Here is a 144,179-nt window from a genome sequence, read left to right as displayed (position 1 = left end):
CCCGAGGACGATTCCAACACCGGTGACGAATATCTGAACTCGTGTTGAGCCTCCCCTAGGTCGACTCAGCCTCAAATGCGTACCTGGTGCGGTGTGTCAACATCGGCAAGCCGCAGCATTATCGGACCTTAATAGGTGCTCGCTAACAGCACTTGCCCAAAGAGTCTGCTAAGGCTATACGTGCCATCTCTGTCTTTGTATGCGTGTGTGTTTAACGTATGTGTGTGTGTGTGATGTGTTTTGTGCTTGTGTTGCCAATACAGTAGTGAGTGATTCGGTAAGGGTGTGTAAAATTGTGTGCGTGCGTGTGTGTGCGTGGCAGTGTTTGTACGTGCGCATCCGTGTGCATCGCTGTGCGTTCATAGGTGCTCGCTAACAGCACTTTGCCCCACAACATCCTGTTAAGTCTTTGTTGTGCCGGGGGCTTCATTTCTCACTCAATATTATCGGGCTCGCTGGTAGACTGGGAGCTGTCTGTGGGGGGGGTGGCGTTATTCTTGTTTGCAGCCATAGCGAGTGGTTATACTGGATGTGATGTGCCGGGTGCGTAATTAATTTTTCAAGTCTTCAATCCGGTGGGGAAAAATACACACGCGCAGAAAATAAAATGAAAATCCAGGGTCACTGTATGTGTGCGTGTGCTTTTTAGTGTCTCCACGGGTCCTGTAACCTCCCCCCCACACCCCATGGGTCGACACCGCGTTAAATTATTACCTGGGGTGGAGGCTTTTGTACATCAGCACTGGGGAGACAAAGGCGGCTGGGCGGTGGCGGCTAACAGCACCTTGCCCCAACAGTCGTATGCTTGTGGCGACACGGGTCAACCCCTAGTCGTCTGTCACGAGTGTAGTATCCACAAGCGCGTGTCTTGGTAGGTGTGTGTGTGTTGTAGAGTGTGTATGTCGGTGAGTGTGTATGTCGGTGAGTGTGTGTCGGTGAGTGTGTGTGTGTGTCGGTGAGTGTGTATGTCGGTGAGTGTGTGTGTTGTAGAGTGTGTATGTCGGTGAGTGTGTGTATGTCGGTGAGTGTCTGTATGTCGGTGAGTGAGTGTGTCGGTGAGTGTGTGTGTGTCGGTGAGTGTGTGTGTCGGTGAGTGTGTGTGTGTTGGTGTGTGTGGGTCGGTGAGTGTGTGTGTCGGTGAGTGTGTGTGTGTGTTGTAGAGTGTGTGTCGGTGAGTGTGTGTCGGTGAGTGTGTGTGTGTTGGTGAGTGTGTGTGTGTTGGTGAGTGTGTGTGTGTGTCGGTGAGTGTGTGTGTGTCGGTGAGTGTGTATGTCGGTGAGTGTGTGTATGTCGGTGAGTGTGTGTGTGTCGGTGTGTGTCGGTGAGTGTGTGCATGTCGGTGAGTGTGTGTGTCGGTGAGTGTGTGTGTGTTGGTGAGTGTGTATGTCGGTGAGTGTGTGTGTGTCGGTGAGTGTGTGGGTGAGTGTGTATGTCGGTGAGTGTGTGTGTTGGTGAGTGTGTGTGTTGTAGAGTGTGTATGTCGGTGAGTGTGTATGTCGGTGAGTGTGTGTGTGTTGGTGAGTGTGTGTGTGTTGGTGAGTGTGTGTGTGTGTCGGTGAGTGTGTGTGTGTCGGTGAGTGTGTATGTCGGTGAGTGTGTGTATGTCGGTGAGTGTGTGTGTGTCGGTGTGTGTCGGTGAGTGTGTGTATGTCGGTGAGTGTGTGTGTCGGTGAGTGTGTGTGTGTTGGTGAGTGTGTATGTCGGTGAGTGTGTGTGTGTCGGTGAGTGTGTGTGTGTGGGTGAGTGTGTATGTCGGTGAGTGTGTGTGTTGGTGAGTGTGTGTGTTGTAGAGTGTGTATGTCGGTGAGTGTGTATGTCGGTGAGTGTGTGTCGGTGAGTGTGTTTGTCGGTGAGTGAGTGTGTCGGTGAGTATGTGTGTGTGTCGGTGAGTGTGTGTGTGTCGGTGAGTGTGTGTGTCGGTGAGTGTGTGTGTCGGTATGTGTGTCGGTGAGTGTGTGTGTCGGTGAGTGTGTGTGTCGGTGAGTGTGTGTGTCGGTGAGTGTGTGTGTCGGTGAGTGTGTGTGTGTTGGTGTGTGTGTGTCGGTGAGTGTGTGTGTCGGTGAGTGTGTGTCGGTGAGTGTGTTTGTGTCGGTGAGTGCGTGTGTCGGTGAGTGTGTGTGTGTTGGTGAGTGTGTGTCGGTGAGTGTGTGTGTGTCGGTGAGTGCGTGTGTGTCGGTGTGTGTCGGTGAGTGTGTGTGTCGGTGAGTGTGTGTGTCGGTGAGTGTGTGTATGTCGGTGAGTGTGTGTGTGTCGGTGAGTGTGTGTGTCGGTGTGTGTCGGTGTGTGTGTGTGTCGGTGAGAGTGTGTATGTCGGTGAGTGTGTGTATGTCGGTGAGTGTGTGTCGGTGAGTGTGTGTCGTTGAGTGTGTGTGTCGGTGAGTGTGTGTCGGTGAGTGTGTGTCGGTGAGTGTGTGTGTCGGTGAGTGTGTGTGTCGGTGAGTGTGTGTGTCGGTGAGTGTGTGTATGTCGTTGAGTGTGTGTGTCGGTGTGTATGTCGGTGTGTATGTGCGTTGCGAGCGGTGGTGTAGCGGTTAGCGCTACGCTGCGCTACGAACCCGGCGACCCGGGTTCGATTTAAGCTCACGGCCAACACCAGTGACGATTATCTGAACCGGTCCTGGGCCTCCCCTAGGTCGACTCAGCCTCAAATGAGTTCCTGGTGCGGTGTGTAAACATCACCACTGGGGAGACAAAGGCGGCCGGGCGTCGTTCTGCCCACGCCTACCCCGTGTGTTGTGTCGGCCTTTGTAGGTGCTCGCTAACAGCACTTGCCCCAGCAGTCTGTTGAGGCTACACGGGGGGTAGGGTCTTTGTCTTGTTGTGTGTTCTACCCAGACAGCGTGTGTTTGTATAGGTGTGTGTGTGTAGTGTGTGTAGTATGTGTGTGTGTAGTATGTGTGTGTGTAGTATGTGTGTGTGTAGTGTGTGTAGTGTGTGTGAGTAGTGTGTGTGCAGCGTGTGTGTGTAGTGTGTGTAGTGTGTGGTGTGTGTGTAGTGTGTGTGTAGTGTGTGTGTAGTGTGTGTGTAGTGTGTATGTGCACGTGTGTGTAGTGTGTGTGTGTAGTGTGTGTGTGGTGTGTGTAGTGTGTGTGTGTAGTGTGTGTGGTGTGTGTAGTGTGTGTGTAGTGTGTGTGGTGTGTAGTGTGTGTGTAGTGTGTGTGTAGTGTGTGTGTAGTGTGTGTGTGCAGTGTGTGTGTGGTGTGTGTAGTGTGTGTGTGGTGTGTGTGTAGTGTGCAGTGTGTGTGTGTAGTGTGCAGTGTGTGTGTAGTGTGCAGTGTGTGTGTGTAGTGTGTGTGTAGTGTGTGTAGTGTGCAGTGTGTGTGTGTAGTGTGTGTAGTGTGTGTAGTGTGTGTGTGTGGTGTGTGTAGTGTGTGTGTGTAGTGTGTGTAGTGTGTGTGTAGTGTGTGTGTAGTGTGTGTGTGTAGTGTGTGTGTGTAGTGTGTGTAGTGTGTGTGTAGTGTGTGTGTGGTGTGTGTGTGTAGTGTGTGTAGTGTGCAGTGTGTGTGTGTGTAGTGTGTGTAGTGTGTGTGTAGTGTGTGTGTAGTGTGTGTGTGTAGTGTGTGTGTGTAGTGTGTGTAGTGTGTGTGTAGTGTGTGTGTAGTGTGTGTGTGTAGTGTGTGTGTGTAGTGTGTGTAGTGTGTGTGTAGTGTGTGTGTGTAGTGTGTGTGTAGTGTGTGTAGTGTGTGTGTGTAGTGTGTGTAGTGTGTGTGTGGTGTGTGTGTGTAGTGTGTGTAGTGTGTGTGTAGTGTGTGTAGTGTGTGTGTGTAGTGTGTGTAGTGTGTGTGTAGTGTGTGTGTAGTGTGTGTGTGTAGTGTGTGTGGTGTGTGTGTGTAGTGTGTGTAGTGTGTGTGTGTAGTGTGTGTAGTGTGTGTGTAGTGTGTGTGTAGTGTGTGTGTGTGTAGTGTGTGTGGTGTGTGTGTGTAGTGTGTGTAGTGTGTGTGTGTAGTGTGTGTAGTGTGTGTGTAGTGTGTGTGTAGTGTGTGTGTGTAGTGTGTGTGTAGTGTATGTGTAGTGTGTGTAGTGTGTGTGTAGTGTGTGTAGTGTGTGTGTGTAGTGTGTGTGTAGTGTGTGTAGTGTGTGTGTGTAGTGTGTGTGTGTAGTGTGTGTGTAGTGTGTGTGTAGTGTGTGTGTAGTGTGCAGTGTGTGTAGTGTGTGTGTGTAGTGTGTGGTGTGTGTGTGTAGTGTGTGTGTAGTGTGTGTAGTGTGTGTAGTGTGTGTGTGTAGTGTGTGTGTGTAGTGTGTGTAGTGTGTGTAGTGTGTGTGTGTAGTGTGTGTGTAGTGTGTGTAGTGTGTGTGTAGTGTGTGTGTGTGTAGTGTGTGTGGTGTGTGTGTGTAGTGTGTGTAGTGTGTGTGTGTAGTGTGTGTAGTGTGTGTGTAGTGTGTGTGTAGTGTGTGTGTGTAGTGTGTGTGTAGTGTGTGTGTAGTGTGTGTAGTGTGTGTGTAGTGTGTGTAGTGTGTGTGTGTAGTGTGTGTGTAGTGTGTGTAGTGTGTGTGTGTAGTGTGTGTGTGTAGTGTGTGTGTAGTGTGTGTGTGTAGTGTGCAGTGTGTGTAGTGTGTGTGTGTAGTGTGTGGTGTGTGTGTGTAGTGTGTGTGTAGTGTGTGTAGTGTGTGTAGTGTGTGTGTGTAGTGTGTGTGTGTAGTGTGTGTAGTGTGTGTAGTGTGTGTGTGTAGTGTGTGTGTAGTGTGTGTAGTGTGTGTAGTGTGTGTGTGTAGTGTGTGTAGTGTGTGTGTGTAGTGTGTGTGTGTAGTGTGTGTGTGTAGTGTGTGTAGTGTGTGTAGTGTGTGTGTAGTGTGTGTGTAGTGTGTGTGTAGTGTGTGTAGTGTGTGTGTGTAGTGTGTGTAGTGTGTGTGTAGTGTGTGTGTAGTGTGTGTAGTGTGTGTGTGGTGTGTGTGTGTGTAGTGTGTGTGTAGTGTGTGTAGTGTGTGCGCACAGTGTGTTTGGGCCAGCAGTGCGTGTGCGTGCGTGTCTGCGCGTGGGCGTTCGCACGCACGCACGCGCGCGTGTGAGTGCGTGCGTGCGTGTCCGCGTGTGTGTGTATCAGCACGCGTGTGTGTTTGTGTGTGTCCGCGTGCGTGTGCGTGTGTCCGCGTGCGTGTGCGTGTGTCCGCGTGTGCGTGTTTCCGCGTGTCAGCGCGCGTAAGTGCGTGCGTGTGTGTGTGTCAGCGCGCGTGTGTGTTTGTGTGTGCCCGCGCGTGTGTGTGTGTGTGTCCGCGTGTGCGTGTTTCCGCGCGTCCGCGCGTGCGTGATGTCTACGTGCGTGCGAGCGCGTCCGTGACTTTACATTGCACTTGTGCAGCACGTATTTAGTTCGTGTTACAAAGACAAAGAAAGCACCCCCAGCGCCTCCCGCCCCATAGACCGGGCACAGCGATGTTTCAGCAGCCACTGCACGCGAGGTCAGGGTTGGTAGCCGACAACCACGCCCGGCCGCCTTTGTCTTTCTCTTACCCATTTGGTGATTTTTTTTTTACCGAACCGCGCCCATGTGCTCATTTAAGGCTGTGTCGACCTAGGGGAGGCCCAGGACCGGCTTAGATTGTCGCCGGTTATTGTTCGGACACGTGCTGTGCACCTATGAGGGTGGTCAGCAGCACGCCGCGACCGCCTTTGTCTCACCAGTGGCCGTGTTCGTGACGCCGCCCCTAGTACTCGTTTGAGGCTGAGTCGACCTAGGAGAGGCGTAGGATCGGTTCATCGGATAATGAATCGGTACACACCCACACAATTGTACGTTGCAGTGCATTAACACCAGTTAGCGGTTGTGTACGTGCGTTCACGATTACGGCAGTAGTAGTTGTTTACAACTTGTGGCGCGTGTGAGCTCCGAGTAATAAAACAACAACAACAACAGCAAAACCCATCTCGATGGGATATCTCGTGGTTAAATAAAGGATACTGGCCAACACGTGTTTACAGTGTGTGTCTGTGTTGACGCTTTCCCGCGAGGTGGACTCGAAATTAGTCGAGCATCCTGTGCAGTGTGCAAAGTTAACCACTGGGGAGAGAGACAAAGGCGGTCTGACGTGGGGGGTACCCCCCCCCCACGCACACTCATGCGCTGCTACGGCCTTCATAGGTGGCTTGGTGTCATAGCACTTGTCCCGGGACTGTGCTGTAGACTACACGGGGGGGTCTTTGTCTTTGTTTACGCTTTACGAATGCGTAAATTCACACGTGTGCGCGTGCACATCTGTCCACATGGGTGGACGTGCAATGCACAGCGATCACCATTGGGGCAAGTGCTGTGAGCGAGCTCCTACGAAGGCACACGCCGGGGTGTGTGGCCAGCAACCACGCCCGACCGCCTTTGTCTCCCCGGTGGCGATGTTTACACACCGCACCGGGTACTCATTTGAGGCTGAGTCGACCTAGGGTAGGCTCGGGAACGCTCTAACCGCTACACTACCGCTCCCCCACACGTGTGCACACACACACACGCGCGTCTTCGTGTGTGTCAGTTTAAATGCATTGTTTGCGCACGTGTGTGTGTGTGTTGACGGCTGGGTTGCTCATGCGTGCGTGTCAGCCGCATGCATGTGCCTGCGCGTGTGCGCACTATTGACCACCCTGGGGTGTGCGTGCATGCGTGCCTCAATAACTCAGCCACACAGTGGAAGGCCGATCGCCCCCTTCACCCGCCCACCACCACACCACCACCACCACCCCCTCCCATTTCCCTTCCCCGGTATAACCCACACACACTTCTCCCTCTCTCAGCCACCACCACCACCTCCTCCTCCTCCTCCCGCCCTCACCCCCTGCCACCCCCCACCGCTCTCTCTCTCTCCATCCCTCTCGCTAAGCCACGCCGCTCCAACCCCTTCCCCCCCCCCTATCACGCGCTGACGCACACACACACGCCTAGACACACACACACCCGCCTCGACACACACACACCCACACACACACACACCTAGACACACACACCTAGACACACACCTAGACGCACACCTAGACACACACACCTAGACACACACACACACCTACACACATACACCTAGACACACACACGCCTAGACACACACACACCCACACACACACGCCTCGACACACACACACCTAGACACACACACACCTAGACACACACCTAGACACACACCTAGACACACACACCTAGACACACACACGCCTAGACACACACACACCTAGACACACACACACCTAGACACACACCTAGACGCACACCTAGACACACACACCTAGACACACACACACACCTACACACATACACCTAGACACACACACGCCTAGACACACACACACCCACACACACACGCCTCGACACACACACACCTAGACACACACACACCTAGACACACACCTAGACACACACACCTAGACACACACACGCCTAGACACACACACGCCTAGACACACACACACCTAGACACACACACACCTAGACACACACCTAGACACACACACCTAGACACACACACGCCTCGACACACACACACCTAGACACACACACACCTAGACACACACCTAGACACACACACAGCTAGACACACACATGCCTCGACACACACACACCTAGACACAAACCTAGACACACACCTACACACACACACACCTAGACACAGACACACACCTAGACACACATACACCTAGACACACATACACCTAGACACACATACTACACACACATTACACAACAACAACCGCCATTCGCCACTAAGTGGCGGTCACGTCACCACGACGCTTGTGCCAGGACATGTGCACCTTGAGGCCACGTGGAGTGTCGAACGCCCGCTGGCAGGAGGTTACGGGGCAGACCCAGGTGCCATGGGTCGACTGACTGAGATGACTGGCTGATGCACCACCTGTGGCCCCTACTGTGCCAACCTGCTGTGCTTTAGCCACCCGGCGCTCTGCTCGTTGTTGTGAGCGTCGCTCCTCCGCCCTCCGTTGTTGTTGGAGGGCGACCACCTCCAACTGCCCAGTAGCGTCCTTCACGAGCCTCCTCCACAGAGGCCGATCTTGACACCGCTGGTACCGGTCATCGGCAAGTCCACTCAGCTCCACGTCCTCCTGTACCACATCACTCCATCTCTTCTCTAGCCCGTGCCGTGCTCGCTTAGCCCCCTCGATCCGGCCGAACAAAAGCTGTTTCGGTATGCGGTGGCTGGGCATGCGGGCTACATGACCCAGCCATCGCAGCCTTGCCCGCCGGAGGAGCTCACCGATGGGACCTTGCCCAGATCTTTGAAGGATTTGTGAGCTCCTCACACAATCCAGTCTGGTTAAACCCAGGATGGATCGTAGGCAGGCCAGCCTAAATGTTTCTAACCGGCGAAGATGTTCCATTAGGGGGGTCCACGTTTCGCAAGCATAGAGAAGGGAGAAAATGACCGTGGCCGTGAAGACCTGAAGCTTAGTGCGGAGCGACAGACCAGGTAGCTTCCACACAGGTATTGCCGCTCGACTGATTCGGAGTGAGACCTCTGCTGTTAAACTGGAGCCGGTCATAAGCACACTTCCAAGGTATGGGAAACTCTCCACTCTCTCCACAACTGCCCCATCACCGATTGGGAGTTGTGGGGGTGGAGTGTCCGATGGTACAAAATACCCAGGCAGGTGCTTAGTTTTGGTGGGGCTGATGGTAAGGCCCCATCTCTTAGTGGCACGGTCCAGTCTCAGCAGCAGCGTCTCCAACTCCTCCGCTGAATGAGCAGCTATTACCAAATCATCAGCATACATAACGTGGTTGAGCAATAGGGAGCCATCCCTTGACCGCACCCGGGCATCGATCAGCCTCCCATTATATCTGTACCATATGGAGATTCCCCCAGGTACAGCTATTGAAGGCTTCACGAACTACGTGGTCGAAATAGATGTTAAATAATGTGGGAGCCAGAGGACATCCCTGTCGCACCCCAAGGTGTACAGGGAAAGGCTCGGACTCCCGGCCACGTAGTTTTACCCAGGCCCGCTCACCATCATGAAGGTCCTTAACGATCGTGAGCAGAGGGTCAGGTACTCCAAAAGCACGAAGAACAACCCAGAGCCCAGGCCTATTGATGGTATCATAGGCCTTGACCAGGTCAATAAAGCAGAGATGTAGATCTTGCTGGAATTCCCTACACCTCTGCTGTAGCAGACGGACAGAAAATATGGCATCTGTGCAGGACCGCCCTTTCCTGAAACCGCACTGGGGCTCCGCAAGCCTCTCCTCAGCGTGTCTGGCAAGGCGATGTTGAATAATCTTTGCCAGGACCTTTCCCGGCACACTGATGAGTGAAATGCCCCTGTAGTTGTTACAATCTGTGCGGTCCCCCTTCTTAAAGAGGGGGACCCCCAGGGCATCCTTCCAATCCTGCGGAACCCGTCCAGTGGTCCAAACTTTTGTTATGATGTCATATAGGGCGGTCTGTGCACAAACTCCACCCTCCCTCAGCATTTCGCTTGGGAGATATCTCTGCCCGCTGCCTTTCCTGGTCTCAGACTCCGGATCGCCCTCAGTACTTCCTCAACAGATGACACCTCAGCCAGCCACTCACAGAGGGTGACTTCTACCAATACTTGAGGCACTGCAGCCTCAGCAGGGTCATCCTCACTTTGTGCCACGATGTTTTCCTGGCTGAGGGATTTTCCCTTCCCCAGGACCTCACAGAAATGCTCAGTAAATCTGCAGGTTACTTTTTTGATGGAGTTAAATAGAGATTTGTGATCGCGGGCCACTGAGGCAGACTCCATCTCTTCAGCAACCCGCGACCATCACCCATCCTTGCAGCGCCTCACGGCTCTCCGAACCTCCGAGCGAAGGCTGCGATAAGCCTCCTCATTCTCTGACGTGGGATTCTGTAGCCGATGACAGTGGACCTGTCGCTTTTTCTCAACCATCCTGAACACCTCCTCTGTCAGCCAGGGTCTCTGGGTAGATCCTGACCGCGTACCCAAAGCAGACATTGCAGCCGCATGAGTCACAGTTCTAAACCTCACCCATTTACCCTCGACATCAGGAGGAGTGGGGGACACACACACACCTAGACACACACACGCCTAGACATACACACACACCTAGACACACACACGCCTAGACACACACACGCCTAGACACACACACGCCTAGACACACACACGCCTAGACACACACACGCCTAGACACACACACGCCTCGACACACACACGCCTAGACAAAGATAAAGATCCCCCGTATAGCCTTAACAGACTGTAGGGGCAAGTGCTGTTAGCGAGCACCTATGAAGGCCGGAACGGTACACGAGGGGGTGGGTGGCCAGCACCACGCCCGACCGCCTTTGTCTCCCTAGTGACGATGTTTACACACCGCACCAGGTACTCATTTGAGGCTGAGTCGACCTAGGGGAGGCCCGGGACCGGTTCAGATAATCGTCACTGGTGTTGGCCGTGAGCGGGAATCGAACCCGGGTCGCCAGGTTCATAGCGCAGCGCGCTAACCGCTACACTATCGCTCCCCACACACGCCTAGACACACACACCTAGACACACACACACTAAAGACACACACACACCTAGACACACACACGCCTAGACACACACACACCTCGACATACACACACCTAGACACACACACACACCTAGACACACGCCTAGACACACAACAACAACAACAGCCGCCATTCGCCACTAAGTGGCGGTGACGTCACCACGACACTTGTGCCAGGCTATGTGCACCCTGAGGCCACGTGAAGTGTCGAACGCCCGCTGGCAGGAGGTCACGGGACAGACCCAGGTACCACGGGTCGACTGACTGAGATGACTGGCTGATGCACCACCTGTGCCCCTTACTGTGCCAACCCGCTGTGCTTTAGCCACCCGGCGCTCCGCTCGTTGTTGTGAGAGTCGCTCCTCCCCCCTCCGTTGTTGTTGGAGGGCGACTACCTCCAATTGCCCAGTAGCGTCCTTCACGAGTCTCCTCCACAGAGGCCGATCTTGACAAAGCTGGTACCAGTCATCGGCAAGTCCACTCAGCTCCACGTCCTCCTGTACCACATCACTCCATCTCTTCTCTAGCCCGTGCCGCGCCCGTTTAGCCCCCTCTATCCGGCCGAACAAAAGCTGTTTCGGCATGTGGTGGCTGGGCATGCGGGCTACATAACCCAGCCAACGCAGCCTTGCCTGCCGAAGGAGCTCACCGATGGGACCTTGCCCAGATCTTTCAAAGATTTGTGAGCTCCTCACACAATCCAGCCTGGTTAAACCCAGGATGGATCATAGGCAGGCTAGCCTAAATGTTTCTAACCCGGTTCCGCAGGATTGGAGGGATGCCCTGGTGGTCCCCCTATTTAAGAAGGGGGACCGCACAGACTGTAACAACTACAGGGGCATCTCCCTCCTCAATGTGCCAGGAAATGTCCTGGCAAGGATTATTCAACATCGCCTTGCCAGGCACGCTGAGGAAAGGCTTGCAGAGCCGCAATGCGGTTTCAGGAAAGGGCGGTCCTGCTCAGATGCCTTATTTTCTGTCCGTCTGCTAGAGCAAAGGTGCAGGGAATTCCAGCAAGACCTACATCTCTGCTTTATTGACCTGGTCAAGGCCTATAATACCATCAGTAGGCCTGGGCTCTGGGTTGTTCTTCGTGCTTTTGGAGTACCTGACCCTCTGCTCACGATCATTAAGGACCTTCATGATGGTGAGCGGGCCCGGGTAAAACTACCTGGATGGGAGTCAGAGCCATTCCCTGTACACGTTGGGGTGCGACAGGGATGTCCTCTGGCTCCCACATTATTTAACATCTATTTTGACCACGTAGTTCGTGAAGCCTTCAATAGCTGTACAGGTGGAATCTCCATATGGTACAGATATAATAGGAGGCTGATCGATGCCTGGGTGCGGTCAAGGGATGGCTTCCTATTGCTCAGCCACGTTATGTATGCCGATGATTTGGTAATAGCTGCTCATTCAGAGGAGGAGTTGGAGACGCTGCTGCTGAGACTGGAGCGTGCCACTAAGAGATGGGGCCTTACCATCAGCCCCACCACAACTAAGCACCTGCCTGGGTATTTTGTACCATCGGACACTCCACCCCCACAACTCCCAATTGGTGATGGGGCAGTTGTGGAGAGAGTGGAGAGTTTCCCATACCTGGGCAGTGTGCTTATGACCGGCTCCAGTTTAACAGCAGAGGTCTCATTCCGAATCAGTCGAGCGGCAATATCTTTTCATCGGATGCGTAACGCTGTGTAGAAGCTACCTGGTCTGTCGCTCAGCACTAAGCTTCAGGTCTTCTCGGCCACGGTCATTCCCTCCCTTCTCTACGCTTGCAAAACGTGGACCCCCCTAATGGAACACTTAGACAAACAAAGATCCCCCATATAGCCTTAACAGACTGTAGGGGAAAGTGCTGTTAGCGAGCACTTATGAAGGCCGGAACGGTACATAGTGGCAATGTTTACACTCCGCACCAGGTACTCATTTGAGGCTGAGTCGACCTAGGGGAGGCCCGGGTCCGGTTCAGATAATCGTCACTGGCGTTGGCACACACACCTACACACACACACGCCTTTACACACACACGCCTGGACACACACGGACCTAGACACACAAAGACAAAGACAAAGATCCCCCATATAGCCTTAACAGACTGTAGGGGCAAGTGCTGTTAGCGAGCACCTATGAAGGCCGGAACGGTACACGAGGGGGTGGGTGGCCAGCACCACGCCCGACCGCCTTTGTCTCCCTAGTGGCAATGTTTACACACTGCACCAGGTACTCATTTGAGGCTGAGTCGACCTAGGGGAGGCCCGGGACCGGTTCAGATAATCGTCACTGGTGTTGGCCGTGAGCAGGAATCGAACCCGGGTCGCCAGGTTCATAGCGCAGCGCGCTAACCGCTACACTATCGCTCCCCACCTAGACACACACACACCTACACACACACACGCCTTGACACACACACGCCTAGACACACACGCACCTAGACACACACACACCTAGAAACACACACACCTAGACACACATACACACCTACACACACGTCTAGGCACGCACACGCCTTGACACACACACCTAGACACACCCACGCCTAGACACACACACGCCTAGACACACACCTAGACACACACTCACCTAGCCACACACATAGACACGTAGACACACACACCTAGACACACACACACCTAGACACACACACACACACCTACACACACACACGTAGACACACAACAACAACCGCCGTTCACCACTAAGTGGCGGTGACGTCACCACGGCGCTTGTGCCATGCTAGGTGCACTTTGAGGCTACGTGAATTGTCGAAGGCCCGCTGGCAGGAGGCTACGGAACAGACCCAGGTTGCCATGGGTTGACTGACTGAGATGACTGGCAAATGCACCAACAGTGTTCCCCACTGCCAATTATCGACGTTGAATCCACCCGGCGCTCTGCTCGTTGTTGTGAGCGTCGCTCCTCTGCCCACCGTAGTTGCTGGAGGGCGACTGCCTTCCAATTGCCCAGCAGCGTCCTTCACGAACCTCCACCACAGAGACCAATCTTGACACTGCTGGTACCACTCATCGACAAGTCCAATCAGCTCCACACCCTTCTGTACCACATCAGTTCATCTCTTCTATAGCCAGGGCCGCGCCCATTTAGCCCCATCTATCCGACCAAACAGAAGCTGCTTGGGCGTGCGGTGGCTTGGCATGGAGGCTACATAACCCAGCCAACGCAACCTCGCTTGCCGCAAGGAAATCTCTGATGGAACTGGGTCAAGATCTTTTAAGGATTTGTGAACTCCTCACACAATCCAGTCTTGTTAAACCCAGGATGGATCGTTGGCAGGCTTGCCTGAATGTTTCAAACCGGCGTAGTTGTTCCTTCAGAGGGTATCCACGTTTCGCAAGCATAGCAAGGGGAGGGACTAACTGTGGCCTAGAAGACTCGGAGCTTTGTATGGGAGGTACAGGCCAGGTAGCTTCCACAGAGGGTCACGCAGCTGATGAAAAGATAATGCCGCTCGGCTGAATCAGAGCGAGACTTCGGCTGCCAAACTGAAGCTGGTCATAAACAGACTGCCCAGATACAGAAACGTCTCCACTCTCTCCACTTCTGCGCCGTCACTCATGGGGGAGGGAGCATTCGATGACGTAACATTTGCAGGCAGGTGCTTTGTTTTTTTGGGGGGGCTGATGGTAAGGACCCATCTCTTGGTAGCATGCTCTAGGTTCAGCAGTAGCGTCTCCCACTCGTTCTCAGAGTGGGCAGCAATCACCAGATCATCCGCATAATAATGTTGACCAATAGGGAGCCATCCCTTAACTGCACCCGGGCATCGATCCGCCTCCCATTGTATCTATACCAGATGGAAATTCCACTGGTACATGCATGGAACACTTATCGGACTACATTGTCAAAGACAATGTTAAATAGTGTCAGGGCCAGAGGACATCCCTGTTGTACCCCAAGGTGAACAGAACATGGGTCCAACACCCAGCCACGCAACTTTCAGAATCAGAATGTTTATATATCCTGCACAAATTTTATGAGCTATGATGTCCAGTCGGGCCATCCCAGAAAGTTACAACAAACAATAAAAAAACGATAGTGCAAAGTATAGGAAAGTCAAGCAAATCACAATATGTATATATAACTTTACTAAAACTAAACAATTTTGTATTTACCAGGTAAAGCCCACTGACCTGCAAGTTTCTTTTCAGAAGTGACCCAGGCCATGCCCAGCATAATTAAGGTCCTTAGTGATTGTGGGCAGACGGTCTGGAACTCCAAAAGCACGAAGAATAAATCAGAGCTCTAGCCTATTGATTGTATCATAGGCCTTGATCATACCAATAAAGCAGAGATGTGGGTCCTGTTGAAATTCTCTACCCCTCTGCTATAGCATACGGACAGAGAAAATGGCGTCCATGCAGGACTGCCCTGGTCTATAACCACATTGGGGTTCTGCAAGCTTCTCAGCATGTCTGGTAAGGCAATGTTGAATAATTATTGTCAGGACCTTCCTGGCACACTGAGGAGGGACACACTCTGGTAGTTGTTGCAATCAGTGGGGTCCCTCTTTAAAAAAAAAAACGGGGACCTCCAGCGTATCCTTCCAATCCTGTGGAACCCATCCTGTGGACAAGACGGTTTTAATGATGTCAAATAGGGCAGTATGCACATACACGTCACCCTCCCTCCGCAGTTTGTTTGGGAGGTCATCTCTCCCCAGCACCTAGTTTCTTCCCGGGGCCTCGTTTGCCTGGTTTCCAGCTCTGGATCACCCTTCACAGATGGCAACATCAGCCAACTCCTCACAAGCAGCAGCTACTTCCTCCAATAATTTAGGCACAGCAGCACCAGCAGGGTCAACCCCACCTTGCCCTATGATGTTGTTTGAGCCGAGGGGTTTCCCCTCCCCAAGACCTCGCTGAAATGCCCAGCAAAAACCTGCGAACCCTGTTCTTGGGGGTCGGATATTAGTACTTACACTTCGTTCCCTTAAGGATGATGATAGGTGTGGTGCTGTAAGTTACTGTCTTGCTGAAAAGTGATTTGTATATTGTGTGATACTGATGCAGTTTCCATTTCCTCAGCAACTCGCGACCACCACTCATCCTTGCAGCACCATAAAGTAATCCGAACCTCCGAGCAAAGGCTGCGATAGCCTTATTTTTCTTAGATGTGGGATGTTGTAGGTGATGGGAGTGGGCGTGGAGCTTACTTTCAACTAGCTGGGACAACTCTTCCGTTAGCCAAGGTTTCTGGGTAGATCTAAACTCCGTACCCAATGCAGCCATAGCAGCTGCACGAGTCACTGTCTTGAAAAACTCACCCATTTCCCTTCGGCATCAGGAGGAGGGGGGGGGGGGAAGATGCCAACCCCAGCTGCAAGCAATGATGACATTTCTGCTTGCAACCTTCATCAGCTAGACGAGACCAGGCAATTGTGGGTTTGAGTGGGGTCCTTGATGGATGATTGCCACCGAAGTGCAAGTATGATAGGTGGATCTTACATATGACAAGTCGATGGTCAGTAGGAAAATCAGCTCCACGGTAGGTCCTGGTGTCAAGGACGTGGGCCCTATTTTCTGTTTCGTAAATATGTAGTCCATGAGATATTCTTAATTGGACCCGGCGTGCATCCACGATGTTGTATCAATGTGCCGATGTTAGAACAGCCTGCTGGTGATTACACGCCCATGGGCTGCTCAGAAGTCTCGTAGCCTTCTACCTTTGTGATTGAGCTGATCGGGCCCATGCCTTCCAATCTATGACCCACTCGGGCATTGAGGTCATCCAAGAGTATGCAATCTCGAGGGGCCACTTCGGCCAGCACCTGGAACATGAAAGCATCTGACTAATCAACCTTGCCTGCATCCCTCCACTGATGTTCATCTCCTGTAGGAGCGTAAGCCACCACCATCATGGGGATGCGAGCCCACAATAGTCTGGGACACACAGCTTTACACCAGGGGCGGAGCCAGGATTTTCAGCCCGGGGTGACATTCAACAAATTTTAATTTCCAGAATGATTGAATGAGAAATCGACTATACCCCACGCCATCGGTTGGCGACACACTCTGACAATGCAGTTGCACGGAGTCCGCCAGACCGAGTGTCGTACACTTATACGCAGAATATTTCAGATTTTCGATTTTTTATTTTTTCGGGGGTGACAATTGTCTACCCTGTCACCCCCCTGGCACCGCCCCTGCTTCCCACACCTCACCTCCATGCTCCCACACCCCCCTTCGTTCTGTTGTCCAAACGAAGTGCCACTCCCTGTTGTTTGCCAGTTTCCTGCCCCGAGTGGAGAACTGCCATGGTAACTGGAGAGAGAACCCGTCCACCGGACCTCCTGTATACCACATAGATCCACGTGGTACGGGTCCAGCTCCCGACAGAGGAGCGGAAGCCTCTCCTCCACAGTGAGTGTTCGGACATTCCACGTGGCCAACCTCAGTGGGGGGTAGAGTCTGGCTCCGACCAAATGCGGCTTTGCCAGGAGGCGTCCTAGACGCCTCTCCTCGGTAGCGTAGTGGCCAATCACCGGTGACAATTATTTGAATCGATCCTGCGCCTCCCCCTAGGGCGACTCAGCCTCAGGTGAGTGCCTGCTGCGGTGTGTTAAGATCGCGACTAGGGAGACAGAGGCGACCGGGCGTGGTGCTTGCCACTTCCCTCGTGTGCCGTGCCGGCCTTCATCGGTGCTCGCTTACAGCACTTGCTCCTATAGTCCGTTAATGCTATACGAGGATCTGTGTCTTTGTACTGAGCGTGTGTGCTATGTGTGACACTTTTAGCAAGCATATGATTATGGTGATAAACCCGATCAGCGGTCTTGTTGCTGTGTGTCATCAATCGTACTATTGGAGAGACAAAGGCGGCCGTATGTGGTGCTGGTCACACCACATATGTCTTAATAGTTGCTTGCTAACAGCACTTGCCCAAAAAGGTCTGTTGAGCCTACACTGGGAATCGTATCTTTGTTCACCATCTGTGTGTGTGTGTAGATGTGGACGTTGAGCCTACACCATCTGTGTGTGTGTAAATGTGGACGTGCATATGTATGCGTCAGTGCCTCGGAGGGTGTACGCGTGAGTGCAGTGTGAGTACAGAATTTGAGGAGGTATGTCCGAGTGTGTGTCTGTGTAATTGTGAGTTCACAATTGTAACTACACCCAGTTACGAGGACGCCACAGTGGCGAGATGTTAACTACCTCCTCGCCTGGCACGCAGGAGGTCGTGGTGGGTTCGATCCCGACCCTGACGCCTGCTGCTGTATATTTGGAGTTTGCGTGTCTCTCTCTCTCATCATCATCATCACGGTGGCTAGGAGATGTTAACTACCTCGCCTGGTATACAGGAAGTCGTGGTGGGTTCGATCCCGACCCTGACGCCTGCTGCTGTATATTTGGAGTTTGCGTGTCTCTCTCTCTCTCATCATCATCATCATCACAGTGGGTAGGGGATGTTAACTACCTCGCCTGGTATACAGGAGGTCGTGGTGGGTTCGATCCCGACCCTGACGCCTGCTGCTGTATATTTGGAGTTTGCGTGTCTCTCTCTCTCATCATCATCATCATCACGGTGGCTAGGAGATGTTAACTACCTCGCCTGGTATACAGGAGGTCGTGGTGGGTTCGATCCCGACCCTGACGCCTGCTGCTGTATATTTGGAGTTTGCGTGTCTCTCTCTCTCATCATCATCATCACGGTGGCTAGGAGATGTTAACTACCTCGCCTGGTACACAGGAGGTCGTGGTAGGTTCGATCCCGACCCTGACGCCTGCTGCTGTATATTTGGAGTTTGCGTGTCTCTCTCTCTCATCATCATCATCACAGTGGCTAGGGGATGTTAACTACCTCGCCTGGTTTACAGGAGGTCGTGGTGGGTTCGATCCCGACCCTGACGCCTGCTGCTGTATATTTGGAGTTTGCGTGTCTCTCTCTCTCATCATCATCATCACAGTGGCTAGGGGATGTTAACTACCTCGCCTGGTTTACAGGAGGTCGTGGTGGGTTCGATCCCGACCCTGACGCCTGCTGCTGTATATTTGGAGTTTGCGTGTCTCTCTCTCTCATCATCATCATCACAGTGGCTAGTGGATGTTAACTACCTCGCCTGGTTTACAGGAGGTCGTGGTGGGTTCGATCCCGACCCTGACGCCTGCTGCTGTATATTTGGAGTTTGCGTGTCTCTCTCTCTCATCATCATCATCATCACGGTGGCTATGAGATGTTAACTACCTCGCCTGGTATACAGGAAGTCGTGGTGGGTTCGATCCCGACCCTGACGCCTGCTGCTGTATATTTGGAGTTTGCGTGTCTCTCTCTCTCTCATCATCATCATCACGGTGGCTAGGAGATGTTAACTACCTCGCCTGGTACACAGGAGGTCGTGGTGGGTTCGATCCCGACCCTGACGCCTGCTGCTGTATATTTGGAGTTTGCGTGTCTCTTCCGGTGGTCGCGTGGATTTTTTTCTCCGGGTCCTCCGGGTTTTCCCTACATATTTAGAAACGTGCGTTTAGAGTATTTGGCTGCTACTATTAATTTTCACACGTGATAAGCCACTTCGTTGAGCTAATATTTGTGGCCACGTCGCTTCTGAAAAAGAGCTTCATAGCTCAGTGGGTATTACCTGGTAAAATAAAAAAGGGTTTATAGGGTTTTTTTTTCCTGCATAATATGTTAATACCCTGCTCGTGTGCTGTGTCTCAGTTACGAACAATCAGATCTCGATATGACATCACATGGTTAAATAAAGGATAGTCTAATCGGTGTGTTGTGGCGGGCTGTATTAACGCTTTCCCCTAGGGTCGACTCAGCCTTAGGGGCCGTCAATAAATGACGTCACGCACCTAGGGGAGGGGGGGGGGGTCAGACATTTGTGACGATGTGTGACGTGGGGGGGGGAGGTTTGAGAAATGTGACGTCACATCAAAATGCGCAACTTTCAATAAATATAGACAACGCGTTCTACTGAATTAAATAGACGTTTTAATAAATGTTTTATCCTACATCATCAGAGTGCAGCGCCACATTAAATACGCACTACAATGACAATAGTTTAAAGCGATTTGAAGCATGTTTTATATTTTTTTTTGGGGGGGGCAGAGCTTTGTGACGTCATATTTGAGGGGAGTCTGACTTTTTGTGACGATGTGTGACGAGGGGGGGGGGTCAAATATCGTCAAAAATCGCGTGACGTCATTTATGGACGGCCCCTTAAACGCGTACCTCGTGCGGTGTGTATAAGGTGAATGGATAATGGAGCCGTCCGCCCGTACCACCATCACCACCACCCCGTACTGTTGTGTCGCTCTTAATAGGTGCTCGCTAAAAGCACTTACCCCCCACAACAGCCTGTTAAAGATTATACAGAAGATCTTTGTCTTTGTGCACGTGTCTCATTATAGTGTGTGTGCATGCGTCACGGGGTGAGTGTGAGCGATGGAGGGTGGTCGTTAGCGGAGCGGTGGCGCAGTGGTTAGCGCATGGCCTACGAACCTGGTTAACTCGAGTTCGATTCCCGCTCACGAACATTGACAGTGGCGAATATGTGAACCGATCCTGGGCTTCCCCTAGGTTGACTCAGCCTTGAATGGGCACCTGGTGCGATGTGTACATATCAACATTGGGGAGACAAAGGCGACCGAGGGTGACGTTGGCCGTGACGCACCTTAATAGGTTCTCGACAACAACAGCGCTTGTCTCCAACAGTCAGTTATGGAGTCGTCCATAAATGACGTCACGCACCTGGGGGGAGGGGTCAGACATTTGTGACGATGTGTGACGAGGGGGGGGGAGTTTGAGAAATGTGACGTCACATCAAAATGCGCAACTTTAAATAAATATAGACAACGCGTTCTACTTAATTAAATAGACTTTTTAATAAGTGTTTTCTCCGACAACATCAGAGTACAGCGCCACATTAAATACGCACTACAATGACAATAGTTTAAAGCGATTTGAAGCATGTTTTTATTTTTTTGGGAGGGGGGGCAGAGCTTTGTGACGTCATATTTGAGGGGGGGTCTGACTTTTTATGACGCCGTGTGACGAGGAGGGGGGGGTCAAAAATTGTCCAAAATCGCGTGACGTCATTTATGGACGGCCGCTATGATCTGTACAGGGTGTGCGGGAATCTTTGTCTTTGTTAGGGTTTGTTTGTGTGACAGGAGCGGTGGTGCAGCGGTTAGCGCCGTGCTGCTGCGCTACGAACCTGGAGACCCGAGTTCGAATCCCGCTCACGGCCAACACCACGGTGACGATTATCTGAACCGGTCCTGGGCCTCCCCTAGGTCGCCTCAGCCTCCAATGAGTACCTGGTGCGGGGTGTAAACATCGCCACCGGGGGAGACAAAGGCGGCCGGGCGTGGCGCTGGCCACCCACCCCCTCGTGTAACGTGCCGGTCTTCACAGGTGCTCGCTAACAGCACTTGCCCCATAGAGTATGGTAAGGCTATGAGGGGCATCTTTGTCTTGGTGTACGTATGCGTGCGAGATGGAGTGCGTGTCTGTGGGTGTACGCGTGATAGACGATTTATCTGAGAACGGTCCTGGGCCTCCCCTAGGTCGACTCAGATAAATGAGTACCTGGTGCGGTGTGTAGTAAACATCGCCACTTAGGGAGACAAAGGCGGCCGGGTTTGGCGTTGGCCACCCCACCCCCTCGTGTACCGTGCCGGCATTCATAGGTGCTCGCTAACAGCACTTGCCCCAGCAGTCTGTTAGGGCTATCAGGAGGGATATTTGTCTTTGTGTGCGAACGAATGTATCTGCGTATATGTTCGAGAGGGTTGTGCATGTGCGCGTTAAACTGTATACTAGTATTAAAGCGTACCTTAAGAGAGGGCGTCTATATTGTAAGTGTCCGTATGGATGAGTGATAGCGCGTGTTCCCAACTGAGTATGCATGCATGGGGTGTACGATCGTGTGCATTTGCAAACCTGAGTTTGATTCCAGACCACGGCTAACATAGGTGGCGAGTAGTATCAGAACGTGTCCTAGGGCCCTCCTCTAGGCTGACTCGGCCCTATGTTGTGCGTAAAAAAAAAAAGTTGGCACCGGGGAGACGAAGCTCGCCGGGCGTGGTGCTGGCCATAGCATTTCGTGGCGCCGTGCCAGATTTAATATGTGCACGCTAACAGCACTTGCCCCTTCTGTTAAGGCTATACGGGGGGTCTTTGTCTGTGTGTGTGTGTGCGCGTGAGAGTTTGCGGATGATGAAGTATGCGTGTGCGTAAGAGTGTGTGCGTCTGTGTGCTGCGTGCGTGCTGGAATGTATGTGCATGCGTGTATGTATGTATGTGAAAGAGTGTGTATGTATGTATATGAAAGAGTGTGTATGTATGTATGTGGGGAGTGGTGGTGTAGCGGTTAGCGCGCTGCGCTATGGACCCCGCAATCCGGGTTCGATTCCCGCTCACGGCCAACACCACAGTGACGATTATCTGAACCGGTCCCCGACCTCCCCTAGGTCGACTCAGCCTCAAATGAGTACCTGGTGCGGTGTGTAAACATCGCCACTGGGGGAGACAAAGGCGGTTGGGCGTGGTGCTGGCCACCCACCCCTTCGTGTGCCGTTCCGGCCTTCATAGGTGCTCGCTAACAGCACTTGCCCCTACAGTCTGTTAGGGCTACACGGGGGATCTTTGTCTTTGTCTGTGCGTGGGCTTGCATCTGTGCGGGGAGCAGTGACGACTCCGGACGACCCGAGTTCGATTCCCTCTCACGACCCGAGTTCGATTCCCGCTCACGGCTCAACAGCAGTGACGGGCCCCACCTAGATCTACTCAGCCTCAAACGAGTACCTGGGTGCGCTGTTTAAACATTGCCTCTGGGTAGAAAAAGGCGGCCGGGCGTGGTTCTGGCCACCCACCCGTGTGCCGTTCCAGCCTTCATATGTTCTCGCGAACAGCACTTGCCCCAACCGTATGTGAAGGCTATCCGGGGGTCCTCTGTCTTTGGGCTTGCATCCGTGATGGTGTGTGGGTGTTGGCCACCCACCCCTTCGTATACGCTGGCCGCCCACATAGTTGCCCGCTAACAGCACTTGCTACAATAGTCTGTTGAAGGCTATACGGAAGATCTTTGTCTTTGTTTTGCCTCTGTGGACGTGCTAGATGTGTGTGAGTGCGTTGTGTGTGTGCATGGAATCGCGGGCATGTTAGTGTGTTCACGTGTGTATACAATGCAATGTGTATCTGTGGATGTATATAATATAGTAGTTTGTCTGAGTGTGTCTACATCTGTGTGTATCAGTGACGTGCGGTGAGGTTAATGGCTGGGGAGGCACTGGCTAGTGTCAGAGGCAGATTCAAATACTGAGGGGGGTGTGGCCTTACTCAGGGGGCGTGGCTTCACTGAGGGGGGCGTGTTAGACAGTGAGGCAGATGTTATAGCTGCCTCCCCTGGTGCTTTTACATTTGAGTTTCATGACGAGACCAGCGAGCCTACATATCTTTATACACATGTATGAAATAAGTTACCTGGAGTATGGAAGGCGAGGACATGAAATGAAAGGGTCTACAAACATCACATTGGTGACATACTGAGATAGTAACAGGCACGCGCTTATTGCCCGCGCTCCATACAGTTACTGAGGGGTTGCGCAATCAGAGGGGAGGCTGAGCTCGTCGCTGCCTCACCTCTCGTCTCTTCCAGTATCTTCAGCGGAGCTCCGCAAATTTGGCGATTTTGACGATAAAAATGATTGGAATCGTACAGAAATTACATTCATAACACAGATCAGTGGTAACATCTTAATATTTTATTTGATTGTTCTTTCTTTTTTACTTTTCGTAACAGCTATTTTCATTGGAGTATGACAGCTGAGGCTCTGCCTCCCCTGTCCACGTCCCTGCTATGTATGCGAATTTATGCCCATCTGTATGCATGCACACAAGACAACCTGTGTGGAGTGTGTATAAGTGTGTGTCTACGTTGGCCTTCAAATGAGTTAGATAGTCCGGCGGTGGACTATCTGTTTGCTTAAACACGTTAATATGATTAATCCTTGATCGTTTCTGCGTGGATTAAATATCGGCCGCTCTATATGATTCTGGGGAGGGGGTGGGGGGTGTGAAAAGTCCGCGTGCGTACAGGGATGGGGGAAGGGGTCAAGTTTTGACAGATTTTTGCGTACCTACTCAATGGATGCCCCCCCTTATGGGTTCGATCCTGACCCTGACTATGTCGCGTCGATTTTTCTCCAGTTACTCTGGGGTTTCCCTCCACATTTAGAAACGTGCGTTTAGAGTATTTGGTTGCTATGCATGTCCGCATGATGAGCCACTTTGTTGAGCTATCATGTGTGGCCAAGTGGCTTCTGAAAAAAATGCTCAGTGGGCCTTACTTAGTAAAATAAAATAAACTAGTTTATGTGTGGATCGGTAGTGTGTCTATGTGTGTGTCTCTCTCTGCCTGTGTGTCTGTCTGTGTCTCTCTGTGTGAGTCTCTCTCTGCGTGTGTGTCTCTCTCTGTGTGTGTCTATGTGTGTGTCTCTCTCTGCCTGTGTGTCTGTCTGTGTCTCTCTGTGTGAGTCTCTCTCTGCTTGTGTGTCTCTCTCTGTGTGTGTCTATGTGTGTGTCTCTCTCTGCCTGTGTGTGTCTGTCTGTGTCTCTCTGTGTGAGTCTCTCTCTGCTTGTGTGTCTCTCTGTGTGTGTGTCTATGTGTGTGTCTCTCTCTGCCTGTGTGTCTGTCTGTGTCTCTCTATGTGAGTCTCTCCTTGCTTGTGTGTCTCTCTCTGTGTGTCTATGTGTGTGTCTCTCTCTGCCTGTGTGTGTTTGTCTGTGTGTCTCCGTGTCTGTGTTTTGTCTCTCTCTCTCAAATTTAGCAATCTTTGGAAGAACGTAACCAACCAAGTAGGGTGTTGACTGTTGTGTTGCATTGCATTGTGTTTCTAAGTTTACTAGGTGTGTTTTCTACCTGATGACGATTGCTTTGTGTTGCAATCCATTCGTCGTATTCTATTATTTAATTTATTTTCTTTCTACGTGACTTTACCGAAATAACCAAAGAGCGTTAGTGTAATGGTTAGCACGCTGTGCTATAAACTGGGCTACCCGAGCTCGATTCTGGCTCGCAACCAATAACAAGTGACACATTTTTAAATGGTTCTGGGTCTTCCCTAGGTTCGGCTCGATCTCGACGTAGTAGCTGCCGCTGCAGTGTGTGAACCTCGGCATTGACGAGACAAAGGCGACTGGGCGTGGTATTGGTCACCCACCCCCTTGTGCCCCTTTCACACCTTAATAGGTGCTCACTAACCGCACCTGCCCTAAGGTTTGTTAAACAGCTTTAAGGGGGTACCTCTGTATGCACGTGTGTTGATAGTGTATGTATTTGTATGCATGTGTATGCATACACGTGTGCGTGTGTACAAGGTTGGACGAAGTAGCCACCGCTCCCCCAGTGAGTGGGCTGTCTGAAGTGGCATCTGCCGCAGAGGCGCGACAATTGAATCAGAGTTTGAAAAACAGATAAAGCACAAGGCAAGGACGACCTCCCAAACAATTTTAAGAGCTCGCAAGAGTATGCCGACTTGCAGCGCGTGGCCCACCGGATGGGCCCTTGCGTGATTGGAAAGATGCCCCAATGGTCCCCATTTTAAGAAGGGGGTCCCGCAGTGATTGCGACAGCTACCAAGGCGTCTCCCTCCTCAACACGCCCAGAAAGGTCTTGCCAGCCACGCGGGGAAGCTTGCAAAGCTGAAATTAGATGTAGACCAAGGGGCGTCTTGCACAGCTTTTTGTCTGCTGTAACAGAGGTGTGTAGGTAATTTCAACCCCCACGTTTAATGCCCGATGTGAAAACTTACGATGCATAGGTTTGCATTGCTCTTTATGCTTTCAAGGTCCCTTACCCTCTGCTCATCGATCACAAAAGGACCTTTATGATGGTGTCAGGCCTGGGCAAAGCTTCATTACCAGTAGCCGGGGTCATTTACTGCTCACCTTCGCGTGCGACGGGGATGTCCTGTGGCCCCGACACTCTCAAACATATTTTTGAACGCGTACTTTAAGGGGGTTTTCTCCGAATATACCAGTGTAATTTCCATTTGGTACAAATACTGTACGATGAGAGGCTGATTGAGGACCATGTGTGGTCCAGGGATTGCTCCCTACTGGTTAAGCATTGTACGTATCCTGATCACTTGGTGGTTTCTGCTCACTCTGAGAAGTAGTTGGAGATATCTCTATGGAACCTGGAGTGTTTTCTGCTAGGATGTGAGGCCTATCAGCTTCACCAGAACAAAATAACCTACCTGGGTACAGTATTGTCTTCCACCACCTCAAGTCTCAAATCAGTATACGGGAGACAGAGCCTTTCCATACACAATGTCAATGCGCCCATGACATCTTCTTTGGTTCTTTCGGTAAAGTCACGTAGAATGAGAATAAAATAATAAAATAATAAAATAAAATAACACAATGAAGGCCACTTGTGTTGTGGCCGCAACGTCGTGAGAATATTATTGTGTTATTTAATTTTATTAATTTATTATTTTATTCTCATTCTACGTGACTTTACCGAAAGAACCAAAGAAGATGAATCCTTGCAGTCACGAAAGCTTTAAATCGCTCATGACCTGTTGTTGTTTGACAGAGGAGGTCTCATACCTAATCTGCTGAGCAGCATTATCCATGCATCAGTTGTGTAACGATGTTGGGAAACTGCTTGGCCTGCCACTCCACATGACGCTCTGTGTCTTCTCAGCATAATCATGTCCTCTCTTATCTGTGCTTGTGAAATGCGGACTCTTGGACAGGAATATCTGCACCAGCTTGAAATATTCACGCTTTTTCTGCCAACAATCCTATGTGGAAGGCTAAACAACACTTGAGTGAGAGGCTAATAAATTAATTGAAAGATCTGATCATAGTGCCATCAGTGAACTCCTCCACCAGCCAAGGCTGCAGCATGCCCAAACAGCTTCTTCTTAGGCCAGATAGATGGAGCTACGTAGGCATGGCATGGGCTCGAGCACAGATGATCCGTTGTGGCACAGGAGGACATGAAGCTGATTACACTTGGCAATGAAGACGGAGGAGAAATGCTCAAAATAACGAACAGAGCACTGGGTGGCCATAAAACACACAGCGAATTCGCACAGTGGGAAGCGTAAGTAGTGCATCTGCCAGTCATCTCGAGCAGTCAACGCATAACATCTGGATCTGTTCCATGACCCGCTGCCAGTGAGCCATCAACATTTCACGTGGCATCTTCGTCCGCCTTGCCTGGCACAAGCATCGTGTCGACATCACCACCACTTAGTGGCGCATGGTTTTGTATGAATAAGAGTGCGTCTGTGTATATACAGTGAGGGAAAAAAGTATTTGATCCCCTGCTGATTTTGTACGTTTGCCCACTGACAAACAAATGTTCATTCTATAATTTTAATGGTAGGTTTATTTGAACAGTGAGAAACAGAATAACAACAAAATCCAGAAAAACGCATGTCAAAAATTTTATAAATTGATTTGCATTTTAATGAGGGAAATAAGTATTTGACCCCCTCTCAATCAGAAAGATTTCTGGCTCCCAGGTGTCTTTTATACAGGTAACGAGCTGAGATTAGGAGCACACTCTTAAAGGGAGTGCTCCTAATCTCAGCTTGTTACCTGTATAAAAGACACCTGTCCACAGAAGCAATCAATCAATCAGATTCCAAACTCTCCACCATGGCCAAGACCAAAGAGCTATCCAAGGATGTCAGGGACAAGATTGTAGACCTACACAAGGCTGGAATGGGCTACAAGACCATTGCCAAGCAGCTTGGTGAGAAGGTGACAACAGTTGGTGCGATTATTCGCTAATGGAAGAAACACAAAAGAACTGTCAATCTCCCTCGGCCTGGGGCTCCATGCAAGATCTCACCTCGTGGAGTTGCAATGATCATGAGAACGGTGAGGAATCAGCCCAGAACTACACGGGAGGATCTTGTCAATGATCTCAAGGCAGCTGGGACCATAGTCACCAAGAAAACAATTGGTAACACACTACGCCGTGAAGGACTGAAATCCTGCAGCGCCCGCAAGGTCCCCCTGCTCAAAAAAGCACATATACATGCCCGTCTGAAGTTTGCCAATGAACATCTGAATAATTCAGAGGACAACTGGGTGAAAGTGTTGTGGGCAGATGAGACCAAAATGGAGCTCTTTGGCATCAACTCAACTCGCCGTGTTTGGAGGAGGAGGAATGCTGCCTATGACCCCAAGAACACCATCCCCACCGTCAAACATGGAGGTGGAAACATTATGCTTTAGGGATGTTTTTCTGCTAAGGGGACAGGACAACTTCACCGCATCAAAGGGACTATGGACGGGGCCATGTACCGTCAAATATTGGGTGAGAACCTCCTTCCCTCAGCCAGGGCATTGAAAATGGGTCGTGGATGGGTATTCCAGCATGAAAATGACCCAAAACACACGGCCAAGGTAACAAAGGAGTGGCTCAAGAAGAAGCACATTAAGGTCCTGGAGTGGCCTAACCAGTCTCCAGACCTTAATCCCATAGACAATCTGTGGAGAGAGCTGAAGGTTCGAGTTGCCAAACGTCAGCCTCGAAACCTTAATGACTTGGAGAAGATCTGCAAAGAGGAGTGGGACAAAATCCCCCCTGAGATGTGTGCAAACCTGGTAGCCAACTACAAGAAACGTCTGACCTCTGTGATTGCCAACAAGGGTTCTGCCACCAAGTACTAAGTCATGTTTTGCAGAGGGGTCAAATACTTATTTCCCTCATTAAAAAGCAAATCAATTTATAACATTTTTGACATGCGTTTTTCTGGATTTTGTTGTTGTTATTCTGTATCTCACTGTTCAAATAAACCTACCATTAAAATTATAGACTGATCATTTCTTTGTCAGTGGGCAAACGTACAAAATCAGCAGGGGATCAAATACTTTTTTCCCTCACTGTATATGAGTGTAGGTGTGGATGAGCTTATGTATGAATATGCATGGCTACGTGGAAGTGTGTGTATGGGCGAGATTGTGTTTGTGTGCATGCATGAATGTGTCTATATGTATGAGCGTTCAAAACTATGCATATGCATGAGTGTGTGTGTGTTCTAGCACGAACGTGTGTGTACGCGTGTGCCTGTCCGTAGGTGTATGGATCAGTCTGTGTCTGTTCAGCGGTGGCACAAGTGGTTACGAACCCGGCAACGCGAGTTCAACTGCGGCTCACAATCAACAGCAGTGGCGAACAATTGATCCACATTTCCACGCCTTCCCCTATGTCGACTCAATACTCAAGAGTTTACTGTGCCTGGCGCGGTGTGTAAACATCGGCACTGGTGGAGACAAAGGCGGCCGGGCGTGGTGTTGGCCATCCACCCCCTCTTGAGCCGTGTCGGCCTTCACAGGTGACAGCACTTGCCTCGCAAGTATGTTTAGGCTATAGGGGGGATCTTTGTTTTTTGTGTGCACGTGGGAGTGTTTTGTATGCCTGCATTCATGAGTCTACGTATGCATGCGTGATGGAATATGTATGATAGTGTGTATGTCTTCATGTATGTGTGTACGTATGTATGAAAATAGTGTGTTCGTATGCGTGAATGTGTATATGTACGGGTGCGTAAAGGAGTGTGTATGAATGACGTTGTGTCTGTATGCGTGCTTGTATGTGTGCGTGTCTGTGCGTGTCTGTGCATGCATAAGCGTGTGCGTTTGAGCGATGTGCATTCATGAGTGTGTGTGTATGTGCATGCACGTGTGTACTATGCGTGATAGAGTGTGCATGCGTAGTGCCGTCTCTCTTCTTCTCCATCGAGGCACATGTGTGTGCCGTACGGCGCACACAGCCACAGAGGAGGCGGTCGCAGGAGGCACCGTCTCTCTTTTATTCGGTTCACACCACCAACTCCGGCCTCTCCCCTCGCCTGCCCTCTCTCTCTCTCACGACCGCGCTGCCGCACGACGCGTCCCAGGCACGACCCTGGCCGCGTTGCACCGGCGACGTCGACCGAGACGAGTCCACTCCCGGAACCGGCAGCCCGGAACTCCCCGGGCTTTCCTCCGCTTCTATTCCCCTCGGCGTCCCTTCTCGAAACTCAACAGCGGGGCTCCCCCACGAGGTCTACCCGTGAGCCTTGCCCCAGTTCCTCCGCCCTGCCGGCACGTGCGCTCAGTGTCTGGTGCAGTGGCTGCTGCTGCTGCTGCTGTACAGCAGTCGGCGGCTGTGTCACTACACATGCATCAGTTTGCGAGTTTGCGCGTGCGGTGGTGCAGCGGTTAGCGCTACGCTGCGCTGTGAACCTGGCGACCCGGGTTCGATTCCCGCTCACGGCCAACACCCAGCGACGATTATTTGAACCGGTCCTGGGCATCCCCTAGGTCGACTTAGCCGCGAATGAGTACCTGGTGCGGTGTGTAAACATCGCCACTGGGGAGACAAAGGAGGTCGCTAACAGCATTTGCGCCTACAGTCTGTTAAGGCTATACGGGGGATCTTTATCTTTGTGTGTACTATATTTGTGCACGAGATAGTGCACGTGCTTATTCATGAGTTTGGTGTGTGGGTGTGTGTGGGTGTGTGTGGGTGTGTGGGTGTGTGTGAGCGTGTGTGTGATCGTGCGTGTGTGTGATCGTGCGTGCGTGTGAGCATGTGTGTGTGCGTGTGGGTGTGTGAGCGTGTGTGTGTGTGAGCGTGTGTGTGAGCGTGTGAGCGTGTGTGTATGTGCGTGTGAGAGCGTGTGTGTGTGAGCGTGTGGGTGTGTGAGCGTGTGTGTGTGTGAGCGTGTGTGTGTGTGAGCGTGTGAGCGTGTGTGTATGTGCGTGTGAGCGTGTGTGTGTGTGTGTGAGCGTGTATGTGCGTGTATGTGCGTGTGTGTGTCAGCGTGTGTGTATGTGCGTGTTTGTGAGCGTGTGTGTATGTGCGTGTGTGTGTGAGCGTGTGAGAGCGTGTGTGTCAGCGTGTGTGTGTGGGCGTGTGTGTGCATGCGTGTGTGTGGGCGTGTGTGTGTGTCAGCGTGTGTGTGTGAGCGTGTGTGTGTACGGTGTATAGTGGGGAGCGGTAGTGTAGCAGTTAGCTGCGCTGCGAACCCGGCTACCCGAATTCGATTCCCGGCCAACACCACTGGCGATTATCTGAACGGGTTCTGGGCCTTCTCCCCTAGGTAGACTCGCTCTCAAATGAGTATCTGGTGCGGTGTGTAAACATCGCCACCGGGGAGACAAAGGCGGTCGGACGTGGTGTTGGCCACCCACCCCCTCGTGTGCCGTGCCGGCCTTCATAGGTGCTCGCTAACAGCACTTGCCCCAACAGTCTGTTAAAGGCTATACGCGGAATCTTTGTCTTTGTACCGTGTACATGCATGAGAGGGTGTACGTGCGTGATGGATTGTGTGTGTGTTCGTGAGTTTGTATGTGTATGTGTGCGAGTGTGCGCGTGCACATGCGTGACAGGGTGTAGTGCGTGATGGAGTGTGTGTGTGTTGATGAGTGTGTTTGTGTATGTGTGCATGTGTGTGTGTGCACATGCGTGAGAGGGTGTACGTGCCTGATGGAGTGTGTGTGTGTGCGTGTGTGTTCATGCGTGCGCGTGCGTGCTGGCACGCCACTCCAAGCCACGCTTGGCCGCATGCCCAGACCCGCAGTCCGCTCACACCACCACCCCCCCTCCTCCTCTCTCTCCCCTCCCTCTCTCCTCCCTCTCCCCTTGCCTCTCTCCCCTTGCCTCTCTCTCCTCTCTCTCTCCCGTCCCAGTTGTCTCGAGGCTCCGCGTGCAATTGCGGGGAGGGAAGGCGCGCGCGGCTGTCTCGAGAGAGATCACTCATCTCAGCCTCCACCATCTCCCCCTAGCCTCTTCACGCGTGTGTCCCCGTGCGTGCTGCCCGTGCGTGTGTGTGGGGGGGTGCCGTGGGTCTCTGTGCCTCCTCCCCCCGTCTAGTGTGCGTGTTTGTAGGAGGGCCGTGAGTGAGTGCGTACTAAGCTCATAGCAGCGGCGGTGGCGACGGTGGGAGCTACTCCTTTCGTAGCTTGCAGTCTTACCCCCACCCCAAACGTTCACAGTGGTGTTATTGTTGTTGTTGTTCCAAAGCTCACTTGGATAGATAGACTTGCTGGCCTTTATGGAGCGGTGCGAGAGATCTGTTAAGGCTGTGATGAAACTGGGTTCTTTGTGAGTGCGGTCTGTCCGTCCGTCCGTCTTTCTATACGTGCGTGTGTGCGTATACATTTGCACACACACACGCGCACACGCGCACACGTACGCACGTGTGTGTGTGCGCTGTTTTGTTTTTTTCTGCACCCGCTGTGCCATCCATCGATGGAGTGCCACGTGAAAAAGACCAAAGACACCAATGGTGAGTCTCAAAGCACACACACGCACATAAGCACATTACCATTCTACTCTCACAATCTGTATATTCACAACGGGGTGTCTGTGTGTGTTAAAGATCGACTCGGCCTCGAAATGAGTACCTGGTGCGGTGTGTTACCAAAAAAAAACCCCCATCGCCAATGGGGAGACAAAGGCGGTCGAGCGTGATGCTGGCCACCAAATCAACCCCATGTAACCCGCCGGATCATCATATGTGCAATGCTCGCTTACAGCACTTGCCCCGAAAAGTATGTCACGAAGACTACATATGACCCGGGGAGTGAATTATTCATCTTTTGTTCAAGCCAAGTTGTTGCTGCTGCTGCTACACTAAGACAAGCAGTAGCGGCTGGACCTTTGCTGCGAGACGTTCGCTGATCAGTCGGTGGGAGGAGGTTTTTTTTTCGCCCTTCTCTGTCCCGGATCTCGTGTGGGTCGCGATGTTGATATTTCACATCGCGACCGTGTGGCCGTAGCTGTGTGTAGGAGGAAGGGGGTGGGCGTCGCGTGCCAGGGATGTGAATGTGGTGATGCGCGTGTGTGTGTGCTGCTTTTTGTGTTTGTTTATTATGATGGGCGCATCATCAAAGGCAGAGAGATCATCCCCCTCCGTGGTAGTCTTCAGACTGTTGGGGCAAGTGCTGTTAGCGGACAGCAGCTATGAAGGCCGGCAAGGCACACGGAGGGGGGGGGAGGGGAGTTGTGGGTTGGACAGCAAACCACGACCCGGCCGCCTTTGTCTTCCCCGGTGGCGGAAGTTTACACGCCGCGCCAGGTACTCAGTTCAGGCTGAGTCGACCTAGGGGAGGCCCAGGACCGGTTCAGATAGTAAAATCGCCACTGATGTTGGCCGTGAGCGGAAATCGAACTCGGGGAAGCGCAGTGCGCAGATCCGCAACGCTACCGCTCCCCCCGCTTTTGATGGGCACGGCATCAAAGGCAAAGGTCCCCCGTATAGCCTCAACAGACTGCCGGGGCAAGTGCTGCTAGCGAGCCCCTAGGAAGGGCGCACGCATCTCACACACACACACACACAACGCGCACGTAGCGTTCCACTTACACAGGGCCCTCTGTGTACATGCCACACTACCTTTGTGAATCCGACCCCTGGATTAAAACCTCTTCACCTCCGTCTGGGGGTTATTGGTCATGGGGGGGGGGGGCTGTTTGACCATACTTCACCACGCTGGTCAGTGCGGTGTGATGAAGTGGGGTAGAAAGTATGGAGGGAGGGCCAAGGCCGATTCAAATACTCTCCACTCACTCGCGTCAGTTGGAGGCAGTGTAGAACTCATGTCGTAAGGTTCATAGTGCAGTGCGCTAACCACTGCGCCACCGCTCCCCACAACATTGCCTTGTTGCATTACTGTGCTTTAAATTTCGATTTACTGTGCTTTATGAAGATTATGAATGACGACGAACCTGGTGTAACCTATATACGGTCTTAAAGTGAGTTGTAAACTCCACGTCACGTCAGTATATTAGGCATCACGTAGACGCAATGCAAATCATGAAGCGCTTCTAAGCACCGGGTGGGAATTCCACGTTGCTATGGCAGGGGGCAAGTATTTCCACAAGACAACTGCCGTTATCTGACAGCCCTGCTTGTATTGACTGTTCGACCGAGTTGTATACCGTAACGTACACAGTATTACTGTACGTATACAGTACCAGTAGCCGGAAGCAGACTTTGCCCGTTTTCTATCGGCTTTAGCGTCACACTTCATAGGAGGCGAATTGCTCGGTCCACTGATGGTGGGGTTCTTCATTGCAAGGCCCGGGGGCCGCTGACGGCCCCCTGGTGGCCTTTAGTGGGTCCCTCGACAATAAACAAAACGTGAAAACAACCTCCATCATCATCATCGTGCTGCTGTCAAACCCCCAATGGTTTAAAATGTGTGGCGGCCCTCACTGATGATGCCTTATCGGCAAAAGCGCCCCCCCCCCCCGTGAAAACGAGTGAAGAACACTGGTCTACAAACTCACCTGGGGCCCATAGACTCACCTGGTCTACAGTGAATGAGTGAAGAACACTCGTCTACAGACTCATCTGGGGCCCATAGACTCACATGGTCTACAGTGAAGATGAGTGGAGAACACTGGTCTACAGACTCACCTGGTGCCCATAGACTCACCTGGTCTACAGTGAAGATGAGTGGAGAACACTGGTCTACAGACTCACCTGGGGCCCATAGACTCATCTGGTCTACAGTGAATGAGTGAAGAACACTCGTCTACAGACTCACCTGGGGCCCATAGACTCACCTGGTCTACAGTGAAGATGAGTGGAGAACACTGGTCTACAGACTCACCTGGGGCCCATAGACTCACCTGGTCTACAGTGAAGATGAGTGGAGAACACTGGTCTACAGACTCACCTGGGGCCCATAGACTCACCTGGTCTACAGTGAAGATGAGTGGAGAACACTGGCCTACAGACTCACCTGGTCTACAGTGAAGATGAGTAGAGAACACTGGTCTACATACTCACCTGGGGCCCATAGACTCACCTGGTCTACAGTGAAGATGAGTGGAGAACACTGGTCTACAGACTCACCTGGGGCCCATAGACTCACCTGGTCTACAGTGAAGATGAGTGGAGAACACTGGTCTACAGACTCACCTGGGGCCCATAGACTCATCTGGTCTACAGTGAATGAGTGAAGAACACTCGTCTACAGACTCACCTGGGGCCCATAGACTCACCTGGTCTACAGTGAAGATGAGTGGAGAACACTGGTCTACAGACTCACCTGGGGCCCCTAGACTCACCTAGTCTACAGTGAAGATGAGTGGAGAACACTGGTCTACAGACTCACCTGGGGCCCATAGACTCACCTGGTCTACAGTGAAGATGAGTGGAGAACACTGGCCTACAGACTCACCTGGTCTACAGTGAAGATGAGTAGAGAACACTGGTCTACATACTCACCTGGGGCCCATAGACTCACCTGGTCTACAGTGAAGATGAGTGGAGAACACTGGTCTACAGACTCACCTGGGGCCCATAGACTCACCTGGTCTACAGTGAAGATGAGTGGAGAACACTAGTCTACAGACTCAGCTGGGGCCCATAGACTCATCTGGTCTACAGTGAATGAGTGAAGAGCACTCGTCTACAGACTCACCTGGGGCCCATAGACTCACCTGGTCTACAGTGAAGATGAGTGGAGAACACTGGTCTACAGACTCACCTGGGGCCCATAGACTCACCTGATCTACAGTGAAGATGAGTGGAGAACAATGGTCTACAGACTCACCTGGGGCCCATAGACTCACCTGGTCTACAGTGAAGATTAGTGGAGAACACTGGTCTACAGACTCACCTGGTCTACAGTGAAGATGAGTGGAGAACACTGGTCTACATACTCACCTGGGGCCCATAGACTCACCTGGTCTACAGTGAAGATGAGTCGAGAACACTGGTCTACAGACTCACCTGGGGACCATAGACTCACCTGGTCTACAGTGGAGATGAGTGGAGAACACTGGTCTACAGACTCACCTGGGGCCCATAGACTCACCTGGTCTACAGTGAAGATGAGTGGAGAACACTGGTCTACAGAGTCACCTGGGGCCCATAGACTCACCTGGTCTACAGTGAAGATGAGTGGAGAACACTGGTCTACAGACTCACCTGGGGCCCATAGACTCACCTGGTCTACAGTGAAGATGAGTGGAGAGCACTGGTCTATAGACTCACCTGGGGCTCATAGACTCACCTGGTCTACAGTGAAGATGATTGGTGAACACTGGTCTACAGACTCACCTGGGGCCCATAGACTCACCTGGTCTACAGTGGAGATGAGTGGAGAACACTGGTCTACAGACTCACCTGGGGCCCATAGACTCACCTGGTCTACAGTGAAGATGAGTGGAGAACACTGGTCTACAGACTCACCTGGGGCCCATAGACTCACCTGGTCTACAGTGAAGATGAGTAGAGAACACTGGTCTACAGACTCACCTGGGGCCCATAGACTCACCTGGTCTACAGTGAAGATGAGTGGAGAACACTGGTCTACAGACTCACCTGGGGCCCATAGACTCACCTGGTCTACAGTGAAGATGAGTGGAGAACACTGGTCTACAGACTCACCTGGGGCCCATAGGCTCACCTGGTCTACAGTGAAGATGAGTGGAGAACACTCGTCTGTCTATACTATGTTGTAAGTCTTTTTCGCAAGACTAAAAGCAATGGAGAACCTGTAGGCTTGACCCTGTTGCTCTCCGAGTGAAACCGAGCAACAGCACCAAGCCCAAAATGAACCATTGTTGATTTTTAGGTTTCCCCCAGTTATGTCCACACCGCGCTCGGAATCTGGCCAACTGAGTTGGATTCCTGGCCGCGGCTAAAATCAGCAGTGAGTGATATCTGAACCGGTCATGCCACCCACCGCTCATAAAAAGTGGGCTTATACATCAGGACCGTCACCGTCATGCCTTTGGCGATATTTGTGCCAAGTTTTAGCTTTCTAGCCCTTCAAGAACCATAATTGGAATTGACATGAGTCGGTCGCGGTCGTCTGTGATAGACGTGCCATGCTAAGTCAATCGAGTTTCTTGTTGTTGTTGAGATCGAGATAATGAAGCCCATTGCATTGCCCATAATAGAGGTTTTTTTTGTAGTTAGATCGCGTAAATATATAAATGTGTCGTTAAAACCCGCCACCACCCGACACAGCCAACTAGTAAGGGTTGTCACGTAAACAGAACGTGGCCAATTCGTCACTAGTACAGCACACCGGTTGTGTATTGGAGAGCCATTGCATTGCGTTAACACATCACGATGGTGGGTGACCGTCGAACACCACGGGATATTGACACACGTTAATTGGCTAAGAGAGCTCATTCGTTCGCGTGACCTGAATGAATGTCGCGGGTTCATGTCTCTGCGCGTTCGTGGGGGCTTCTCTGCCCCCCCCCCCATCTCCCTCGTCTCTCCTTCAACACAGAAACGGCTCAAAGGGGGGAAATTGGCCACACATCCGAAGCAGCAGACCTCCTGAGATCACGTCTTGAGATTCAACGATAGAAGCTTTCCTGCATGGGTTAACACAAAAAGAATCGCTTTCTGTATCACAAGGGCACATTTGCGGTGTCGATGGCACGTGTTTAAAGCAATATATATGAGCCGTGTCCATGATAAGCCACTTCGTTGAGCCATGCAACCCAAACTATTGACCATATAGTCTTATGCCAACCCAGAGACCTGAGTTCGACCCCTCCCCCCCCCCCCCAACAACGAGCCCTCCCCCCTAGGTCTACTCGGCCTAAAATACGTGGACGTAGTGCCACCCACCCCCTCGTATGCCGTGGTGGCCGACTAGTTGCTCGCTATCAGGGCTTGCCCTCAACAGTCTGCTAAGGCTACACGGGCGGGTCTTTGTGTTTGTGTGTGAATGATTGAATGATGTGCGTGCATTTGAGCACATCTGTGTGGCAGAATGGGGAGCACCAGGTGGTGCATCTGCCAGTCAACTCTGCCACTTAAGCCATAGCACACCTAGGACTATCCCGTGAACGCCTGCTCGCAGCCAGCTTCTCACACTTGGCTGAAAGTGCACCTAGCCTGGCACGAGGCCTGCCGTGACGTCACCGCCACTTCGCGGCGAATAGCGGCTGTTGTTTTACACCTTTTGTTCGTGCACGTGTCTGTTGTTGTTGTGTGTGTATGTAACTGTGTATGCATAACAGGATGGTGTCAGTGTGTGAGTGAGAGCGTGCGTGTGTGTGCGCGTGCTATGAACCCGGCGACCCGGGTTCGATTCCCGATCACAGCCAACACCACAGTGACGATTATCTGAACCGGTCCCGGGCCTCCCCTAGGTCGACTCAGCCTCAAATGAGTACCTGGTGCTGTGTGTAAACATCGCCACTGGGGGAGACAAAGGCGGCCGGGCGTGGTGCTGGCCACCCACCCCCTCGTGTACCGTTCCGGCCTTCATAGGTGCTCGCTAACAGCACTTGCCCCTACAGTCTGTTCAAGGCTATATGGGGGATCTTTGTGTGTATGTGCGTACGTGTGTATGTCTTTGTGAGTGGATTATGTGAGTGTGTGCGAGTGTATATATAGTATGTGTGTGTGATGCTGACTGTGTGTGTGAGGCTGTGTGTGTGTGATGCTGTGTGTGTGTGTGAGGCTGAGTGTGTGTGTGAGGCTGTGTGTGTGTGAGGCTGATTGTGTGTGTGAGGCTGTGTGTGTGTGAGGCTGTGTGTGTGTGTGTGTGAGGCTGAGTGTGTGATGCTGTGTGTGTGTGAGGCTGAGTGTGTGTTTGCGTGTGAGGATGAGTGTTTGTGTGAGGCTGAGTACGTGTGTGATGCTGTGTGTGTGTGTGAGGCTGTGTGTGTGAGGCTGTGTGTGTGTGATGCTGTGTGTGTGTGTGAGGCTGAGTGTGTGTGTGAGGCTGTGTGTGTGTGATGTTGTGTGTGTGTGTGAGGCTGAGTGTGTGTGTGAGGCTGTGTGTGTGTGATGCTGTGTGTGTGTGTGTGAGGCTGTGTGTGTGTGATGTTGTGTGTGTGTGTGAGGCTGAGTGTGTGTGTGTGAGGCTGAGTGTGTGTGATGCTGTGTGTGTGTGAGGCTGAGTGTGTGTGTGATGTTGTGTGTGTGTGTGAGGCTGAGTGTGTGTTTGCGTGTGTGAGGATGAGTGTTTGTGTGAGGCTGAGTACGTGTGTGAGGCTGAGTGTGTGCGTGTGTGAGGATGAGTGTGTGTGTGTGAGGCTGAGTGCGTGTGTGTGAGGCTGTGTGTGTGTGAGGCTGTGTATGTGTGTGTGAGGCTGTGTGTGGCTGTGTGTGTGTGAGGCTGTGTGTGTGTGTGGGGAGTGGTGGTGTAGTGGTTAGCGCTACGCTGCGCTATGAACCCGGCGACCAGGGTTCGATTCCCGCTCACGGCCAACACCAGTGACGATTATCTGAACCAGTCCCGGGCCTCCCCTAGGTCGACTCAGCCTCAAATGAATACCTGGTGCGGTGTGTAAACATCGCCACTCGGGAGACAAAGGCGATCGGGCGTGGTGCTGGCCACCCACCCCCTCGTGTACCGTTCCGGTCTTCTTAGGTGCTCGCTAACAGCACTTGCCCCTACAGTCTGTTAAGGCTATACGGGGAATCTTTGTCTTTGTTGTGTGGCTGTGTGTGAGGCTGTGTGTGTGAGGCTGAGTGTGTGTGAGGCTGAGTGTGTGAGGCTGAGTGTGTGTAAGGCCGTGTGTGGCTGTGTGTGTATGTGTGATGCTGAGTGTGTGTGTGTGAAGCTGTGTGTGAGGCTGTGTGTGTGTGTGGCTGTGTGTGTGTGAGGCTGTGTGTGTGTGAGGCTGTGTGTGTGTGTGTGAGGCTGAGTGTGTGTGTGTGTGTGCTATATATATATCCACTGCTGGATGAGGACCTCCCCATGCTGTACGTGTTATGGGAGTGTTTGACCATACTTCACCAAGCTGGTCATTACAGGTTGGTGAAGGCAGGCAGCATAGCAATGGGAGGGTAGAGAATTCAGTGCTTTGCAGCAATTCATTTTGGCCATGCTGCCCTCTGCTGCCCAGCAAGTAGCCTCCAGTGACTATAACAGATCATCTCCATATATATAAAAAGCAAAGTTGTGATTATGGTGTGTCTGTTCAAAATGTTTAGCGTACTTCCGGACATGCAACAAACTTGAAATTTGCCATGTGGGTACTTTCCAGACTGTACACCATGCAAAAATTATGAAAATACATTTTAGTATTTTATTTGGGGGGGGGGGGGGGAAGCTGAATAATGTATTTATTTTTTGCACGGCAAGTGAGCTGTGACGTCAAATCTGTCACGTGACCCGAGCATGTGGAAGCGTAACGCATTGTAGTGTAGTGGTTAGCGCGCTGTGTATGTGTCTGTGTGTGTCTGTGTATGTCTGTGTGTGTGGAAGAGTAACGCATTGTAGTGTAGTGGTTAGCACGCTGTGTATGTGTGTGTGTCTGTGTATGTGTTTGTGTCTGTCTGTGTGTGTGGAAGAGTAACGCATCGTAGTGTAGTGGTTAGCGCTACGCTGCGCTACGAACCCGGCGACACGAGTTCGATTCCTGCTCACGGCCACCACCGGTGACGATTATTTCAACCGGTCCTGGGCCTCCCCTAGGTCGACTCAGCCTCAAACGAGTAACTGCTGTGGTGTGTGAACATCTCCACTGGGGAGACAAAGGCGGCCGGGCGTGGTGGATCCAAGTCCCTTATATACAAGATGTATGTACGGTGGTCGCCCATCCAAGGACTTTCCTAGTTCAAGCCCTGCTTAGCCTCCGAGATCCGACCACAGAACTCGCAAGGGCGAGTTCTTATCTCCCTCGGCTGGTATGCAGGAGGTCGCGGGTTTGATCCCAAACATGACTCTTGTATATGTGGAGTTTTCGTGCTCTCCCCGTGGTCGCGTGGATTTTTCTCCGGGTCCTTTTGTTTTTCCCCTTCACATTTACAATCAACATCACGCGTTTAGAGAATTTGGCTGCCTATGAATCCTCACGTGATAAGCCACTTCGTTGAGCTATCATTTGTGGCCAGGTCGCTTCTGAAAACGAGCAATACAGCTCAGTGAGCCGGTGAAATAATTATTATTTTATTATTTGTCTATTTACGTGACTTTACCGAAAGACCCAAAGAGTATAAAAAATAAAAAATAGTTTTCGTTTTTTTTTAGTTGAGACGCATTCTGGATGATTTTCTCACGCACAACTCCACTGCACACTAAATGTAACCAGGCTAACGTCTCAAAAGTTGGACCCTGCTGAAAAGAGAGTTTTGAGACTCAGGTTTCATGTATGGATAATAACAAATAATAATAATGTAATGCCCTTTGTCAATCCACCATTCGATGAAGGGCTCCCGACATCGGGTTCATTATATGGGGGTTGTTTGACCATTGGACCGGTTCACTTGCCACAGATGTTACGCGTGGGAGGGAATTGAACCCAGGGTGCTTGGCATCGTCGTGCCACTGCGTTAACCGCTGCGCCAACACTCTTTAAATGTCATACGGTGCTGTGGTGATAAATGACACGCGTGTTATAATGCAATGTGAACAGGTTTTTAATCCACGTGTAAAAAAAAAATGGTCTTGTCCGATAGCATGCCAACGATTTTCTGTTGTCGCGTGAATCAAATGGTAAAATTTAAAGCAGTTAACTTTTATTTCACGTAGCTTTCCAAATCGCGGGGGGGGGGGGGGATTATTTAATCCTTTAAACAGTTTGCTGTGAGCCTTGTCATGCAGAAAGCAAATCCCCACCATCGCTTAAGTGACTTTATTTATTGGGAGATAACGACGATGTTGCTGTTTGACGTCTTCAGTCGTTATCTCTGTACATCTCCGTATCTGTGATCACGTTTGCCTGCCTCCAAACATCGCGCGATTGTACTGCTACCGTTGCAACGTGCTCACGATGACCACCGCGACGTTTTAAGCCATCATGATTGTGAGCAGCGTGCGAGAGAGGAACATTTTCTGGAGATTATGTAGTTGTGGATTATGTAGTTGTAGATTATGTAGTTGTAGATTTGTGCAGTTGTGAGATAATTTAGTTGTAGATTATGTAGTTAAATTATATAGTTGTGAGATTATGTAGTTGCATATTTAGTAATAGGTTTTACCCTTTTAACTGGCACAAAAAACTGACTGTAGATTATGTAGTTGTCGATTTGTGCAGTTGTGAGATAATTTAGTTGTAGATAATGTAGTTGTAGATTGTGTAGTTGTGAGATTATGTAGTTGTGAGATTATGTAATTGTGGATTGTGTAGTTGTGAGATTATGCAGTTGTAGAGGGCAAGCTGATATTTGAACCCATTTAAACGTAACCAACACATCACGTTTTTGTCACAAACACGATGGCGCTATCTCTGAATGATCCACTAACCCCACCCATTCAAGTGTCTGGATTACAAGAATATGATGACACAATACCTGGCCGTGATGTTTGTTATTCGTATTATTGGTGGCGCTGTTGCAAATGAACCCTCCTCGGGTGACAGTTGCCGTCAATGGCGATTGCCATTGTGCCCATGCTTACACGGACCAGAAAGCGTGAAATTAAATGATGTATGGCCTCCAGTTTTTTTTTACAAACCGGTTCCTCGTTGAATTTCGGTGGCCGTGCGTGGCACCGTCCGCTCGTGGTGTGCCTGTCTGAACTTCGCTTGGACGTCGGCCCAAGTCGACTTGGCCCAAAAGCGAGCAGCACTTGGGTGCGTGGTCGGGCTGAACGATTAGTTAGATTTCAAATCGAAATCGCAATTGGAAACAATGCGATGAGCAAATCGCAGAGGCTGCGATTTTTTTTTGCGATTTGAAAAGTCCTATTACTTTCTTATTGGAATTGTTTTATTATTATTATTATTTATTATTGCACGTTTATTTATTTAACTTAACAATTGTTCTATGTTTGATTGTTATATTTCAATTAAAATGTTTTAATGAATGCATGTTTGAAGTAATTCATATCTTTTAAGTTCTCATCCTTGCATTAGAATATGCAGAGCAGTTCATATTTTGATGGTATCACGTGGTAATGCTCCATCACGTGTTTTAAATCTATTGCGCAGTGAATATTGAACTGAAGCGTGACTTAAAAAAATGTAATCGCAAATCAAATCGCAATCGCAATATCTCTCAGAAAAATCACAATTAGATATTTTCCCCCAAATCATTCATCCCTAGTGCGCGGGGCGACGCACGTGGCGACAGAGGCGAAATAGTGAGCGACGTGACCTGAGCCGCATTGTCCACTCGGCCTTAATAGGCGCTGGCCAAGGGCACTGACCGGTCTAAGTGGTGTTCTTTGCTCTAACGCATGGCCTATTGTACTGTATATGGGCACGTGTGTGTGGTGTGTGTGCGTGCCACTTACGCCATCACGTTCTATCGTGTGGGAAGTGGTGGTGTAGCAGTTACCGCGCTGCGCTACGAACCCAGCCACCCTGGTTCGATTCCTGCTCATGGCCACCACCAGTGACGATTATCTGAACCGGTCCTGGGCCTCCCCTCGATCAACTAATCCTCAAATGCGGTGTGTAAACATCGCCACTAGGGAGACAAAGGTGGCCGGACGTGGTGCTGGCAACCCACCCCCTGGTATGCCGGGCCAGCCGTCATAGGTGCTCGCTAACAGTGCTTGCCCCAACAGTCAGTTAAGGCTATATGGGAGATCTTTGTCACTTTTATTGTGTGGGGAGCGGTGGTGCAGTGGTTGGCGCACGGTGCTCTGGATCTCGTGGTGAGCTTGGGTTTGATTCCCGGCCATGGCAAATATCAGGAATGTAAGAATTTGTCTGGGCCCTCCCCTAAGCAGACTCGGCATTAAATAAGTACCTGTTATGGTGTGTAATCCTCAGCACTGGAAGACAAAGGCTGTGGTGCTGGTCACACACAACCTTTGTGCACTGCACCCGCCCTAACAGGAATCTAAAGCCAGTACAGTTCTTAGCAGGGGGAGGCATGGACGGTGCGAAGAAAGCGGCAGGCGAGTGGATATTCATCGTCTGTGCGCGCAGCATTGTGCAAGATTGTGTTTATTGCACGTGCTTACTCATCGCGCGTGCGTGTGTGTTCCTCCCACGTGGATCTGCGTGCGTGCAAGCAGGGCCCCCCACGGTGACCGCCAGCCCTGGGGAAGGAGCCACTTACGCCATCACGTGCGGGGAATGGAACGCGCGGCTCATCTGGTGCAAGTTCGTGTGTCCCGGCATCAACGTGAAATGCGTTCAGGCGAGTACGCGTGCGTGTGTGCGTGCGTGTGCGTGCGTGCGTGCGCACGGCGGTGCAGCGGTGACGCAATCGCCCATGCGCTGCCTCTGCAATCCCAGCCACCTGGGTCTGATTCCTGGCCATGGATTTAGGAGCGTGTGTGTTTCTGTGCGCGAGTGAATATGTGCGTATGTATTCAACCGATGCGGATATGTGTGCGTAGCGGGGAGTGGCCGTGTAGCGGTTAGCGTGCTGCGCTACTAACCCGGTGGACCGGAGTTCGGTCGTGGGCCTCCCCTAGGTCGACTCTGCCTCAAATGAGTACCCAGTGCGGGGGTGTAAACATCGTCACTGGGGAGACAAAGGTGGCCAGACGTGGTACTGCCCACTCGACCCCACCAAGCGCTATGCTTGCGTTACTAGGTTATCTCTAACAGCACTTACCCCGACTGCATACAAGAGTTGAAGGGGGATATCTATCCTTGTGTGTGCCTGTGTGAGCATATATGGTTGGGAAATTAGTGACATGGTAGAACTACCAATCAGCTGGGTTTGAATTCCTAGCTCCTCACCTGTTTCACTGGCGACACTTGTTATCTAAACCTGGCTTTTGGGTCTCCCCCAAAGTTGATGCGGCCTTGGAATAAGCACACGGCACAGCGTTGTCAACAGCGGACGTGCGGAGACAAAATGTGGCGGTTTCGGTGAGCAGCGTGATGGGGGTGTGCATCACAGCGGTGCCTTTGGTGTACCGGCCTCAAGAGACGTTCGCTCCACGGCCCTTTGCTCCAACAATGCAATTTCATTCATGTGTTTTGCCAGGTACAGCCCACTGAGCTACGTCGCTATTTTCCAGAAGCAACAAGGCCACAAATGATATCTCCAACGAAGCCGCCCATCCCGTCGAAGTGTATCCCGGCCAAATACTCTAAACGGATGTTTATAAGTGCGGAGGGAAAAACCAGAGAAGAAGCCACGCAACCAAGGGGGGGAGCATGCAAACTCCAAATATACAGGCATCGCCAGGGTTTGGGGCTCGAACTCACGACCTCCTGCATACCAGGCGAGGGTGTTAACATCTCGCTACTGCCCCAATTCATACGTCTGGAAGGCGAACCCTCTGTGTGTTTGTCTCTGTGCGCGAGCGTCCATGTGCGCTTGTGGGAGAGGAAGGAATGACATCCTTTACGGATGGGATCAGATCACGGATTTTGTGTACTGTGTTGAACCGGACCTGGATCTTGTGTTTGTTTAGAATTTTGGAAATCTTTTTGGTAACGCCTGCTACAATATGTATGGCAACGTGATGATTTTGATCGGAGTATCAGGTGGTTGTTTCTGTATGGTGGGAGAAACAGCTTGGCGGATAGCACGGTCAGAGTATCCGTTCATCTTGAGGGCCAGATGTACATGTTTTAATTCACTGGCCAGGTGGTGTTAGAAATGCAATGAGCCCTATGGTATAATGTTTTGATGAGATAATTCTTTTGAGCCGGGTGGTGGTGGGAATCAGGCTTCAAGTATGAATCTGTGTGGGTGGACTTCCTGTAAACAGAATGTCCTAATGTATGGGGAATCTTTGTCTCTGTGGTGGGCGAGGTGACTAATCATATATCGATTCATGAATTTACCAATTAAAACAGGTATTCGAATAATTAGCAATGCATGCAAATGATGTGTAAATCGGTATGCAAATTCCAAGCTCACGTTACATTTTGCAGCAAATGAAACTGTGCACGTAAGACAATGAGGCAAGAAACGATGTAAATGAAACAATGCAAATGAAACAATGCAAATTAAACAATGCAAATGAAACAATGCAAATGAAACAATGCAAATGAAACAATGCAAATGAAACAATGCAAATGAAACAATGGAAATGAAACAATGCAAATGAAACAATGCAAATGAAACAATGCAAATGAAACAATGCAATTGAAACAATGCAAATGAAACAATGCAAATGAAACAATGCAAATGCAACAATGCAAATGAAACAATGCAAATGAAACAATGCAAATAAAACAATGCAAATGAAACAATGCAAATAAAACAATGCAAATGAAACAATGCAAATGAAACAATGCAAATGAAACAATACAAATGAGATTTGAAAGAATGAGACGGCAAATTATTAAATTATTTAACCTTGACCCAGCTCAGTGGGTGGCGGCAATCGGTCAGGTGGGGTTCTGGTGTCTGATTGGTCTCGCACGGTCGCATCTACGCTATCTATATATGATAAAAGGGAAATTTGTGAATGTGTCTGTTCGAAATGTTTAGCATACTTTTTCGATTTAAAGCTTTCGTGACTGCAATGATTCATCTTCTTTGGTTCTTTCGGTAAAGTCACGTAGAATGAGAATAAAATAATAGCATACTTCCCAACATGCAACAAACTTGAAATTTGGCATGTGGGTAGCTTCCAGACTGTACACAATGCAAAAAGTATAAAAATAAACTTTTGTATTTGGGGGGGGGGGGGGCGCAATAATGGATATATTCTGCACGGCAAGTGAGCAGTGACGTCACATCTGTGATGTCACCCGCATGCGGCAGCGTCACGCAGTGTGCCTGCTGACGTCACGCATCTCCCCCCCCCCCAACCCTACCCTCCGCGTAGGCCGTGTATTAATCCAAGACAGGAATCTAAGTCTCGGGCGAAGCCGGGTAGTCAAGCTAATATTACATATATCGAGGCTCCACTTACCTAATCACATCATTGCGTATCTTTTTATTCTTTTACACTGCTGTTGAAGACTCATGGTGGTTGTTATCAAGGGGGCCACAACTCGTAGCTTTGGCCACGAGGGGGTGGTGGGTAGCGGGGGGGGGGGGCAAGGTACCCCCCCCCGTCCCCACGTTCGTTACACTCCTGCCTGAAACAGAATCGTGGTGGTGGTGTTGGGGGGGAATTTGGTCAAGCACGTGATCCCAGTCACCTGCGTTTGCTTCCCAGCCACGAGCACCAATTATAGCCTGCCCCTGGCCTCACCTAGGTTGACTCGGCCTAAAAATTAGTACCTGGTGCTGCGTGACCAACGTCAGCAATGGGGAGCTGAAGACGTCCTGAGCGTGCGTGGTGTCGGCCTCTAAACCACTGTGCCGTCCTTAATAGGCGCTCGCTAACATGCACGTGCACGCACGCTCTCCCTTGAAGCTCGTGTTTCTAGAGTACAGCATGTCGAGGCCAATACTGGTGCGAAATGCATCGAGCACTGGCTGACCTGGGGCTCCTCCTAGTGGAATTCCCACTCACCCATTCCCCTGCATTCTGAACACCGCAGGGTGCACGTGTGGCTTTGAAAAAAAGGTCGGCCCCCTTTATGCACGGCTGGAGCGTTTATGAAAAGAGGCTCCGTCAAGCGGCACAGTTCTCGAGTTCGAGGTCGTACGTCCTGAGCGCTATGCGCAGCACGCACGTGCTCAGATCACGGTTGACGAGCGTCATGGCCCAAAGGCTCAAAACGCTAAGTGGCCAGCAACAAACAGCACTATCGAAGGTGCCATCGATAAAAGGGCTACTGCAGTACGTCGCTTGAATACAGCAAAGGGAGGGCATTCTAAAGTGAGAGCTGTGAGAGGGGAAAAAAGCAGAATGAACAAATATTTTGACCTGTAGCGTGGTGAGTGGATGAGTCAGTGAGTGAATGGGTGGGTCACTGAGTGGGTGAGTCAGTGTGTGTGAGTGGGGAGCGGTAGTGTCGTGGTTAGCGCGCTGCGCTATAAACCCGGCGACCCGGGTTTGATTTTTATGCTCACAGCCAACACCAGTCACGATTATCTGAACTGGTCATGGGCCTCACCTAGGTCAACTCAGCCTCAAACGAGCACATGGTGTGCCGTGCCGGCCTTCATAGGTTCTCGCTAACAGCACTTGCTCCAACAGTCTGTTGAAGCAATAGGGGGGATCTTTGTATTGGGTGAGTGAGTGTGTGAGTGAGTGTGTGAGTGAGTGCGTGTGTGAGTGTGTGTGAGTGAGTGAATGGGTGTGTGAGTGTGAGTGAGTGTGTGTGTGAGTGAGTGTGTGAGTGAGTGTGTGAGTGAGTGTGTGTGAGTGAGTGGGTGTGTGAGTGAGTGTGTGAGTGAGTGTGTGAGTGAGTGAGTGTGTGAGTGTCTGAGTGAGTGTGTGAGTGAGTGCGTGTGTGAGTGAGTGTGTGAGTCAGTGAGTGTGTGAGTGAGTGTGTGAGTGAGTGAGTGTGTGAGTGAGTGTGTGAGTGAGTGTGTGTGAGTGCATGTGTGAGTGAGCATGTGAGTGAGTGAGTGGGTGAGTGAGTGGGTGTGTGAGTGTGAGTGAGTGTGTGAGTGAGTGTGTAAGTGTGTGAGTGAGTGAGTGGGTGAGTGAGTGAGTGTGTGAGTGTCTGAGTGAGTGTGTGAGTGAGTGCGTGTGTGAGTGAGTGTGTGAGTCAGTGAGTGTGTGAGTGAGTGTGTGAGTGAGTGTGTGAGTGAGTGAGTGTGTGAGTGAGTGTGTGTGAGTGCATGTGTGAGTGAGTGAGCATGTGAGTGAGTGGGTGAGTGAGTGAGTGTGTGAGTGGGTGTGTGAGTGAGTGTGTGAGTGAGTGGGTGAGTGTGTGAGTGAGTGAGTGTGAGTGTGTGAGTGAGTGTGTGTGAGTGAGTGAATGGGTGTGTGAGTGTGTGAGTGAGTGTGTGAGTGAGTGTGTGAGTGAGTGTGTGTGAGTGAGTGGGTCTGTGAGTGTGAGTGAGTGTGTGAGTTAGTGTGTAAGTGTGTGAGTGAGTGTGTGAGTGTGTGAGTGAGTGTGAGTGAGTATATGAGTGAGTGTGTGAGTGAGTGAGTGTGTGAGTGTCTGAGTGAGTGTGTGAGTGAGTGTGTGAGTGAGTGTGTGAGTGTGTGAGTGAGTGTGTGAGTGAGTGAGTGTGAGTGTGTGAGTGAGTGAGTGTGAGTGAGTGAGTGTGAGTGAGTGTGTGAGTAAGTGTGTGTGTGTGAGTGAGTGTGTGAGTGAGTGTCTGAGTGTGTGAGTGAGTGTGAGTGAGTGTGTGAGTGAGTGCGTGTGTGAGTGTGTGTGAGTGAGTGAATGGGTGTGTGAGTGTGAGTGAGTGTGTGAGTGTGTGAGTGAGTGTGTGTGTGAGTGAGTGTGTGAGTGAGTGTGTGTGAGTGAGTGGGTGTGTGAGTGAGTGTGTGAGTGAGTGTGTGAGTGAGTGAGTGTGTGAGTGTCTGAGTGAGTGTGTGAGTGAGTGCGTGTGTGAGTGAGTGTGTGAGTCAGTGAGTGTGTGAGTGAGTGTGTGAGTGTGTGAGTGAGTGAGTGTGTGAGTGAGTGTGTGAGTGAGTGTGTGTGAGTGCATGTGTGAGTGAGTGAGCATGTGAGTGAGTGAGTGGGTGAGTGAGTGGGTGTGTGAGTGTGAGTGAGTGTGTGAGTGAGTGTGTAAGTGTGTGAGTGAGTGGGTGAGTGAGTGAGTGTGTGAGTGTCTGAGTGAGTGTGTGAGTGAGTGCGTGTGTGAGTGAGTGTGTGAGTCAGTGAGTGTGTGAGTGAGTGTGTGAGTGAGTGTGTGAGTGAGTGAGTGTGTGAGTGAGTGTGTGTGAGTGCATGTGTGAGTGAGTGAGCATGTGAGTGAGTGGGTGAGTGAGTGAGTGTGTGAGTGGGTGTGTGAGTGAGTGTGTGAGTGAGTGGGTGAGTGTGTGAGTGAGTGAGTGTGAGTGTGTGAGTGAGTGTGTGTGAGTGAGTGAATGGGTGTGTGAGTGTGTGAGTGAGTGTGTGAGTGAGTGTGTGAGTGAGTGTGTGTGAGTGAGTGGGTCTGTGAGTGTGAGTGAGTGTGTGAGTTAGTGTGTAAGTGTGTGAGTGAGTGTGTGAGTGTGTGAGTGAGTGTGAGTGAGTATATGAGTGAGTGTGTGAGTGAGTGAGTGTGTGAGTGTCTGAGTGAGTGTGTGAGTGAGTGTGTGAGTGAGTGTGTGAGTGAGTGTGTGAGTGTGTGAGTGTGTGAGTGAGTGTGTGAGTGAGTGAGTGTGAGTGTGTGAGTGAGTGAGTGTGAATGAGTGAGTGTGAGTGAGTGTGTGAGTAAGTGTGTGTGTGTGAGTGAGTGTGTGAGTGAGTGTCTGAGTGTGTGAGTGAGTGTGAGTGAGTGTGTGAGTGAGTGAGTGTGTGAGTTCGTGAGTGAGTGTGTGTGTGAGTGAGTGTGTGAGTGAGTGAGTGTGTGAGTGAGTGTGTGAGTGGGTGTGTGAGTGAGTGTGTGAGTGAGTGAGTGGGTGTGTGAGTGAGTGAGTGAGTGTGAGTGAGTGTGTGAGTGAGTGTGTGTGAGTGTGTGTGAGTGAGTGAATGGGTGTGTGAGTGTGAGTGAGTGAGCGTGTGAGTGAGTGTGTGAGTGAGTGTGTGAGTGAGTGAGTGTGAGTGTGTGAGTGAGTGTGTGTGAGTATATGAGTGAGTGTGTGAGTGAGTGTGAGTGAGTGTGAGTGAGTGTGTGAGTGGATGGATAGTTGAGTGTGTGTGTGAGTGAGTGTGTGAGTGAGTGTGTGTGTGAGTGGATGGATAGTTGAGTGTGTGAGTGGATGGATAGTTGAGTGTGTGTGTGAGTGAGTGAGTGTGTGAGTGAGTGTGTGAGTGAGTGAGTGTGTGAGTGAGTGTGAGTGAGTGTGAGTGAGTGTGTGAGTGAGTGTGTGAGTGAGAGTGTGAGTGAGTGTGTGAGTGGATGGATAGTTGAGTGTGTGAGTGTGTGTGTGAGTAAGTGTGTGAGTGAGTGTGTGAGTGGATGGATAGATGAGTGTGTGAGTGAGTGAGTGTGTGAGTGTGTGAGTGAGTGTGTGAGTGAGTGTGTGAGTGAGTGAGTGTGTGAGTGAGTGTGTAAGTGAGTGAGTGTGAGTGGATGGATAGTTGAGTGTGTGAGTGTGTTGCTGTAACCCCCAGTGTGGTGGTCGAATCCAGTGTGGATGACACGAGACAGTCAGTCTGCTAGATCGAGTCCTCAACAAGGGACGAGGAACTAACGAGTGAAGTTCGTGGGAGCTGCAACCATCACAGCAGGGATAGTCGTGATACATTATTTATAAGCATGATGATAATTGTCTCAATAACTCAGCAGATAATTTCAAAAGCATCTTGAACCGAGTGTTTATTTTTCTTGTTTTGCACAATTATATAATAACGCTCATACCATTAATCAATTTACATGCCATTCCAGCAGTAATCCCGTGTAATTGTGTGCGCGAGGAATTTAATATGAACATTCCCTGGCGACAGATTCACCTTCCCTGATAGCTCCCCCCAGTGCTCTGGGTTTTTTGTTTTTAACGATCCGTAGAGTATATTGTGCAGGCAGATAAACCCAGGCACAGAAATCTCAAACAAGCCCGCAACCGCTCAACTGTTTAAACGGCACGCGTGAAAGTTATATTTTTAAACGTTTTTTTTATTTTTCGTCATTCGTTTATCTTTCCTATACTTTGCACTACTATCGGTTTTTATTTTATTTTAACGTTTCGTCTGTAGTTGTGACCTTGTGACCCGCCCCCCCCTACTGGACACCTGCGAAAACAAAGAGCTTCGCAGCTCATCGGGTTTCTCCAGGACAGCTCAAGATTCTGATTCCGAATTCTACTTCATTCAACATGAAACGCCGTGGACGTTGAGTCGGCGATGGCGGTGGCCAATATTTGAATCGATTGGCGGTGACCCGGGTCACCATCGTGACCCGGTGGTACCAAAACCTCCATAACTCCGAAACCAGAAGGCCTACGAAGACATGGAGATGTCACTGAGCCCGATACGCACGGCAAACATGGAAATAAAAAAACAAACGCAAAACACCCACAAACAAGGGGGGGCTGCTGGGGTATTTGTGCGTGGCAACGGCTGTTTATCGCTTGTTGTGAAAGTACATCGGGATGCCGGTCTGGTCATTCCCCCGGCACGTTCTGCTTCTTACGGTGGGCGGCCACCCTCCTTGTCTTTGTGAGCGAGACCACTCGGAGGCAATGGGGCACCGGGCGCTCATCTTGGTACGGCTGGCGGTCACGGTCGTGCTGGCGGGATCGACATCGTGGTCGTCATCATCGCTCCCAGCATCGCCCTCCGGCAGGACAGGACGGGGCGGTAGTACCAGCGATGCTCCCAGAAAAAAGAAAAAAAACCTTAAACTCTGCCCGGCCCACCAATATTTTGCGGTGACCCGGGCTACCCGCCAATCGATTCATTTGTCCGATGGCTCTTGTGTCGTGCACTCTGTATTCTTCGGGCGGGTTTTGTTTTTGTTGTTGCTGAACGGGTGAAGGAGAAGGCACGCACAAAGTTCGACAAAGGTCCCCCGTGTAGCCTCAACAGACTGCCGGGGCAAGTGCTGTTAGCAAGCCCCTACGAAGGGCGCAAGCATCTCACACACACACACACACAACACGCACGTAGCGTTCCACTTACACAGGGCCCTCTGTGTACATGCCACACTACCTTTGTGAATCCGACCCCTGGATTAAAACCTCTTCACCTCCGTCTGGGGGTTATCGCGCTAACACACACACGCACGCACACACGCACGCGTGGGGACGATGTAACGCTTCCCAACTTGCGATCGTCCTTGCAGGATGAATTTGTCGAGTGGGAGTTGATGCTCAGCTGTCAGTGCAAAGCTTTTTTGCACGTTTTGCGAGCGCAACTCCGTGCTATCAGTGTGTTATTTTTTTTCCGGCTCCCGTGCTCCCGCGCAACCGTCTCGATATATTTTCTAAACGGATTATTTGGTGGCGATGCTGTGACTGCTGCTGCTGCGTTGGCAGCGGTCCACAAACACAATGAACGTAAAACGAACTGGGCACACGTCCGTCAATTACTCTGCGGCCTTGAAAGGGGAAAAAAAAAACTGGACATCTGTGAAAGCTACTGGGAAATGGCCCTTCTTATTAGTTCATAAACAGCGACGTGGAGTTGAAGAATGCACATTAAACCACGGGGTCTGATTGGAATGCAATAAAATAAAGTTTCCTCATGAACAGTTATTACATTTACAGTAGCTATTGAGTAAGAGACAAAACCTTAAATAATCACAATTGTATCACTAAATAAACTTAATTTGTATTAAAAGTTAAATTGTAAAGTATTGCTAGCACACGGCATTGTGGGCCAGGTTTCAAAACGGGCATGTCTCTATTAGCAACGCAAATGTGTCCTGAAAGTTGCATTCAAATTGGAATGCCTGTACGGTCCGTTCAAGAAACGCACTGAAAATTGATGAATATATGCCTTCACTCTTAGTTGGAGAAGCATTTAAAAAAAATAGCTCACACCTAACACAATTTGCCGGCCGGTGTGCATTGCATTTAAAACAGATGGCGTTTTCCAATCGTTTATCATCCAATGAGCTGTTCATGTAGGGCAGCAATGCAGAAGGTTGACTGTGAATTGACGTTTACATCAATCGGGTAGGCAGCGTGGTGCAGCGGTAAGGTTCATTCCTCACAGCAGGAAGAGCTTGGGTTCGAACTCCTGATTTGGGCACCTTTCTGTGTGGAGTTTGTATGTTCTTCCCCTCTTAAACTATAAAACTATAAACTCTTTTTTTTTATTTAACCAGGTAAAGCCCACGGAGCTATACAGCTGTTTTTCAGAAGTGACCTGGCCACAAATGATAGCCCAACGAAGTGGCTTATCGCGTGGAAATTTATAGCAGCCAAATACTCCGAACGCACGTTGACTTGTATTTTATAGCTTTATTTTGGTGATTTCTAAAACATATGGTTAAGCCATGTTTCTTGGGGAAGTGCGGAGTTGGCCTGATAACTTGAATCTAAATTGTCTTGTGGTTGTTATTGTTTGACTTGCATCACACTGGGATTTTTGCACACAGCGTTGTAATACGGTGGGGTTTTTTCTGGAAGATTTGCTGGTTTATCCAGGATGTTTCTGTTGTGCGTCGTCGCTTTAAGATGTTCTCTGTTCATATTTTGTTTGTTGCGGTTGCACCCGACTCAAGAGCCGCATGGCTCACAGGGCTATATCTAATAAATGAAACTTGAAAAAACTTGAAACTTTAAATATGGATGGAACAACCGGAGGACCCGGAGAAAGATGACCACAATTCATCAAGGTCGGAATCGAACCCACGACCTCCTGTATACCAGGCGAGGGAGTTGACATCTCATCAGGGTCGGGATCGAACCCACGACCTCCTGTATACCAGGCGAGGTAGTTGACATCTTGCCACTTTGCACGGGTCTGCAAATTACTCGATTTGGATTCCACACGGCAGCATCGCTGCCCTCGACTGTGAAAACTTGGCCGGACTCGACTGATAAAGAAGTTTGTTGTCTCAGCGAGTCATCTTTGAGGCAAATAAGTGGAATAAAACGAAAGTAATAATTGCAGAAAATGCAATTGTATATGAATGCACTGTGGTGTTGGAACAATTCTGGTATTCAGTTTAACACGTAGGCTTTCGCGACCAATATTATTCATAATAAAGGTTTTTGGGTTAGATCGCGTTATTTATAAATGTGTCGTAACCCTCCACCACCCGACACGGCCAATCAGCAAAAAAGTGTCACGTTGACAAAAGACAAATAGTTCACTACTTTAGCCCACCGGTGTGTTGAAGAGTGAATCCACAACATTTACAGTTTGAGTACGACGTTTCGCTGGTAATTACCAGAATTGCCCGTTGATGGGCAGAATTGCCCGTTGATGCTGGATGTAATTACCAGCGAAACGTCGTACTCAAACTGTAAATGTTGTGGATTCACTCTTCAACACACTGGTGGGCTAAAGTAGTGAACTATTTGTCTTTTGTCAACGTGACACTTTTTTTGGCTGATTGGCCGTGTCGGGTGGTGGAGGGTTACGACACATTTATAAATAACGCGATCTAACCCAAAAACCTTTATTATGAATTCTGATATTCGCTTCATCGTCATTGTAATAAGCCGTGGTCGATCGACTGCTGGATGAAGGCCTGCCCCGAGCAACTGCTGCTTGGGAAGGCCTCACATAGTGACGTATGACGAGGAACACTCCAATCACGTTGGTTGGGCAGACTCTGCAACATCGATTGTGAAATCAATATTCCCTTTGACCCGTATTCTTTCATCTACAGCTTCGGTTGTGTGAGAGCAAGCTTGTGTGTCTGTGTGTATGCATGTTAGGCTGTGTGTGTACGTGTAATCTTGTGGAGCCGTAGTGTCGCGGTTAGCTGCGCTGCGCTACGAACCCGGCGACTTGAGTTCGATTCCCGTTCACGGCTAACAACGGTGGAGGTTATTTGAACCGGTCCCGGACCTCGCCTATGTCGACTCAGCCTCAAACAAGTACCTGGTGCAGTGCGTGAACAACCCCTACCGGGAAGACAAAAGCAGCCGGGCATGGTGCTGGCCACCCACCCCTTCGTGTGCCGTGCCGGCCTTCACAGGTGCGCGCTAACAGCACTTGCCCCAACAGTCTGCTAAGGCTATAAGGGAATCTTTGCCTTGTGAGAATGTGTGTATACGCGTATGTGTGTTTAGCCCACATATGATCAATTTACACATATTACCTCTCGCTGAAATCACGCAAAACACAGATTACATCGTGACGAGATTATAACGCAACTTCAATCGCGCCACCCGAGTGTTTTAAAATCTTCACAGTAAATCCGCTGTTCAGAGTTGCAATTCATGGACGTCACTCACGTCTCGGCTGCGAGCACACGGCGCTGTGAACCCCGGCGACCGAACATCAGCGGCTAACGTCAGTGGTGAGCGGCGATGTTAGGTCGCACTGGCCAGAATGGTGAAGCGTGTTCACGACCCACTGTGGAGAGGCCTAGTCCAGGCAGTGGGTTGACAAAGGGCCGCCTTTATATCACACGCAGTAAAACCTTGGATTGCGAGCATTATTCGTTCCGGAGGCGTGTTTGTAATCCAAAGCACTCGTATATCAAAGCACTCGTATATCAAAGCACTCGTATATCAAAGCACTCGTATATCAAAGCACTCGTAGTATGTCAGTTGTGATCACGTGACGCTCAGCAGTACAAAGCGTGTACACGTTACACTGCTCGTGTTGCAAGACCCTCGCTCGTTTATCAAATTAATATTTATTTTAAAAATTTGCTCATCTTGCAAAACACTCGCAGACCAAGTTACTCGCAATCCAAGGTTTTACTGTATGTGGCAGTGTATTATACAGCTTGACTACCCGGCTTCGCCCGGGACTTAGATTCACCACGCCCGGCCGCCTTTGTCTCCCCAGTGGCGATGTTCACACACCACACCAGTTACTCGTTTGAGGCTGAGTCGACCTAGGGGAGGCCCAGGACCGGTTCAAATAATCGTCACCGGTGGTGGCCGTGAGCGGGAATCGAACTCGGGTCGCCGGGTTCGTAGCGCAGCATAGCGATAACCATATAAGTACACACAAACGCGCTTGCTGCAGACACACACACACACAACTTTCAGGGTGCGTTCGGCAGTAAACGACTGAAATAATGAAGCAATGCTGCGTGAAGAACGCCTTCGACCTGCAACACATTTGTATTTCACTGTACCCGCGATCAGCAGGCACACTGCGTGACGCTTCCGCACGCGGGTCACATGACAGATGTGACGTCACAGCTCACTTGCCGTGCAAAATATATATGCATTACTGAGCCCCCCCCCCCCCAAAAAAAACCCCACAAAAGTGTATTTTTATAATTTGTGCATGGTGTACAGTCTGGAAAGTACCCACATGGCAAATTTTAAGTTTGTTGCATGTCGGGAAGTACGTTACACAAAATCACAAATTTCCCTTTCATATATATAGAGAATAACGATAACAAGGATATTACTTTGGGCGAATCACCATGAATCTGCCACAATGCAATGTTGCAATGGTGTGGGAAGGGTTGCCGCAGTGGTGTAGCACACAGCACAATGAACCCGGTGACCTCAGCATCCCCTTCTTCTTTTCGGGGAAGCAGCTTGTAGTTTGATGCCGAGGTTAGCGACGCATTCAACGGCTTCTGGTTGAGAGCAGAGTGAGTGGGGTCGCGATGGCGCCGGGAACGGATTCCCTCTCAGTCGCGGGAGTTCGGTGGTCACGTGGGGGGGCGATCGTCCTACCTGGGGGCGGGGGGCGGCCACAGTCACAATGAGGGGCCGCTCCCTCCCACGCTCCGCTTGTGGAGGAGCGAGTGGCTGCGTCTTCTTCCCGGGCCCTGTCCTCGAGCGGTCGAGGGGTTGTCCCAAGTTTTCCGTGGAAGGTTGGAACCCCGGGGGACTTCAATGCCCCAGGGGAGGCTGGGGGTGGGGGGGGGTCAGTTACCGCCGGATTGCCATCGGTAACGTTTGCAGCCGACCATGAGTTGAGGCAGGGCTGACATCGGTGTGTGCCGTGTTTGGTGTATTCCAACAGGGGCTGCGGGAGTTTCAGTTGATTTGCAGCTGTTGCTAACGTCAGCCGGGGCGTGCTATCTGGCGCCGTTCCTGCCTCCTAACCGCCAGCCCCCATGCCCTCTTCACCAAGCCACAGTGACCAGAGTGGCGACGTACGACCAGACAACTCCTCTCACCGACATGGCCTCAATTAACCCAAAATCGGGTGGTGGGTTTAATTGAGGCCCCTGCACGCTCTTTGGAAGGTGGTCACCGCGATCTTGATCATTAGAGGTGTACCACTGTAGCAGGTCGTGGAGTACGGGAGTCTGCTGTATGCCTTGGGCTCGTTCGATTACCGCCCATGGCTGCTACATTATCGAAAATATTCGATTCTTGAATCACAGCGCATCCCTAAAAAAGAATGGCAATTTGTTGAATCACTTTGGGGGCGGGGTAGGGACGGGTTGGGGGGGGGTGTAAGGGGGCCAAGTGTCTCCAGGCAGGACTGTCCTCCTGGAAAAGAGTCTTGAGGCTCAGCCTTTTAGCTCTCCTTGGGCGAGCACCGGGCTGCCACTGTGTAAATGAGTCACTGTACGGTGCGGCATGAGATTTTTACTGCCATCGCGATCATGACGATCATCATCAGCGCGATGTTAGTTTTCGGTAACTGTTTCGTTGCATTCCGCAATTTTATTGTCGTGCTTCGATGTAAATTGCTGACAAGTCTTTTGACTGCAGTTCACTCGGCATAACCCCCGACATAACGAGTCCTCGCCACTTTACAATCTGTACCGCTTGTAGCGCCGTGCGCTGTCAGAAAATTACGATGCCATAAAACCGCGGTGGCCCTCAATGTATCCGGGAAAACACTTTAGCAAGCAAGCACGCAATTTTAAGGGTGATACGGTCGCTGTGTTTTCTTGTTACTCGAAATGTCATTGTAGAATATAATTATCGTTCTCTCAGGAATGTTTTTTTAAGGTAATAAAGTTTTGCATAAATATGAATCGAACAACGATAATCACGGTGATCCATTTTTATTATTTAGGCCACGTGGTAATTTTTATGCCACATTTCTTGCCATTGAACCATCCACCACCTGTCAGGATTGTCACATTTACAAATACATTACCATTATTATTATTATTATCCGTGCCAATATATCTGACCAATAATCTTCAGGATTCCATGAGAATTTCCACGACTAAATCCAACATCAACGAATGATGACATTTCACTCCGACTGCCCTGAGCTTCAGAGCAGTAGCAGCCTTCCACCCCCACCCTCCCCCTCCCACCGTGAGGATTGGCACAGAATTGACACTTATGATCAATGCATTGGCACTTTGTACGTACGTACGTACGTTGAACTTCTTCCGCACCGTACGTAGCCAACCGGGGGACAGTTCACGACGACAACTTTGGGATAGGGCTCTCTGCTTGCTCACCCACCGCCGCCCATAGTCTGTGCAGAGGGCTGCCTCTGAGCTCACAACAAAGGCGCAGGGGAAGGAAGCCGAGGCTGCGTTTCCGGCCATGATGCTGCGGTTGTGGCTGGGAAGAACGGGGAGCTAAACCCCGGAGGGGGAGGGAGGGGGGGCGATGGCGGGGACGGGGGGGGGGCACGGGCGGTGTGGTGTCTGGTGAGTGAGCCACGCACAATGCTAGACGGCTTTTGCAGCCTGTGTTGTTGTGGAAGCGTCTGTTATTATGTTATGATTGTGAATTCTGATAGAATCGCACCCACGGACCAGCCGTGCCGCGTGACTTTGTACGTAGACTCAGCAGAGGGCACGTCGATTCTAAACAGACCGCATCATCCCTGCTTTGAGTGTACAGGAAGTCCCCGTTGAGCGCGGTAGCAGTACATGCGTTCCTGAAAAGTGCCGCGTTCAGCGAAAAAAATGCGTTGGGTGAAAAAGAAGTCCCCCATAAATAATAGTGTACCGACGAAGTTTGGCGAGAAACGGCGAACGACGCACACACGCCAAGGTCAGCGCGACAGATAACCGAGGATATGCTGCCGAGTTACTGTATCATCAACAGGCGAGTCACGCGTTGTAACGGCGGTGCGCATTCCGCATTGTCCCAAAAGCACTTCCCGAACGGAGGAACCGCGTTATAGTGTGAACGCCGCGCAATAAGCGGGGACTCACCGTACGGTCATAGCTTCGAAGCGGGGGCTGAGCCTTCGGCAGGGCTGGGGTGGTGGGGGCTCAGATTCCTTCAGCTTGGGGCCCCCCCCCCACTCCTCGATGCTGCAGAAAGGACACGCGGAGTCGGTGGCACAGCGGATCGCACACCGCCACTGCGATCCGGGCGGGGTGCGTTCCGAGTCTCCGCCGTGGACGTGAGTTGACGGGTGCTTTCTGGACCCCTCCCCTGGGCCAACTGGAGCGGCTGACTGCAGCCTCCCGATTGAGCGCGAAGCCTGGCGCGGTTTGTAAAACGTCATTGCTGGTGAGACAGAGTCGGCCAGGCTTGCTCATGGTACACACTCTGGCAATGCCGGCTTCAATAGGCACTCTCTAACAGCAATAACAAGAGTGTTTAAGGCTAAATAGGGGACCTTTGGCTATGATTGGGTTCCATGGTTGCGAGATGTTAACTATCTCGCCTGGTATGCTGGAGGGCGTGGGTTCGATCCCAACCCTGATGCCTGCATATTAGGAGTTTGCATGTTCTCTTTCTCCCTGTGGTTGCGTGGAATTTTCTCTGGGTCCACCTCGAAATTTAGAAACATTCGTATTTGGCTGCTAGAAATTTCCACAAGATAAGCCACTTCGTTGAGCTATAATTTGTGGCCAGGGCGCTTCTGAAAACGAGCTAAATAGCTCAGTGGGCCTTACCTGGTAAAATAAAAATAGTTTATAGTTTTATTGATTGGCGGTATCAAAGCCACTGCTCCTACATAAATGAACTAATATTTACAATTGCAGTTCCATTGGTACCAGGTTGATCGTCATAAAGTTATAGGACAATGAAACGTAATTTAACCTTTGAACTTCAAGGCTCAACATTTAATGTACAGCCCTTTTTTATTTAAAGCTTTCGTGACTGCAGGGATTCATATTCTTGGTTCTTTCGGTAAAGTCACGCAGAAGGGAAACAATAAAATAATTAAAAACAAATTATCACGACGTTTCGACTGCAACACAAGCAATCATCATCAGGTGTGAAAACCACAGCAACATTTTTCAAATTTTCTTGCTGTGGTTTTCACACCTGATGATGATGTCTTGTGTTGCAGTCGAAACGTCGTGAGAATTTTATCGTGTTTTTTTATTTGTATTATTTAATTGTTTCCCTTCTACGTGTATTTACCGAAAGAACCAAGAATATACAGCCCTTTTGTCAATCCACTGGTGCATGAAGGCCTGTCCACGCCATGCCGGTCATGACGGTAGTTTGACTGACTGTGCTTCACCCCCCGCTGATCAGTGCAGGTTGGTGAAGGATTAGCCGTGGCCACGAATTGAACTCAGGTCGCCGAATTCGCAGAGCAGTGCGCCAATTACCATACCACCGCTGTGCAACAAGGAGCCAAATATTACCGTATGAAACTGTAGAGTTTAACCAACTTCATACGCACGTTCAAAGTCACTGTTATAAGTTATTTAACAGGAAAACATTTCTCGGTTATTAACTAATTGGGTTCCATTAAAGCTGAGTTGTTCTTTGGTCTATTATCGCTCCCCACGATTTCAAGAATATTTTACGGTTTTGAGGTATGCAATTTGACTCCATAATTCATTATTCTTTTCTCTATTGTGGTGAAAATAGTGGTGGTGTCACATGAACCCATTGCAGACCATGCAACGTATCTCCGAGCTGAAAATAATTGTTTCCTACACGCACGGTTCGATGCATGTCCTGTGTTCAACCACCGCACTGCAGATCACAACAACACGCTCACTCACTCATCCACTCACTCACTCAACCACTCATTGACTCGGCTACCACACTGCAGATCATACCAACACACCCACTCACTCACCCACTCACCCACCCACTCACTCAACCACTCACTCAACCACTCACTCACCCACTTACTCAGCCACTCACCCACTTACTCACTCACCCACTCACTCACTCAGCCACTCACTCACCCACTCACTCACCCACTCACCCACTCACCCACTCACCACACTGCAGGTCACAACAACACACTCACTCACCCACTCATCCACTCACTAATCCACTCCCCCACTCACCCACCCACTCACCACACTGCAGGTCACAACACCACACTCACTCACCCACTCATCCACTCACTAATACACTCCCCCACTCACTCACCCACCCACTCACCACACTGCAGGTCACAACGCCTCTCTTTCTGCTTCTTCCCTCGTACTGCTCCACTTTTAAATTCCCTCTCCCATCCTCTCTTTTCCCGAACCTCTTCTAACAACACTAACCTTGCTCTATTCAAGAAGCACATACCACGTTCTTTATCTTTTACAACTTTGAAAGTTGCTGTTTGCTGCTGGCCACTTGGTGTTGTGGGCCTTGTGCTCAGCGACTGTGTTTATAACAGCAAACCCACGCACACATCGCTGACGGCCAACTTAGAACTGCCGCACTCTCGCCATCATTACACGAACGTTCGTTTTGCCGAATGTTCAGCGTCTGGCGCAAACAATCGTGAATGTTGTGCAGTGCCGTCGTTTTTATTTCTTCCAGCGGATTTACAACACCGTCTGATCAAATGCCAGGGCAGATATTTCAGAGGCACGACGCAGAGTGGATGTGCCATCTGCCGTGAGCCGCGGAGGGTTTGATATTTCAGTGTTTGTGGTGCGCAGGATGATGACACCTGAAACACAAACATCTCCAATCTTCCGATGTGTGCAAAGACAGCAAGCTAAAAGGATAATGAAACGAATCATTTGCGTTTTATAGAGAGTCATTCATGCTCATTGCATCTCACAATGCTGTGCGACAATCATATGCATAATTACATTAAGGGCTACAGTGAGGGAAACAAGTATTTGATCCCCTGCTGATTTTGTACGTCTACCCACTGACAAAGAAATGATCAGTCTATAATTTTAATGGTAGGTTTATTTGAACAGTGAGAGACAGAATAACAACAACAAAATCCAGAAAAACGCATGTCAAAAATGTTATAAATTGATTTGCATTTTAATGAGGGAAATAAGTATTTGACCCCTCTGCAAAACATGACTTAGTACTTGGTGGCAAAACCCTTGTTGGCAATCACAGAGGTCAGACGTTTCTTGTAGTTGGCCACCAGGTTTGCACACATCTCAGGAGGGATTTTGTCCCACTCCTCTTTGCAGATCTTCTCCAAGTCATTAAGGTTTCAAGGCTGACGTTTGGCAACTCGAACCTTCAGCTCCCTCCACAGATTTTCTATGGGATTAAGGTCTGGAGACTGGCTAGGCCACTCCAGGACCTTAATGTGCTTCTTCTTGAGCCACTCCTTTGTTGCCTTGGCTGTGTGTTTTGGGTCATTGTCATGCTGGAATACCCATCCACGACCCATTTTCAATGCCCTGGCTGAGGGAAGGAGGTTCTCACCCAAAATTTGACGGTACATGGCCCCGTCCATCGTCCCTTTGATGCGGTGAAGTTGTCCTGTCCCCTTAGCAGAAAAACACCCCCAAAGCATAATGTTTCCACCTCCATGTTTGACGGTGGGAATGGTGTTCTTGGGGTCATAGGCAACATTCCTCCTCCTCCAAACACGGCGAGTTGAGTTGATGCCAAAGAGCTCCATTTTGGTCTCATCTGACTACAACACTTTCACCCAGTTGTCCTCTGAATCATTCAGATGTTCATTGACATACTTCAGACGGGCATGTATATGTGCTTTCTTGAGCAGGGGGACCTTGCGGGATTTCTGTCCTTCACGGCGTAGTGTGTTACCAATTGTTTTATTGGTGACTATGGTCCCAGCTGTCTTGAGATCATTGACAAGATCCTCCCGTGTAGTTCTGGGCTGATTCCTCACCGTTCTCATGATCATTGCAACTCCACGAGGTGAGATCTTGCATGGAGCCCCAGGCTGAGGGAGATTGACAGTTCTTTTGTGTTTCTTCCATTTGCGAATAATCGCACCAACTGTTGTCACCTTCTCACCAAGCTGCTTGGCAATGGTCTTGTAGCCCATTCCAGCCTTGTGTAGGTCTACAATCTTGTCCCTGACATCCTTGGAGAGCTCTTTGGTCTTGGCCATGGTGGAGAGTTTGGAATCTGATTGATTGATTGCTTCTGTGGACAGGTGTCTTTTATACAGGTAATAAGCTGAGATTAGGAGCACTCCCTTTAAGAGTGTGCTCCTAATCTCAGCTCGTTACCTGTGTAAAAGACACCTGGGAGCCAGAAATCTTTCTGATTGAGAGGGAGTCAAATACTTATTTCCCTCATTAAAATGCAAATCAATTTATAACATTTTGACATGCGTTTTTCTGGATTTTGTTGTTGTTATTCTGTCTCTCACTGTTCAAATAAGCCTACCATTAAAATTATAGACTGATCATTTCTTTGTCAGTGGGCAAACGTACAAAATCAGCAGGGGATCAAATACTTTTTTCCCTCACTGTACATTCTATTTATGGCAATTGTTCATTCAATTAAACGCTCGGAAAATAAACGTGAATAAACGAGCCAAGAAATGGTAGAATAACAAAAGGTATAAACAACAACAAAAAGTGACCACATCAGAGATGAACAGAGTACAACATCGCATATCTGACCATCGCAAATCTGGCCATCACCAATCAACCGGCTTCGCCCAGAGCCGTACAGAGCAGTCGGTGTGCAGCTGTCACTTTCCACGGGACGTTCACACGCATCAGACCTTTTCATCACAACAGATGGCGCACCGACTATGACGACCACCATCTCTCATCGACGTTAGCAGCTCCGATCCTCTGGATGTGTGCCTAAGCTGTTGTATCATGGGGTGTCCAGCATGAGTTTAGAAAATCAGTGACAATCACTGTAACGATACGGCCCTTACTTACCGTGCGGAAATAATGATGATTTTTTTAATAATAATGATGATTTTTTTTAAATCAAAATCATAGTCTTTATTTAGGATGGAAGAATCCTTTGAGCTATGAAGCTCTTTTTCACAGATGTCCAGCAGGTGTGGTTCAGAAAGTTACAACAACAAACAAACAACGCAATACAAATATAGAACGCCTCAACAGGAGTGTAAAGTAGAGGAAAGCGAAGCAAGTGACGAAAATATAAGTAAGAAAAATAACATTTAAAGGCGCGCTCCCCCCGGCATCATTGTCAGTTTGGGGGACTTTTTGTAGCAAATCGTCTTTTGTAACGCACCGCCACCGCTGGCACCGCACGGCGTTCGCTCGCTCGCTGTTGGAGAGAGAGAGAATTACTCGGAGGTGTGAGCAGGAACGACGGACAAGCGGTAAATGTAGTCGCTAGGCAGTGAGCTGCCACCAAATTCCTTCCCCTCCCTGCCAAAGGTCTGCAGTCCTCAACATAATAAGATGTGTTTCGTACTCTTTGGTTTTATTCGGTAAAGTCACGTAGGTAAAAAATAAAATAACAAAAAATCACGACGTTTCGGCCACAACACAAGTGGCCTTCATCAGGTGAAGGGACTGGACAGCGCTGGAGTGAACACAGCCAAGCCCAGACCGCGTCCTTCAAGCTGTGTGGGAGGAAACAGAGCGCCTTGACAAAGGAGTTAGCATAAACATGAGCATGTAATTGGGGGATTAGCTTGGGGAGTTTACATATAAATTAGCATGTAACTGGGGGACAAGCGTAATGTTGGTGTGAAGGGAAAATAAGCAGCTGCGAAAGTTTGGGATACCACTACTTGAAAAAATATACTGTGCCATTGAAAATTAATTTAATGTTTGGTTTGATTTAGAACGTCTTTCCAGTGATTGCTTAATTTGAAACCATCCTCTCGGTTGAAATTGTGTCTGTGTTTGTAAATCTGAATTGCCTCGTGGACAAATCTCTGATAAAAACCGGTAGGTTTGCAGAGAACCTTGGTATCGGAGAAAACTATATCGTGGTCACCCACAGCGTTGTAACAGTGATCAGCCACGGCAGAAGAATTCGTTCTTCCGTGTTTCAAATCTGATTTGTGCTCGCGAATTCGGTCAGAGACATGTCGTTTCGTCTGCCCGATATAGCAGTCACCACAGGTGCAGCTCAATTGCTAGGGGGCGTTTCAGAAAGTTGCAACCACAAACAATGCAAAACATACGAAAGTAGAGGAAAGGTGATATATATGCAGATTGATATGCAAATTACACGCTCAGGTTACACGCTCGCCCAAAACGGAGAGAAGCCTGACCTGTGCGGACGAGTTGGAACAAGCCAGGAACCATGTGAATGGGGACGATGATGGCTACGAGGCGTCACGCCGTCTTGCGTCTTCGGTCGCGTCCCTCTTTTGGGAGAGCGACGCGGGTTTACGGCGCGGGTTCACGGCATGGGTTCACGGTGCGGGTTCACCGTGCGGGTTCACCGTGCGGGTTCACGGTGCGGGTTCACGGTGCGGGTTCACCGTGCGGGTTCACGGTGCGGGTTCACCGTGCGGGTTCACCGTGCGGGTTCACCGTGTGGGTTCACGGTGCGGGTTCACGGTGCGGGTTCACGGTGCGGGTTCACGGTGCGGGTTCACGGTGCGGGTTCACTGTGCGGGTTCACCGTGCGGGTTCACCGTGCGGGTTCACCGTGCGGGTTCACTGCGCGGGTTCACGGTGCGGGTTCACTGTGCGGGTTCACTGTGCGGGTTCACGGTGCGGGTTCACGGTGCGGGTTCACCGTGCGGGTTCACCGTGCGGGTTCACGGTGCGGGTTCATGGTGCGGGTTCACGGCGCGGGTTCACCGTGCGGGTTCACGGTGCGGGTTCACGGTGCGGGTTCACGGCGCGGGTTCACGGTGCGGGTTCATGGTGCGGGTTCACAGTGCGGGTTCACGGTGCGGGTTCACGGCGCGGGTTCATGGCGCGGGTTCAGGGTGCGGGTTCACCGTGCGGGTTCACGGTGCGGGTTCACGGTGCGGGTTCACGGTGCGGGTTCATGGTGTGGGTTCACGGTGCGGGTTCACGGTGCGGGTTCATGGTGCGGGTTCACGGTGCGGGTTCACGGTGCGGGTTCACGGTGCGGGTTCACGGTGCGGGTTCACCGTGTGGGTTCATGGTGCGGGTTCACGGTGCGGGTTCACGGTGCGGGTTCACGGTGCGGGTTCATGGTGCGGGTTCACGGCGCGGGTTCACGGCGCGGGTTCACGGTGCGGGTTCACGGTGCGGATTCACGGTGCGGGTTCACGGCGCGGGTTCACCGTGCGGGTTCACCGTGCAGGTTCACCGTGCGGGTTCACCGTGCAGGTTCACCGTGCGGGTTCAGGGCGCAGGCCCCCCCCACCCCCACCCCCCCCCCCACTCCAACCGTGTTTTGTCTGTGCAGGTTAAGGAGGAGCTCATCACCCCCAAGGAGTTCGTGTGTCTGGCCGGGCGCGCGAGCCTCAAGGACTGGAAGAGGGCCATCCGCCTCGGAGGGGTCATGCTAAGGTCGGCGAGCCGCGGTGTTTGCTTTTGTTGTTGTTTTGCTACGGTTTTTTTGGTCGATCAACTTTTTTCTGCTCGTGTCCCACTGCTCTCTAATTGTTTCATTTTTTTCACTCGTGCGTTCGTAACTATAGGACGCACTAAAGGTGTTTGTGTGCCCTTTTAGTGATGAGTTCAGAAATAAGTCCGTGACCTCCTGGGTGAAAATTGGTGAAACGTCTTTGCCCAATCCTGGCCAGCCTGGTTCAACACTGAATAAATAAATTGAATGAAGACACTCAGCTCAGAATCACTCACGCCATCACCCAGCAACGATCCTACGAATCGTCATAATTCAGGGTTGCGATTCGATTCTCTTTTTAGTTACCGTCCCATTTCCATTCATTCTTGGCTTTTGTGTATGTTTTGTACAGACTTCACCGCCCCTCATGGTGATGCGATGCCAGGATCGATCTCAACTCGCTCTCGCTCACTTCATTTTACTCTTATTTGTCAATCATTATTTTTGCATTCACTTAAATGTAACATTTAGACTCATTCATACACCTTTTTGCAAAGCGCGGCAAACTATCGTTTCTCACACGCAGGGGTTTGACAGGTGTACCGCGGGCAATTTAACACGTAGGCTCTCGCGACCAATATTATCCATGAGAGCGAAACAGGACGAGGCGATGTCTCCACAACTCTGGCTGCCGCCTGGTGAGGCCGGCTGTAGCTACCGGCGAAACGTCGCGGTGCTCGAATTGTAAATGTCGCGGGCACGTGACAAACCTTACTAATTGGCCGTGTCGGGCGGTGGCGGGTTTAGCGACACATTTATTTTTACGCGATCTAATCCCCAAAAAAAACCTCTTATGACGTATCGTGGGCATAGAAGTCAACCGGATTGTGTGACATGACGACTCGACTCGACACCACGGCCCAGCCGATTATGGAGGTTGGCAAGACTCGGTGATCCTCCAACCCTTGGTCTCCACAGGCACGCGCCACCATGCCAGGCAAACCTGCTGGACATCTGTGAAAAATAAATTGAAAGCTCCTCGGATCCGTCCAGTATAAATATATATATTCCGATTCTGCTTCTGAAACCAATAGCGCACCCCTGCCACCAGAAACAAACTCCAAGAACCTCGCAAGGTGGCACTGGTTACAGCACCTGACATGTATATATCGTGGGTTTCAATTCCTCTTCAAGAAGGGATATAGACAAGAGATATAGACGTAGCGAGATGAGGTGAGGTGAGATAGTTGGGACAAGATAGCGATTAGCCAGGAGGTGGTGGCTATGCACGTGTCCTGTAATCCAGCAGTGTAGACGCAGCAAGGGTTTGTGGATCACACAGACGTTGCGAAACTACCTCCCTGTCGGAGTCGAGGAGATTCCGTGCCCTTACTCACCAGGAGAATGCGACGTGGACCAATATCACCTGTCTGTATGGGATAGAGTGTTGCCCCCTCGCATGTGTAGGCTTTATGCAGGTGCTCCGGTTTGCTCTCACATGTATAATAGACGCTCCCTCAAATATATTTTTAGTTCGATCTTCTTAATAGTTTTGCGCTTTTGCTCGCTCACGCCTGGCTGCCGGCCGCTGTCCCCCCTCGTGCACCGCGCCCGTCTCTCAGGAAGGTGATGGACGCCGGGCGGCTGGACTTCTACCAGCACGACACCGCCTGCTCCTCCAGCTGCCGCAGCACCAAGCATGAGCCCCGCGGTCTGGGCGGCCCCGGGGGGGGCGCCGCCGCCGCCGCCGCCGCCGCCGCGTCCCTGTGGCCCGGCGGCGGGCGGCCCTCCGGCTGGCCGGGCAGCTTCTTGAAGGGCGACCGCCGCTACGTCGTGAGCGGCTGCGGGCAGCACCAGCGCAGGGGCGTCATCAAGCAGCGCGCGAGCAAAGCGGGCGAGGACGCGACGGCCCTCAACGTCGGTGGCCACAAGCAGCAGCTGCAGCAGCTGCAGCAGCTGCAGCAGCTGCAGCAGCAGCAGCATCAGGAGCAGCAGCAGGCAGGGGCGGCACAGCGGCTGGCGTACAGCAACGGGCACGGCAGCCTGAGCGATGCCGTGAAGCGCGAGTGGTCGGAGGAGAGCAGGCGAGCGAACGCGATGGGCGAGGGAGCGGGCCGGGCGGCCGGGCGGCCGGGGCACGACGGCTCGCTGAGGGCGAGGGAGGCCGTCAAGCGGAGCGGGGAGGCCTCGGTGGGCGGCGGCGGCGGCGGCGGCGGCAACAAAAGGGGACGCTTCGGCGCGGGTTCGGCCACGGCCGCGGCCGCGATGATGAACGGGCAAGCGGCGGTGACGCACGCCGGGGAGGACCGGGCACAGAAGCTCACGATGGTCGCCAGAGCGGACCGGGCCGACCAGAGCTGCTCCCCCGATTCCGAGCAGGACAGCGACTTGCCAGGTAGCGGCACCGCACGGTTTGTCGAGCGGTCATCGTCGCCGTCGCCTGCTACCGCGTCGACTTTTGCTCGCGGTGCCCGGTCGAGGCTTTTGCTGGGTGAAGAGACGGCACGGCCAATCGCTGCCGCGCTGCGTCCCGTGGTGTCGCAAACGGCCCCTGCACTGTGCCGGCACGATGCAATTCGGACATCTTAATGTGGCTACGTCTTGAGAGTCTTTGTGTGATCATCATGGGAGACGTTGCATGTCTCGTGTTTGTGTCCAGAGGGGGTGGGTGGGTGGGGGGGGGGGCGCTCTTACGAGAGCGGAGAAAGAGGGATAGAGACTGTTGGTGGTGTTGACGACGGTGTGCTTTTGACCTCTTTAAATATTTGTATTGTTTTAAAATGTTACAATAATGTATAGCTCACGTGTGTCCTGGCTGGCTGCTGACTGTGCTCCTCTGCACCCCAACAGTAACTCTGTTGTTGTTGTTGTTCTTGGTTCTTTCGGTAAAGTCACGTAGAATGACTTTACCGAAAGAACCAAGAAGATGAATCCTTGCAGTCACGAAAGCTTTAAATCGAAACTCCGTTGTGCTTGTTGTTAGCAGCTGTGGGCCGTTGCCACCGAAACTAACTAGGTAACTGGCTAAAACGGGATTTTCCATGTAACATTTAAACATTGAATTGAATGTTCGAAGAGGTGAGAGTAATGAATACAGAAGACTCACACGGTTGATTTAAAATTGTTGTTGTTGTTGTTCGTGGCCGCAGGCCTCTGCCACCAAACTAGCTGGGTTGCTGGCTAAATGCTATTTTCCGTGTAACAAATTCACACCGAATTGAATTGAAACGGCAGAAGAGAAAGTCCCGAAGACGCTTAATAATAATAATAATAACAACCATAATCGCGAGCGACAGAGGGAGCTACGAAGAGCCATGGTGGGGCATATTTGACCTACTCTTCCACACCGACCACGTGTCTTCCGCCCAGCCGTGGCATGAGCAAGCAGTCTCCGCGCTGCGCCTGAACATCTTGAAAGGCCTGACGATGGCGTGGGCTGCCTAACGAAAGCGTTCCCCCGCGTGCTGCCCCTAGACCACGTGCTGCGGTTCTGGCGTGGCGTGGCGAGGGCCGGGCTGCTCGGCGAGGTGGTGGGCGCCGTGCAGAGGGAGCTGCAGGCCCGGCTCACCGGGCTGTGCCGACTCGCGCAGACCCCCGCCCTGCAGATGGCCGGTGAGCAGGGCCACACAGAGAGACTGCGAGGGGACACCGGACAACACCACAGAGACAACACCACAGAGACAACAACAACACAGAGACAACAACAACACAGAGACAACAACACAGAGACAACAACACCACACAGAGACAACAACACCACACAGAGACAACAACACAGAGACAACAACACAGAGACAACAACACAGAGACAACAACACAGAGACAACAACACCACACAGAGACAACAACACAGAGACAACAACACAGAGACAACAACACAGAGACAACACCACAGAGACAACAACACAGAGACAACAACACAGAGACAACACCACAGAGACAACAACACAGAAACAACAACAACACAGAGACAACACCACAGAGACATCACCACAGAGACAACAACACCACACAGAGACAACAACAACACAGAGACAACAACACAGAGACAACAACAACACAGAGACAACAACAACACAGAGATAACTACACAGAGACAACAACACAGAGACATCACCACAGAGACAACAACACAAAGACAACAACACAGAGACAACAACACAGAGACAACACCACAGAGACATCACCACAGAGACATCACCACAGAGACATCAACACAGAGACATCACCACAGAGACAACGAGGAGACACCAGACAACACCACAGAGACAGCGAGGGGATACAAACCATCTGACGTGAGACACCATCTGCGAGGCAAACAGAGCGCATGAGAAGACCACTCCAACTGGGCAATCAAGAGGCCGTCTTAGCGGTTGCCGCTGTGTTTTTGAGCCATTCTGCGCATGTCCGTCGTTTCACCCCACGTGCTGGGAGCTCCTCCAGGAACCAAACTGAGCAGCTCACGTCCTGCCCCCAGGATACAGCAGCGGCGGCCGCCACTGGCCTCGTCGCTTCTTGACGCCGACCGGCTCAGCCGTGTGACGTAGGCCGGTCGATGTTTCATTCGCTTCATCCCGGAAGCCGCCGCCAGGCACGATGAAGTGGGAAGCGAGCAGAACTGGGCATGACGAACCGGACGTCAGCGGCAAGCGACGTCCGAACTCGCTTCACTCGCCCACGCGGACCGGTGTGCTGACTTGTGGTCAATCAAATCCCCGATGGCAGACCGAGCTTCGTCCAGCAGTGGATTCACTTCAGAGGTGTCCACCGTTGGTTCGCAGGCACGTGTAGCGGACGATGCTCGGGAATTTCATGGAGGGATATGGTGAGCTCGGTTGTCACCACTTTTTAAATGTCCACACCTTTGGCCAAGAACACTTTAACATCTATAGAGGATCGCAGAGCTTGGACAGTTATGGGTGCCGGCTTATCCAGCAGCTGCTGCCTTCCCGCGTGTCTGTGGTTCGTCGTGCCTCTGGGTCATGCTCTCTCTACGAGATGTGAGCGGACATTGTGTCGCGTTGCATTAAAACTTTAAAATATTCATTTTGCATTATTGCTGCTATTGTTTCTGCTGTTCCTACTGTGCTGCTGCTGCTGCTGCTAACATCGCTGCTATTGCTGCTGTTGACACTGCTGCGTCTGCTGCTGGCACTGCTGCTACTGCTGCTCACAATGTTGTACTGCTGCCGACACTGCCGCTGTTTCTGCCGCAGACGCCGCCCTCCTTCACGGCACGGTCCAGAGCCTCGGCCTCTCGGGCCAGGTGGACCGGATGCTGGCGATCAACACGCACGGGGCGACCGCGGCTCGACGCACGGACGTCACGACGCACGGACACGGCGCGGGTGAGCCGCCGTGGCGACGCCGGTTAGCGCGCAGTGAGCCCGGGGCCCGCCTGAGTTCGATCCCGCTGCCGCCACCTCACCCCGCACGCACACACACACACTAACCCGCATTCACCTCTTCGGTGAAGTACGGTCAATCGACCAGTCGCGGGGAGGCCGAGCAGCGGTTTTAACGACGGTCGTCAAACCGAGCGAGCGGACGACGGTCGAGATGCATCGCCCCTCGGCGACGGCCCTCGCTGCTTTTAAGCCGCGACGGGCCGGGCGCGTCGCGGCCTCCGCCCGGCGTGGCTGGGAAACCGAGGGCTCCGTACCCCCCCCCCACCACCCCCCCCCCACCACCCCCCCCACCACCCCCCCACCCCCCCCCGCACGACCGACGCCCCCAGAGTCTCCCTGAAGTGGAGCCAAGGCTCACGCACTCCTGCTGAGGGAAGAGCGCCGCTCCCCAGCAGCAGGTGCACGGCACCCGAGGAACCTCGGAATGTGCCACGGTTGGGTTGGGGGGTGCGGCGGTGGTGGTGGCGGTGTGGGGGGGTGGGGGGTGGGGGGTGTGGGACTCTCCGGTGACGTTTTGAGAGCCGAGCTGTCGTCGTACGCAGGCACCAGCGGCGGAGTCACGGCATTGTCAGCTCGGTCAAATCAAACACTGGGGCACCATCAAACACTGGGGCACCAGTGTTTGATTTGACTCCCAAGGTGGTGAACAGTGGGCGGGGGGGGGGCCAACTCGTACCTTTGGTCACCAGGCGGGGGGGCTAGGTACCCCCGGTCCCCATGCTAGTTACGCTACTGGCAAGAGACAAAGATCCCCCGTATAGCTTTCACAGACTGTAGGGGCAAGTGCTGTTGGCGAGCACCTATTAAGGCCGGCACGGCAGACGAGGGGGTGGGTGGCCAACGCTACGCCCGGCCGCCTTTGTCTCCCCAGCGGCGATGTTTACACATCGCACCAGGTACTCATTTGAGGCTGAGTCGACCTAGGGGAGGCCCATGACCGGTTCAGATAACCGTCACTGGAGTTGACCGTGAGCGGGAATCGAACTCGGGTCACCGGGTTCGTAGCGCAGCACAGCACTAACCCCTACACCACCACTCCCCATGCGAGTTACGCTACTGGCAGGCACGCACACACACACAAAGATCCCCTCCCCGTGTAGCCTTAATAGACTGTTGGGGGGGGGGCAAGTTTTTAGTTAGTGAGCACCTATTAAGGCCGGCAATGTGAATGAGAGGGTGGGTGGCCAGCGCCACTCTGTCTCTCCGGAAGGCCGAGTGTCATGTTGAGTCGACTTTATTTTGTTTACACGAACCTAGTTGCTGAGTCATAGACCCAGAGGCACAAGACGCCAAACGGCCAGCAACGTTCAGCACTATCGAAGGTGTCATGGACAAGGGTTAATACATTTGAGCAAGGTGGTAAGGACTTAGGTGATGGGACGGAATTTTTAAGTGGAGCAGTGCAAGGGAAGAAGCCGTAGAGAAGTGTATTGACCTGCAGTAGAGTGAGTGGGTGGGTGAGTGGGTGGGTGTGTGAGTGTGTGAGTGGGAGAGTGACTGTATATATGTACGAGTGAGTGTGAGTGAGTGTGTGAGTGAGTGAGTGGGTGAGTGAGTGAGTGTGTGAGTGGGAGAGTGACTGTGTGTATGTATGAGTGAGTGGGTGAGTGAGTGTGTGAGTGGGAGAGTGGGAGAGTGACTGTGTGTATGTAGGAGTGAGTGTGTGAGTGAGTGTGTGGGTGAGTGAGTGTGTGAGTGGGAGAGTGACTGTATGTATATATGTACGAGTGAGTGTGTGAGTGTGTGAGTGAGTGGGTGAGTGAGCGTGTGAGTGGGAGAGTGACTGTGTGTATGTATGAGTGAGTGGGTGAGTGAGTGTGTGAGTGAGTGGGAGAGTGGGAGAGTGACTGTGTGTATGTAGGAGTGAGTGTGTGGGTGACTGTGTGTATGTAGGAGTGAGTGTGTGAGTGAGTGTGTGGGTGAGTGAGTGTGTGAGTGGGAGAGTGACTGTATGTATATATGTACGAGTGAGTGTGTGAGTGTGTGAGTGAGTGGGTGAGTGAGCGTGTGAGTGGGAGAGTGACTGTGTGTATGTATGAGTGAGTGGGTGAGTGAGTGTGTGAGTGGGAGAGTGGGAGAGTGACTGTGTGTATGTAGGAGTGAGTGTGTGGGTGACTGTGTGTATGTAGGAGTGAGTGTGTGAGTGAGTGTGTGGGTAAGTGTGTAAGTGGGAGAGTGGGAGAGTGACTGTATGTATATATGTACGAGTAAGTGTGTGAGTGAGTGTGTGAGTGAATGAGTGGGTGAGTGAGTGTGTGAGTGGGAGAGTGACTGTGTGTATGTATGAGTGGGTGAGTGAGTGTGTGTATGTAGGAGTGAGTGTGTGTGACTAGTTGAGTAGTAGTGCAGCGGTTAGTGCACTGTGCTATGAACCCGATTATCTGATCCGGTCTTGGGCCTCCCCTAGGTCGACTCAGCTTCAAATGAGTACTCGGCCAGGTGTCAAAACATCTCCATAAGTAAGGGAAGACAAAGGCGGCCGGGCGTGTTGCTGGCCACCCACCCCCTCGTGTGCCGTGTCGGCCTTCACGAGTGTTCCCTAGCAGCACTTGCCTAAAACAAGTCAGTTCAAGGCTATGGAGGGTGATCTTTGCGTGTGCGGGTGGTTGAGTGTGCAGGACGGGACAGCTCAGCGTCCGGTCGAGCGTCAACGCGGGTTGAGGAATCAAGGAGTGAAGTTCATGGGGCGACCAACCCGTGGCGGGTCGCGTTAGAAAAATAATCGGGGAAGGGTCCCGAGCCGCATTCGGCTCTTTCAGGACTGCTTCGTGACGTTAGTTCTAAAGGAACGCCGCCTCGTATTCACGTGCAATGGCGGCTTTTGAAATATCGAGGGGCTTTTTTTTTTGTTTTGCTACCGAATTCGAAGAAACAAAAATGCCCCTTCTTGTTATCTTGGTTTGCCGACCCCCCTGGGCATGTGGGAGTTCGCCCGTAGCCACGTCAGTGTCCACCACCAACGCAGTGCGCAGCGCCGACCCGAACAGGCATCGCTCGAAAGTGGCTGTCGTCTTCGCGCGTGCGTGCGCGTGCCTGCGTATGTGCGGGTGCGTGAGTGCTGACGCTGTGTTTGTGTGGCTGCCCGCGGGTGAAAATGAGAAATGTAATTGGTGCTAAACCAACTCTGCGAAAGTAGCAGCGGCGTGCCACCGGACGCCAAACCTGCTCGGGTTGGCGGCTTGGAATTATCACACGGCGGGAGGGGAGGTGGCGAGGGATGGGGTTTGGGAGACAGCAGGGGAGGGGGGGGCGGCACCGGGAGGGGGGGGGGGGGCGGAGGGAGGGAGGGAGGGGGGTACCTTGTTGAGGTTTGCACGAAGCGGAGGGGAGTGGAGACGGATCTGAACGTGACGCTCCGCGCGACAATCGCTTACTCATGACCGTAGCCCCGTACGGTCATCGCGACGTGCGCCGACCCGCGCCACGCTCGCGATGACGTCATCGCCGTCATCAGCCGTGTTCGGTCCACTGCTGGATGAAAGCCTCCCCAAGCCGCCACCGCCGCCGCCGCCGCCGCCTCTCGCGATCCCGCGACGACACAACGAGCCACCGGGCACCTGCGCAGGAACTCATTCATGTGGAGTCGACTTTTGACCACCGGACATCGTCTCCTGACGCCTCTTGCCCAAGCCCCGTCACGTTTTTGTTTTATTTCGTCGTGTCGGGGGGAGTTGATTTTTGCTTCACGTTACTTATTTGTTGTTCTAATTGTGTTGTTGTGACGGTGTTACGATAACAATAATCATTGTGCTTGTTTCACGCCCAAGGTATTTTTTTCTGAGTTGTCGTGCCATTTTGCAGTAGGGAGGGGGAGGCGATGTTGCAATTCGTCATCCCAATTGAGTCGTTTGCTAGGACAATTTTTGGGGATGTTTGGCCAATACCAGGTACCATGGAGGAAACTCCATGCAGAACAGGGGGAGAACATACAAACTCCACTCACTCACTCTCTAACTCACAATCGCACCCTACAGAACAGGGGGTGGGGGGGACACACGTACTCCACAAAGAGAGGTGCTCAAGTCGCTAATCGAACCCAGAGGCCTTCGGGCTGCAAGACAAAAGTGTCACCACCACGCCGCTGCCCTGTGCAACGTGCCCAACGTTGTCGTGGTAGCGATGATCATGTCCAACATTGTGGTGGTAGCGATGTTCATGCCCAACATTGTGGTGGTAGCAATGTTCATGTCCAACATTGTGGTGGTAGCGATGTTCATGTCCAACATTGTGGTGGTAGCGATGTTCATGCCCAACATTGTCGTGGTAGCGATGTTCATGTCCAACATTGTGGTGGTAGCGATGTTCATGCCCAACATTGTGGTGGTAGCAATGTTCATGCCCAACATTGTCGTGGTAGCGATGTTCATGTCCAACATTGTCGTGGTAGCGATGTTCATGCCCAACATTGTCGTGGTAGCGATGTTCATGCCCAACGTTGTCGTGGTAGCAATGTTCATGTCCAACATTGTGGTGGTAGCGATGTTCATGCCCAACATTGTCGTGGTAGCGATGTTCATTCCCAACATTGTCGTGGTAGCGATGTTCATGCCCAACGTTGTCGTGGTAGCAATGTTCATGTCCAACATTGTGGTGGTAGCGATGTTCATGCCCAACATTGTCGTGGTAGCGATGTTCATGTCCAACATTGTCGTGGTAGCGATGTTCATGTCCAACATTGTGGTGGTAGCGATGTTCATGCCCAACGTTGTCGTGGTAGCAATGTTCATGTCCAACATTGTGGTGGTAGCGATGTTCATGCCCAACATTGTCGTGGTAGCGATGTTCATGTCCAACATTGTGGTAGTAGCGATGTTCATGCCCAACGTTGTCGTGGTAGCGATGTTCATGTCCAACATTGTCGTGGTAGCGATGTTCATGTCCAACATTGTGGTGGTAGCGATGTTCATGCCCAACGTTGTCGTGGTAGCGATGTTCATGTCCAACATTGTCGTGGTAGCGATGTTCATGCCCAACATTGTCGTGGTAGCGATGTTCATGTCCAACATTGTGGTGGTAGCGATGTTCATGCCCAACATTGTCGTGGTAGCGATGTTCATGTCCAACATTGTGGTGGTAGCGATGTTCATGTCCAACATTGTCGTGGTAGCGATGTTCATGTCCAACATTGTGGTGGTAGCGATGTTCATGTCCAACATTGTGGTGGTAGCGATGTTCATGTCCAACATTGTCGTGGTAGCGATGCTCATGTCCAACATTGTCGTGGTAGCGATGTTCATGGTCAACGTTGTTGTGGTAGCGATGTTCATGGCCAACATTGTCGTGGTAGCGATGTTCACGTCCAACATTGTGGTGGTAGCGATGTTCATGTCCAACATTGTCGTGGTAGCGATGTTCACGTACAACATTGTCGTGGTAGCGATGTTCATGGTCAACGTTGTCGTGGTAGCGATGTTCATGGCCAACATTGTCGTGGTAGCGATGTTCATGTCCAACTTTGTGGTGGTAGCGATGTTCATGTCCAACATTGTGGTGGTAGCGATGTTCATGTCCAACATTGTGGTGGTAGCGATGTTCATGTCCAACATTGTGGTGGTAGCGATGTTCATGTCCAACATTGTCGTGGTAGCGATGTTCATGTCCAACATTGTGGTGGTAGCGATGTTCATGTCCAACATTGTCGTGGTAGCGATGTTCATGTCCAACATTGTCGTGGTAGCGATGTTCATGTCCAACATTGTCGTGTTAGCGATGTTCATGTCCAACATTGTGGTGGTAGCGATGTTCATGTCCAACATTGTGGTGGTAGCGATGTTCATGTCCAACATTGTGGTGGTAGCGATGTTCATGGCCAACGTTGTCGTGGTAGCGATGTTCACGTCCAACATTGTGGTGGTAGCGATGTTCATGTCCAACATTGTCGTGGTAGCGATGTTCATGGCCAACATTGTCGTGGTAGCGATGTTCATGTCTAACATTGTGGTGGTAGCGATGTTCATGCCCAACATTGTCGTGGTAGCGATATTCATGTCCAACATTGTGGTGGTAGCGATGTTCACGTCCAACATTGTGGTGGTAGCGATGTTCATGTCCAACATTGTCGTGGTAGCGATGTTCATGTCCAACATTGTCGTGGTAGCGATGTTCACGTCCAACATTGTCGTGGTAGCGATGTTCATGTCCAACATTGTCGTGGTAGCGATGTTCATGTCCAACATTGTCGTGGTAGCGATGTTCATGTCCAACATTATCGTGGTAGCGATGTTCATGGCCAACGTTGTCGTGGTAGCGATGTTCATGTCCAACATTGTCGTGCTAGCGATGTTCATGTCCAACATTGTGGTGGTAGCGATGTTCATGGTCAACGTTGTCGTGGTAGCGATGTTCATGGCCAACATTGTCGTGGTAGCGATGTTCATGGTCAACGTTGTCGTGGTAGCGATGTTCATGGCCAACATTGTCGTGGTAGCGATGTTCATGTCCAACTTTGTGGTGGTAGCGATGTTCATGTCCAACATTGTGGTGGTAGCGATGTTCATGTCCAACATTGTGGTGGTAGCGATGTTCATGTCCAACATTGTGGTGGTACCGATGTTCATGTCCAACATTGTCGTGGTAGCGATGTTCATGTCCAACATTGTGGTGGTAGCGATGTTCATGTCCAACATTGTCGTGGTAGCGATGTTCATGTCCAACATTGTGGTGGTAGCGATGTTCACGTACAACATTGTGGTGGTAGCGATGTTCATGTCCAACATTGTCGTGGTAGCGATGTTCATGTCCAACATTGTGGTGGTAGCGATGTTCATGTCCAACATTGTGGTGGTGGCGATGTTCATGCCCAACGTTGTCGTGCTAGCGATGTTCATGTCCAACATTGTGGTGGTAGCGATGTTCATGTCCAACATTGTCGTGGTAGCGATGTTCATGGCCAACATTGTCGTGGTAGCGATGTTCATGTCCAACATTGTGGTGGTAGCGATGTTCATGCCCAACATTGTGGTGGTAGCGATGTTCACGTCCAACGTTGTCGTGCTAGCGATGTTCATGTCCAACATTGTCGTGGTAGCGATGTTCATGTCCAAGATTGTCGTGGTAGCGATGTTCATGGCCAACATTGTCGTGGTAGCGATGTTCATGGCCAACATTGTGGTGGTAGCGATGTTCATGCCCAACATTGTCGTGGTAGCGATGTTCATGTCCAACATTGTGGTGGTAGCGATGTTCACGTCCAACATTGTGGTGGTAGCGATGTTCATGTCCAACATTGTGGTGGTAGCGATGTTCATGTCCAACATTATCGTGGTAGCGATGTTCATGGCCAACATTGTCGTGGTAGCGATGTTCATGTCCAACGTTGTGGTGGTAGCGATGTTCATGTCCAACATTGTCATGGTAGCGATGTTCATGCCCAACATTGTCGTGGTAGCGATGTTCATGTCCAACATTGTCGTGGTAGCGATGTTCATGTCCAACATTGTCGTGGTAGCGATGTTCATGGCCAACATTGTGGTGGTAGCGATGTTCATGCCCAACATTGTCATGGTAGCGATGTTCATGTCCAACATTGTGGTGGTAGCGATGTTCACGTCCAACATTGTGGTGGTAGCGATGTTCATGCCCAACATTGTCGTGGTAGCGATGTTCATGTCCAACATTGTGGTGGTAGCGATGTTCATGTCCAACATTGTCATGGTAGCGATGTTCATGTCCAACATTGTCGTGGTAGCGATGTTCATGTCCAACATTGTGGTGGTAGCGATGTTCATGCCCAACGTTGTGGTGGTAGCGATGTTCATGTCCAACATTGTGGTGGTAGCGATGTTCATGTCCAACATTATCGTGGTAGCGATGTTCATGGCCAACATTGTCGTGGTAGCGATGTTCATGTCCAACATTGTGGTGGTAGCGATGTTCATGGCCAACATTGTGGTGGTAGCGATGTTCATGTCCAACATTATCGTGGTAGCGATGTTCATGGCCAACATTATCGTGGTAGCGATGTTCATGGCCAACATTGTCGTGGTAGCGATGTTCATGGCCAACATTGTCGTGGTAGCGATATTCACGTCCAACATTGTGGTGGTAGCGATGTTCATGTCCAACATTGTCATGGTAGCGATGCTCATGCCCAACATTGTCGTGGTAGCGATGTTCATGTCCAACATTGTCGTGGTAGCGATGTTCATGCCCAACATTGTCGTGGTAGCGATGCTCATGTCCAACATTGTCGTGGTAGCGATGTTCATGTCCAACATTGTGGTGGTAGCGATGCTCATGTCGTGCCGCTGTTGCTTTGCCCTCAGCCGACGGTGGGACGGCGTGCGAGAAGCTGGAGGGGGCGAGCTGGCTGGAGGGGGCGGTGGCCGACACCAACGCCTCCGCGTCAGCCAACGCCGGGCGGCACGGAGCGGCAGCGAACACGGCGCTCGCGACGCGACTCTTCACTCAGCCAGTGTGACTCCCCCACCAATCCCATCACTCTGTGGTCCACCAACCCTCCGCCGCCGGGCAGCACGGAGCTTCAGCGAACACGGCGCTCACGACGCGACTCTTTACTCGGCCAGCGTGACTCCCCCACCACTCCCATCAATCCGTGCTCCACCAACCCTCGTGAATCGTGAACTCCACACAACAGGGCGTCTCACTCGCGTTCGCTCGCCCACTGACTCATCCACCTATCAGCTCCTCCAGCTGCATCCGACTCCACAATGAGAGTAAAAGCAAAAACAAGTCAAAGTGGTTTGCTGATTCAAATTTGCAGCGGGGCGAGGGAGTGGATTCTCATTTCCACGGATATAACGATTCATGGATCTTTACGCTCACAATACTGGCATCAAATGGCGTGGGTAATAAGCGATTGTTTTCCAATTCATCATACACGTTCATTGTGTCCATCGGGATCAGAATCTTTATTTATCCTGGAGGAATCCGACGAGCTATGAAGCTCTTTTCCACAGGCGTCCATGTCTATTCCACGACAGAGGAAATAGATTCGCTCGTCTTCACATTTACACTGTGAACTCGAATCTCGTCGTGATCCTGAATCGGGAGCAATCGATTTGATTGTGGACAGGGTTCACCGCTACATCCGCATCATCTCCCGTTCACAACACTGCGGCAGCTGCGGAAACGCCACCCTCGTGTGGCAGGCACTCGGTGGAACCTTTACGACAACGGCTTTTCGACGGCTCGCAAAGTCGCACTTCGTCCACTCACCCTTGGTCCGGTCGCATCGGACCCAGTTCAGCTCCAACCAGGATTGTGAGTTGCGCGCTCTAAACCACGCTCGGAGCCGCATGAGCCGGAACGGCTGAGAGACCGCACGCACGCCCCCCCCCCCCCCCCGCCCTGGGGGAATTAACCTGGGCTCGCATTCCGGGTTTGCCAGCCCCAGGTTGAGCTTGTTTTTGCCGAACGTGAGTCGATGGCCTCGGCACGGCCACCAGTGGCTGCGCCGTGCGACTCTTTATTCGAGTGTGAATACTTATTATTTTTTGTTTTGTTTTTAAACAATCTCAAATGTAGTCGAACCCAGCTCTGAGAGCTACGTTTGCAAAACACGTACGCACATAGCGAGACGGGGCGTTCGGAGAAACCCCCTCGAATCTTTCGCGGGTAGCAGTTGTGCGATGGCGGTGTAGAGAGGTTTGAAAGAGATGTCACCGGGAGTGTGGGAGAGTGTGCAGCGCGCGTGTTCACGCGTTTGCGTGCGTGCGTGCGTGTCTACGTGTCTACGCGCATGTAGACTGGTACAAATACACTGTGTACAAAATTATATGTAAGTATTTACTTTGGCACACGTATTCTCTCGAAAGAACGCCCCTCTTTTCAAGATATGCAATTTACCTGTTGACCAAACCTCTGCAGCGCAATAATCGCCCTTAACGGACCAGCTGGAAGGACAGGAGGCGGGGCAATGGGAACTGTCAAGAGGAGGATGAGCAAGACAGAACGACATCCGTGCTTTCACTTGATTTGGCGTAATCCACCCCCGAAACGCTGCAACGTCCGTTTGCCATGCCGCGGGGCATACGTAAGGCTAGCTCACAGGCCTCTGTGTCGAGGCCCTTCTCAACACTATGAGGGTTCTAAACGAGAATGGTTGTCTCGTGCTGTGATTCCAGTAACACGAGGGGAAGCTCAATATATATTTAAAACAATCATATCGGATGTTCTTGCGTAGGGGTTCCGCAGAAATCACGTCCAGGCATGAGTCCATTCGTGCTGAATAAGCGTGACAATGCAGCGATTCGTCGGTGGTTATGGATTCTCATGCTCGCATTAATTCGTCAACCCTGTGCTCGCGAGGCCTGAACATTTACAATGAATGCAAATCGTATGCCAGTGTCACACTTGAGCCTATGGGCCTGACCAAACGCCGTTTTAAAAGGGGCGATGAAGGGAGAAACGTTACAAAGGAGGCAGTAAAAGTAAGAAAACAATTATATAACATCGTTGAATCGTGACCCCGCATCATTTACAGTCACTTTGCATAGGGAAGTGACCGGTTACACGCCTAGCGATAGATCGTTTATTATGTTGAAAACATTAACACGTAACAAACACGTGTGTGTATCTTGATTTGAAGCTTTCGTGACTGCAGGAATCCATACTCTGGTTCTTTCGGTAAAGTCACGTAGGTAGAAATAAGATAAAATAAAACAAACCACGACGTTTCGATTGCAACGCAAGCAGTCTTCATCGGGTGTGACAACCACGGCCAGGAAAAAAAACATTTTCTTGCTGTGGTTGAGATTGCTTGTGTTGCAATCGAAACGTCGTGATTTATTTTATTTTATTTCTAACTACGTGACTTTACCGAAAGAACCAATGAGTACGTGTGTGTATGTGCATCAAAATATGAGCATACGTTTGTGTGCCTGTGCAAATTCGAGGATGGCCATGCGTTCGTGGTTTGTGGACTGCACTACAATCCTGGCAACCTGAGTTCGATACCAAGTGGCGTTTGGTTTCTTTTACCTTGGTCCGGGCCTCCCCTAGGTTGACTCAGCCAGTTGCAATGTCATTACGATATTCACAATATTTGCGTGGTGCTGGTCATACCACCTTTTAACATGTGCACAATGCTCGCCTTAATAGGTGCTCGCTAACATAGCACATGCCCCGACAGTTGTGGGCAGACCAGCAGAGGTGACAGGGTAGCGTGTTTCTTTGGGTATGGCATCTCGATATGCAATTCTCAAAACGTTCTGATCTTCCCGGTTGTCTTACGAGGGCTAAACACTATTTTGGTTAAGTTATCATTCATTGTCCCAACCAATCACATTGGCAAAAAAAATGCTTACCGACATATAGACTTTGTATAAAAACCACTCCCTGTGTTATATAATTTCGTTACATCCTGTGTATATGTGTAGAGAGAGGCAAGGATACGTATTTGCACATAGGATATAGAGAGCTTTGGCGTTAAGAGCATTTGTATAGACCGATCTCTCCCATGGGCGCGACCTGTTATATCAAGGCGCGTGTGTGGCAGTCCGACATAAGCAGAGCACAATCAGTGTACAAAATCTGAAAGGTTACAACCGCCGTAGCTTGACCTCATCATCCAATTAATATGAATTGTAAGTAATACTAACGATAATGAAAGTTTAACAAACAACAACAAAATATAGTCGTCGAATGTTTCTTTATGACGCACGTGCGCGCTTGCTACTGCGCGCGCGCGCGCGTGTCCGTGTACATATTTGTAGACGCATATTAAAACGTGCCGTTAGTTGTTTTTTTTTTACCGTGAGTTCAAAATAAACGAAGGCGAGGCGCCGATTTCCTCTCTTTGCTCAGCGCCGACGTCTCTGGTTGCTTCGTCGAAAGAAAAACAACAACAACAACAAATACATGGTGTTGATGTATACAAAAACACACACACACGAGAGGTGCACGTGTTTGGCAGCAAAATGTTGGGTGGCGGTTGAACAAAAAAAGTGATTTCGGCAAAGCTTTACTGAGCCGATTGTATGTACGGTGCGGTTTAACTTCTTTCGCGCCGCACGAAGCCAACCGCGCTCGTCGGAGGTACGGGGGAAAGCAGGGGCGAACAAACGACACACAAAAGCAATTCCAAAGAAACGAGATTCCAGCGTAGGCGATTTAAACGTGCATAGCTCCCAGTGGCTTCCAGACATCGGAAGAACGTTCCAGACGGCCGCGGAAGCGCATCTGAAAGGTGACCGCCGTCTTTGTTCGATGGCCAGCAGAGCAAAATCCGCGAGGATGAGCGGAGTTGTTCGCGTGGCGGTGCATGGCCAGGCAATGTGGTTCATTTGTTTTAGACGCTGCGCTGTCGAAAACCGGTCCGGCGTTTTTCGCCCGTCGTGAAACAGTGCTGCTGAAATGATGATACGCTGCCGAATCGGAAGGCTGTGGCGGCTGATGGATTGTGCAATTAAAAAAAGATATATATGGAGATATGTGCCCCTACGTGAAGGGACAGACTTGTGAAGGCGACACGTCGTCTATTTATTTTGTTAAACGCCTTCAAATCAGTGCAGTGTGGGTAGCAGTGGGTGGCTTGGGAGCCCCGGTACAACGAATTAAATGGGGAGGGGATGGTTATACCAGAGCAGCACTGGTGGTGGCCAGCCGTGAGCCAGTGGTGGGGGATTTCTAATCACCATGGCATGGACGGGTTTGGTCGCTTCAAGGAGAGTTGGGTTGTGTTTGGTTTTTTTTCTTGCAGTTTTTTTTCTTCTTTGCAGAAAGGCACGCGCGTATAAATTATCTCATTGTTTCAAGGCTCGCCTCTATTTGGCCCGTGTTTGAAGCTTTCTACGGGCCGGTGTTTGTTTTTCTGACTAGCCCGGCACTACGACAGACAGGGCGCCTGTCGTAGTCAGGACAAACTGGTTTGACGAGAGACTACGGGGACAGTGTGTGTGTGTGGACCCCTCCCAAGATCGGCCTCTGTGGAGGAGGCTCGTAAAGGACGCTGCTGCTGCTGGGCAGTTGCAGGCAGTCGCCCTCCAGCAACAACGGAGGGCGGTGGAGCGACGCTCACAACAACGAGCGGAGCGTCTCGGGGGGGGGGGGGGATAAAATACAGCAAGTTGGCACAGTAGGGGCTACAGCTGGTGGTGCATCTACCGTTCATCTCAGCCAACCCATGGCACCTGCTGGGTCTGTCCCGAGACCTGTCGAAGAGCCTCCGACACTTCACGTGGCCTCAAAGTGCACCTAGCCTGGCACGGGCGCCGTGGGGACGTCACCGTCACTTCGCGGCGAACGGCGGGGTATTGCTATTGGGCCCACCTGGTTCAGCAATTGTAATTATTTATTGGAACCTAGGCATGGGGGGGGGGTCCTTAAAAATATGGGTCTGAGATTGAAGCAAACCTGACTGCTGATGAGACATCGTGTGTCGAATCCGGTTCAGAATTTGCACTGTGCTGAATCAATGCGGCTTAAGTTAGACATTGCTGGGAGGAATTTGGGCCGATGGGTTGTGTCAAGAATACTCTTTTGTTCTTTCGGTGAAGTCACCTGAAGACGGTCGAAACGTCACGTGATCTATTAAATAATTTTCTACCCACGTGACTTTACCGAAATAACCAGAGAGTATGGTTTATGCAGTCACGAAAGCTTCAAATCAAGATTGTATCAAGAATACTTCGATCTATTTTTCCCTTTTTACGTCGAGAGACGCCGCGTATATATAAAGGAGACGTATTATCTGCTTTATCTGGTAATTTGTGTGCGTATGCGATTGGGCAAATGCCAGAGGAAGGCAGTATATATAAAGGCGGCGAGACCCAGGCTCCACCACTAGTCTTCTGTGAGCCAGCAAGGAGTCGATGGCTACGGGAGGCAGATATTTGAGGCTGTAAATACTCTCTCTGTCACTGTAAACAACATTCCACGTAGGTGGCAATCGTGAGATAAGGATGATATGGAAGCGCCTCCCCCCCACCCCCGGGGATTCCCAAACCCCCATTCTTGTCGGCGCGCGCGCGTGTGCGGTGAAGCCCATCACTCGGAATGCACCCGATCCCATCAGATTCCAACAGATCCCATCAGATTCCAACAGATCCCAGCAGATCCCAGTAGATCCCAGCAGATCCCAACAGATCCCATCAGATTCCAACAGATCCCAGCAGATCCCAGTAGATCCCAGCAGATCCCAGCAGATCCCATCAGATCCCAGCAGATCCCAGCAGATCCCGGCAGATCTCAGAAGCCAAGCAGGCCTCCAGCCTGGATAATGTTTGGATGGGTGACCACTACGCGCGCACAAAGCAGGAGACATTGTGTGAGCAGCAGAGGGCAGTGCAGAATTGTTGTTTTCACCCCCCCGCCTGTCCCCAATTTTATCGGCAAACTGCAATGACCAGAATGGTGAAGTATGGTCGAATAACCCTTAAAAGGTCATACGGCATGTCGATGGTCCTCATCCAGCAGTTGCCTTGTATACCACGGGCTGTGCATGTAGATACGTGCACCAACCCCCCCTCCTACCCGTATGCTCAGTCACCACAGTGAACATTGAGCCCCCGAGGTTATGATGCATCGCACAGATTCTTAAAATAGCCGCGGGAGGGGAGGTAGGGAGGGAGCGGTGGCATCGCGGTTCGCGCGCTGCGCTACCCATCTCGGTTCCACCCGGGTTCGACTCCCGCTCACGGTTGACCACCGGTGGTGACAGCGATTGCCTGAACCGGTACTGGGCGTCCCCTAGGTCGACTCAGCCGCAAATGCCACTGTAAATAAGTGCGGCCTTTGAAAGCCTGCCCTCTGGCCACGTTCTCGCCAGCTGACGGTGCGGGGTTTGAGTCGGTGAACAAAAAAACGGACCCGAATGCGCGTACCGAGATGGCTCCGTCACGTGCGTTTTCGTGTGCGCGTGCGAATGTGTCGGTAGGAGGGAGTGTTGGAGAGCGGTGGTGCAGCGGTTAGCGCTGTGCTGCGCTACGCACCCAGCCACCCCAGTTCGATTCCCGCTCACGGCTAACGCCAGTGATGATTATTTTAACCGCTCGCGGGCCTCCCCTATGTCGACTCAGCCTCAAATTCGCACCCGTGTTATGCATAAACATCGCCACGAGGGAGACAAAAGGCGGCCGGGCGTGGTGCTGGCTATCCACCCCCTCGCGTGCCGCGCCGTCCTTCGTATATGCTTGCTAAGGGGCCGTCCATAAATGACGTCACGCACCTAGGTGGGGGAGGGGTGTCAGACATTTGTGACGATGTGTGACGATGTGTGACGAGGGGGGGAGGGGGAGGTTTGAGAAATGTGACGTCACATCAAAATGCGCAACTTTAAAAAAATATAAACAACACGTTCTACTTAAATTTTGATTTAAAGCTTTCGTGACTGCACGGTAAAGTCACGTAGAAGGGAAACAATAAAATAAAATAATAATAAAAATATCAAACAATTAAATTATCACGACGTTTCGACTGCAACACAAGCAATCATCATCAGGTGTGAAAACCACAGCAAGAAAATTTGAAAAAGTTTTTTCAAATTTGAAAAAAAAGTCGAAACGTCGTGAGAATTTTATTGTTTTATATTTTTATTTATTATTTTATTGTTTCCCTTCTACGTGACTTTACCGAAAGAACCAAGAATACGTTCTACTTAATACTGGTAGGAAACGTAGTGGACTGGAAGCCCAACCGGGATTAATTCACAGGAGGCAGGGGATTAATTGTGTATGTCTGTGGATGTCTGTCCACGTGGGAGGGGAGGGGAGGGAGGGGCTGGGTGGGGAGGGGCTGGGTGGGGAGGGGCTGGGTAGGGAGGGTGGGGCTGGGTGGGTGATGGGAGGGGAGGGGCTGGGTGGGGAGGGTGGGGAGGGGCTGGGTGGGGAGCTACTGGGTGGGGAGGGTGGGGCTGGGTGGGGGGTTGGAGGGGTGGGGGGTGGGAGGGGAGGGGCTGGTCACCCCGTGGTGCCCTTATAAAACTCAACGTTTAACCTACTCACGCCGGCTTGTGCCCGCCCTCACAGTCGGGCATATTTGCGGAATACACCACGTGGTGCCGCCATTGACCCTGGCCATTGACCGAGCAACCCAACGTTCCTACCAGCTCCCTCCGCAGGAATGTGTTTAAATAGAATTGTTATAACAACACTCATTTTGATAAATTTTCATTATTAACTATTTGATTATTTAAATTTACTAAGGTCACCTTTTATTTATTCCATGAAGGAGCATTTTGCTTCTCCATGAGAGAATGGAGAAGCATAAATTTTGTAAAAAATGTTAATGATTGTTATTCAACATTTTGATTTTAATGATTCTACCAGGGCTTTTCATTCTGTGGAATGAATGTGATTGTTATAATTGTACTCTCCATTTTGCTACTACAAAGTTTCAAGTATTTTTTATAGTTATAATTACTTTTAATATTATATAATTATAAGATAATTTCAATATAATATTCTGAACATCTGCAGTTTTATTTAGACGTTGAATATTTTCAAGTGAATTTTATGCTAAATTTCAGCTTCCCACCGCCTTTTTAATACGTATTTTCTCCTCCAACATTAAAGTGCAGCGCCACATTAAATACGCACTGCAATGACATTAGTTACAAGTGATTTGAAGCATGTTTTATTTTCAAAATGGAAATATGGTTTCGGGGCGGGGGGGGAGCAGAGCTTTGTGACGTCATATTTGAGGGGGGTGTAAAAATTGACCAAAATCGCGTGACGTCGTTTATGGATGACCCCTAACAGCACTTGCCCCAACAGCCTGTTATGGCTATATGGGGGGGGGGGGGTCTTTGTCTTTGTAGAGGGTGTGTGAACAGGGTTCCTTGTTGTTTGGAAGCCCACACAACACACAGCAGTGCTCTTCATTGCAGGACCCGGGGGCCACTGACGGCCCGCTGGTGGCCTTTAGTGGGGCCCCTGACAATAAACAAAATGTGAAAACAATCCCCATCATCATCATCGTGCTGCTGACAAACCTCCATGGTTTCAAATGTGTAATGACCCTCACACTGATTATGTCTTATCGGCGAAAGTGCCCGCCCCCCAAAAAAAATTAGTGAAGAACACTGGTCTACAGACTCACCTGGGGCCCATAGACTCACTTGGTCTACAGTGAAGATGAGTAAAGAACACTGGTCTACAGACTCACCTGGGGCCCATAGACTCACCTGGTCTACAGTGAAGATGAGTGGAGAACACTGGTCTACAGACTCACCTGGGGCCCATAGACTCACCTGGTCTACAGTGAAGATGAGTGGTGAACACTGGTCTACAGACTCACCTGGGGCCCATAGACTCACCTGGTCTACAGTGAAGATGAGTGGAGAACACTGGTCTACAGACTCACCTGGGGCCCATAGACTCACATGGTCTACAGTGAAGATGAGTGAAGAACACTGGTCTACACAAAGCTAGCAAATTATTGTTACAAGAGAGAATACAGCACAACAGGAGTGAATTGTCTCATATTTCTGAATTTCTAAAGCACTTTCACTTGATATCAGCAATAGTGTATCCATATATTATTGGCGTATAATCGACACTATAATACAACAATCGTCTGATAATGTATTTAATGTAACCAAAACTAACCAAATTAATACATTCTGTAGACTTCATAACAAACAATTCCCAACTGATGACGAAAATTTTAAAAATAAAACTGTAATTAACTTAACTAACACTGATTTAACCAGCGACATGATATCGGTCCTCTCTGAAGGTCTTAACTTTGCCGTTGCCCCAAGTATAATTCCAGTAGATTAGATAATTTCTGAGGTGGAATCCGCGCTATGACACCTTCCGTATAATGAGGCAGAGATGACTCGGCACGCGAGGTTGCCAAAATAATCGAGAATAGCAAAGTACCAAAAATAAATATTAGATTTAGCAAAGCAAAGGCGTTTAAGAGAGCTTCGATCAAATAAAGATATTCAAATTCTGGCGGCTGATAAAGGCCGCACAACTGTAGCGATGTCACGAGCGGCTTAGGATTTTAAAATTAAAGATTTACTGGAGGAAAGTACCTATATAAAAATTAAACGAGATCCAACTAATACTTTAGAACGTAAGACGACTGCAATACCAAATTAAGCCAAGGGCCTCAAAACCACCTAGACTGTATCGGCTACCAAAGATTCATAAAATTGGTATCCCATTACGATTCATAGTAAGTACAATAGGCTCTGCCACATAAATTATCAAAATATGTAACTAAACAAATAGTCCTACATTGGTAGGACATTCATTCATGAGAAATTCAGCACATCTTGTGAATGTGATTAAACATATTATAATTAACCCTAATGATATTCTGGTGAGCTTTGATGTGATTTCTCTGTTTACTAAGGTTCTGAGTCACTTAAATTACTCCATGCGCTAGTAAATAAGATATGTTTACTAAAAGATATCCCAAAACTAGCTGACCATTGTCTAAATAACAGTTATTTATTGGTTCTTTCGGTAAATCTTCTTTGGTTCTTTCGGTAAAGTCACGTAGAATGATAATAAAATAATAAATTGATAAAATAAAATAACACAATAATATTCTCACGACGTTTCGGCCACAACACAAGCGGCCTTCATCAGGTGAAGGGGGCGAGACTGTCTGGTAGGACAGCGCTGGAGTGAAAGAGCCACATTCAGATACGGCCTTTTAAGCTGTGTGAGAGGAACAAAGCGCCTTGACAAAGGAATTAGCATATAATTTAGCATTGAAATGGCTGAATGATTAGCTTGTGACTGGTCACAGAAATAGCTATGTTAAAAGTTAAAGCATACACACCCGCAGAGGCACCCATTGTTAAAGGAATTAGCATAGAATTTAGCATTGAAATAGCTAAGTTAAGGCATACACATCTTGACAATGGAATTAGCATAGAATTTAGCATTGAGATAGCTGAGTGATTAGCTTGTACCTGCTGCAGAAATAGAGCTTGTACCTGCTGCAGAAATAGCTACGTTAAAGTCAGAGCATACACAATCACCGAGGCCCTTAGTACAAATCAAACAGGAGAATTTAGCATTGAAATAACTAGGCGAATCCAGCATTGAAACAACTGAGTGATTAGCTAGTGACTGGTCACAGAAATGACTACACATCTGAGCTATTCACAGTACTATATAGTGAACCAATAAAAACTAAAATATAAATTACCTTCATGTTATCAATAAACTCTATATTCTCCAATCAGCTAAGCTATCAACAATAAGTCGTTATATATCACAATGCTATATGGCGAAAAAATGGGTGGATTCTTACCCTCAAATTTCAGCACCACGGATAGCTACGGGCCCCGTTCAGACGGACGAGTTCGTCCATGGTCGGAACAGACGAAGGGGAGAGAGACAGCTGCGAGGCCCTAGTATGCTCCATGTTGTAAAACTATACCATTAACCGTGGTGTGAGAGGTATTAAGAGGCAATGCTGGCGAAAGAGCTGCGGTCTGAAGGTCATCGTAAAAATACAATTAATTAAGAACAGAAATGATTTAAAACATCTTTCCAGTGGTTACTAAGCCTGAATCCATCTTCTCGGTTGAAATTGTCTCTGTGCTTGTATATGTGAATGGCCTCATGAACGAATCTCTCATGGTAGCCGGTTGGTTTGCAAAGAACCTCCGTCTTGGAGAAGTCAATGTCATGTGAGCCCACTGAATTATAACAGTGATCTGCCACGGCAGAGGAGTTCGTCTTACCGTGTTTCAAGTCTGCTTTGTGTTCGCGGATGCGGTCCGAGATATGTCTTTTGGTTTCTCCAATATAGCTCCTACCACAGAGGCACTTTAGTTTGTAAACGCCCGGGTACTGTATGTCTGGAACAGCATCTTTTACAGATGGAACTAAATCACGGATTTTATGTACTGTGTTGAATCGGACCTGGATCTTGTGTTTGTTCAGGATTTTGGAGATCTTTTTAGTGACCCCTGCAATGTAGGGTAAGGTGATGGTTTTGAGTGGCTCCACAAGAGGAAAACTATACCATTAACCGTGGTGTGAGAGGTATTAAGAGGCAATGCTGGCGAAAGAGCTGCGGTCTGAACGTCATCGTAAAAATACAATTAATTAAGAACAGAAATGATTTAAAACATCTTTCCAGTGGTTACTAAGCCTGAATCCATCTTCTCGGTTGAAATTGTCTCTGTGCTTGTATATGTGAATGGCCTCATGAACGAATCTCTCATGGTAGCCGGTTGGTTTGCAAAGAACCTCCGTCTTGGAGAAGTCAATGTCATGTGAGCCCACTGAATTATAACAGTGATCTGCCACGGCAGAGGAGTTCGTCTTACCGTGTTTCAAGTCTGCTTTGTGTTCGCGGATGCGGTCCGAGATATGTCTTTTGGTTTCTCCAATATAGCTCCTACCACAGAGGCACTTTAGTTTGTAAACGCCCGGGTACTGTATGTCTGGAACAGCATCTTTTACAGATGGAACTAAATCACGGATTTTATGTACTGTGTTGAATCGGACCTGGATCTTGTGTTTGTTCAGGATTTTGGAGATCTTTTTAGTGACCCCTGCAATGTAGGGTAAGGTGATGGTTTTGAGTGGCTCCACAAGAGGATCCTTCTTCATGACTGGAGTGATGGCTTTGCGGATTGTGTAGTCGGAGTAGCCATTAGCCCTGAGAGCCTGGTGTACGTGCTTGAGTTCACTGGTAATGTGTTCCTGGTCGGAAATGCATTGGGCTCTATGGTATAGAGTCTTGATGAGGGAGTTCTTCTGGGATGGATGGTGGTGGGAATCCGGTTTCAAGTAAGCATCTGTATGGGTAGCTTTCCTGTAGACAGAGTGGCTCATTGAACCATCATGTCTTCTTTTAATTAAGACATCCAAAAAGGGTAGTTTGCCATCTTTTTCGACCTCCATGGTAAATCTGATGGCTGGGTGTATGGAATTGATGTGGTCGCGGAATTGGTCTAGAGCAGGCTGGCCATGTGGCCAGATGACAAAGGTGTCATCAACGTACCTCTTCCATAAGGTCGGGCGTAGAGTGGCAGTCTGGATGGCGTCAGTTTCAATTTTTTCCATGAATACGTTGGCTACAACCGGAGATAGGGGGGAGCCCATTGGGGTGCCCTCAGTTTGTTTGTAGAGAGTTCCATTCCAGGTGAAGTAAGTGTTGGTTAAGCAATGTCTCACCAGGGGGGGTACATCAGTATGCAGTCCTTGATGAACCAGGTCTTCAATGATAGCGATGGTGTCAGGTACCGGGACTTTGGTGAACAAGGACACCACATCAAAACTGACAAGCAGGTCGTTTGGGGACAGGGAAATGCCTTTGATTGTCGATACCAGGTGAGTAGAATTTAGTACCGCAGAGGTGGTTTTTCCAGTGAAAGGTCGCAGTATATCAGCAAGAAAACGTGCCAGTTTGTAGGTGGGGGAGCTGATAGTAGAGACGATGGGACGAAGGGTGTATCTTCTTTGTGTATCTTTGGAAGGCCATATAATCTTGGTGGTCTGGCAGCAGAGGGCTTCAACGAGAACTGTTTGATCTCATCAATTAATGCTGTTGAATCAGAGATGATTTTGTTCGTTTTGGTGACCAGGCTGTTGGTGGGATCTCTTTTTATTTTTGTGTAGCTGCCATCGTTGAGTAGTTCTTGAATTTTGTTGTTATATTCTGTTTTGTCCATGATGACAGTGGCATTGCCTTTGTAGGCTGAGAGGACGACAATATCATCCCTATTTTTTAATTGAGATAATTCAAAACGTTCGTCTTTGCTGATGTTGCTGGGTGGCAACTTAGCGTTTTTGAGGGTTGCAGCGATTTCAGATCTTGCTACGTCTGCAGAGATGTGACTCAAGCCCTTGAGTGCAACGTCGACATGGGCAATGATATCATTAACCGGTGTCTCAGTGTGACAGCAAAGTTTAGACCTTTAGCTAAAACGGATTTCAGACCATCAGAAATGGAACTGTTACTGCGATTAATTACGACTTTGTTGACGTTTATCTTTTCGGTGTGTGGATCCGATTTTTTGCTGGAGAGGTGATTGAATTTGGAAATCAAATTGTCCCTACATTTGTTCGACATAGTGGCAGCCGAAGAGGTAGTCATATTGTCTACATGTTCCCAATCCGATGTAGACATTGTTGCTGTCAATTTTAAGTGTGATTTGTAGAGTGTCTTGTCTAACTGATCGAGTTCGGTGCGTGTAAGTCTGATTTTTTCCGAGATAAGAGCGAAGCTAGTTCTAGCTAGAATTCGTTTTGCATTGAGAGAAGTTGCAACAGCAGAGGTTAGTGTAAATGCGGTTGGTATTACCTTAGAGTCACGGCATCTCTTCAGAAAGGTGAGAGACTCGATTAGTTGAGCCTTCTTATCCCGAAGTCTGTTGAATGATCTTAAGGATGTGTGGAATCCCTCCCCGTAGAGGCGGTTAAATTTCGATTTAAAGCTTTCGTGACTGCAATGATTCATCTTCTTTGGTTCTTTCGGTAAAGTCATGTAGAATGATAATAAAATAATAAATTGATAAAATAAAATAACACAATAATATTCTCACGACGTTTCGGCCACAACACAAGCGGCCTTCATCAGGTGAAGGGGGCGAGACTGTCTGGTAGGACAGCGCTGGAGTGAAAGAGCCACGTTCAGATACGGCCTTTTAAGATGTGTGAGAGGAACAAAGCGCCTTGACAAAGGAATTAGCATATAATTTAGCATTGAAATGGCTGAATGATTAGCTTGTGACTGGTCACAGAAATAGCTATGTTAAAAGTTAAAGCATACACACCCGCAGAGGCACCCATTGTTAAAGGAATTAGCATAGAATTTAGCATTGAAATAGCTAAGTTAAGGCATACACATCTTGACAATGGAATTAGCATAGAATTTAGCATTGAGATAGCTGAGTGATTAGCTTGTACCTGCTGCAGAAATAGAGCTTGTACCTGCTGCAGAAATAGCTACGTTAAAGTCAGAGCATACACAATCACCGAGGCCCTTAGTACAAATCAAACAGGAGAATTTAGCATTGAAATAACTAGGCGAATCACGTAGAAGGGAAATAATAAAATAATAAAAATAAAACATTATACAATTTTATTTTTATTTGGATTTTATGATGTTTATTATTTTTATTTTATTATTTCCCTTCTACATGATTTTACCGAAAGAACCAAGAAGATGAATCCCTGCAGTCACGAAAGCTTGAAATCGAAATTTAAACAACAGTTATTTCTTAAGGAGAGTTGATTTCTTTAAACAAAAGGAAGGAGCAGCAATGGACTCTCCTTTGTCTCCTGCTATTGCGAATCTGTACATGGAAACCTGAAGCAAGAGCGCTTGCTTCAAGTACTTTAAACCATATTTTTGGTTTAGATATGTGGATGACACTTTGGTTGTCTGGCCACATGGCAAAGATACACTTAATGCATGTATAAATCATCTCAATTCACAAAATCCGGCCATGCAGTTCCCCATGGAAATGGAGGTGAACAACACACTCTCATTCCTGGATATTTTGCTCGGACACGGCTTAAATGGTAAAATAGCACGCAGTGTTTACCGAAAGGGAATGCACACTGACGCCTATCTGAATGCAGATTCGCATCATCACCCCGCACAGAAATCCTCTCTAATCAAGACGCTCATACATTGGGCTAAAACAGTGTCAGATGGTGAAAGTCTGAGGAGAGAGATTAAACATATTAAAGAAGCGCTACGATTGAATGGCTACAATAATGCTGAAATTAACAGAGCTTTGAATTCCAAATCAAGATCGAACTGCAATACTGCTGAAAGCGATCAGGTTATTAAAACAATTAAAATACCATATATTGTGGGAGTAACTGAGAAATTAGCTAGAGTTTTGAAAAAAACAAAAAATCTAAGTAAGATTTGGCATGGTACACAACATTCAAAAACGAGTATCTGGTACTAAAGATGAATTGCCTAAGTTGTCAACGGAAGGTGTGTATCAGATTAATTGCTTGTGTGGCAGATGCTATATTGGGCAGACGGGACGTAACATTAGTGTGAGACTAAACGAACACCAAAGAAATATTCAATACTTCCAAACACAACTGTCGGCAGTTGCAGAACATGCTTTCCAACAAGGACACTCAATTTATTTTGATGACATTGAAGTGTTGTGCAAAACTAATTATTACTGGCCGAGACTAATTCGAGAATCCATTGAAATTGAGAGAAATACAAATAATTGTAACCCTCTGACAGCTACAGGCTTAGTGCGGCCTGAAAGCGTATTATTAAGTGATACATCTTACAACGACAATTCCTTAGAGAGGAAACACATACGAATTAACCGATTACTAATCTATATATATAATTACAATACCCACCCCTCCTCTGCCACTGATCTCTGCACCTGATGGGTTCAGTGATGATGACGTCATCCGCTCTATTTAAGACCGGAAGCAGGTGGATTGCTCCACTAATCTGGCAAATCGCCCGATGATGCTGGTTGATGTAATTACCAGCGGAACGTCGTACTACTCAAATTGTAAATGTTGTGGATTAACTCTACAACACATCGCGGTGGGCTGAAGTAGTAACTACCTGGCGCGTTGTTTACGTGACAAACCTTACTGGCTGTGTTGGGTGGTGGAGGGTTACGACACATTCATACTTACGCGATCTAACCCAAAAAAACCTTTATTGTGAATAACCCTGGTCTTACATGATCCCTGTCTCCATCGGCAGGCGAAGTCCACGCTCAGGGTTTAAATCCTCCCTTGATACATTCCTTTGGATCTTTCGGTAAAGTCACGCAAGTTAGAAATAAAACAAAATAAAAAATAAACCAAGGAGTATGGATTCCTGCAGTCACGGAAGCTTCAGATCCTCGCTTGATATATCCCGTGACGCCGCTCGGCTTGGCGTAATGCACTCGCACTAGAATACAAGGCACGCCTATCCTTAATTAGAATCATTTATTGTACCCTATATTACAACAAATCCTATGAGGATAAAATAAGTAACGTGAGGACAAAATAAGGAGAGTTGGATGTAGCATGCCAACGAATGCCTTTGGGGCCGTCCATAAATGACGTCACGCACCTGGGGGGGGGGGGGGTCAGACATTTGTGACGATGTGTGACGAGGGGGGGGAGTTTGAGAAATGTGACGTCACATCAAAATGCGCAACTTTAAATAAATATAGACAACACGTTCTACTTAATTAAATAGACTTTTTGATAAATGTTTTCTCCTACAACGTCAGAGTGCAGCGCCACATTAAATACGCGCTACAATGACAATAGTTTAAAGCGATTTGAAAAATGTTTAATTTTCAAAATGGAAAAATGTTTTTTTTTGGGGGGGGGAGGGAGGGGGAAGAGCTTTGTGACGTCATATTTGAGAGGGGGGGGGGTCAAAAATCGTCCAAAATCGCGTGACGTCATTTATGGACGGCCCCTTTGCGAACGGTGTCCTGGACTGAACTGGTTCCCTGTCCAGGCCACGGCTGTGCACAGCAGCGCATGTTGCTTACTGCGGTTTGCTTTGTGAAGTTCTTTTAATTTTGTCTCCGCTGGTTTGCTTCTTGCTTTGCCCATCAGGTGGTGCTTTCCTCACACTTTCCTACCGACGATAACGAAAACTCGATCAACGTTTTGTGCAATGAACCCTGGCTATTATTATTATTTTGGTTTGCGTGCTCGTTGACGTGTTGTTAAGTGATTGCTCACGGTAATGTCGGGGGAGGCTTTGGAAAGTAATTATATTGGCTGTCAAGATGATGATGGTGATGATGAGGTTGTGTGTGTGTGTTGTTATGAATGATCACGTTGATAGTTACGCTGATGTTGGCCGGCAGTGATTGCGGCCAGGATCTGTCTGTGCCGAGAAGACAATCTTGTCTTGATTTGATTTGAGACAAAATCAGCGCCGTTACTCAGGGCCTGCATTTCCCGCTCAATTCATCTCCAGAACGTTGCTTGGCTGGCTTGGATCCTATTGCCATAAGGGGCCGTCCATAAATGACGTCACGTAATTTTGGACGATTTTTGACCGCCCCCCCCCCCCTCGTCACACGGCGTCACAAAAAGTCAGACCCCCCCCAAATATGACATCACAAAGCTGTGCCCCCCCCCAAAATAAAAACATGCTTCAAATCGCTTTAAACTATTGTCATTGTAGTGCGTATTTAATGTGGCGCTGCACTCTGATGTTGTCGGAGAAAATATTTATTAAAAAGTTTATTTTTCGATTTAAAGCTTTCGTGACTGCAATGATTCATCTTCTTTGGTTCTTTCGGTAAAGTCACCACGTAGAATGAGAATAAAATAATAAATTGATAAAATAAAGTAACACAATAAAAATTCTCACGACGTTTCGGCCACAACACAAGCGGCCTTCATCAGGTGAAGGGACCAGACTGTCTCGAGGACAGCGCTGGAGCGAACACAGCCAAGCTCAGACCGCGACCTTTATCCCGGAGTCTGTTGAATGATCTTAAGGTTGCTATTATTAAGGTTGTTATTTTATTCTAATTCTACGTGACTTTACCGAAAGAACCAAAGAAAAAGTGTATTTTATTAAGTAGAACGTGTTTTTTATATTTATTTAAAGTTGCGCATTTTGATGTGACGTCACATTTCTCAACCCCCCCCCCCTCGTCACATATCGTCACAAATGTCTGACCGCCCCCCTAGGTGCGTGACATAATTTATGGATGGCCCCTAAGGCATGCCCACTCTCTCTTTATGTCAATGACTTGGACACTGACCTGGATCATTCCAGGGTAAATCTTTTTGCAGATGACACGATACTGATTACTGCTGGCCGCTCTCCGGATGACGTGATTGCTAAGCTCCAGGGTGATTTCAACAAACTACAACATCAGCTAGTTTCTCTTAAACTAGACCTGAATACCTCCAAAATCAAGGTGCTATGCTTCTCACCGGGACTAAAGCAGGAAGTTATTTTCCCCCAATTACATTCCTTGAACAATTATCAAATAGAGCAAGTCAAGATCTATAAGTATCTTGGGGTCATCCTGGATTCAAAACTTAATTTTGAAGATCACATTGATTATATTGGTAAAAAGACAAAAATAAAAATTGGTTTTCTGTATCGACACAAGCACTGCTTCCCCCCAATGTTCCGTTTGGAATTGCACCCGATTCAAGAGCCGAATGGCTCACAGGGCTATACCAAATAAATGAACTAACTTAATGAACTAACTCCAGCACAAAGTATGCCTATCCATAATAATCCGATATTATTGTTACCCTTTATGGAAATAATCCTAAGAACAGATTTGTAAATGTGAGAGAACAAATGAGATGCATAGATATAGCGGTATAATTATTAGATATAGCGGTATAATTATTAGATGTAGCGGTATAATTATTAGATGTAGCGGTATAATTATTAGATGTAGCGGTATAATTATTATATATACTGTACCGGTTTAATTATCGGAAGATTCGGAACAGCATTCCGGATCGTTCCGACTGAAATGATGGCATTTTGTTACTTTAGCTGGAAGGCAATTTTGTTTAGAACTTTCCAGTCATAACCTTTCATTCAAAGGTGTCTGTCATTCCGTTTCATATCTTTCAATGTAAGTTAAACTAAACTATAAACAATTTTTTTACGAGATGAAGCCCACTGAGCTACTATATAGCTCTTTTTCAGATTATATCTCAACGAAGTGGCTTATCACGCGGGCATTTATTTATTTATAGCAGCCACACACTCTCAACGCTTGTTAATTCTAAATGTGGTGGGGCAAAGCAGAGGACCCGGAGACAAATCCATGCGACCACGGGGAGAACGTGCAAACTGCAAACACACAGGCGTCATGGTCAGGATCGAACCCACAACCTCCTGCGTACCAGGCGAGGTCGTGCACATCTCGCCACCCTGGCGCTCTTAAATATACATATATGTCCACATACAAGCAAGAGGATTCTTATTTAAAACGTGACCATGCAACACGGTGAGCAATCAAATAGCAGCAGAGACCTCGTGCGATGTAGCCTTCTTCATGAATTCATCATTTGAAGCTCAGGGGAGTTAAACATGTTCTGCCATGACTGCAAAGACTTAGAATATTCATTCATGAATTAAACAAGAACAAGGTGGGGCCCCTTAGTTTTAAAAGTGAATTCCCAAACGCCAGTCATTTAACATGTTTGAATTCGTAAGCCCATGGTGTGGCCTAAGCTGATTTAACAAAAAAATAAAAAATAAACATGACTTTCTTTGTCTTCACGACATGGTGGCCGCAAAGTCTGAGAATGCACTCCCATTGCAACAGCTTCCACCTTACTCCCCTCCACTCTCGGCTTTTCAGTTTCATTTATTTGGTATAGCCCTGTGAGCCATTCGGCTCTTGAATCGGGTACAACCGCAACAACAAAAAAACATGAACAAGAAAACATCTTAAAGTGACTATGCGCAAACATAAAAATCCAGGAAAAAAACCAGCAAAAACTTGCAGAAAAGGCACCGTATACCAACGCTGTGTGCAAAAAATCGTGCCCATGTCCTCCTCCACAGATTCCTCCCCAAGTGGGAGATGGCTGCGTGCCATACAAGCGGCCGCGCACAACTATTTTGGAGCTCCTCAATACATTGGCAGTCAATCTTTATCGACGTCAAGTGTTCTCGGACCTGACAACATTGATTACATGTCGTTGTCAGGTCTGGGCTTTTGGGGTGCGGCCACATCATATCCGATCCTCTCCCAATCCAACAGCCACTGCATTCCTGATGCAAAAATTATTCCAGAATTGCCTACGGAGTCGAGCGCCAGAGCCCCCTATCATGCTTAGGGACTTTGCCATGCATGCTTGGGGTGAAACAATCGCACTTGATGTGGTTAGGAACCCGGATTAATCTTGGCCGTAAACCTAGATTTAAAAACGGCATCTCCACTTGCGTATTTAGCGTTGTAAAAGTCAAAATAATTGCCGGTGTAATGCAGATCTGTAAATACAAACAATGGTGCTAAATAATTCAGCGGTATAATTCAACACAAATCAAATTATATTCTTGGTTCTTTCGGTAAAGTCACCAGTAAAGTCACCGAAAGAACCAAGAATATTAATCACTGCAGTCACGAAAGCTTTAGATCAAAACAAATCAAATTAACAATCGTGTTTTGTAGCGCGAGGGGATTTGCTTTGCAAGGAACAATCTATAAAAAAAAACCTGATGTGTATGCGCATGACTGTGTGCTGATTTGGTGCGAGGTTTATTTAAGCAAGGGACACCAACGATTGAAGTTAATTTTGTGCAATCGTAATCTCCGTCCCAGACAACCTGGTACTAACGTGACGTGTTGATTACCTGTGAGTAACCCTACGAATAACGGGTATCTATTGTAAATCATATTATAATATTATATTATTATAATATATTATTAATATATTATTACATTATATTATATTTCGATTTAAAGCTTTCGTGACTGCAAGGATTCATCTTCGTTGGTTCTTTCGGTAAAGTCACGTAGAAGGAATAATTTATTATTTTATTCTCATTCTACGTGACTTTACCGACAGAACCAAAGAAGATGAATATATTATATATTATTATATATTACATTAACTATCACCCCTCACCCCTCGTGGTACCTGATTAGCTCAAAGTGACGACATCACATTTACCGCGCCCCCCACCCCCCTATTTACTGTAAGACCCAAACAGGAGGGGGGTCTCTCCACAACTCTGGCTGTTGCCTGATGATGCCGTTGTAATTACCGGCGAAACGTCACGCTACTCGAATTGTAAATGTTGTAGTGGGTTTCCTCTCCAACACACAAGCGGTGTACTGAACTCGTAACGAATTGGCACGTTTTGTTTACGTGACAGACCTTACTAATTTGGCGTGTTGGATGGTGGCCCGGTTTAACGAAACATTTATATTTATGCGATCTGACCCAAAAAAATACCTGTTATGGATGATGTGAAGGCTCAGCAGACTTGTCTCACCAGTATAACACTAGTGAGACAAGGCAATAAAGAAAGCTGTCTCTGGTATAAGCCAATCAGTTTAAAGGACAATGTGTATATATATACAATTGTCAGAGCAAGTTTGTTTAATGTTTTACCACAAGTATGTGCTGTTAATGCAGACTTGATGCCTTGCAAAAGGTATCACTTTGGTGTTTGAACATCTTAACACCTGTTTTATTGCCAGTAAGGGTAAAACCCATTCGTATTTTTATTTTTATTTTGGATTCTGGCAAAAATGTCCCACAGAGAGAAGGACACGGAGTGCGGCTATTTATTTTCGTCATGACATAACCCCGGGAGCACAATATGGAAATAATGGCGTTGGGAAAGAAAAAAAAATGAACACCACCAAAAGTGGCTGAGGTGGTGGCTTTGGGGTCAGAGCTGTGGGCGCACTAAAGGGGCCTCGCCTCTGAACCTGCGGTGCAACTGCCTGCGACTGAATTGGGGTTCTTCAAGTGCATTGCATTAATTGCGTCGGCCTTGTCGGTCACCTATGGCAGTGCCGGATTATCCTTGTAGCAAAAGTAGCTACATATGTAGTAGTAGCTACACATGTAGTAGCAGCTATACATATAGTAGCAGCTACATATGTAGTAGTAGTAGCTACACATGTAGTGGCAGCTGCACATGTAGTAGTAGCTACATATGTAGTAGTAGCTACACATGTAGTAGTAGCTACACATGTAGTAGTAGTAGCTACATATGTAGTAGTAGCTACACGTGTAGTAGTAGTAGCTACATATGTAGTAGTAGCTACACATGTAGTAGTAGCTACGGGCCCCGCACTTTCAAGGGCCCCGCGCTAAATGGTTTCAAGCTATCAATTCCGGTTCAGTGATTCTGCACTTGCTCTGTTACTATAGTACTATACTGCCTTCGACTTTTATGAACGACTGGGTGTTTAAGATTAGCGATTTGGCTTATTATCTGGCTGTATAGCAAATGAACAAAATACAATTACTTTACTATGTAAATAAAAAAATGTGTTTTCATATTTCCGTGTTTTTTTTTTTACTTAAGGCCCCTTTATAACATATGCTACAGGCCCCGCACTAGCTTAATCCGGCACTGACCTACGGCCAGACAAAAACCTCATCCCGTCATAATGTAACATTTTGCTTGGTCACCTAATTTGGCCACACATCACTCAATTCCAGCTCGGAGCAACAAAACGATCAGTTTGGCTGCCGTGCAAAGAGCGCTTCTACTGCTGCGGCCATACCCGGCGTCCCTGAGAGTTTGTAAGAATTGGTTCTGCGATGTCTTTCGGCGGACAGTCTCTACCACGTGGGGTGATGCACTGCTCTAAAGGGAGTTCCAAAAGGGTGCTTTGCTTCAATGCTTGACACCCCCGAGAGCACAAGCGGAAAACATTTGGCTGAAAAGTGTAGCGTCGGCGTTGTTGCTGTTGCCGGCCTCTTAACGTCTCACTGCTGGGCCAAAGGCCTCTTCTCATTTTCTGACGTTCGCTCGTTCCCCAAGTTGCTCCTGTCCAGCAGTCGCCTCCGATGTTTGCCTTGCCATCTCTTCTGCTGTGGGGTGGAGCAGTGGTTAGCGCACTGCGCCACGGACCTTGCCACCCGAGTTCAATTCCCGCTCGCAACCAGAAACGGTGGCGAATATTTGAACTGGTTCTGGGCCTTCCCTAGGTCGGCTCGGCCTGAAAATGAGCCACCTGGAGCGGTGCGTAAACATCAGCACTGGGGGCTGGGGGAGACAAAGGCGGCCGGCGTGGTGCTGGCCACCCACCCCCTCGTGTGCCGTGCTGGCCTTCATAGGTGCATGCTTGCTAACAGCACTTGCCCCGAAAGTACGTCACTAAGGCTATATGGGGGGGTCTTTGTCTTTTGTTAAAGCCACGTTATCATACACGACTTGGTAGTGGCAGCTCGGAGGTGCTCATTGACAGGACTTGCCACCAAAAGTCCATTATAAGGCTATACGGTGATCTTTGTCTGTTGTCATCTTTCGATTGAATTTCAAATTGAACACTGCATGGGCATAGTACTTTGCAGTAATTTATAGTGTAATTTGGTTTCATACCACATTGGATATTTTAATAATGGTATATATAAGGGCAATTTTTTTTTAAACTCAGTATTTTTACAGGAGTCCAATGAATACTGAGCTTCCAATTTGGAGAATAAATCAATCCACAAAGGCAGCTAAAAAAAAACTCATTCACTGCGTCCTAAATTTATGAATTAATAAATCAAGTACACGCGCATATACGGGGTTCCTTGGCCTTTAGCTGGATACATTTTTAAGGTATATATATCCATTAGAAGGATTGATTTAAAAAAATATCCTTTCTTAAATCAACAGCACTGACGTGAGAGCCAAAAAACAAATTCTAACTGTAATTCCCAGCGATTGTCGTAGAGTCATTGATTGTCAATCTGTATCCCTCACATTCACCTGACCTTTGAATTCTGCTCTGCTCTGCAGACAAGCGAGCGCAAATGGCTGGCGGCAGTGACGAACGTCTAAAATATATACGTGCGCCCAGCGCCACCGACACGAGAGGAGCTGACCCCGGGTGGCCGCGAAACGCCTGTGGAGTCCTGCTCCAGTTTCAATTGATTTTGGTGAACCAGGTGAGAACTCCAGAGACCAGGCCAGTAGTCTCATTTGCAAGAGTGACCTGGGTTGCCAAAACGCCAAAGACAAAACGAAATAAAATTAAAACTATTTCAGAAATAAAAAACAGAGTTCAAATGAGCATGGGGCAGTGTTTATTTCCCGCTGACGGTCATAAACCAGTGGTGGAATTCCACATTTCCATGATGGGGGTATTAAGAACCTTAAATGATTAGAATATTATCGAGCAATCTGTATGACATCCACCCTCTGGTGCCAACCCCCAGGATCCCTCCTGGCCGACTGCTGCCAGCTGCTGCTGCGTCGACAGCAGAGGACGCACCCTTGCCAGAAGCTTTCGTTATATTGGGGCCTCTCATAAAAGGCTGTGCAACCAAGCCGGGCCTGTGCCGAGCCAGCCCGGTACGGGTCAGGATGCTCCAGGTTGTTTTTCCACTGCAGAAACCGAGGCATGCTACTCATGTCGCACGCAATTAATGCATCATTAACCATGTCCCTGGCCCTGATCCGAATTCGAATGTTTTCTTGTGAGGCCAGCGTTATGACAGATTGGTTCCGGCCAGGATCGGCAAATGGCCAGTGGGATACTAAACTTACCGTGAAGGCCCCGCACCGACTTGGCTCGGATACGCCAGTGGAAAAAAATGGGTGTTATATTCACCAGGGGTCTGATGGAGATGAACGTTGCCGGGACGGTGCCGCGAAAGTTGTTCGCCTTACGGTCCCCGCTGTGTTCCATGCCCGGCTTTTCGGCTCTCCGAGTGGGAGCCTGGAAATCCTTTCTCGCCAGTGGCGATCGTCGTGGGATGGTCCAATGAACGGGAAAGTGTAAGAGCGGTCGTTGGAAGGGAACCGGTGAGAGTCGGGTGAAGCACTGTGCGTGAAACACTGCGGCACCACTCTCCACACGCGAGAGATCGTTCAGACTCACTAACTGTTTAACACACATTAGGCTTTCGCGACCAATATCCATAATAGAGGATGTTTGGGTTAGATCGCGTAAATATGAATGTGTTGTTGAACCCGCCACCACCTGCCACAGCCAATTAGTCAGGTTTGGCTGTCTCCTCATGAGGCTGGTTGTAACTACTGGTAAAGCGTGGTGATTGAATTGTAAATGTTGTGGTTTTACTCTCGAACACGCCGGTGTTCCGAATTAGAAACGAATTGGCACGTTTTGTTTATGTGACAAACCTTACTAATTGTCTGTGTCGGGTGGTGGCGGGTTTAATCACACATTTATATTTACGTGATCTAAAGCCCCCAAAAAACCCTCTATTATAGATAACTGACTATCGACTAACTAACTATAGTAAATATGGAATACGTGTGCTACTGCCACCCAAGTCAACATATGCAGGATGCTCACTGCGACTTAAACAGCTGTAAGATAATCGACATTGCTGACTAGTGACGCTTTTCATCACAAGTGTTTTTTTTCTTGGGATATTTAAGACAGCGTTTTTCGTGAGATGAATTGCCATTGGAAAATAAACACAATTTATGAGCAGGTAACAGCCTACAAATATACCTCATGAAGATAAAAAAACACTCTTGCACGCATTTGGCCAAACATCCCAGGGCAGGACTCTCCTCAAAAAAGAGCAGCGAGGTTCGAGCGAGGCTTGCCTCGATAAATGCACAACACTGTCTCTTTTGCAAGGCGAGATTGCGGAGGAAAAGCGGCAACTTGAATGTGAAGCACCTGGAGAAAAGCCCCAAAAGCCCACGGACACAAGGGGATGGATAATGAGCACGTCCTATCACTGCCGCTCTGAATCAAAAGCAATTATGGACCAATGTCCTAACGCAGGTGGCAAATGAACCGAAATTGGAGCAATAAAAAAACAGGGTAAGTTACATTGCAGAACCGCTGTTATTATCCATCCACTGCCAAATGAAGGTTGCCCCACACACCGACGAAATTGCCTCCAGTCAAGTAACTACCAAACAACTTTTTGATTTAAAGCTTTTGTGACTGCAGGGATGCATCTTATTGGTTCTTTCGGTAAAGTCACGTAGAAGGGAAACAAGAAAATAATAAAAAATATAAAATAAAATTCTCACGACGTTTCGACTGCAACACAAGCAATCATCATCAGATGTGAAAACCACAGCAAGAAAATTTGAAAAAAGTGGCGGTTATTTTTAACGTTAGCACCACGGAGAGCGATTTGGCAGTTATTCAGATGGACGAGTCCATCTATGTTCGGAAAAGAGGAGGGGGTAGACGAAAATAATGGATGCGGTCTGAAAGCCACCGTAAGCGTGAACAATCAATTAAGACCCGAAATGGTTTATGAAAACCTTCCAATTATTGCTAAGCCAGAATCCATCTTCGCGGTTGAAATTGTCTCTGTGTTTGTATATGTGGATAGCCTCATGAACGAATCTCTCATGGTAGCCAGATGGCTTGCAGAGAACCTCTGTCTTGGAGAAGTCAATGTCATGTGAGCCTACTGAATTATAACAGATCTGCCACGGCCGAGGTGTTGGGCCTACCGTGTTTTAGGTTTGCTTTGTGTTCATGGATGCGGTCCGAGACATGTCGTTTGGTTTATACAATGTAACTACTACCACAGAGGCAACTTAGTTTGTAGACGCTAGGGTAATGTATGTCCAGAATCACATCTTTTACAGATGGAACCAGATCACGGATTTTATGTAATGTGTTGAATCGGACCTGGATCTTGTGTTTATTCAAGATTTTGGAGATCTTTTATGTGATCCCCGCAATGTATGGTAAAGTGATGATTTTTAATGGCTCAAGAGGGTCCTTCTTCATGGTTGGAGTGATAGCTTTGCGGATTGTGTAGTCGGAGTAACCATTAGCCTTAAGAGCTTGGTGTACGTGCTTGAGTTCATTGGCTATGTGTTCCTGGTCGGATATGCATTGGGCTCTATGGTGCAGAGTCTTAAGGGAATTCTTCTGGAATGGATGGTGGTGGGAATGAGGTTTCAGGTAAGCATCCGTATGGGTAGCTTTCCTGTAGACAAATGGCTCATTGAACCATCAGGTCTCTTTTTCATTAGGACATCCAAAAAAGGTAGCTTGCCATCTTTTTCGACTTCCATGGTAAATCTGATGGCTGGGTGTATGGAATTGATGTGGTCGAGGAATTGGTCTAGAGCAAGCCGGCCATGTGGCCAGATGACAAAAGTGTCATCCACGTACCTCTTCCATAAGGTTGGGCGCAGAGTGGCAGTCTGGATGGCATCAGTCTCAAATTTCTCCATGATTTGAAGCATTTCGATTTAAAACTTTCGTGACTGCAATGATTCATCTTCTTTGGTTCTTTCGGTAAAGTCACGTAGAATGAGAATAAAATAATAAATTGATAAAATAAAATAACACAATAATATTCTCACGACGTTTCGGCCACAACACAAGCGGCCTTCATCAGGTGAAGGGACGAGACTGTCTGGACTCCAGCGCTGTCCTACCAGACAGTCTCGTCCCTTCACCTGATGAAGGCCGCTTGTGTTGTGGCCGAAACGTCGTGAGAATATTATTGTTATTTTATTTTATCAATTTATTATTTTATTCTCATTCTACGTGACTTTACCGAAAGAACCAAAGAAGATGATTTGAAGCATGTTTTTTTTCGGGGGGGGGGAGGCAGAGCTTTGTGACGTCATATTTGAGGGGGGGGGGTCTGACTTTTTGTGACGAAGGGGGGGGGGGGGATCAAAAATCGTCCAAAATCGCGTGACATCATTTATGGACGCACCCTAAGCAGTAGGGCTGGCGCACACCTCGACTGACTCACTGCACATTAGGACTGCCCGTGGAAGAACCTGGTCCAGTCAAGTAGATGCGTGTACGTGTACAGCCCGTTTGTCAATCCACTGCTGGATAAGCGACTCACCCAGGCCACGTGGCTAATGAGGCTTATTTGGTCATTCTTCACTACACTAGCTTTCGTGCTCAGCATTCAACAAACACGGCTACTGCATTGCGCGCTTTCGAATGCGCTTATTGAGGCCACCTGGAACGCTGGAGCTATGCACTTTTAAATCTAGATTGAAAACTCATTTCTTTAGGACCGCTTTTTGTGTTGTCCGTCCCCGCACCTCCGATTAGCACAGTTGACTACGTACGGCGCAAAAGAAGTTTAACATACCAGTAAATCCTTGGATTGCGAGCATAATTCGTTCTGGAAACGTGTTTGTAATGCAAAGCACTCGTATATAAAAGCACTCGTACATCAGTTGTGATCACGTGACGCTCTGCAGTACAAAGCCTATACGTACACTACTCGTATTGCAAAAACCTCGCTCAAAACACTCGCAGACCAAGTTACTCGCAATGCAAGGTTTTTACTGCACATACTTCAACGTGGCCTCAAAGTGCACCTAGCCTGGCAAAATCTCTGCGTCGACAAGTGGCGAATGGCGGCTGTTGTCGTTCTCCCACGTCGTCGAGCGAGCGACGATTCATTGAGATCGGCGCTCGTTCGTCGTTGCGTGGGATCGGTTCAGCAAAATCATCGTCAGGCGCGCGCGGCAGCATGCAAACATCTCGCCGCGTTAAAAACGGAGGTTTAACCGGTAAGACGCTCGCGGGTAGCGGAGCGAGAGAAACGCCGAGGCGCTCCGATCAGCATCGCGGCATTGATGCCGCTTTCATCTCCACCTTTAACGAGCCTGACACGACGCCCTCCGAGGCCGTTTGCTGAACGCGCGTAAGCCTAATTTGTGGCCTTGATTGAGCGTTCCGCGCGTTTGCAGCTGACTACCTTGACATGTGACTGGCGAGCGAAATTCTCTCTCCTCCGCATCGCGCCGTTAATGATGAGCGCGCGCTGCCAAAGGGATTCGAGCCGACGGGTCGGAGCGCGTCGTTTCGCAAACAAATGCCCGGCAATATGATTTGTTTTTCGGCTCTACTTTCAGAAGAAGAATTTTTTTTTTTAACATTGATGTTGCTTATGAAACCAATGATGGCATCCGTTCAATAATAATGATGATAATAGTGCTCAAGAGAGAGGGAAGGGGGGGGGGGGGACGCTGCTGTGACCGCACTCGTAAGCCACAGGTCACCGGTTCTAACCCTGGGCACAAAGCAGTTGAAATTAAGTCAATCCAATTCCGCGCACCAACCCCCCCCCCCCACTACCACCGCCTCCATCCACCAAGCGCAGGTCAGCGTGTGGTGGTGCTAAGTGTGGGTACTCGCACCAAGACATGTGGCCAGCATGGAGGAGTAGCCCAAGTACCATCCCGAGGGGGGAAGGTGGGGCGGTATTTGGGGCTCGTGGAGGCCCCTTCTGCGAGCAGTGGCGCATGCAAACAATTGCATGGCTGCGCCTTTAAATTATATTTTCTTGGACTTCTCATTATACAACAGCCTTATGTAACTACTGCACGTTGATAACACGCGTCAGATGTCGGTTCAGATTTATTACATTTTCGCGGGGTGTTTTTTCCTTGCCGCTGAGCCATAATCACACCAATATATTTGGGAAAGAATGTACTTCTCCCATTGTAATACCTTGTTACATTGCAATACATGACTTAAAGCTTTCGTGACTGCAGGAATTCATTTTGTTTGGGTCTCTCGGTAAAGTCACGTAGATAGATTAAAAGAAAATACAAAAAAAACTACGACTTTGAGATCGCAACACAAGCGATCGTCATCATTGTGTTGTGATCGAAACGTCGTAGTGTGTGTTATTTTTTGTTATTTTCTTTGAACCTATCTACGCGACTTTACCGAAAGACCCAAAGAATATACATTGTAATATCTTATTACATTGTAATACCTTATTGCATTGTAAAACCTTATTACATTGTAATACCTTATTACATTGTAATACCTTATTGCATTGTAAAACCTTATTATATTGTAATACCTTATTACATTGTAATACCTTATTACATTGTAAAACCTTATTACATTGTAATACCTTATTACATTGTAATACCTTATTGCATTGTAATACGTTATTGCATTGAAATACGTTATTGCATTGTAATACCTTATTACATTGTAATACGTTATTGCATTGTAATACCTTATTACATTGTAATACGTTATTGCATTGTAATACCTTATTACATTGTAATACGTTATTGCATTGTAATACCTGATAACATTATAATACCTTATTACATTGCAATAGCTTATTGCATTGTAATACCTGATTACATTGTAATACGTTATTACATTGTAATACCTTATTATATGATAGAATGTCTACCGAGACTCAAATGTAAATATCTAACTTTGGGCCCCTGTGTTTTGGCTGATTTGGATTAAAAAAATAAATCCGCCGGATTTTGTTGCTTTCACCGAAGAGCAAACCTTGGAGGTGAGGATTCTCGAGAAAACCGCTCGGATCTCGCGTGCAGCAGGGGCTGGTTCTGTCTGTCGGGAATTAAAGACGCGTGAATTATTCACAAACGAGGACCAGTCCACTAAATTGGGGGACGAAGCCATCCCGTATTGCAGACACAATGTCTCCTGGAGTAATAAAATAGCAGCAGGGTTATATATGTTTATCTGCGTGGTGAATAATTAAATGCTGGCAGTATGCGGTACATTCTGTTGCAGTGAGAAATGTGAATTATTTATGTGATTTGAGTATTTATTTGAGGTCTTTTTATATTTTTTATTATCGTCCTCCTGTGGATTGGAATGGATTTGTATGCGCATGAGTGCGTATACGTGTGTGTCTGTGTTTGTAAGGTCGATTCAGCCTCAAATGAGTACCTGGTGCAATGTGTAGACATCGCCACTGGGGAGACAAAGGCGGCTGGACGTGGTGCTGGCCACCCACCCCCTCGTGTGCTCTGTCGGCCTTCATAGGTGCTCGCGAACAGAACTTTCCCCAACAGTCTGTTCAGGCTATATGGGGGATCTTTGTCCTTGTGTGTGTGCAATAATTGGATGGAGCAGTGGTGTCATGGTTAGTGCACCGTGCTACGAATCCGGCAACCTGAGTTCGATTCCTGGCTATGGCCGACATCAGTGGCGAATATCTGAACTGGTTCTGGTCCTCCCCTAGATTGACTCAGTACGAAACGGGTAACTGGTAATGTGATGTGTAAGCATCAGAATTATGTAAGTAAAGGTGGCCGTGCATGGTTCTCTCCACACTACCCATTCGTGTACCGTGCTAGCCTCAATAGGTGCTCACCAACAGCACTTGCCCCAACAATCAATTAAAATGGGAGGTGTTTGCATGTGTAAAAAGTAGTTGTGTAAAAGTTTCTGCACTGCATGGTTGTGTGAAAAAATTCTTGGCCATGGGCAACATCAGCAGCATGTGATGCTTGAAGATCTCCTGGCCCTCTGTGAGGTTGACTCAGCCAAAATTTACTGTCTATTACAGTCTATAGAAAATAGCACTGGAAAGGCCAAGGCAGCCAGCTATTAGTACTGATTACACCAGCTCAATCATGGTTGCAGTTCGTACACTGTGCACTGGAGTGCCAGTGGCCGGGGTCGAACTCCTGGCTGCTACGATGTTGACTAAACCCGACGTTGCTCTCCCTTAGCTCCGCATAGACTAAAATTGGTACTGGGCTTGGTGAGCAGTCATCATCAGTAAGGGGACAAAGGGTCTGTGATGTCGGATTTATTCTCTCCTCGTGGCTCATGACGGTGATAAAGGGTGATTCTCAATCCACTGCCAAATGAAGGCCTCCTCAACAGCGTCTTCCGTAGAGATCGTTTGACCATGTTTTCACCGCGCCGGTTATTCCGGGTCGTTAAAGATGCGGGAGCTCAGGTACCAGTGCAGATATTACTCCCCACTGATGTTAGCATGGGATCGAACTCTGGTCGACGGGTTCATAGTGCAGTGCACTCATCATTGATCCACCCGTACGCCCAGCGAAATGCGGGCCTTGATAGGCGCACACTAGCAGTGCTTGGCCCCAACAATCCAAATGGCTGTCTGAAGCGTTTCCCCTTGTTTCGTATGTACTACATGTATGCAGTATATATATAAAACGATATATTTCAAATATTATTGCATTTTTTGTCTCGATTTGAGAGCACATGCCCAGACACCCTGACCGACAATATTCCACGACGCCGCTTCCCGCGGACGCCACCCACATTTGCCAGAAGCGCAGCCGATGATCCGTCAAGAGCGCAGTGGGAGTCGGGTGTTGTGCGTACGGCCGCGATGATGAATGTCTCGTCGTCGACGGACGTGCCTCGCTGCGAGCGAAGAGGTGAGCTGCATCGGAGGGTGTTGCTTTGCCGTCAGACTGAGCCCCTTTGCGCAGAAGGGTGCCCACCGTGCAATCGGGGCCCTACGAGCCCTACAATATATCTTCGCTTCATATGTACACTTCGTTACTGATGTTCTGGAAGGGCCATACGTGCAAAATATGTATAGGACTGCTTCTTTTCCCTACAGTCTGTTGTCGCTCCCCCGCACTTCCGATCAGCGCGGTTGGCTGCGCGCGGTGCGAAGGTAGTTCAACGTAGAAACAAATGGTTCATGGCACACAAGTGCCATCGCACAGCAACCTTACACCACGGCGAGTGACATTTCTCCTGGGCAACCCCTTCACCAACCCACGCTGACCAGCGTGGTGAAGTATGGAAAAAAAATCATCATGACTGACGATGTGTGGGGAGGACTTCATGTTAACTACCTCGCCTGGTATACAGGAGGTCGTGGGTTCGATCCCAACCCTGGCAATCCCTGTATATTTGGAGTTTGCATGTTCTCCCCCATAGTCGTGCAGATTTTTATCCGGGTCCTCCGGTATTTACCCTCTACATTTAGAATCAATGTGCGTTTAAGAGTATTTGGCCGCTATAAATGTCCACATGATAAGCCACTTCGATAGGCAATCATTTGTGGTCAGGTCGCTTTGGAAAAAGAGCTATATAGCTCAGTAGGCCTTACCTGGTAAAATAAATAATAGCAACAGGACCAAATTTTGATTTAAGTCTTTCGTGACTGCAGGGATTAATATTCTTGGTTCTTTCGGTAAAGTCACGTAGAAGGGACACAATAAAATAATAAAAATATAAAAAAATAAAAGTCTCACGACGTTTCAACTGTAACACAAGCAATCATCATCAGGTGTGAAAACCACAGCAAGAAAATTTGAAAAAAGTGGCGGTTTTTTTTAACGTTAGCACCACGGAGAGCGATTTGGCAGTTATTCAGGTGGACGAGTCCATCTATGTTCGGAAAAGAGGGGGGAGACGAAAATAATGGATGCAGTCTGACAAGGGCAATGCAACTGTCATCATGGATAAAATAGAACATAACAACAAAATTCAAGAATTACTCAACGATGGCAGCAATAAAAAAATAAAAAGAGATCCCACCAAGAGCCTTGTCATACAAACCAACAAAATCATTTCTGATTCAACCGCATTAATTGATCAAACCGAACAGTTCTCGTTGAAACCTTCTGCTGCCAGGCCACCAAGATTATACGGCTTACCAAAAATACATAAAGTAGATACACCCCTTCGTCCCATCGTCTCTACTATCAACTCCCCCACGTCCAAACTGGCTCGTTTTCTGTCTGAAATCCTGCGGCCTTTCACTGGAAAAACCACCTCTGCGGTACAAAATTCTACTCACCTGGTATCGACAATCACGGGTATTTCCCTGTCCCCAGACGACCTGCTTGTCAGTTTTGATGTAGTTTCCTTATTCACCAAAGTTCCTGTACCTGACACCATCGCAATCATTGAAGACTTGGTTTATCAAGGACTAAACACTGAGGTACCCCCATGGTGAGACACTGCGTAACCAATACATACTTCACTTGGAATGGAACTTTCTACAAACAAACTGAGGGCACTCCAATGGGCTCCCCCCTATTTCCGGTTGTAGCCAACATTTTCATAGAGAAATTTGAGACTGACGCCATCCAGACTGCCACTCTGCGCCCAACCTTATGGAAGAGGTACGTGGATGACGCTTTTGTCATTTGGCCAGATGGCCAGCCTGCTCTAGACCAATTCTTCGACCACATCAATTCCATACACCCAGCCATAAGATTTACCATGGAAGTCTAAAAAGATGGCAAGCTACCTTTTTTGGATGTCCTAATGAAAAAGAGACCTGATGGTTCAATGAGCCACTCTGTCTACAGGAAAGCTACCCATACGGATGCTTACCTGAAACCGGATTCCCACCACCATCCATCCCAGAAGAATTCCCTCATCAAGACTCTGCACCATAGAGCCCAATGCATATCCGACCAGGAACACATAGCCAATGAACTCAAGCACGTACACCAAGCTAATGGTTACTCCGACTACACAATCCGCAAAGCTATCACTCCAACCATGAAGAAGGACCCTCTTGAGGAGCCTTTCAAAACCATCACTTTACCCTACATTTTGGGGATCACAAAAAAGATCTCCAAAATCTTGAATAAATACAAGATCCAGGTCCGATTCAACACATTACACATTCCGGACATACAGTACCCTGGCGTCTACAAACTAAGTTGCCTCTGTGGTAGTAATTACATTGGAGAAACCAAACGACGTCTCGGACCGCATTCGTGAACACAAAGCAGACCTAAAACACGGTAGGACCAACACCTCGGCCGTGGCAGATCACTGTTATAATTCAGTAGGCTCACATGACATTGACTTCTCCAAGACAGAGGTTATTTGCAAGCCATCTGGCTACCATGAGAGATTCGTTCATGAGGCTGTCCACATAAACAAACACAGAGATAATTTCAACCGAGAAGATGGATTATGGCTTAGCAATCATTGGAAGGATTTGATGAACAATTTCGGGTCTTAATTGATTGTTCACGCTTACAGTGGCTTTCAGACCGCATCCATTATTTTCGTCTTCCCCCCTCCTTTTTTCCGAACATAGATGGACTCGTCCACCTGAATAACTGCCAAATCGCTCTCCGTGGTGCTAACGTTAAAAAAACCCGCCACTTTTTTCAAATTTTCTTGCTGTGCATAATAAAGGTTTTTGGGTTAGATCGCGTTTATTTATAAATGTGTCGTAACCCTCCACCACCCGACACGGCCAATCAGCAAAGAAAAGTGTCACGTTGACAAAAGACAAATAATTCACTACTTCAGCCCACCGGTGTGTTGAAGAGTTAATCCACATTTACAGTTTGAGTACGACGTTTCGCTGGTAAATACTTCCAGCATCATCGGGCAATTCGCCAGAATGGTAAAGCCCTCGCTTGCTCCCAGTTTTATATAGAGCAGAAGAGTGACGTCATCACTTAACTCATCAGGTGCAGTGATTAGAGGCGGAGGGGGGGGGGGGTAATGTAATTATATAATCGATTAGTAATCAGTCATTGGTTATGATTAGTAATGAGTTGTAGATTAGTAATTCTTTAAATCAAAATGTAATGTGTATTATTTAATAATACGCTTCCAGGCCGCACTGAGCCGGTAGCTGTCAGAGCGATTAAAGTTATTCTTGTTCCTCTCAATTTCAATGGATTCTCTAATTAGTCTTTGCCAGTAATAATTAGTTTTACACACCACTGCAACATTGTCAAAATCAATTGAGTGTCCTTGTTGACAAGCATGTTCTGCCACTGCCGACAGTTGTGTTTGAGATAATTTAATATTTCTCTGATGTTCTTTTAGTCTTACGCTGATGTTACGTCCCGTCTGCCCAATGTAGCAGCTGCCACATGAACAATTAATCCGATATACACCTTCTGTTGATAGTTTAGGTAATGCGTCTTTAGTGCAAGATACTAGTTTTTGAATTTTGTGTACTGTACCAAATCTTACTGTAATGTTTTGCTTTTGCAAAACGCGGGCTAATTTGTCAGTTACTCCTGAGATATATGGAATTTTTATTGTTTTAACAATCTGGTCGCTTTCAGTAGTATTGCTTTGCGATCGTGATTTGGCATTCAGTGCTCTGTTAATTTGAGCATTATTGTAGCCATTCTGTCGTAGTGCGTCTTTAACGTGTTTAATCTCTCTCACTAGACTCTCACCATCTGACACTGTTTTCGCCCGATGCACGAGCGTCTTAATAAGAGAGGATTTTTGAGCTGGATGATGATGTGATCAACAGAAGGTGTATATCGGATTAATTGTTCATGTGGCAGCTGCTACATTGGGCAGACGGGACGTAACATCAGCGTAAGACTAAAAGAACATCAGAGAAATATTAAATTATCTCAAACACAACTGTCGGCAGTGGCAGAACATGCTTGTCAACAAGGACACTCAATTGATTTTGACAATGTTGCAGTGGTGTGTAAAACTAATTATTACTGGCAAAGACTAATTAGAGAATCCATTGAAATTGAGAGGAACAAGAATAACTTTAATCGCTCTGACAGCTACCGGCTCAGTGCGGCCTGGAAGCGTATTATTAAATAATACACATTACATTTTGATTTAAAGAATTACTAATCTACAACTCATTACTAATCATAACCAATGACTGATTACTAATCGATTATATAATTACATTACCCCCCCCCCCCTCCGCCTCTAATCACTGCACCTGATGAGTTAAGTGATGACGTCACTCTTCTGCTCTATATAAAACTGGGAGCAAGCGAGGGCTTTACCATTCTGGCGAATTGCCCGATGATGCTGGAAGTATTTACCAGCGAAACGTCGTACTCAAACTGTAAATGTGGATTAACTCTTCAACACACCGGTGGGCTGAAGTAGTGAATTATTTGTCTTTTGTCAACGTGACACTTTTCTTTGCTGATTGGCCGTGTCGGGTGGTGGAGGGTTACGACACATTTATAAATAAACGCGATCTAACCCAAAAACCTTTATTATGAATAATATTGGTCGCGAAAGCCTACGTGTTAAACTTTCTTGCTGTGGTTTTCACACCTGATGATGATTGCTTGTGTTACAATCGAAACGTCGTGAGAATTTTATTTTTTATAATTGTATTATTTTTTTGTTTCCCTTCTTCGTGACTTTACCGAAAGAACCAAGAATATATAACACTAGGACCCTCTGAAAAAGTCTCAAGGCTCAGTGATGAGGAATTTTTTTCGAAGTACGTGGGTTCATCAAATAAAATGCTTTTTTTATGCAACAACAAAGAAATCACTTAACATTCAGCAGCTCACACCCTTCAGAAACAAACAAAAAAAGGATAGCATCACACCTGTTCAAAACGGCATGGCTGAAAGTTTAAAATTGTACAAGCTTCGACTTGAATAATAACTCATTGGAGAAAAGTGTTTTCAATATCAAGTGCGATCTGAGCAATATTCTACCGAGCAGAGAGTTCACAATGCGTCGTTGTGATTACTCGGGGTTAGCAATGTACGAGAACACAACTCACTGAAAAAACATATTGCATCAGACTGTGCAAGTTGGTACGCTCTGTGTGTAATACAGACAAAGATCCTCCATGTAGCCTTCAACAGGCTGCTGGGGCAAGTGCTGTGAGCGAGCACCTAAGGCCACCACAGCGCACGAGTGGATAGTGTGACCAGCATCGCGCTGGAACGCCTATGTCTCTCCGTTGCGTTATACACAACGTACTCATTTAAGGCCGAGTCGATCGAGGGCAGGACCAGAAACGGCAAAAAAATTTTGCCACTCTCGTTAGCTGTGATTGGCATTCAAACTATGGTCGCCAGACTGCAGTGCAATGCCCTAACTGCTACGCCACCGCTCCCTATTGTGTAAAACACAAAAAACAAACACCCACCTTATAGCCCAGTAGACTTTGGGGCTGTACATACATGACGTCACGCACCTAGGGGGGGAGGGGTCAGACATTTGTGACGATGTGTTGAGGAAGGGGGGGGGCGTTTGAGAAATATGACGTCACATAAAAATGCGCAACTTTAAATAAATATAGACAACACGTTTTACTTAATTAAATATAATTTTTAATAAATGTTTTCTCCTACAACATCAGAGTGCAGCGACAGATTAAATACGCACTACAATGACAATAGTTTAAAGCGATTTGAAGCATGTTTTATTTTTTTTTGGGGGGGGGGGGGGGGGCAGAGCTTTGTGACGTCATATTTGAGGGGGGGGTCTGGCTATTCGTGACGCCGTGTGACGAGGGGGGGGGGGCGGGTCAAAAATCGTCCAAAATCGCGTGACGTCATTTATGGACGGCCTTATTTGGGGCCAGTGTTTTTTAGCAAGCAAATAGGAAGGCCAGCACAGCACACGAGGGGGTGAGTGGCCAACACTACGACCACGCCCAGCCGCTTTTGTCTCCCAAGTGGCAATGTTATTTTTTAGACACTGCACCAGGTACTCTTTAGAGGCTGAGTCGACGTAGAGGAGGCCCAGGACCGGTCTAGTATAATCGTCACTGCTGTTGACCGTGAGCAGGAATCGAACTCGGATCAGCGGGTTTGTAGCGCAGTGCGCTAACCGCTACACTACTGCTCCCCAACCGCTCACACACATACACGTAATTTTGACAACTCTGGCCATTCTATCTGGGGCGCAGGGGAATCATGTGTTACCGTTCTAGCATTTGCATTAGAGTTAAATATTTTATTCTGCGAAGCTGTGATAAAAAAAATGGAGCCGCTTTTACGCAGCGTGGAGCAGTTTTGAGAAGACTGAGCACGCTTCTGCTTCTGAAAAATCTCCCACGGCGATATTTGAGGCCGAGCTCAATCGGCATGAATTCGCTCATTCTCTTCAAGCCATCAAAATGTCGCTTTGCCATTTAACCAAAACGGTCATCCAAGCAACAAAAAAAAATCATCATTTTGAAGTCAAAATAGGTTTTCGCTTAAACAAGTATGGGTCAGACCACAGAATGGTGCTCATCTCCTAGAAATTATACATTCCCATGCTCAAGGGCAAGTCCAGTCATAAGGGATCCACGGTTGATTTCCCACAAAGTAGTACTTGCTTTATTAACCCCACCGAGGGTTACCGTGAACGAGATTTGCACTGTTCTCTAACCACTGCCATGCAGCCGGAAGTTTATAAATACTTCTACTGCATGTATTTAAATAGGCGTTACATTTTGGCAATCTCTTAATAATGTTGCTATGTCTTCAATTCGCATTGTTTATGAATATGTGCTGTCTCGGCTTCGCTGTGCGCTGGGTTGCACCATTATCTGAGTAGTTAACCTCGCATTCAATAAACCTTCAGAGCCAGGGTGAACATCCGACTCCAACGTATTTAATGAACAGAACGAAGTAAAACTGATGGAAAAACACAGCACAAAATACAGCATCTGTTAATACTTGCAATATAAATACAACGAATGAACACTGCGGCATCATAACATTGTCTTCGATAACATGCATCTCAACAATAGGTCCTGGATGGACCAGGCACCTACATTAGCACTGGATAGCTATACAAGAGAATAAGCTACTGTGTTAAATAAGGTCACTTTATGTAATCACCATACTGCAGCCTAAATGTACAGTGCTGCATATAACACTGAACTGTGGATGAGATACTTCTTCATCCTTGCTCTCAAGATCTCATTAAAGTTACATGGGCACACGTCTGGCTGGACTTATCCAACTACAAATAACATTTCCAATAATGCAAGTGACAGGCTTCGTTGTTAACTAGGCCTCATATGTATCATAACAATTTAACAGCATTATAAAGGCATTTACAGCATTATAACGGCAATCCCAACATTATAACAGCATTCCCAGTATTCTCAGAATATAAACGAACTTACAGACAATGGTTCTTAAAGTCCCGATATGAACAGATGCACCCGTCTTCACTGAGACGCTAATTGTGCCTTCATTTTGTACTCTGCGTAATGGCTGATACCCCTGCCTGGCCTCGTGACTTCGAGAGCCTTAACTTGTAACTTCCTGGTCACGTGATCAAACGCAACACCATCATATCAGGAAGTTCCTGTGTAAGCACACCCCCATATCTGCCGTGGGCCAGGACATGTGCACTGCAGCAGTGGTGCAGCGGTTAGCGCACTGCGCGACGAACCTCGCAATCCAAGGTGGATTGCCGTTCACCACCAATAAATGGTCCTAGGCCTGGTCGACCCCTTCTTGTGCCGTGCCGGCCTTCATAGCTGCTCACTAACAGCACTTTCCCTGACAGTCTGTTCAAGGCTGTACTCTGCATTACAACAAGGTGATCTCTTTTGAGGACACAATCTTTATCACAGGAAATCTCCGAATATGTTACAAGGCAAAGAGGTTCAAAAAATAAATAAAACGATTTCCAAAGAAAACAATACTTACGCATAATTAAAAATTCCTTAGCCAAAAGCAATTATACATGGTGTGAGATTAGTGCACAACGCAATTACATTTAAAATGTCAGTAAACACAAGCATATTAAGCTCGTGAAAATAATATCACATGACAAAATGGCATTAATCGTTGTCAAGGTCTGGAATTTATCACGGCCAATGTCATTGGTGCCACCACCATCATCCTGTTCTGCTGCTTGTATGCATGGCGTTAAATTTGCAGAGCGCTGCCTTGCAAACGCCCAGTTTGTGAATGTAATTTCAATTAAAAAAATAAAAATATATATTTACTCTACTATAGTCGGCAGATATTTCAGGCGATGCCCCTTTCTTCAGAAGCAGAGAGAGAGGGGGTGGGAGGCAGAGAGATTGAGTGGCTTTATGGCTGGAGATCACGCTTCACGCTGTTGGAGCTATGAGGAAACTGGGACAGCTTTCTAAGAGCGTCTGTGACTCGACACGTGAGCAGTTTTCTATCCTTGCTAAAAAAATAATATTGTCGAGTTCTCCCAGCGTCCAACGGGAGAGAAATGCATGCGATCTCCGAGTTTCAAACGATGACAAATCCCTCGGCCTAGTCGCTCTCTTGGCTTGCTTTGCTTTTTTTGTCTTTTGTGGCGACTCAGGTTAATTCTCGCTAATGGGACTCGTCCTGGTCTCTTGACTCCTCAACTTGGCTCAAGGAAAATCAACGGAACTAACTGCGCTCCGCAGAATGCCAGAACAAAATCGGCGTGTTGCATCTAACACTTTTGGGCAGTGCTGGAACAGCACGATGGGTAGCGCACTGTACTTATCATTCAGTTTCCCGCTATCTCTTGCCCTGACCCATATAAATAGTGGGTGCTCAAATTAACCCTTTAACGAAGTGACTCGGAGTCGAATTCATGCTTTACGAATGGATACGGAGGGACAGAACGTATTTGGGCCAATCTGGGCTGAAGCAAAATGAACACGGCTCATTGACAGGCACTGCTAATTGGTTACACTTCGCCTCCACACTTCGCCTCCACACTTTCGACACCATCGAGCTGACAATTAAGTATTCAACAGATGCGGACACACTTTACGGCTAATTGGTCTCGAATAGTCGCTGTAGCACCACGCACGCAATGTCTGATCCATTGCAAGAAAGTAATTTTAGTTGCAAGAAAGTAATTTTAGTTGTTTCCCTTGGAACTTGTTGGTTCGATGTATTTATTTATTCATGCCCCGAGTTATGTGGCCCATTGCTCCTTGTGCTGCATCTGTGAACTTGGAACCTGTGCCGGATGAAGCTAGTGCGTTGTCTGTAGCATATGTTATAAAGGGGCCCTAAATAATAAAACAACATAAATATTAAAATACACATTTTTTTTACTTGCATATTAAAGTAATTGTATTTTTTTTATTTGCTATTCAGGCCAGATAATATGACAAATCGCTAACCTTAAACACCCAGTCGTTCATAAAAGTTGAAGGCAGTATAGTACTATAGTGATAGAGCAAGTGCAGAATCACTGAACCGGAATTGATAGCTTGAAAGCATTTAGCGTGGGGCCTTTGAAAGTGCGGGGCCCGTAGCTACTACATATGTAGCTATTTTTGTTACTTGGATAATCTGGCACTGCCTGGAACCTACAGGGAAGCGTGGTCAGAAAGGATTGAGGCTCAAGGAGGTCAGGTACCTCGGGGAAATTACAAAAGAAGCGTACATTGCATGAGCACAGGCCTTAGTATAAGCAACATGTGAGAAAACAATTTAAGGAGCGTTCCGTGTTAAGCCGCTCCAGTCGCGACGGGTTTCTTAATTCATTCCTGTTGCTCCGTTCTCGTTGCTTCGTTCCCCTGTGCCGTTCCCATTCTGCTGTGACGTGCACTGATGCCTGCTTTATTGAAGTGAGATATTGGCAGATAAAAATAAAGATTGATTGATCGATCGGAAAAAACGCGATGAAAGTAGCGCTGCAAGGGGCCTCTGCATTGGGGAACGCCGGGCTTGAGGTGAGAAAAAATGGTAAGAAATGATCTACGCGTTTCGGACAGGGGCCAAACACAGGCTTATCTGTTCTTTTGTCAAGAGCTGGAGGGTCTCAGCTCCGGACGAAGGACAGATAAACTCTTCCGATCTTTTCTCACCCTCCGGCCAGCGTTCGCCACAAGCAACGTATCCTAACACGACCCTCGGGTGGTGTTGGGGGGGGGAGAAGGAGGGGTTAAGAGGTCAACTTCTAATGCAGGCACAATTTCGGTTATAAACACAGCTGGGCCTGCTCCCAAGGGGTGGGAATATCTTCTGCTTTTGGTTGGCAGGGTGGCGGCACAGAGGCAACACTTGTTCCCCACGGCAAGTAGCGCCTGGGTTCGATTCCCGACTCGGGTGCCGTTCTGTATGCGGAGTTTGCATGTCCTCTACCCCGTGTTGTGCTTTGACTTTTCTCCGGCTTCTTCCATCACCCACACGACATTCGATTGGCCACTGCGCCTACGCCCCCCATTGGCTTCTCCTTCTTCTGGCCGATGTCGTCGATGCAGGAGGATGAGCAGCAGGCCGTAGTTCTACATCGAGGCGGTTGATGAGCCGGACGATTGTGCCGGGAGTGGCGGAGTGTGGGGCCGAACGATTAATCGATTTCAAATCGAAATCGCAATTTGAAAACAATGCGATTAGCAAATCGCAAAGGCTGCGATTTTTTGCGATTTGAAAAGTCCTATTACTTTCTTATTTGAATTGCTTAATTTTTGTTGTTATATTAACTTCATTTATTTAACTGAACAGTTGTTCTTTGTTTGATTGTTCTATTTCAATTAAAACATTTTAATAAATACATGTTGAAAGTAACGTATATATTTTAAGTTATCATCCTTGCATTAGAATATATAGAGCAGTTCATATTTTGATGGTATCACGTGGTAATGCTCCGTCACGTTTTTTAAATCTATTACACGGTGAATATTGAACTGAAGCTTGACTTTAAAAAAATGCAATCGAAAATAAAATCGCAATATCTGTCAGAAAAATCCCAATGAGCTATTTTCCCCAAATCGTTCAGCCCTAGCCGAGTGGTGCATCACCGTGATGACGCCTCCTCCTTTGTATTTGTTAATCGGACTGGCTAATCGGCGTACTCCCTCACCGCAGCGTCAATTCAGTCGCAGGGTTAATTTTCCCTGCAGCATGGTTAGTTTCCAATCTGTACAGTCAAACACATTGCGTTGACCTTTGCCAGGAGAAGGGCACTGACAACGTGGTATTTATAGAGAGGGCCAATACAAATTCTTCCTCTGTTCAAATTCCGATGTTGCTCGCTGCTCCTTCATTTGTGAAAGGCTGCCCTGATATTATTGTCGCAGTTCCACATTGGAAAATAATGTGTGTTGCGATAAGGTTCTCATCTTCTTGCGTGAGCAGTCTGTGCGCCCTCTGGGCAATTGGATTGAATGCAAAGATTGTGAATTGCCCCGTGTCACCGTTTGAATGGGGCCAAGTCCGCGCCATTCAAACGGATATATATGTGCGCACAAAGCGTTTAAATAAAACTATAAAGTATAAATTTCGATTTAAAGCTTTCGTGACTGCAAGGATTCATCTTCTTTGGTTCTTTCGGTAAAGTCACGTAGAATGAGAATAAAATAATAAATTGATAAAATAAAATAACACAATAATATTCTCACGACGTTTCGGCCACAACACAGCGCTGTCCTCCAGACAGTCTCGTCCCCTTCACCTGATGAAGGCCGCTTGTGTTGTGGCCGAAACGTCGTGAGAATATTATTGCTATTTTATTTTATATAAAGTATAATTTAACAGAAAATATATACACATTATAGACCCCCCCCCGCCCCAGCTGAGATTCGCATAACTTGGTGAAAAGTCAAAGTTATTTCTTGTTCAAATGAGCATTACACTAAAAGCTAAACCGTTTTTTATTTGACCAGGTAAGGCCCACTGAGCTATGTGGCTCTTTCACGTAAGCGACCTGGCCACAAGTGATAGCTCAATGAGGTGGCTTATAACGTGGATATGTACAGCAGCCAAATACTCTAAAGAGTGTTGTACAACACTCGCGGACACACTATGGTAATACCCAGTGTCACTCGCTACTTACATGTGCATATGGAACCCAGGGTTTGAGAGACAAATCGAGGCCTGAGTGGCACTCAGGGTCTAATACTTGGGGCAGAGATGAAGCATCGATTCGTGCAATTATAATTGATCCGCAGACTCGCGATCAGAGCATTGATTAATGCTATCCCATTAATCAATAAACGATTAACCAAATGCTCTACCGATAATCGGATTGACTATTTGACGAATAGGATGACATCCTGCTTCCTGAAGGCAGGAAACCCCCTATAAGCCACGCCCAATGCGACGTGAGTGAATATGTTGATGACGTCATGAAGCCCCACCCATCACCTACCACTCCCCAACCCCGCCCACCCAACTTTTTCTGTAATCTAATTTAATCGAGAATTTCGAAGCAAATCATCTGTGGAAGGAATCAATGATTAAAATAATTAATTGAATGACCCAGCTCCCGGCTCTTGAGTGCGGGACATCAGACGCTCTGCGCTGACCCGGCCAGGGGCTGAGGCTTCAGCCAAGAGGAGGCAGTGGCTGCCAGGAGGTGCAAGTGACTCGGGGATTGACAGCTCGCACTGCAGAGAGGACAGCCGACAAGCCTGGCGGCGGCGCGTGACGCAAACGCGCGTTGACGCGCGCGTCTGTGAAAGTACAAACTTCAAGAAAGTTTAATAATAGGGTTTCCCCCCTTTTATTCTGGCAACAAAACTGAAACCTTTTTACAAGGATTCATTTTCTGCATTAACCATAATACCTGCAGTCAAAATGCAAACAAAAAACACACTATGATAATATATGCATTGTCCTTGAAACTGATTGGTCCACACCAAGGGACGGCTTTCTTTTGAGCCTCGACCCAATTGGTGCTCGACCAGATGATGCCAAAAGGCGTACAGCTCGAAGACAATGCACTATCAAAGTAATGAGGGCTCAGGGTGAGCATCTACATCATTAGACCTCCTTTGCCAGTACCAAAATGTAATAATAGGGTTTTCCCCCTTTTTTGGTACTGGCAAAGGAGATCTAATGATGTAGATGCTCACCCTGAGCCCTCATTACTTTGATAGTGCATTGTCTTTGAGCTGTGTGACGCCTTTTGGCGTCATCTGGTCGAGCACCAATTGGGTCGAGGCTCAAAAGAAAGCCGTCCCTTGGTGTGGACCAATCAGTTTCAAGGACAATGCATATATTATCACAGTATCTTAATTTGTTTGCATTTTGACTGCAGGTAGTGTGGTTAATGCAGACATGAATCCTTGTAAAAAGATTTTAGTTTTGTTGCCAGAAAAAAGGGGGAAACCCTATTATTACATTTTGGTACTGGCAAAGGAGGTCTAATGATGTTCAAGAAAGTTGTCGTTTTTCTCTTTTCATGCCACCGTGGGGTTATTATTTTGTCTCTGCATTCGTAAAGCGATTGGCTCACACGTCAAAAGGTTGCGAGTTTAGATCGTGGTAGAAGGTTGACATATCCCATCATCATCATCATCGTCGACGTCGTCCTGCTGTATTTTTGTTGTTGTATTGTTTTGTTAAAATGTATTTATTTAATTCACATGAAACATTTACTTACCCAGGAAAACCTCAAACAGGTCTCAAGAACGAACTTAACTATTTTTTTTTATTTTACTAGGTAAGGCCCACTGATCGGTAAAGCTCTTTTTCAGAAGCGACCTGGCCATAAATGATAGCTCAACGAAGTGGCGTATCACGTGGACACCGATAGCAGCCAAATGCTCTAAATGCACGTTTACAAATGTGGAAGGGAAAACCGGAGGACCCGGATAAAAAGTCCACGCGACCATGGAATGAACACGCAACCTCAAAATTAACAGCAGTCGTCAGGGTGGGCATCAAACTCGCAACGTCCCGGCATACGAGGCGAGGGAGATAACGTCTCACCACGGCGGCGCCCCAACTCTCAATCTAGGAGAGCCCTGATAAGTTTCACAACAAGGGGGCGCTATTGCTGCGATCTACAGTCGAGTAATTTTGAATAGGTCATTAAAAAAAATGTTAATTCGGGACCCGTGATGCCGACACAAACGGTCTACCAATGACTACCACTTTGTGGCAAGTAAACAGTGGTTGGTAGACATTGACATTGAAGAGCGTCGGCGCGAGGACTGAACCACACACTTGAAGGAGAGAGACATCACAGCGATACACCCCGATGCTCCTGACGAGGCTGTCTGGCTGGACCACCTGCACGTGAAATTGCAGCCGTTGCTCTGCATCTCCATCGGCCGTCCGATGGAAGAAAGTGGTGGATATCTGGAGAGACTGCCCCACCACCGGGGGCAAGTCTGATTTCCACTTTGCTGATCCCGTGTCACACACAACTAGACGAGCAATGCCCCGTGCTTGCTTGAGCAGAGATATATTCACTTTGACTTGCATTGGGTTACTAGTAAAAACCCAGATAGTTGAGCGGCTGTGCCCAATTTAAACATTCCATTTTTACAATTTGAACAAAGCCGCATAAAGAGTGGCTATAGGTTTGACCTGAAATGCACGCAGGTCTGCCCTATGTTAACATAGAACACGTAAGTGCCACAGTGGTGAGATGTTAACGACCTCGCCGATTACACGCCTGCTTAATAGTTGGAGTTTGCGTGTTCCCTCCGTGGTCGCGTGGATTTTTCTCCGGGTCCTCCGGTTTTTTTTCTTCCCTCCACATTTAGAAACGTGCGTTTTGAGTATTTGGCTGCAATGCATTTTCCACGTGATAAGCCACTTCCGTTGAGCTATGATTTGTGGCCAGGCGGCTTCTGAAAAAGAGCTACAGAGCTCAGTGGGCCATGTTACCTGGCATAATACAAAATAGTTTAGTTGATATTTCTTCTTTGGTTCTTTCGGTAAAGTCACGTGGAATGAGAATAAAATAATAAAATAAGACAATAAAATTCTCACGACGTTTCGACCACAACACAAGTAGCCTTCTTCAGGCTACTTGAAGAAGGCTACTTGTGTTGTGGTCGAAATGTCGTGAGAATTTTATTATGTTTTATTTTATTTTATTATTTTGTTCTCATTCTACGTGACTTTACCGAAAGCACCAAAGAAGATGAATCCTTGCAGTCACGAAAGCTTTAAATCGAAATTCAGTTTAGTTGATAGTTTCAGAATTGCAAGTGTTACACCTCCTCTGCGCCGTTACTTCCACCTGCAGGCTCCGGTTTAATCTGGCAGAGGCATCGGCTTGCCCTTCCCTTCTCGCCCCGTCCATCCTTCTCAGATGCCCCCTCCCATCACCCATGGGAAGAAGAACCGTGCGCACGCGACGGGACAGCGGGAGTGCTGGGCAGCACTGACGTCTGGGTTGCCCCCATGAGCACGAGCGGTGGACTTTCTCCGGGTGCTCCGGCCGTTCCCCTGCCTTTCAGACGGCTGCGCCGATCGACATCAGGTGCCGGGCAACACCAGCGGCGGCGGCGGCGGCTGCTGCTGCTGCCTCGGGTCGTTCACATTTCGCGGAAGCTCCCGGCAACACCGCGGCGAGGAGCGTCGTCGGGCAATTGTTGCCGAATACATTTCGCGGCAACGACGCCAGGACGCGTCGGAGAGCCGCGCCGCACGACGGAAACCGTGACAGCGTCACGTGACACAGCTGCTGCTGCTGCCGCCCCTCTAGCAGCAATGCAGCTGCTGTGAGTTCTCTCCAAATGTAATGACACCTGGAGAGACACTTTGGACGGGGCTGTGAACCTGATGAGCGTGTGAAACTGGCGTCGGAAAGCTTTAGCAACTTAAGGTTGTTGTTTTTTTTTACACCATGCCGTGCCAAATGAAGCAAAATTGAAAGTGCGTTTGTTATATAAACAGGAAGAGCAAGTCGTCGGCCATTAATGTAAAAGGTTGCTGATTTACACAGCGGTTCTTTGGGAATGTCACGGTTGCAATGTTTGATTTAGAGTGCTGTGTTTATTTCTTGGCTCACGGTCACAGAAATTAAGAATCCCTCCAACGGTGAGTTGAGTCTCCTCGTGTGTATCGGCTATTGCTCCAGAACGAATCATCATAATAATAAATTATTTGAATTATTAATTATTTAAGAGGAACCGGGCGAATTCGGTCGGAGATCAGAGCGCTGAGCTGTCACTGCTCTGGGATCGTGGATTAAAACTCAAGCAGCAGCCGGTGATTAAACTGGGTTCTCAAGTGCGGTTGAGTCGATGGTCTCAGCCCAGTTATCAATGACTGCACAAAAAAACGCCTTCATTACATTCATATCTATGGGACTTTTAGCAGTATTAAAATGATGAAAAAAAAAACATGCTTCGCCCTTTCTGGCAATACATTATTGCATTCAACCAAAAATGTTCCACTTAATTTGGGCAAAATGTCCAGCTCTGAAAATTAAAAACATCAGTTTGATCTCTCTGGAGCAGGGCAGGTGAGAAAGTGCAGGCCTCTAGTGTGGATAAGAGGTCACTTTGAAGACATTTCAGAAGCAGTTCTGCAATATCTCCTTCTGCGGACCGTTCTTTAATATGGTAAGATGTTGTCCCTGCTTTGCAAGCGTTGCCATGCAATGTTATTTTGTCTGGTTATGAGAACACAAAAAGATAAAATCGGAGAAAGTTGCAGGCAGCTCAGTATCAGAGCGTTGAGCCAGCAACGCTGACATCGTGGATTCATATCCGAGTTTCAGCTGCTCGTGATTCATCAGGTTCTCAGGTTTAGCGAATTGATGATCTCAGCCCGTTCGCCCATGAATGAATACACAAAAAAAATATCACCACGTTTAAATTAGTTTTTTTTGTACTTAATTTGAAAAAAATGCGAACATTTTAAATAGTAATAGGTTTTTACCCTTTTAGCTGGCACAAAAACTGACACCTTTAAAAGGGTAAAAACCTATTGCTATATCTTGTTACTGGCAAAGGAGGTCTCATAACATTTTAAATGTTTTTTTCACCGTCCTGCAGCAACTGCATTTCCCATCGAAGAGTTTTGTTGAAAGTGCTCCCCGGAATGACGGATAAAACATCTCTTACTCGAAGACATCTCAAAATAAGTCATGTTACGAACTCTCCTTCCGAGGGCCCGTTCTCGTACCTTCTCGGCGAGTCTTCCAAACGGGCGTTTTGTCTCGTGCCGTGCCGCGACACTGCCCGGAGGGTGACTGGACTAACGGTTGGGATGGCGTTGTTTTTATTTTCACGGACGAGGTTATCCCGTGGGATAAACCTCGCGCTCCGCGAGGTTTCTCTGCAACGCCCGGCTATGCGGTCGGTGAGAGGAGGTGGCAGAGAATTAAATGTTCCGTCGGGAAAAAACAAACCCCTGCGTTTTTGGCAGCTGCTGCTGCTCACGATGAACATTAAGTAATACGCTGGCAAGCAGGAGCAGTGCTTTTGATTTGCTTGCATCTGACAAGCCGCGAGACGGCTCGTGTTGCGCGAAAAGATGTCGTGTATCTAAGCGTGGCGTCTTCGCAAATGACGCTTAGAATTACTTTGAACTAAAACGAAAACTATTTATACTTTACTCTTTGGTTCTTTCGGTAAAGTCACGTGGGTATGAACTAAAATAAATCACGACGTTTCGGGCGCAACACAAGCGTCCATCATCAGGTGGGAAAGCGTGGCCTGCTGCTGAGGCAGACTGTTTTTCAACGTTTTGAAATGGGTGTAGCCCGAGGGTCATAAATAAGTGGCCGGGGCTAGTGATGTTAATGTGAGAGATTAGCGTGTAACTAACTGTAAGATAGAAGAGCAGCCTCCTCGACCAGGGAGTACCAGGTAATGGTACTCCCTTTTTCAGAAGCGACCTGGCCACAAATGATAGGTCGAGGAAGTGGCTTGTCACGTGGGGATGTACAGCAGCAGCAGCAGCAGCAAAAATTATCTCAACGCGAGTTGGGTCTAAATGTGGAGGGAAAAACCGGAGGACCCGGAGAAAAATCCACGCGACCACAGGGAGAGAGACACCGCAAAGTCCAAACATACAACAGGCGTCGGGGTTGGGATTGAACCCATGACCTCTGTATACCAGGCGAGGTAGAATATATAACAACTCAGAATACATATTATCTTGGCATTTTATAACGGAAACAAGCGGATCACTTTTAGTGCGTCCAGCATTGTGAGAACAGTATGAAAATGACAGCTGCGTCTTATTTTCCGTTGCAGAGCAACAGGATCTCTCCTCGTGTACATGCAATTATCTGCACGGGGGGGGCTGGGGTCGTTCAGGGGTTGACCGTACCGCTCCCAGATCCGCCAAACCTATAATAATCACTAGACGTGCGTGTCGGCACGTCATTCGGGGGTGGGTGGGGGGGGAGACAAAGGTGGTCGTGTGAGCGTGCCGTAGCCCACAGAAGCACTGTTCGTGTGCCTTGTTGCTCACGATCGTCACGTCCATGCAAACACAACAGACGACGACGACGATGATGACAGCGTACATTTAGATTCGTACGCTTTACTGTACGCTACGTGTCACCACCCACACCAACTCCCTCCGCGCTTACAGCGCTTCAAAGGGCGACGGGATCGTGTTCCTTAGACCCGTTACGAAGTCACACGGAGCCTCGCTCCGACAGCTTGGCTTGGCGGCTTGTTGCTCACCGAAAATAGCACGAATATCGAAAGGCATCGCCGCGTGTGATTTTAACACCAGGTGGCTCAAAACAGAAATTACCATAGACACGGGGACTTCGGGGAGACTGCGAAATCGCCCGGGACGCTGATCCATGGAAAACAACAACAACAACTACAACAACAAAACCCCGACTGCTCCGCGGTTATCGTGTCGCTGCCCTACTCTGTCCTGCTACTCGTCGTGCTCCACTCATTTCGCGCTCCCCCGTGGGAAGGGCGGGCGGGCGGGCGTGCGTGCGGGCGTGCCCACACACGGAGCGAGGACGACCCGTGGCGCTCCTCCTGCCCCGCCGGCTGCGGGCATCGTGCGGCCGCTTCTTGTGCCCCTTGAGTCAGCGAGACTCGTGGGGCCCCGTGGGACCACTCGGGGCCCTTCAAGCAACCGCGCGCGAGAGCGCCGAGCTGGGCCTGCCGTGTGAGCACACTGAAGACGCATTCCTGTTTGAACGTTTATCAGTGTCTCTCTCGCTCGCTCGCTCATGCACAGCTCTCGAAAGCTTCGGGGGCGCCACGGTGGCGAGGTGTTAACTACCTCGCCTGGTGTGCAGGAGGTCGTGGGTTCGATCCCGACCCTGATGAGATGTTAACTACCTCGCCTGGTATGCAGGAGGTCGTGGGTTCGATCCCGACCCTGGTGAGATGTTAACTACCTCGCCTGGTATGCAGGAGGTCGTGGGTTCGATCCCGACCCTGGTGAGATGTTAACTACCTCGCCTGGTATACAGGAGGTCGTGGGTTCGATGCCGACCCTGATGAGATGTTAACTACCTCGCCTGGTATACAGGAGGTCGTGGGTTCGATCCCGACCCTGATGAGATGTTAACTACCTCGCCTGGTATGCAAGGAGGAATATTTGAAGTTTGCACGTCTCTCTTCCTGTGGTCTTGTCGATATTTAGCGCTTTGAGTAATTTGGCTGCTATAAATTTCCACGTGATAAGCCACATCGTTGAGCTATCATTTGTGATCGCCGGGTCGCTTTTTTTTAAAAGAGCTACGTAGCTCAGTGGGCCTTACCTGGTAAAATAGAAGATAGTTTTTGTTCAGGATGCTCTTGAGAATGGGAGCCGCTGGCCATGTAATGAATCCTCCCCCACCCTCGTTATTGCACGACGTGTCGTAATTTAAGGCCACGTTTGTTCGTGCCATCTCATTTTTATTTTCTGTCTGCTCCTTTTGTGTTATGTGTATCGAACGTCTCATTCTGGCTTGTTCATTGTTTTCATATAAATGTAACATTTGCATCTAAGTTTCGTATAATTTGCACAAATCATAAACAATTTGTTCTTAGCTATTTTTTTTATATGTTATTTTACCAGGTAAGGCCCACTGAGCGATATAACTCTTTTTTTCAGAAGCGGCCTAGCCACAAATGATAGCTCAACGAAGTGGCTTATCACCACGTAGAAATGTATAGCAGACAAACACTGTCAACGCGTCATGCTGATTATAAATGTGGAGGGAAAAACCGGAGGACCCGGTGAAAAATGCACACGACCACGGTGACATGCAAACTCCAAATATGCAGCAGGCGTCAGGGTAGGGATCGAACCTACGACCTCCTGTAGACCACGCGATGTAGTTAACATCTCGCCACCGTGGCGTATGACGTGATGGTTTAGTAGTGAGCTCGAGAATAGAGCCTAATCGGTGACATTATGAATCGTTACATCCCTCATACCCAATGACTCCAGACGGCAGCGTGAATGAGTTTGCGAGGTAGCTCATTAAGGACAGGTTTTCTCTTCTTGCGTGTGATGGTACCAATGTGTTCAGGAGCTACATGCTAACTTCGATGTCTGCTTGCCACGACGAGAGGGCTTCAGGAGAGAGAGAGAGAGAAGAGGGCTTGTGTAGTGTTTGCTATACCTCCTCCGTTGAAAGAGCACAGACTACAGTGGTTTACTAAACTGTCCACAGTTTGGGTTGCATGCCCACAATTGCACTCCTGTGGTTTGTGTCTTTAATTTTCCATGAATTTGATTGACATAAAAGTTTTGAACCTAAAGCATTTCCTGAGTGCTGCTCAGATCCTAGGTTCTACTCCAGACAACTGTCTGTGATTAAGTCTGCAATGTGTGCTCAGCTTGTACCACGCATTATGACGGAGACGAATTATACAGCAAGACCCCAAAAATAAACTCGGTGAGTAGTGGTGAGTGAGTTTTGTGGTGAGTGAGTTTTGTGGCTATTAAAGAGGTGAGTATCTCTGAGTGAGTTTTGTTTAATTATTTCAGAATTATTTTTTGGAGGAATTTAAATATTTCAGAAATATGAAACGAACAACGATACTCATGGTGATCCATATAAAAAAATGATCAGGCCACGTGTTAATTTTTATGCCAAATGTCTTGCCATAAACCCATCCACCACCTGTCAATATTGTCACGATTACAAATATATTACCATTGTTATTATTTATCTGTGCCAAGGATTTTCATAATTTTTGAGAATTTCCACGACTGAATCCAACATCAACGAATGATGACGTTTCGCTCCGACTGCCCTGAGCTTCAGAGCAGTTGGAGCCTCACGCCCTCGGTCAGAATTGGCACAGAATTGACACTTATGATCAATGCATTAGCACGCACGTATGTTGAACTTCTTTAGCACCATACGTAGCCAACCGCGCTAAAGAGGTGCATAGTTGTGAGTGAGGTTTTTTTTTATGACGGCGATGACTCAGCGGCAGTGGCATTCGTGTGAATGTGTAATTTCCATCACCGCCTTGAGGTCGTTGACCCAGATGAACAGCAGAACCTTGCGCACTTGAGTAGCGAGACTATTTGACTTTGACTCTTTAAATGCAGCTGTGTAGCTCGGGGGGGGGGGACAATGCCAATATTAGGGTCACCGAGCCAGCACCTCCGAGACCCCCGGGTTAAGGCTCTGGTTTGACCCCGAGCCTAAAATAATCCCATTCGCGCTCAAATGCATTAAAGGTCCCAACCCAACTCAATGACGGTTGCGCAAAAGAGCAAACGTCTCTGCGGAATTGGTATTTGGCCTCGATTCCACTGCCTCCAGGTGTGAACAGGAGCGGCTGTTTGAATCGCCAGCGTGGGTGGAGGAAGGTTCTTCACAGTTGGGGAGCGCGTGAAGAGTGGCTTCATACCCAGCGTATTTGACCCAACGCCAGGTGTCAGCGCCGACAGCAAATTTATATCATCTGCTGGCAGGGGAATTCAGAAATATCACACCGCCGTGGCTCAAAGTAGCACCGGCTGAACCCAGAAATAAATAAATAAATAAATGTTAAACAAAATTCCAAGAATGTTAGGATGCTGCTGTGGGCGTCCTCGCTGCTGCTGCTGTTGCCCGCGTGGGAGGTTCTTCGCAGCTGCGACGCGACCCGGGGGTGTCCCCCGTCCATCAGGTTCCCTCCGTCTCGTTTGGCGAGAGACCCCCCTGGCCCGCCTCCTCGCACAAGCGCCGATGCTGTCGATGCTCCGCTCGATCCGCGTGAGATGTCTCGCCGACAGTCGGGAGGGGTGGGAGCAAAGGGAGCTTGCTGCTGCTGCTGCTGGCTGGCTGGCTGGCTAGCTGGCTGGGAGGGAGACAGCAAGTTCCACTTGGAACGGGTCCAGGCGGCGTTCCTTTTGCATGTGCGCTCTGCTCCACTCGCGAGGCCCCTTCCATTCACTGTGCTCCGTGTTTATGTTTCGCGAGCCGCGGTGGATGATGCCCCAGGGGGTAGCGGGCGGGCTGGGCATCCGTGCCGCGCCACGCCGCTAACCAAATAGGCAGTGTTTCAAGGCGAGGTTGACAGCACCGCCTCGTCTTGTGAAGCTCTCTCTCTCTCTCTCTGTCTCCTCTCGGACGTGTTTGCGGGGTTGTAACGTGTGTCACTGAAAGATGTAAAGCAATAAATAAGCTTCACCCTATCCAGCAATAATACCAGCGGTGTTTTTAAGATGCTCAGACACCAAATAGCCACCTAATGTAAGGCACCGAGTCTACATTAGACACGCATGCTTGTGGTAAAACATACGATGTTTGTATCATAATCTATTCATTGTCTTTGCAACTGATTGGCGTCCACTGAAGACAACCTCCTTTAGGGCATTGTCTCAGCGGTATTAGACCAAAGGACGCCAGAAGGCGAACAGCACAGAAGCGATGCAAATATCAACGCACGGATCGATTCACGTTGACCAAAAACATCCCATAGGTACGCGACTGAAGATCGGAAACTGAATAATTCCTGAAGAAGCTTCCAGCACATTGAGTGAAACGTCGGACATCGTGTCGAACCCCCCCCCCCCCAAAAAAAAAAAACGTGGCACGACCTAAAACACGACAACAACAACAACCGCCATTCGCCACTAAGTGGCGGTGACGTCACCACGGCGCTTGTGCCAGGCTATGTGCACGTTGAGGCCAGCTGAGGAGCGGCGCACCTGTGAAAACCTACACGGTTCGCGTTGTCTTGTGGAAATTATACGCAAAGACAATTATTTTATACAGTCCCTTTGGCAAATTCACTGATGGATTAGGAGCCTCATCCATGCCACGTCGGTCATGAGGGTTTCTCGACCACACTTCATCGCACTGATCAATGTAGTTCAGATTTATCTCGCCACTCACGTGGGGGTTAACCAGCACCAGTTCAGATTTATCTCGCCACTCACGTGGGGGTTAACCAGCACCAGTTCAGGTTTAACTCGCCACTCACGTGGGGGTTAACCAGCACCAGTTCAGATTTATCTCGACACTCACGTGGGGGTTAACCAGCACCAGTTCAGATTTAACTCGCCACTCACGTGAGGGTTAACCAGCACCAGTTCAGGTTTAACTCGCCACTCACGTGGGGGTTAACCAGGACCAGTTCAGGTTTATCTCGCCACTCACGTGGGGGTTAACCAGCACCAGTTCAGATTTATCTCGCCACTCACGTGGGGGTTAACCAGCACCAGTTCAGATTTATCTCGCCACTCACGTGGGGGTTAACCAGCACCAGTTCAGATTTATCTCGCCACTCACGTGGGGGTTAACCAGCACCAGTTCAGATTTATCTCGCCACTCACGTGGGGGTTAACCAGGACCAGTTCAGATTTAACTCGCCACTCACGTGGGGGTTAACCAGCACCAGTTCAGATTTAACTCGCCACTCACGTGGGGGTTAACCAGCACCAGTTCAGATTTATCTCGCCACTCACGTTAGTCACGGCCGAGAGAGAAGTGTGCATCCTTCCAACAACTAACTCCTACTCACAACACGACCAAAACATTGTATACGTTCTGCATGCTACAAAAAAACAAGACATTGTGTACAGAGTAAACGAGAAGGGGAAATACGCTGCTGCATGTGACACATTCCAGCGAATCGCAGCAAACTCTCAATCGGGCAGCTAACTGTGAACGTGACGTACAAATCACGACCGGTGGTCAGGCGTGAAGGAAAACAATTCTGTTTTGTAAAAAAGGAAAAAAACAGGAAGGTTATTTAACATCACGTGAAAAATACCAAACACGGCACATTTTATGTAAATAAGCGGAATGATGTATCTTGTGTGTGTGTGTGTGTGACAGGCTGTCTGTCTGCACGTGCCACGATGACTTGTGAGCTCTTAAGAGGGGAATCTCCTTTTGCCGGAGCTACTGCTAAACAGAAGCCACCACCAACGCATTATCCACATCAAAGTCAAAGCACAATGTACGTATATCGTGGTGCCATTAAAAGGTGAGAGTCATTTATCTAAGGGACCTTTTTGCCGGCATCAAAATTATGAAAAAAGTAACAATAGGTTTTATCCGTCCTGGCAATAAAACAGGTGTTAAGACGTTCAAACACCCACTAGATACCTATATCAAGGCATCAAGTGTGCATTAACCACGCATAATTATGGCAAAACATGCACACAAACATGGTTAATGCTGACTTGATGCCTTGAAATAGTTAGCTAATTTTATTGTTTGGGTCTTTTGGTAAAGTCACGTAGATATGTTCAAAGAAAATAACAAAAAAACATCGAAAAAACTAATATATTTTTTAGTAGTTTTCTTTGAATCTATCTACGTGATTTTACCGAAAGACCCAATGAATATGAATTCCTGCAGTCACGAAAGCTTTAAGTCAAGATTTGGGTATCTATTTTGTGTTTGAACATCTTAACACCTCGATTTAAAGCTTTCGTGACTGCAGGGATTCATCTTCTTGGTTCTATCTGTGAAGTCACGTAAAAGGGAAATAATAAAATAATAAAAATAAAACATAATAAATAACATTCCCACGACGTTTCGGCCACAACACAAGCAGCCGTCCTCAGTTGAAGAAACAGAACTGTCAGAAAGACAGCGCTGTCTTTCCGACAGTTGTTGTGTTGTGGCCGAAACGTCGTGAGAATTTTATTTTATTACGTTTTATTTTTATTATTTTATTATTTCCCTTCTACGTGACTTTACCGAAAAAACCAAGAAGATCTTAACACCTGTTTTATTGCCAGGAAGGGTATGTTTTCGTGAAAATCATTATTAAGTCCATTGCGTAAACACAGACCTGCGTTCGTTTTCGAACGTAAAAATCTTTTTGCAGCATAGCAATAGCACTTTGAGAAGTTCTAAACGTTCTCAGGGTATGAATCGTATCGCTCACTCCCAACAATCCTTTCTTAGCTATTGCTTTCTGGATCGCCCCATGAACTGATCCATGGGACAACGCGTTGAACAGACGATTGCTGTATAAATCACTCTCCAGGGTGACTCCTTAAAACGTTCGTTTTTTAAACGTATTGTTTCCTGCTGCAAGGCAGTGTTTGCCAATGAGTCGGTGAATTATGTGCAACGTGACGTGATATTGTAGGGCGCGTCGGTGGCGAGATGTTAACTGCCTCGCCTGGTATGCAGGAGTCCGTAGGTTCGATCCCAACCCTGATGAGATGTTAACTGCCTCGCCTGGTATGCAGGAGTTCGTAGGTTCGATCCCAACCCTGATGAGATGTTAACTACCTCGCCTGGTATGCAGGAGTTCGTAGGTTCGATCCCAACCCTGATGAGATGTTAACTGCCTCGCCTGGTTTGCGGGAGTTTGTAGGTTCGATCCCAACCCTGATGAGATGTTAACGACCTCGCCTGGTATGCAGGAGTCCGTAGGTTCGATCCCAACCCTGATGAGATGTTAACGACCTCGCCTGGTATGCAGGAGTTCGTAGGTTCGATCCCAACCCTGATGAGATGTTAACGACCTCGCCTGGTATGCAGGAGTTCGTAGGTTCGATCCCAACCCTGATAAGATGTTAACTGCCTCGCCTGGTATGCAGGAGTTCGTAGGTTCGATCCCAACCCTGATGAGATGTTAACTGCCTCGCCTGGTATGCAGGAGTTCGTAGGTTCGATCCCAACCCTGATGAGATGTTAACGACCTCGCCTGGTATGCAGGAGTTCGTAGGTTCGATCCCAACCCTGATAAGATGTTAACTGCCTCGCCTGGTATGCAGGAGTTCGTAGGTTCGATCCCAACCCTGATGAGATGTTAACTGCCTCGCCTGGTATGCAGGAGTTCGTAGGTTCGATCCCAACCCTGATGAGATGTTAACGACCTCGCCTGGTATGCAGGAGTTCGTAGGTTCGATCCCAACCCTGATGAGATGTTAACTGCCTCGCCTGGTATGCAGGAGTTTGTAGGTTCGATCCCAACCCTGGTGCCTCTATTTCTGGAGTTTGCATGTACTCCTCATGTTCGTGTACATTTTTCTCCAGGTCCTCTCCACATTTAGAACACTGTGTAACAAAAATAAATTGTTCCTGGGTAGTGTTATTTCCTAATTGCTTATGCCTCAAAAGAACAGAAAATGACTATTATTCCCCTCAAACTTTGCTTTTGTGACCAGGACACTGATATTTTGAAATGTACCTATTTTCCAGAACATTCCAGATAGATTCAGTGCTGAGTAAACTTGGAGTAACTTCTAGAATATTCTTAAACTTCCCAGTAATATAAATAGTAGTATAAATAGTAGTTTAAATACAGGGGCCTTAAGCCCACCAGTTCAGTTTAGTTCCAGCTGCCTAAGTGGATACATATCTGCATTTTTCTGAGATGGCATCAAGAGGCTGCAAGCATCCGGCAGACGCATTTTGCGATGTCTGCGGCCAATTTATCAAGACAAGAGCGAGAAAGTCACTGTGGGAGCATCTGGTAAGATGTGTGAGGCCTACAAGGCATATTTCGGCATGCCTGTCGGGGATCAAGACAAACCCTGGGCACCTCATTTAACCTGCGAGCAATGCAAAAATAACTCTGGAAGGTAAGATGGACAATTGTTGCTCGGAATTTTAAGTTATAAAATTTGTTAAAATCTTTCAAATTGTAAAAGTTTTTAATTTTAAAATGTTTACGATTTTCATTGTTATTGAAAAAATATATCATACATGAAAAATGTTGCGTGAATCTCTTACACATTAGTCACGGGTGAAATACATTTATTTTTGTAGGCTGGTACAGAGGGGAAAAGAGAGCCATGAAGTTCTCTAAACCAAGAATTTGGCGGGAACCCACTGACCACTCAAGCAACTGCTACGTCTGCATGGTGGACCCTTCCAAACGTCGGACTAGCAAGAATGCACCTGCTATCACGTATCTGGACCTTTCTTCATCCATCGCCCCGGTGCCACACTGCCATGAGTTCCCTGTACCCACTTCTCTGGAGAGAGAGCAGCCGTCTTTAGAAGAGAGCAGCAAGTCAGAGAGCGAGTAAGACATAGATCCAGATGACTAATTCAGAGGTAGAGCTGAAGAGAGAAACTCATACTACCCCAACCAAAAAGGCCTCAACGACTTAACAGAGATCTTGGTCTCACCAAGTCCAATGCCGAGCTTTTGAGGTCTAGGCTCAAGCAGTGGAACTTGCTGGGTGAAAGTGTGCAAGTGCAAGTCGCAGATCAGAGGATGTGTCACCAAACTTTTTGCAGCTTCTTCACCCATCAAGATGGGCTCTGCTTTTGCCACAATGTAACCAGTCTGTTTGAGGCAATCAGAATCGCCTGTAACCAGAATGAGTGGCGCCTCTTCATTGACAGCTCATCCAGGAGCCTCAAAGCCGTGCTGCTCCATAATTGTAACAAGTACCCGTCTCTTCCCCTGGCTCACTCGGTCCACCTCAAAGAGGATTATAACAGCATCAAGACCTTGCTGGACGCCTTGAAGTATGATGAGTATGGCGGTTTTACCCAGTTTCCCTGCTATCTTTGCCTTTGGGACAGCAGGGACACCAAGGTACACTACCACAGGCGGGACTGGCCACAGCAGATCGAGTTCTCTATGGAGAGGAACAACCTCAAGTGCGAGCCACTGGTGGACTCCTGGAAGGTGCTGATGCCACCACTGCACATCAAATTGGGCCTCATGGAACAATTTGTCAGCTGTAGATAAGGAGTCGACAGCCTTCAAGTACCTTCAAGACTTCTTCCCTAAGCTGTCTGAGGCAAAGGTCAAAGCCGGTTTCTTCATCGGACCACAGATAAAGAAGATCCTGGAGTGCAATGAATTCCCCAAGAAGCTCACTAGTAAGGAGAAAGCGGCTTGGAACAGCTTTGTCGCAGTGGTTCGTGGCTTCCTGGGCAATCACAAGGTAGAAAATTATGCGGAGCTGGTTGAGACTCTGGTGAAGAACGACGGCAGAATGGGCTGTAGGATGTCCTTCAAAGTCCATATCCTTGATGCTCATCTTGATAAATTCAAGGAGAACATGGGAGCGTACTCGGAGGAACAAGGTGAGTGCTTCCACCAGGATATACTGGACTTTGAACGCTGCTACCAAGGACAGTATAACGAGAACATGATGGGAGACTACATTTGGGGGCTAATTCGTGAAAGTGATTTACAGTATAATCGTAAATCTCGTAAAAACTACTCACTTTTAAATCGTTTGTAGTATTTTTTTTATTACTTTAGTATAAATACATGTTAATTTGTTTTTTTTCTGATTTTATGTGAACGAAAGAGCCAAATTCTCCCGTCTTCTCATTGAAATAAGGTAAATTTCTAAATATGACTGTCCTGGTCACAAAAGCAAAGTTTGTGCGGAATAATATCAATTTTCTATACTTTGTAGGCATAAGCAATTGCGAAATAACACTTACCACCCAGGAACAAAAATTGTGTTACATAGTGGAATCAACGTTTGTTTAGAGTATTTGGTTTCTGCTATACATTTCCACGTGATAAGCCACTTCGTTGAGCTATCATTTATGGCCCGGTCGCTTCTGAAGAAGAGATATGTAGCTCAGTGGGCCTTACCTGGTAACGTTAAAATAGTTTTATAGTTTACTTTAGTTTGGTAATGACAGTGACATGACATTGTATATTCATTGTGCCCGAGTGTCATTGCTCCATCCCCTCTTCAGTCAGCCTGTCTGCCTACCTTAAACACCAACTCATCGCGGCTTTCGTTCCGCAAGACGATAACCCTTCCAATGACAATAACCATCCAATTCTGCTCCATTTTATTCTCAAATTTTCTATTAAAAAGTGATTCTGATGGACGCTGCTTTTAGAATTCGCGGGGACAAAATACGATAACGGGAAATGAATTCAACCGACACCAGCTGAAAAGATGTCACGGTGGTGCTATGAGAAATCCCACAATGCACCGCTGCCTACTAATCCTCGGTGTTTAAAGGATGTCCTTGAAGCGACATTCAGAAGTGCAACCTTTCATGCAGGACTTTTGCAAAGTTAACACATCGCATAATTATTTTCTCTGCAACAGTCTTCCCGCTGAATTCCGCCAAAAATAAAACCTGTTTGTGAGGATAACACCTTTGCGGCTTCAATCCACGTACATATGGGCTGTGTTTTTTGCGTTTACTACTATTGCCGCCATAATCATCGGCAATATACAGAATTGCAGGAAATCAGGAAAACGTAATTAGAAAGCTGAATCAAAATAATGATAAAAAAAAAATCTCTCGAATCATTTACTGTCACACGGCATTACATTTCTCATTACGAGCTAAATGCCCAGGCTCAGCTCTACGAGCAGTGTGAGTCCCTGCCAGAGCTCGCCCCGAGATCGTGGCTGCCAGCAATTTCATTTTACTCACGAGCCCATTTGTCAGTGCTTTAATGAACACGAGCGGGTGTCGTCAAAGCCATTAATGCCATCTCGAATGGCGAGCACGCCCATTGCGATTTGTCCGCGCCTGCTTCTCCTAATGATCATGTGCACGTACGCTCACCCCCCCCCCGTGCGCTGTGTTACCTTTCATGGCACTGCGTTCGCAATGGGTGGTCAGAAAGACTTGAGGACGTGCAGGCGCGAAGTGGACCGTTCCATCGCAGGATCTCACATGAGTGGTGGTGGCAGTGGCAGCGGCGGCGGCGTCTTGGGGAGGGCCTTCATCCAGCAGTGAATTGAGCATGGTCAACGATGAGGATGTGAAAGCAGTAGGGGTTTTGTTTTTTTTACGAAGGCAAGTCAAAGGGCCTTTTCGCCTCGCCCAAACAAATATTGAGTTGACACATCTCCTTTTGCGGGGCATGAGAAACAACCTCGCTTAATTGTTGTTGTCCACAGAGAGCTGATAGGCTGAGTCATCTCTTTGAGCTGGTAAGGAAGACCCGGGATGTGGAAAAAACATGTGCTGGGGGTCAAACTCAGGAGTTCATTCTCCGAGTAATCGGTCTGCCTTCTAAAGGAAAAAGAGAGCTCTCTGTAAGGACTTTTTTTCTTCTTCTTGGAAGTCACGAGTCAATCAGGCTGGTGATGTAATAAATATTAATTACAGCTGCTTTGCTCTCCACCAAATGAAAGTTGCATTTGGTAATATATTCCAGTATAAATAAACCTAACTCACGGGCCCTTAATTACATTCCTGTTTTCTGAGCTATTTTAATTAATTGCGCCCATAAAATATACTGTGCCGTTAGGCAATGTACTACATTTCCTATATATGAATGTTTTTTTGCATCAATTTATTTCCCATTAACGTTAAAATAGTTTTAAAGTTCAATGAGGCCCTATGGCTTTGTGTGAGGTGGATGACACTCATGGGTTAATCCTGACTCTGGTGCGTGCATCATTATGAGCCAGCATTCCCATCTCCCACAGGTTTTCAAAATTCTCCCCAGCGTTTGGCCTAATAAAGGTAACTTAAGCTGGACCATTACGTTCATGTACCCACAATGCATCTGTCGGTCGCACGTGGTGCGGGCGAATGAATACATTTACCCATCGCCGGATACTCAATGGTTGGCTAATTGGGGGGGGGGAGTCTAAGATTACAGTATCTCTGGATGGCAGTGATCTCAATTGGTAAAATGTCTCTTATCAGTATTAAAAGACGATAAGCATTTTCTTTCACGTTTGTATTTTTTTTGCAGCAGCAGCGTGGCTTGGCCAATGTGGTATGACAGGGTTTCTCAACAGACGGCCCGTGGGCCCGGATTAGGCCCGCGGGAGTCTTCCGAGCTCAGGCCCGCCCAAGAGACGCGACTCACCGAGACTTCGGTTCGAGTGCAGGCGCTGGGTGGATCGTTAACATCGCAGGAGCTGCAGAGGTGGCAGCGGCTTGGGGAGGCGTTTGTCCAGCGGTGGATTGTTCATGGCTGATGACGAAGATTATGACGACGACGGAGATGATGATGATGAGGAGGAGACTTAAATAGATTCCACTGGTGAGATGAAAGCGAGATAAACAAGAGAGATGAGAGGCCAAGCGATGAGAAGCATATAATAGGGGGACCATGATGTCACATGGTCCACCAGCACAAGCTAAGTTTACTTTTTGACCTGCCAGAAAATATCGTTGAAGAACCCTCTTCTACAGTATTGCCAGTCAATTGTTGCTGTGAGAGACATCAAATCCTAGCAAAATGGCTCAGCGGAAATGATAACATTTTGGCTGTTCAGCTGACAATTCAAAGCATAGCTCATTCGTGTGATGGTGTCGTGACTTGAATTCAAGGTGTGGTGGCAGTTTTGTGCACTGCAATGGTGTGTATGTATTGCAGTGTGCTGGAAACACGAATGCTAAAGAATATCCCAAGCACGACCATCATTATAAAATATTTGCAGTCTTCTCAATACATATCATCAGCAATTAAATTGAGATATACTATATTACATGAACAACCATGTTCGCTTGTTAACGCAGAGAACCCTGCTCTTGATCTTTGAGGCCTCCGTTATTGAATATAAAGTCAACGAAACTTTTTTTTATTTTACCAGGCAAGCCCCACTGGGCTATGTAGCTCTTTTTAAGAAGCGACCTAGCCACGAA

General features: G+C 48.5%; 1 protein-coding gene and 1 long non-coding RNA gene across 4 annotated transcripts; one reads left to right on the top strand and one right to left on the bottom strand.

Annotated features, from left to right (window-relative positions):
- The first annotated feature begins 31,093 nt into the window (after positions 1-31,093).
- On the top strand, positions 31,094-83,425 carry LOC116941571 (uncharacterized). Of its 2 annotated transcripts, XM_032952752.2 has the most exons (7): positions 31,094-31,741; positions 43,359-43,483; positions 66,159-66,262; positions 67,883-68,655; positions 69,735-69,872; positions 71,477-71,608; positions 79,933-83,425. In XM_032952752.2, the coding sequence occupies exons 1-7, from the start codon at positions 31,705-31,707 to the stop codon at positions 80,085-80,087; spliced, it is 1,464 nt and encodes a 487-aa protein (XP_032808643.1). In that variant the 5' UTR covers positions 31,094-31,704; the 3' UTR covers positions 80,088-83,425. The 2 variants fall into 2 exon arrangements, with proteins under 2 accessions (XP_032808643.1, XP_032808644.1); XM_032952753.2 differs by lacking the exons at positions 31,094-31,741; positions 43,359-43,483 and adding an exon at positions 58,993-59,076.
- LOC142924340 (uncharacterized) lies at positions 51,862-58,968 on the bottom strand. 2 transcript variants are annotated; one of them, XR_012941541.1, is made up of 2 exons: positions 58,883-58,968; positions 51,862-57,137 (listed from the first exon to the last, which is right to left on the bottom strand). It is a non-coding gene; the product is annotated as an uncharacterized LOC142924340 (long non-coding RNA). The 2 variants fall into 2 exon arrangements; XR_012941542.1 differs by having other exon boundaries at positions 51,862-56,471.
- Positions 83,426-144,179: the final 60,754 nt, after the last annotated feature.

This window comes from Petromyzon marinus, chromosome 12 (genome assembly GCF_048934315.1).
Source record: "Petromyzon marinus isolate PM22_M1 ecotype Great Lakes invasive population chromosome 12, UKy_Petmar_22M1.pri1.0, whole genome shotgun sequence".
Taxonomy (NCBI): domain Eukaryota; kingdom Metazoa; phylum Chordata; class Hyperoartia; order Petromyzontiformes; family Petromyzontidae; genus Petromyzon; species Petromyzon marinus.
Note: the sequence above shows the minus strand (reverse complement) of the source record. Positions and strands in the feature narration are given on the sequence as shown.

What these genes read in the sequence shown, in the direction of transcription:
- LOC116941571 (XM_032952752.2), top strand. Translation starts at nt 31,705, where the DNA reads ATGGAGTGCCACGTGAAAAAGACCAAAGACACCAATG. An exon ending in AAAGACCAAAGACACCAATG is followed by an intron (nt 31,742 to 43,358) that starts GTGAGTCTCAAA and finishes GCGTGCAAGCAG; the next exon opens with GGCCCCCCACGGTGACCGCC. An exon ending in TCAACGTGAAATGCGTTCAG is followed by an intron (nt 43,484 to 66,158) that starts GCGAGTACGCGT and finishes TTGTCTGTGCAG; the next exon opens with GTTAAGGAGGAGCTCATCAC.